Genomic DNA, 144,179 nt, shown 5'->3' with positions numbered 1-144,179 from the left:
AATCTAAATTATAAATTATATATCTGTGTATGTCTAGTTTGGTAATGAATATCTACTTTTAAAAAGTTGTCCAGTTACAAATTACCCTACAAATTAAATTTAATCATGGTGTCTTCATTTTAAAATTCATAACAGTCCTGGAGGAAGTGGGGATTTTTTTGATTTATTTTTTTTTCCATTGTCACATATTTTGAAAGGAATATTCTATATTCTATATTCTGAATATGTCCATTCACAAATAAGGCTGCAATAATGACTATATGGAGAATACTACCTGGTGTGCACTGTGCAGGGAGTGTTGGCATATGAAAGGAAGAGGAAGGTGATATATTTATCATTTTTCATACCCCAGGACAGCTCCAATTGACACCTGCTTGCATACTAGATAAAAGCACCAGTAGTGACATAATGTAAGCCTTACTGGACACTTTACAAATTTCTGGGTATGAGCCAGCTCTAATAGGATGATATTGGATAGAACATTATAGGATCTATTCATCCACAAATATTAGCAGGATATCCTGTAAAAACATATAATACTGGGGAGTGTCCATATGTAATAAGTATCCCCAGAATGTATCTACCGGGGACCGTCATTTTCATTTTTTATTGCAAAAGTAGCACCCATGGAAATCAAAGGTGGTGGCCAAATTGTCAAATTTACCACGCTGAAAAATGTAGATCCCTTTCTGGCACGCCCCATCTGCACATGCAAATCTACAGTTACACTCCCAGCTCCCATAGGAGAAAGGAAGGGATCTGATTTGTCATCACCTCACTTTAAAAGCGTTTTAGTGATGGGCTGCAGTGCTATTGCTGTAATAAAAAAATATATATTTATCAGTACTGTACTAGAACACGATGATAATAATAAAAAATATACCTTTAAATTATTATTATTATTAATAATATTGTTAAATTCTGTTCCTTGGCACTCTGGAATTCACACTCTCTATAAAGGGGTCATTTATCATGATTAAACAGGATAACTAAATTTTTCAGGTTAGCAATAGTTTGCAAGTGATTACATAGAAAAAGGTTCTGGAGTCCTGTAATGAGGTAACGCTGCCTTAAATCAAACCGTCTTGTCTAGTGACTAGTCTGATGCGACAGCCTGTTGTCTTCCTGAATAGGGAATACTTAATGAAGAAATGGGATTCTCGTATGATCAACCTGTTTTATTAAAGAGTTGGGAAATGTCCCAGTTTCTGATACAGGATTATTAATGTTTGTCGATAGTTTTGATAAGGTTATATTCTCTGTAATGTAAATTGTGTATATAGATAGCAATAAAAAGTATTTTTGTTTTATTTTGAAAAAAAAAAAAACTTGAATATGCTATTATCATCTGTCCTACAAATTGTGGTTTATAGTATGAAGCATTCATTGGAAATAAACTGTTTTATATTTTACTGTTTTGGATTTTGATTATTTCTTCAGACACCAGATATGGATTCGGATAATTACGTATGCAGAGATTACTATGGTGGTTATGCCAGCCTGGCTTGCTTCATATGCACAGTAATCCATCCTGCCACACCTGTAATTTGTCTGTTACAGCTGCTGCTTCCACCCACCTATTACAAAACAGGTCATTCCTGCTGAATAAGGAATGATCTTCAAGTTCCAACAATACAGTACAAAAAGGAAAAAAGTATCAATGCAAAATAAATGAAAAACATGTTTAGTCTATGGCATGAACCAGGGGTGGCCAACCCATCTGAGACAAAGAGCCGAAAAAAAAAATTCTGTTAAGACAAAGAGCCGCAACCATTCACAAATGGGTGTGGCCTAATTCCCAAAAGGTCACGTCCCATTTTTAAATGGGTTGTGGCTTAGAATGACATTTGTCATATATGCCAAGAGACCCCTGTGGTCGGCGTCATTTATTTCCTTAGACAAGGACCGGTGTGTGCAGTCCCCTTCGCAATATATATTAGTACTTCTGGACGGGCACCCCGGCAATTGAGCCTGATTGATGCGTGCGCTGTGAATCGGACACATATATATATTCAATATCGCCAAGGGCTGGCACTCCGCACATAAATAAAGATTGTCCCGGTACCTTCACAAATATTCATACACGTCTCCCAGAGGTGTGTCACTCAGTTAACAAAATAAAACACGCTACATCACAGTTGTCAGCAGTGACAACTGTGATGCAGTGTGTTTTATTTCGTTAATTCCCGCACCTCTGGGAGACGTGTATGAATATTTGTGAAGGTACCGGGACAATCTTTATTTATATGCGGAGTGCCAGCCCTTGGCGAGATATATATATATATACACAAGAATCCTGACCTAAAGCAAAAAAAAAACAGGTAAGCAATGAAGACACCCCCCCTGGATATCCCCCCCCCCCCATACACACACACACCCACACACCGCTTATATAATTATGTGCATTATATTAGTTACATACACTTTGCTCAGAAGGGCTCAGGGTGGCAGGAGGCTGGGCGTGGATCAATGCTTGCCAGAGCAGGAGCACGGCGGATCAAAGCGGCATAGATAAGCCGACTGTGCAGTGATAAAATGGCGCTGGGCACACTGCTCCTAGTGTGAGTGCACATGCGCTGGCTCACGGCGGCCACGGCTCATTGTCACACATGATAGGCCGGCGCCGCAGAGCTGCACATCAAAGGGAGGGAGCCGCTGACCATCATATGAAGGGATGATAGCTGCCGAGCCACACATGAGGCAGAGAAGAACTGCATGTGGGAGCCGCAGGTTGGCCACCGCTGGCATGAACTATATAAATAGAATGAACCTATCTCTAAATGCAGAGGTCAGAGAGAATGCAGCATCATTGGATACAGCAACTCCTATCATCCACAGGGATAATACATTATGTAATGTGCAGACCTATATAACAGTGTCCTATGTCGCTCAGTGGCTTTATTTGTGAATAGTGATGAGTGACATTTGTCATGTGTGTAATGTGGAACTGCTGCTTCCAACAGACACTAATGCTTTTGTCTCAATAAGCATTTGAAGGGGCCAGTGTGCAGTGTTGTGCCTGCTGCCGTGCAGGTGTATCCTGGCCACTTACCTGGTGCCACACCCTCTCACCTTCAGGCAGGGACGAACCACGGTCCTGGTAACTTTCCGGCACCCGCACCCGATAAAATAGGAGGAAGGAGAGGAGGTGAGAACTGTCCTTCCTAGACGCTGACCGATGCACCCTTCGTCCCATGACCTGACTTCAAAAGGGTATTTCTGGCTCTGGAGAACGTTATCCCCTGCACACGGCCTCAGAGCCTGGAGTTTTACCTATTGGCACTCATGCACCTTTGTGAAAACTTCCACCCAGAAGGAAGGCAGCAAAGGAGCTGTCCCAGCACCGGGGGGAAACATTCTTCCAAGCACAGCTTCACTAACTGCATTCCTAAGTTAATGTGGAATTACTGCTCTCAACAGACACTAATGCATCAGCCTCAATAAGCACAACTTTGAATAATATTACTTCTTTAGGTAATGTGCAATTATTTTTATAATCAGCTTTAAGCCTGATTTATATTTGCATGTTTTGTGAATCTGGGTTGGGTACAGTATCTTCCCCTACTACCATTTGTTTGGTTAAGTTTTTAATTTCTCACCTCCATAGTGGAGGTCTTCGGGGCTTCCTTCTCCTGTGAACCCCGGTGCAGTAAAGTGAGATGTGGCTTTGCAGCATCACTTAAACTGCACCAGGGTCACAGCGCAGCAGGAGGCTCTGGAGACTGGCAACCCTCACTGGACCACTGATCCCTGGACCCTGGGGAGGTAAGTTTGTTTTTTAGTTTATTTTTATTTATATATTTATTTTACACTGTGATAAGCCTGTGTGTCCATCGTACACACGGGTTGATGTCCCTGGCCCTGTCCCCACACAGCTTTGTCTGCCCAGGATCAGCGAAAGCTGTGCAGAAGCCCAGAATTCACATCTGAGCCCTGTGATTCTCTTGCTGAAGCTGACATTATTATCACAGATCCAAATGTGATTTTATTCAAAAAAAAATTTTTGTAAATTTGGCAAGATCACATTTCTCATTATAAGTATGGGAAATGTGATCTTCTGACTAAAAATAAATGTGAATTGAAGGGTTTGGAGCAATTTTTCACAAAAACTTCACCAAAAGCAAACTAAAATAATGTGAAAACACTACGGGGGAAATTAACTAAGAATACGAATACGATTGAGGTCTATTTTCCTGGCGTATTTGGCCGGCAATTATTGGCAGTTTGCTGATAATTAGCGGCCGTATTTTAATACGGCCGCTTAGTAAATTAGGAATCACCATTCTTTTGAATAGGATCATATATCCTATTCATATATCCCGATGGCGTAAACATTCGTATTTGTAAATACAAATAGGAATGTGCCATAAATACAAATACGAATATGCATATTTTTGGCATAGTAAATGCCAAAAATATGAATACGGCGTATTTGACTTAGTAAATTTCCCCCTACATGCGACTTATCTGACTGACTGCTATGTTATAGAATAAAAATCTATATAGCGATAAAACATATCCAAAGTTAAATGGTATTTTTCTGTGGTTGGTTCCACTTTAATCTTTATAGAGGCACAAAACAATTGTGCAAGTAAATATTAAGCTACTCATTTACATTACATTTACAATTTTAACAACTCATACCGAGCTGTGAATGGAAAACCTGCTATTGTTTGAAAAACTGGTATGCCTTAGGCGTGTCCCAACTCCTGGCATGTAGCTGGAAGCAAATCAGTCCAAAGTCCCTAATTCCTTAAGCAGAATAGAAAAAGAAGGAAATTAGAGTATCCTCTATAGCTAAAAATCAATATATTGTCAGAATATTCCCATCAGTTCCTCTCACATTGGATCTTACAATCTACTGTATATTCCCTACCACAGTGGTTCTCAAACTCTGTGCTCAGGACCCCACACAGGTCACATTTTCCAGGTCACCCGATAGATGCACAGGTGCACTCATTTATTACTGACACATTTTAAAAGAGCCACAGGTGGAGCTAATTACTTCACTTGCGATTCTGTGAGGAAACCTGCAAAACATGCACCGTGTGGGGTCCTGATGACCGAGTTTAAGAACCTGTGCCCTACAACATATACACATACTAGCATTCATTTTTGTTTGGAACCAAATTAACCTGCCAGGATTGTGGAAGGAAACCAGAGAAAATCCCCACAAGCACAAAGAGAATATATCAGATTTAGCATTTTACACTCAATCAATTGTAGCAGCAAGTTGCTCAATATGTTTTTGGACGCATATATATATATCCTCTTGACAATCACAGGTAGAAACTAAATATTCCAATAATGCTGTGTACACACGGGGGCGATAGGGGCTGAAATCGCTGGGAATATGGTCGCTGAGCGACCATATTGCCAGTGATTGGAGTGTGCACCAGCGATAAATCGCCGGGTGCGCGCTCCCGTTTTCAGCCCCTGAATGGTCGCTGGTCGGAGGAACATGCTCCTCCAACCAGCGACATCCCGTGCCTCTTCACCCAGCAGTGTTTAAATTTTCATCTGCGACCATCTCTGGTCGTAGATGAAAACGGGACACGGGGCAATATGATTGCTGAGCAATATATTGCCAGCGATCATATTGCCCCGTGTGTACGCACCTTTACACCACAATAATTGAACATAGAATACTGATATGGATGAAGAACCCAGACACAAATAATTTACATATTTAAATAATAAACCTATTTATTTTTTTATATAATTCTGTATGTATAGATATTTATTTATTATTTATTTACAGTTTCTTATATAGCGCAGCATATTCCGTTGCTCTTTACAATTGGAGACAACAGTGATTAAACAAGCTGGTTAGATACAAACCGACATGGAGGTAGGAGGGCCCTGCTCACAAGTTTACAATCTATAGGGATAATAGGAGGGATACATAAAGATAGAATTCCATGGCATGGCAGTCCCACCAGATAACAAGACAGTCCTGATGAGATGCAATTAGATATGAATGTTACTGGAGATTGTGTTGTCCTGAATATGATAAGCTTGCCTGAAGAGGTGAGTTATCAGGGAGATATTAATTTAAATAAACATTTCATCACAGCCAGTTGTGTATTCAAATATGAATAAAAATAACATGTAATATACATGACACCAGACACAGTGGGTGAGATTTAATAGGATGAGAGATTCAGAAAGTGAGAGATTTGCGAATAAATCTCCAGTTTTTTTCAAAGCGGCAATCATTTACACTTCTAAATCAAACTGGTTTTGCAGTGTGAATGATTGCCGCTTTAAAATAACTGGAGATTTCTTACCAAATCTCTCACTTTCTGAAGCTCTCATCCTATTAAATCTCACCCAGTGTCTGTATGGTTACAGTTAGGCTGAGGGGTGTGGGTGTATAGTTACGGCTAGGCTGTGCGTGTGTATAATTATGGTTAGGCTGCAGGAGTGTGTCTGTATGGTTACAGTTAGGTTGTGGGGGAAATGTATGGTTACAGTTAGGCTGGATGTGTGTGTGTGTATGGTTACAGTTAACCTAGATGTGTGTGTATATGGTTACGGTTAGGCTGGATGTGTGTGTATGGTAACAAATAGGCGGTTTGTGTATAGTTACGGTAGGCTGGGTGGGATGTGTGGTAACAAATAGGCTGAGGGGTTTGTATGGTTACAGTTAGGCTGTGGGGTTGTGTGTATGGTTATGGTTAGGCTGGGTGTACGGTCATGGTTACACAGCAGAAAGTGGCGTTACTATTTATTGGGCGTCCCCCCGCCAGCAATTTCGGGCACGCCCCTACCCCCTTAAATAAAGCCAGCCTCCCACCTCCAACCCCACACTTACCCCTCTGCGGTCCCGGCGTCGGCAGTAAACAGCAAGGTTGGTCGTGGGTCCCAGTGGCGACGGTGAAAAAAGGGGTAAGGTTGGTCCCGTGCTCCAGCAGCAGTGCAAAGGATGATAGCCCAACAGACCCCCGGTGCCCACACTTAATCAGCGCCTCCCCACGACCGCGGTGTCTGCGGGGCTATTGTTACGCCACTGGCAGCAGCAGGGGTTATGTATGGATATAATTATGTTGTAGGGGGTGTAATGTTAGACAAGCTGTCGTAGGATGCGTATGGTTATAGGTAAGCTGTGGGATGGCTGGAGTCTTCTTTTGGTGAGATCCACCGGACCCGATTTACCTCATCTCACTGAACTATGGATCTGGATACTCCAGTGGGGAAATCCTGGTTCACGCAGCCCTGAGCCTTTAAACCCTCCTGAAGAAGCTGGGATCCGCACCTACTGCCACCGGCACTGATAATGGTGTTTTGCAGCGCAAGAGCCTCACGCACACAGCTACCCAGTCTGGTAGTGGGGGTTAGGGTTGATGGGATTAGGGTTAGGCTGCAGGGGAGGATTAGGGTTAGACATTGGGGGATGGGTTAGGGTTAGGCCTTGTTTTAGCATGGGAAAAGGGGAAAGGGAAGATTTAACCTAGGCACTAATTAGTACCACCATTTGTAGGTAAAAAATAAATAAATATATATATTTATATATATATATATATATATATATATATATATATATATATATATATATATATATATATATATATATACCGTATTTGCCGGTGTATAAGACGACTAGGCGTATAAGACGACCCCCCAACATTTCCACTCAAAATGTAGAGTTTGTTATATACTCGCCATATAAGACTACCCCCTCTTCCGCACACCTCCCTGTCACTAGCAGCTGTCTGGTCCCTTGAGTGGTGGGTTTTGCTGGGGCAGGACAAACCTATCAGGGCAGGTTTGTCCTGCCCCAGCATAACCCACCACATAAAGTTTTAATACCCCCTCATCTGCAGCTTCCCTGCAGTGATGCCGCTGTCCTCATTAAAGGGTACCTCGGTATTCATTAAAGGGTACCTCTCCTCGGCCCCCCCCCCCCTTCTTATGCATAGGTACCGTACCTTAATAATAAAAGATAGAAGTACGGTATTTGTCTGCATCAATGTTTTCTTCAGCCTAACGGCCTGTCTGATTGCGCATTTGATGTCGGCGGCAGGCTCGGGTGTTTCCGGCGGGGCTCGGGGGTACTCGTGTGCCTGAGCGCTCCCGAGTCCCCCCGAGCCCCGCCGAAAACACCCGAGCCTGCCGCCGACATCAAATGTGCAATCTGACAGGCCGTTAGGCTGAAGAAAACACCGATGCAGACAAATACCGTACTTCTATCTTTTATTATTAAGGTACGGTACGTATGCATAAGAAGGGGGGGGGCCGAGGAGAGGTACCCTTTAGTGAATATATGCCGTACCCGGCGTATAAGACGACCCCCCACTAGAGGGAAAAATGTTATGGGCTAAAAAGTCGTCTTATACGCCGGAATATACGGTATATATATATATATATATATATATATATATATATATATATATATATATATAGAGGGGTCTGGGACGGATATTAGACAGACCTTACATCGACAGCCATTACATCGACACCATTAGTTCGACAGCTCAATAGGTCGACATGGTTTTAGGTCGACATGTCATTAGGTCGACAGCTCATTAGGTCGACAGCTCATTAGGTCGACATGTTTTTAGGTCGACACTACCATTAGGTCGACAGTGTCTATGTCGACAGTCAAAAGGTCGACATGGGTTATTTCACTGTTTTTTGGTCGAAATGTCGACACAGTCGACATGGACACAGTTTGAAGTGTACCGCAGCCCCTCGCTTCGCTCGCAATGCTTCGGGCACGGTGCCTCGCTACGCTCGGCACACTATTTTATTCTCCCACCACGCCCTAGTGGATAGTAGGGCATGAAATACTGCCTGTCGGCACATGTCGGCTCAAAAAACAGTGAAAAAACCCATGTCGACCTTTTGACTGTCGACATAGACACTGTCGACCTAATGGTAGTGTCGACCTAAAAACATGTCGACCTAATGAGCTGTCGACCTAATGAGCTGTCGACCTAAAACCATGTCGACCTATTATTGAGCTGTCGAAATAGAAAAAGAGGGATAATGCCGGGGTGCCTTCATCCAATTTGATATATACCCGATACCTCCTGGCCTTGATAGACCCAGTAAGGAAAAGCGGCACTCCACGGTCTTAAAAAAAAACAATGTTTTTAATCCATAATGTTAAGATTCTATACAGTACATCCCAGTCGACATTTCAAGACCGACAGGTCTTTTCTTCAAGACTCCTTCTATAAAGTGCAAATAGTGCTGAGCTGGTGACCATTGGTCTCGATTTGGACTCGGAAAGATGGAGGGAATCGGCGAACTCCTCAGATCCGGCCTCGGATCAGGTAAATTGGGGGGTGTCTCTAGGATCCGGACCCACTCATCTCTAATAATAATATTGTCTAATTGTCAAAATAGATACCACTGATATATACCATCTGTGGCTTCCAGTCTGAACAGAGGGCCTTATTTTGGTTCATTCTTTCTGACAAAATCCTTCTTAGATGGGCAAAACCATGTGCACTGCAGGTGGGGCAGGTGTTACTTGTGCAGAGAGAATTAGATTTGGGTGGGGTTTTACTTCAAAGTGATATCTATATTGCAGTGTAAAAATAAAGCAGTCAGTATTTTCCCTGCACAGAAACAAAATTACTCACCCAAATCTAATTCTCTCTGCACATGTTACATCTGCCCCCCCTGCAGTGCACATGGTTTTGTCCATCTAAGACGGATTTTGTCAGAAAGAATGAACCAAAATAAGGCCCAGAGAGACAATAATAAAAGGGTTTGTCTTCCTCTCCTGTACTTTTCTACTCTTTTTTCCTTTTTTTTTTTTTTGCACAATCCTACAGTATATTCCTTCTACCATTCTGGACATCCTGCAGGTGAACAATACTGCTCATCGCCCACCAATAGGCACATGGGAGAAAGCAGAGTATTCAGTGAACCATACAGCTTTGTCCATTCTTTTCTTTTCCTACCACATCCCTTTCTAGGCACACTAATCCTCGACTGTGATAGATCTACCCTGCAAGGGGACTTCACCTACACTGCAAGGGGACTTCACCTTCACCTCAAAGTTACCTCCTGCTTACATATCCATATCTGCACCCAGGGGCTGGCTGGCAACTTTCAGCCTGGGGGGCAACACAAGCAAGTGGCCCACCACCATCACCATCGTTTCACCACCTAACCTCTCCCTTCTCACCTCTAGTATGCAGCAAGGATTAAACAATCATTCCCCCACACCCCAGAAACGGGGACAGTGCGTGCCGAAGGCACGTTGCAAAAATTTACACTGTAATGCCCATTACACATAATACCACACACCGTAATGCCCATTACACATAAAGCCAACACCATAATACCCATTAAACATAATGCCACACACCATAATGCCCATGAAACATAATGTCACACACCGTAATGCCCATCAAACATAATGCCACACCGTAATGCCCATTACACATAATGCCAACACTGTAATGCCCATTACACTTAATGCCGCACACCGTAATGCCCATTATGCCACACAATTTAATTCCCATTACACATAAAGCCAACACCCATTAAACAAAATAATGCCTATTACATATTATACCACATAACTGCTGCTTACCTACATGTTCACTGTCAGAGGTATATTGCTCGTTGTCATGGGTTACATGCTTATTGCCAGGCAGTTTATGTACATATGACAGATGCAGTATATGTATATATGAGAAAGGTAGTGTATGAATGTATATATATGTATGGTGGTAGTGGATGAATGTATGAAGGTGTATATACTGTATGAGAGGCAGTGAATGGATGGGGGGACATACAGTAAAGGGGGGGTGTCAGACTAGGGGACATACAATGAAGTGGGTCGACTGGGGGACATACAAAGGGGGGCAGGCCTGTTGCATAGTATATTTCATCTTCCAACAGCGTAACAGACCCTCTCTGTATACATATTTTTTATTTATTAGCAGTTTCTTTACAGAAATTAATATGTGGGGTGTTGGGAAGAGGGTATTTGGGGGAGCAGGGGCGGTATTCTGCAGCTTTGACTAGGGTGTCTATAACCCTTGCACCGGCCCTGCCTCTGTCATCACTGAACCTCTCCATCCCACTGCACCTCTATGCCCATTACCCCTGCACTTCGCCCCATTTGTCACCGCTGCACAGCCCACATACACCCCTTAACAGCTATCACCATACTCCTATACCCTTACACTACTCCCCCTGTCCACCCACACACTACTACTGCCCATGTCTTCCAACATGCACACATACCCCTCCACCCCCAGCATACCCTACTCCCCCTATCTCCTACAAACACTCTATATACAGATGGGGCAGGTCCCATCCTGGCTGGCGGATCGCCAGAACGTCTGCGCTGGCGACCCGCCAGCAGCCGCGCCAGCGAATACACTGAGACGCCGCCAGCGAATACACTGAGACGCGCGTGCGTCTCATGCGCACGCGCGTCTCAGTCTCCGTCGCCAGCGCGACGGAAACCCTGTCCGTCTCCGCCTCAGGGAGACGGACAGGGTTAGGGGGGGTTAGGGGGGGATGCGGGTAGGCGGCGGGGACCCCGGGTTACCGCCGGCAAGCCGGCGGGGACCCGGGGGAACGGATGGAAGCGCCGTTGGAAGGGGACGCGCGCGCCTCTCGTGCGCGCGCGTCCCCTTCTCACCATTGCCATGGCGCTGGCGGGGGATGGCGGCTGGCGACGCCAGCGCCATCCCCTGCCAAGATGGGACCTACCCCATCTGTACCACTACCCCCAACACATCCTGCACTTCAGTTCCTGTCCCCCAATATACACCCCTTAACCCTCTATCCTGGCCACAGACACATTCCACTGACTGTCCCCAACATACACATGCCATAACTCCCCCCATCCCATATGACCATCTGCTAGGGATGGTCATCGACCATCGATGATTCTACATCATCGATGGTTCATGGCTGATGTTGAGAACTTTTATCATCGATGGGGAGAACCAGATGGTTTCCCTCCATCGATGGAACAGCAAAACAATGTTTTGCTTCCTTTTTTTTTCCAAAGTGCCGGGACACAGAACATAGCTCCGCCCCCGACACCTGTGAAGCCCCACCCCCTTGATTTGATTGGATCACAGGCCAATCAATCAAATACAATGGATGACCATCGATATGTAAAAATATCGATGGTCATCCATTGCATTGTGTATCACTATCGATGGCCAGTTGCAAAATTGCCTTCGATGGCAACCATCGATGGTAATGGCAACGATGGCCATCCCTACCATCTGATAGCCACTGACAGTCCCTAACATTCCTGTACACATCCCATAACACCCTCCTTGCCCCCTTTCTTACTCAGACTGCGACTGCGGTTGTGACCGCTGTAACTGGGCTGGGAGAGCGGCAGGCGGGCGGGTTTGGGGGGGGCAGCTGCTGGTTGTGGGGGGGGGGGGGGGCGCCGCTGAACTTTAGTAGTAAAAAAATAAAAACGGACAGAAACGTTGGCCGCCCCTGTTTCTAGGGGTTCCTTAAACAGCACGCCAGCGCTACCCCATACCTCCCAACTTCTGTCCGGAGGAAATAGGGAAAAAAGGGGGCGGGGCGTATGCAAATGAGGGCGCGGCTTATGCTAATTAGCCGCGACCTCATTTTCATACGAGAATAGACGCTGTGCGCATGCGCACAGCGTCTATTCTACTAGATTGGGGGGTCTCCCAACTGCCACCCCCCGCAGCGGGACAATGCCTGCCGCGGGTGGGACATCGGGACAGGACCCGAAAATCGGGACTGTCCCGACGGAATCGTGACAGTTGGGAGGTATGGCTACCCGAATCCACACTTTCGGTAGCGCTGGCTGCACTGACAGACACTAGAGGAATGGCAGTACCTCTAGTGTCTGTCTCCAAGTCGGCGGCCATTTTTGGAGGGGCCGTCGCCTTACAGGAGGCTGACTGCGGCTGGACCCGGAGGCGGAGACAAGATGCATTGCACACAGCTGGCCCAGTCCCAGCAAGTAGATACCGGCCCTGGGGCATTTGGCACCCTGCCCCCCGACCCAGCCCTCCCCTGTCTGCACCTGTTACACGGACCAACTTGCTCTATTACTAGGATTGGATTGGTCAATCTAGACACGGCAATAAGATATTTACACATACTTACTCCACTATTCTTTCTTTCTTTTTTCTCTTTAAAAACCCTGTTCTCAATATATATGGGCCTTATTCTGATTAACTCCTTCTGACAAATTCCTTCTTAGATGGACAAAACCATGTGCACTGCAGGGGGGCAGATGTAAAATGTGCAGAGAGAATTAGATTTGGGTAAGTTATTTTGTTTTTGTGCATGGAAAATACTGACTGCTTTATTTTTGCACTGCAATATAGATCTCACTTTGAAGTAAAACCCCACCCAAATCTAACTCTCTCTGCACAAGTAACATCTACCCCACCTGCAGTGCACATGGTTTTTTCCATTTAAGAAGAAATTTGCCAGATGGAGCAAACCAAAATAACCCCATATGGGCCAGATGCACTAAGCTTCAAAAGTGATAAAATGGAGAGTGATAAACAGCCAGCCAATCAGCTCCTGTCTGACATTTTCAAACACAGTCTGTTACATGGCAGGTAGGAGCTGATGGGCTGGCTGTTTATCATTCTCCATTTTATCACTTTTGAATCTTAGTGCATCTGACCCTATAGGGGAAATTTACCAATATGAAAAACCTAGTTTTTCGTATTGGTATTTTCCCTACGACTGCATACGACTGTTTAAGTCGTATGCAAAGTCGTGTTCCGGAGGATCAGTTACAAAGCAGTCATATACGACTGCTTTGTAACCCTCCGATGGTGTAATGATTCGTATTAGCGGCCGTATATACGGCCGCTAATACGAATTATTTCTAGCAGTCTGCACGGATCAGTCAGATCCGTGCAGGCTGCATGGTGTAAAAAAAAATAGAAAAAATAAATAAATAAAAAAAAAACCGGCGTGGGGTCCCCCCCACAGCCGAAACCAGCACCAGGCTAAAGGAGCCGGGGCCGGTAATTAAAAATCAGGGAACCCGACAAATAGGGGTTCCCCGATTTTTAACAACCAGCCCCAGGCTCCAGGTCCGGGGCTGGTTCCCAAAATACGGGGGACAAAATGAGTAGGGGTCCCCCGTATTTTAAGAACCAGCCCCAGGCACAACCAGCCGGCAGGGTAATGTCACAGCCGGGGGACACTTATAATATAAGGTCCCGCGGCCAAAACATTCTCCCTACCGACCAGTCAGCCTGGCCAGGGGCCCTGGGGGAGTGGGGACCCCCCCAATGAAGGGGTCCCCCCCCTCCAGGACTTACCTGACCAGGCTGAAGCCTGGTGCTGTCCTCGATGCCCCTGGGCGGTGGGCATCGAGCTGATAAATGGTGTAAAAAAAAGATGAACCTATTGTTTTTTACTGTGGCACTACAAGTGCCAGCAAGCCTCCCCAGCAAGCTGGGACTTGGAGAACCACAAGTCCCAGCCTGCTGGGCATTAAAGGGCCCGCTGGCACTTGTAGTTCTACAGTTAAAAAAATAGTGCACAAAACACACTGACACACTTTTAAAATAAAACTTTATTACACACAAAGCCCACACATACTAATACTTACCTATCTTCTTCCCATAGGTCGCCCTGGTCCTGTGTCGGCGTCTTCTGGTCCTGTGTCGTCTTCTTCCTCCATGTCGACCGTCGCTGTCGCCGTCCGGATCCGACGAAATCCATTTGGGAAGCTGTGGAAGGAAACCATACTCACCTGTCCCAGCGCGACGTAGTCCAGGTAAGGGTCTTTGCAAAAAAACAAAACGAACACCCCGAAACCAGACCGGACTGACGGAGACGCACGTGTGTTTGTTTACATTGTGCGGCTCCGCCTCCCGAATGCCGCTATTGGCAGCCTTGCGGCCTAGCGGCTCCTGATTGGCCGCTAGGCCGCAAGGCGGCCAATAGCGGCATTCGGGAGGCGGAGCCGCACGATGTAAACACCGTGCGTCTCCGTCAGTCCGGTCTGGTTTCGGGGTGTTCGTTTTGTTTTTTTGCAAAGACCCTTACCTGGACTACGTCGCGCTGGGACAGGTGAGTATGGTTTCCTTCCACAGCTTCCCAAATGGATTTCGTCGGATCCGGACGGCGACAGCGACGGTCGACATGGAGGAAGAAGACGACACAGGACCAGAAGACGCCGACACAGGACCAGGGCGACCTATGGGAAGAAGATAGGTAAGTATTAGTATGTGTGGGCTTTGTGTGTAATAAAGTTTTATTTTAAAAGTGTGTCAGTGTGTTTTGTGCACTATTTTTTTAACTGTAGAACTACAAGTGCCAGCGGGCCCTTTAATGCCCAGCAGGCTGGGACTTGTGGTTCTCCAAGTCCCAGCTTGCTGGGGAGGCTTGCTGGCACTTGTAGTGCCACAGTAAAAAACAATAGGTTCATCTTTTTTTTACACCATTTATCAGCTCGATGCCCACCGCCCAGGGGCATCGAGGACAGCACCAGGCTTCAGCCTGGTCAGGTAAGTCCTGGAGGGGGGGGACCCCTTCATTGGGGGGGTCCCCACTCCCCCAGGGCCCCTGGCCAGGCTGACTGGTCGGTAGGGAGAATGTTTTGGCCGCGGGACCTTATATTATAAGTGTCCCCCGGCTGTGACATTACCCTGCCGGCTGGTTGTGCCTGGGGCTGGTTCTTAAAATACGGGGGACCCCTACTCATTTTGTCCCCCGTATTTTGGGAACCAGCCCCGGACCTGGAGCCTGGGGCTGGTTGTTAAAAATCGGGGAACCCCTATTTGTCGGGTTCCCTGATTTTTAATTACCGGCCCCGGCTCCTTTAGCCTGGTGCTGGTTTCGGCTGTGGGGGGGACCCCACGCCGTTTTTTTTTTTATTTATTTATTTTTCTATTTTTTTACACTGTAGCCTGCACGGATCTGACTGATCCGTGCAGGCTAAAACGCAAATAGAACAGGAAAATGGTGTTCTATTTTCCTGTCGTATTTGCGTGGGTGTTTCACACCACTAAGCAGCCGTATTGTCAGTACGGCTGCTTAGTAAATCAGAAACCACCATTCTTTTGAATGGTGATTTCTGTCGTATCCTATCGATGGTGTAGGGCATTCGTATTTGTAACTACAAATACGAATGTTCCATCTTTAGGACTACGAATTGTTGTATTTTTGGGATTGTAAATCCCGAAAATACAAATTCGTAAAAAAAAGGTGTATTTCTCCCTACGAATACACCTTTTTTCTACGAATCCATTTTGGTAAATGTCCCCCTATATGAGAAATCTTACAATTGCACTGTATATTTTTGACAACTAGATGGCGATACAATAAAGCTGGTATGACATATACAAACCTCTTTTGAGCATCAATCCAGGATTTTAGCTTATTTTTTCAATATTTCGCGGTCCACCAGAATAAAAGGAGCGATTACTGATAAAAATCATTTCTATAGTTATATTAACACAGATAGATAATCTCCTGTAGCCTACAGTGTACCAATTGACAGTGAAATATTTTGGATTTACAGGAGGCACTATCTTGATATAGCACATCACATATAGGCAATCTCCTGCAGTACACAGTAAATTTATACTACAACAAAATGTTCTGATGCTTAATAGATAATAACGAATTGTTTCTGGTAAATATAAACCAATTATTTAATTATGATTTAATTAGTACAGTGTCTACAACTGACATTGTACCCATATATGGTATGTGTTGTGTGTGTGGATGTCTTATGATACATGAATTTTATAAATACTAATAAAAGTTAAGTTTTCTTCTAATCTTTAACTAAGCGTGCCCCCCAAAAAAGAGAGTGCTTTTTCTTCTTCTCTTCTAGGGTTAGGCATTGGCAGGGAGAGTTATGTTCAGCCTGCGGGTAGGGAGGATAAGGGGGTAGGGGGAGAGGGTAAGTATACTTACCAGCCCTTGTTGGGATTCTCTTCATGCTGCCGTTGGTCTGACACGAACTTCCCTTCTGCCAGTCAAGCATACTGAAACAACTAGAATTTAGGAGATGCGGTCACAAGGTATACAAACATTAGGTCGACAGTCACAAGGGTGACACATGAAACAGGTCAGCATGGTCATTATGTCGACATGGAAAAGGTTGATGTGAGTTTTTCATGTCATAATTTATTTGTATAAAAAAAGGTGGTTTTCCATACTTTACTATCCAAGTGGTCACAGAGTGAGAATATAATAGTGTAGCCGAAGCCTGGCGAGTTCAGCGAGCCAGGAGAGGGAACGTGGTACACTTATACGGTGTCCATGTCGACTTAAGTCGACATAGACACACAAAAAAACTAGTAGACCTAATGACTGTTGGCCTAAGTTCTGTTGACCCCAGGGCCGGTGCTAGGGTGTCCGGCGCCCTCCTGCAAACCATACATTTTACACCCTTTCACATTGCCATTGCAACAAGCTGCAGCCCGATTGTGGGAGTGTATGCAACATGCGATCCTATGGAGGATCTCGGGTGCATGTACAAGTATGCATAGACAATCTTAGTGCTGTGTCCGCAAAATGTTGCAGGCACTAAAGGTGCCCATACACACTGCGAGAATCGCATACATTATGGGCTAGATCGCATCACATGGCATGCGTGCAATGTGTGTGCGATGCGATCCGAAAGCAGTACAAAAAGTATGTGCAGCACTCATGACTGAGGGGGAAAGGAGGGGAGAGAAGGGGGAGATGAAGAAGAGGGGAGGAGATAGAGGGCAGAGCCGGATTAACAATGGGCCTGATGGAGCTATAGCTCCAGGCCCACTCTCCAAATAGGCCCATTTTGTAGCTGAGGGTCAGGGCTTTCCAACGAGACCAGCCCTGCGTCGCTAGCCCCCCGGGAACCGAAGATACCGCCAGGCAAACCTGGAACGTTTTCCCTATAGGATAACATGGGACCCGCTAATTCCGACCTCCACCCGGTTCCAACGGCTGCCAGTTCCCCCTACAGCATCACAGAAGCTCGAGGTTGATCTCAGTCAAACCCAAATCGCTGGGCCTTCAATCTGATACCTGGCCCATATGGGTTCATTGGTTCTAGAGATATTGCAGGTAAAACTTTTTTTTTTTTATTTCTGAAATGTAATTTCATGGCTGTTCATGTTGTTTGAGGACAGATTTCTCTAGAACCAAACGGCCCAGTTTCACGGGACAAAAATCATTTAAAGGCTACATGTAAATGGGTCAGTTGGTTCTGAAGATATAGCTGGTTGTTTAAAGGGGTACGGGGGTGGTTTTCTCTCCCCCTCACACCAGAAAATGCAAGGACTAGGCTGGTGTAAAAGGGGCCAGTCCAAAAATGTGCCAAACACCATAATGCATGATCCTGGGACCATATTCCCTGCCTTTTCTGGTATGAAAGGGGTATTATTTCAAATAGCCGGGACATGCAGTGCTCTGAATACAGCCGGGCAGCCCCCTGCTCTCTGCCCGACTGTTAATGGCTGTCATTTCTGCCCGGCGGCGACTGTCCCCCAGTTACCGTGAGCATGTATTCCCCCTTGGCAATGAGCATGTAATCCCACATGGCAACGAGCCAGGAAACCCTGCCAATGAGCATGGAACCCCTGGCAATGAACATGGAACCCCTGGCAATGAACATGTAGGTAAGCAACACTTATGTAGCATAATTTTTAATAGGCATTATGGTGTTTGCCATAATACGTAATGGAGATTATGGTGTGAGGCTTAACATGTAATGGGCATTATGGTGTAAATTTTTAATGTGCGCCATATTGTGCATTATTGCTCAATCTGTTTGGTATAGTGCAGGCATGTCCAAACTATGGCCCTCCAGCTGTGAAACTATAAGTCCCATCATGCATTGCCACAGTTTTGCAATTAGGGAATGCTAAAACTATGTCAAGGCTTGCTGGGACGTGTAGTTCCACAACAGCTGGAGGGCCACTGTTTGGACATGCCTGGTATAGTGTGTATTTTGGCTCAATCCATGTGGCAAAATGTGAATTTTGCCTTAATCTGTGTGGTATAATGTGAATTTTGACTCAATCTGTGTGCTATAGTGTAAATTTTTGCTCAATCGGTGTGAATTTTGTCTCATTCCATGTGGCAGAATATGTAAGAAGCAAGTACAGTATTAAAGGGGTTAATAATTGTGTTGCATGATTTGTATAAGGGGTATATGGTGTGGTAAACTTAGGTTACCACATAAAAGGTGCTGATATATTGTCTACCAAGTTTCGGTTTTCAGTATTTTTTAATGACTGGAGTGCCGCCTCACCCCGCAAGTATTTTAGGACATCGGCATCCTGCGGGTGCACCTTTAAATGGCACCAGCCAATATGTCTCCCTGCATTTTTCCTATGCCAGCCCCCTGCCTTTACCAGGCATATATAATTAGTTGAAAGTATTTACACAAATACAGACACACTCATGAGCAGACCACCCAACCAGAACACTGGTCACGCCACCCACATTTTTAGGTGCTGGCCACAACCCCTATTATTGCGCATAATAGGCCTTTGATCATTTTCAGCTCCAGGCCCATTTAGACCTTAATCTGGCTCTGATAGAGGGGGCGGAGTGTTGAGGACTGGCAATGGCACTGGCACAGCACACTGAGAAGAGGGAAGGAAGGGGAGGCGGCGCTGCTGCCTGTTCGTCATTTGACTGACAGCTGACAGGCGCAGGGAGCAATGGGTATGGGGTGGATCTGGACATAACATGTCATCCAGGCATTCACAGACAGCGCTATATCCCTCAGCGCAAGTGTCCGTGAGGAAGAGGGGGCAGGTCGCAGGAGGAGGACAGTGTGCGCGGTGCAGGGAGCTGCTCAGCCTCTCCATACCGCCGCCCGCTGTCAGACAGGCACTGCGGGAGGTGTGCAGGAGGCAGTGACAGTGAGGGCTGAGGCAGCTTTAGCAGAGCAGGGAGGGAGACAGCGCCTTTTCAGCATGGTGCCTCCCTGCATTGCAGGAGCTGCTGAGTGGGTAGCGCCGGCCCTGGTTGACCCTATGACCTATACCTGGAATATATAACATAGATTTAACTCCAGTCCAGCTCATTTCCTTGCTTACATGTCTGATTCAAGCTAATCAATAAGACTAAACTGAAGACGTCGAGAAATTGGGACTTGAACTTATAGGGCCAATACAGACCCATTTGGTATGGGCGGAATTTGTCCCTGTCCCCATTGTTGGGGGGTTTGTGCATGCGCAAACCCCAGGAGGGAAGTCGATAAGCCATTCACTCAGTAAGGGGAGGGAAAAGGGCAACAGCAGGGCAATGTCCCCATAAAAATGCGGGGTGTTCCCATACTAATTCAGGTGTGCTTGGGGCAGGCGGCTGACATCACATGACTTACTTCTCAGGCCAAAGGCTGGAAAAATTATTCAAATTCTCTCTGCACAAGTTACATCTGCCCCACCTGCAGTGCACATGGTTTTGTCCATTTAAGAAGGAATTTGACTTAGCGAGTGAACCAGAATAAGGGCCCTAGTGTAGATATTTTGTTTTTGTTTAGTTCATTGTGAGCTTTGAAACAGGTCAGGAACTTTTATTCAAACGGTGTAATTCCAGTGCTAATGCTTAACACCTCTTTTGCATGTGTGTTCTTCTCTGCAAAGCGATTTTACATGTTTTAATTACGTTTAGTCTAAAATTGGTTTTAATGAGATATGTCAAATATATCGTATTAAACCCTAATAACTTCTGGAGTTTGTATATTCTCCCTGTGCTTGTGTGAGGTTCCTCCTATAATCCAAATATATACCGGTAGGTTAATTGGCTTACCAATAAAATGAACCCTACTATGAATGTGTGTGTACATGTGGTAGGGAATATAGTATTTAAGCTCCATTGCTTGATGTAAATTGCCAAATGTTCTCTGTAATGTGCAGTGGAATATGTGTATGCTATATAACTAATAATAACACTATGCTCAATCCCCAACACAGATCATTACAGTATTTATGTTTAAACAATCTGGGCCTAATTACAAAAACTGTAAAATATACAGTTTGTGTATATATTGGTGGCATATACCAACAAAGATACAATTAAATCTGTGAAAAATATCAAATACAAAATGCATGTATCTACTAGAGGTAGGCACTCCAAAGGCTGTGAAACTAAACCTCATGGTGTGCCCTTCTTCAAGTTTTGCTGTTAGGGCATACTTAAACATGTAGTTCCACAGCAGCTGGAATGTCACAGCTTGCCTACTGCGGTTCTAAAGTAGTAAAGTGTCTTTTTTTTAAACACCACAAGGTGGCGCTAATACACCGTACTTGTCTAAAAACTGTCCATTAAGTAATTGAAGTTCTTGCTCCCACCCTAAATACTGAATCTATATTATCTGATACATTTAAGACAGTTTTACACAGGGAATTCACTTCCTAATGGTATACTAAGGCGCCTATTGAATTATCATGATTGACATTTACCTTAACTTAACTTCTAAATTACCCCTAGAAATGAATCATACGGACACCTTATTCTAAAATAATCACACGGACAATAACTGCATAAGTTAAAAGGTCGACATTATTTATTAAGTGGTATGACCCTATTGAAAGGGATGGCCAGGAAAGCGCTTGGAGGTCAAAAAATGTTAGTAATGGCGGCGACTACAACGCCCCAACTTATAACCAGGGCGATGAACCGCCCCCATTGAATTTAAGGCACAGCCCTGACGGTATGGCATGGCGAGGACACTTCAAGGAAGTGACCAACGTCCCCCCTCAGGGGCAGGATTCACCTGCCGTCCTGACAGAGGGGGGCCATACCGCACAGTGACCACCTGTACCTCAAAATTGACCGCTGGTAGAGAGCGCCTTCCCGCCAATTATTAATTAATTTTGTAAATCCAAATTGGGTGAAGGCTGAAAGGCCAGGTAGCAATTGAAAAAGCAAGGGAGGGAGGGTGGGAATCCAGACTCAAAGAGGAAGCAGAATCATCTGACTCCCCTTTATATACCCCTGCATAAGCTACCACTCCTTTTCTACCTAATTGGCTACTCTAACTATCAATCACGTGCACTTCTATGGGTAATGAACTATTCAACAACTTAATTAGGACAATCACAAAATTCACAGGCTCTTAAATGCCCTTGTGCCTACACAGCCCTCGCTTAATCATTTGGCACAGATTGAAATTAGCCTGTTTCTTACATTGGAAGCTCCTATTTATATTTTGTCCGAAGGAAGAAACTAATATCAAGTAAACCAGTGATGGGGAATCTTCGGCCCTCCAGCTGTTGTTGAACTACACATCCCAGCATGCCCTGCTACAGTTTTGCTATTTGGCCATGCAGGGCATGCTGGGATGTGCAGTTCTACAGCAGCTGCCGGCCGAAGGTTCCCCATACCTGAAGTAAACCATTAACACATCTGTGGTGTGTACTATGGCCCTTATTCAATGTTAAATGGACAAAACCATGTGCACTGCAGGGGGGGGGGGGGGGGCAGATGTAATTTTTGCAGACAGAGTTTGATTTGCGTGAGTTATTTTGTTTCTGTGAATGGCAAATACTGACTGCTTTAATTTTACACTGCAATATAGATCTCACTTTGAAGTAAAACCCCACCCAAATCTAATTCTCTCTGCACAAGTTACATCTGCCCCACCTGCAGTGCATCAAGAACTAAAGCAGAGCTACAATAAATAAATGAATAATGTGTGGGATTGTTTGTAATTAATAATAACATTTATTTAATACACAATTATAATAAAAATAAAGAATACAAATAAAATTAAAAATCACATAACATATTTGCTTTATAATCCATTTGGGAGAGTCATTTTATAAAGACAAACCTTTATTTAACTTTATAAATTAATCTATAAAACGAGGGTTGGAAAGATCATAAATTAGTAAAAATCCTATATAAAATCGGACGTTAGGACTTCTCATTTTATAGATTAATGGGTACTTATGTATTATCTGGGCTCCCATGTTAAATGCACCCCATTTTTTCATACCCCTACTATCCAACTACGCATGGAGTTGATTATATATAGTGTGGCGAGCGCAGCGAGCCACCGTGCCCGAAGCGTGGCGAGCGCAGCGAGCCCCGCGAGGGGACGCGGTCTCATAAGAAAAACGGGAGCCCAGATATTACATAAATACCGATTAATGTATAAAGTTAAATAAAGGTTTGTTTTCTAGTCACATAAATACAAGTACAAGTGAATTTTGTGTACATATAGGTTTTATTAGTGGGATTGTTTGCCGCATGTGTGTGTAGTTAACGATCATGCAAAGGGTATATAAACCCATACTTGGAGATCTATACCATCACCTTGAAAAAACTGAATTAATCAGCGAAACGCGTCGGCGGGCACAAGGAGAGAGCACCTATAGACCTCTTCTGGAACCCTCTAATAACTGCAGTTACCAACTGGCAATCTATTTCAACCCACAAGGACTGGACACCATAAGGCTTCCATTTATAAAACACCAAGGAGAATTTCCTCTAGCGGCAGCTCCAACAGCATTGGACACCGTATAACTGTGAGGACACTTGGACCTATTGCCTTGATTGGATTCTGTACACTCGAAGTGGTGAGATTCAGAATATAAAGTGCCAGATTTAAAGACCAGTAAATGAGGACTTTCCAAATATTGAGGAACAAAATATTCTAAAGGTGCATCACTCCCTTATTATAAAATGACTCTCCCAAATGTATTATAAAGCACATATGTTATGTGATTTTAAATTATCTTTTTATTCTTTATTTCTATTATAATTGTGTATTAATCACATTTTATTATTAATGACAAACAAACCCACACATTATTAATTTATTTATTGTATCGCTTCTTTGGGTGCCGGACGGCTCCCCGACAGTCGGGATTCCGACAGTCATTCCTCCGACGTCGAAATCCCGACTGCTCCCTCGTGGGGGTCCACGACCCCCATAGAGGGAGAATAAAATAGGTGGCAAGTGCAGCTTGCCACCGTGCCCGCAGCGTGGCGAGCGCAGCTAGCCCGCAAGGGGCTTCATTGCGCTCCCCACGCTGTGCAGTCAGGATTCCGACGTCGGAGTACTGACTGTCGGAATCCCGACTGTCGGGGTAATATACCACACCCGCTGCTTTAGTTCTTGTTGTATATATTGTTGATCAGTTTAGAGGGCCTGAATATACCCTCACCCCAAGCAGCAGCTTATTACTAGTTAGCAGAAGCACCTCAAAAATTTGGCAACCAATTTCCTTTCACCTTGGCAGAAAGTATCCCACCTGCAGTGCACATGGTTTTGTCCATTTGAGAAGGAATTTGCCTTTGCAAGTGAACCAGAATAAGGGACTATATTTCTGTTACTATATGTTATTATACTAGTTTCCAGGACAGGATTTGTGCAAAGGGCACTTATTCTAGGTCTAGTGTGGCCAGGGGCGGATCCAGGATAAAATGACAGGGGGGGCACCATGATAAAAAAGGGTTTGGGTGGGGGAGGGGCGGTGTTAGTGGTGCCAGTGTACATGCTAAGAGAGCGGCAGGAGAGGGTGGGAATGGAATTAAAAATAGGCCCTGGCATTTAAAGTACGCAGGCCCACCATGGCGACAAAAGTGAAGGATGTAGTTGTGCGCGCTCCGGAAAAGGGTGTGTGGCCACTCAACAGGGGGCGTGTCAACACCATATACAACTTCTACACATTATGCAACAAAATACTAGACCCCATTATACTTGCCCCTTACACATGATGCCAAATGGAATGAGCCAAAATTGACATAATGCCACATGGATTGAGCCAAAATTCAAATAATGCCACATGGATTGTGTCAAAATTCACATAATGCCACATGGATTGAGCTAAAATTGACATAATAACACACACGGATTGAGCCAAAATTCACATAATGCCAAATGGATTGTGTCAAAATTCACATATGCCACACGGATTGAGCCAAATGCATAAAATGCCATACGGATTGAGACAAATTTAAAATAATGCCACATGGATTGAGCCAAAATTCACATAATGCTACACAGATTGAGCCGAAATTCACATAATGCCACACGGATTGGGAAAAAAATTCACATAATGCCACACGGATTGAGCCAAAATTCCCATAATGCCACATGGATTGAGCCAAAATTAACATAATGCCACACGGATTGAGACAAAATTCACATAATGCCACATGGATTGAGCCAGAATTCACATAATGCCACACAGATTAAGCCAAAATTCACAATACACTTCATAAACAGGGACATTGTCCACATTTACACCATAATGTCCATTACACGTTGTTACACGCCAATGTGTCCATTATGTGTTATGCCAAACCCCATAATGCCTATTAAAAATTATGCTACATAAATGCTGCTTCTTTACATGCTCATTGCCAAGGGTTCCATGCTCATTGCCAGAGGTTCCATGCTCGTTGCCATGTGGGATTACATGCTCATTGCCAAGGGGGAATACATGCTCGTGGTAAATGGGGGACCGCCGCCGCCAGGCAGAAGTGATAGCCACTGACAGTGGCAGAGCCTGGCTGTATTCAGAGCACTGCAGGTCCCAGCTATTTGAAATAATACCCCTTTCACACCAGAAAATGCATTCCCAGGTTGGCCCCTTTTACACCAGCCTAGTCCCTGCATTTTCTGGTGTGAGGGGGAGAGAAAACCACCCCTCCCCCCTTTAACCAGTTATCTCATATTGGGGCAGATGTATTAAGCCTGGAGAAGAGATAAACTGGAGATAAAGTGGAGATAACTTGGAAGAGTTAATGCACCAGCCAATCAGCTGTGTTTGAAATATGACAGTTGGGATCTGATTGGCTGGTGCGTTATCTCCTTCAACTTTATCTCCAGTTTATCTCTTCACCAGGCTTAATACATCTGCCCCTTAACCGGCTATATCTTCGAAACCAACTGATCCATTTACATGAGACAAGTATTATATTGAAGAACTTTTGAGTGGGCTTTGAATGATTTTGGTCCAGTGAAACTGGAACGTTTGGTTCCAGAGTAATCTGCCCTCAAAGAACATGAACAGCCATGAAATTACATTTCAAAAATAATAAAATCGTTTTACACGCAATATCTCTGGAACCGATTGACCGATTTGGACCACCCCTCCCCCCTTTAACCAGTTATCTCATTTAACCGGCTATATCTTCGGAACCAACTGATCCATTTACATGAGACAAGTATTATATTGAAGAACTTTTGAGTGGGCTTTGAATGATTTTGGTCCAGTGAAACTGGAACGTTTGGTTCCAGAGTAATCTGCCCTCAAAGAACATGAACAGCCCTGAAATTACATTTAAAAAATAATAAAATCGTTTTACACGCAATATCTCTGGAACTGATTTACCGATTTGGACGAGCCTGGTATCATATTGAAGGCCCAGCGATTTGGAATTGAATGAAATCAACCACAAGTTTCTGTGATGCCAGGGCGGGAACTGGCAGCCGTCGGAACCGGGTGGGGGTCAGAATTGACGGGTCCCATATTATCCTATGGGGAAAAAACGTTACAGGTTTGCCAGGCGATATCTCCGGTTCCCGGGGGGCTAGAGACACGGGGCTGGGCTCGTTAGAAAGCCATGGTCCTCAGCTACAAAATAAATGACAGGGGGGGCACGTGCCCGGGTGCCCCCCCCCTAAATCCGCCACTGAGTGTGGCACAATCAGGGCCGCTGAGAGGGGGGTAGCGGGTACTAATTACCCAGGGCCGGGTTTGCTAGAGGGGCCCTGGTTCCCCCCCCCCCCCCCCTCTGCCCCCCTTCCCCCTCCGTCCCTCCTGGGCAGCAGCACACACCTACAGCATGTGCTGTGCTGACAGCAGACTCAGCATGAGTGTCTCACTGACAGCGTAAGAGCTCATGCTGAGCCTGCTGTCAGCACAGCACATGCTGTAGATGTGCTGCTGCTGCTGGGGGGGGGACACAATAACACCCCTCCCCCCCTCAACTTTAGAGTGTTTCTTCACTCCCCCTAAACAGTTTGGGGTGTGACCTAATTGTGGGGTGTGGCCATGCCTCCCACGATTAGGCCTGCCCCCAAAATTTTACCGGGGCCCGACATAGCTCTTGGCGCCCTAGGTGCAATATCAATCTGACACATTTTGGGAGCTATGGGGTGGCAAACCAACCAGAGGCAATGAGCCTAAAATTATGTAGAAATGGGCGTGGCCTAGCTCTCACAAGGGCATGAGCCCTTTTATAATGGGTTGTCACCTAGCTTGCACAAGGCCATGCCCCATTTGTAGGAGCACGACCTTGTGTCAAACCATTGTCAAACCATTGTATGCCAAGTCGTCAAGAACCGCAAAAAGCTTCTTCCCGACAGCTATTCAGCTATTGAACAATGTACTCTAAGATACTGCTAATCTAAACACCTGACTGCTCTGTCTAACCTTGCACATCATAACATGTGAATTGTCATTTGTATGCGCAACTGATGCAATGTATGTATGTCCTGTCATCCCTCTTGTACCATGCTTGAAGCTGCACTGTATCCACAAAAAATTCCTAGTACACGAGAGTATACATGGCCAATAAATTCTGATTCTATATTGGGTTATTTAACAAGAGGTTACCACAGTATATGTCCGAGATATAAATGGCAGTCTGTCTATATCTGATTGCAGTACCAGTAGGACTGTGTAAACGCCCAATTTATCAAGTTCAGGTGAGAGAGCTAACCCTGGGCTTAATACAGTATGGATGCAGTTTTACCAAATTTGCACCTAACCCAATGCGATGCATGAGGCCTCATATCCAATCCCAGAGTGATGCTACTGCAGTCTGAGTGATGGAGTGGGCAGCAATGTGGCATCGGGCGGCCCTGGCCAGACACTCCTCCTTGTCAAGGCATTTCCTGAATGTTTCCAGGGCAGTTTAAGGTAACTGCGTGACATCACACGGAGCCGCTATGATACAAAGCATGACAACCCAGCACATGGCTTCGTAGCTAGGCTGCGCAGGCAGGGGGCTACCCTAGTTATGCAAGCTTTGCGATTGCAAGTACAGGTACACCACCAATAATCAGGTTCCCTCTGGCGTAACTATAGCCCCGCAGCCCCCGCGGTGGCGTGGAGGCGCTGAGAAAGTGTTGGCGCCGGGGGGGGGGGGGTGTGTCTGCACGGCTATTGTTACCCGCTGCTGTCTCTGCCGGTACCTGGCCTGCCGCATATGTCTGCGGTCGCGGTCCCGTCTCTCTCCTGGCTCCTGCTGCTATAATGAAAAGTGACACTTAGAAAATGGCTGCCCCCATACGGCAGACGGCGGTTTCCTCTAGCATCCTTAGAAATGGTCTGCTATATGGCAGCAGCCATTTTCTAAGTGTTTCTTTTCATTATAGCATCAGGAGCCAGGAGAGACGGGACCGTGACCGCAAACAGATGCGGCATACCAGGTATTTATTTATTTATTTATGGTTTCTTATATACCGCAGCAGATTCCGTTGCGCTTTACAATAGTAAACAGTGATAAGACAAACTGGGTAACAACAGACAGACATGGAGGTAGGAGGGCCCTGCTGCAAGCTTACAATCTATAGTACTGGCATAATGCGGGGGGGGGCTGAAAAAATTGAGGTGGGGGGGCGAATTTTCAATAGTTACGCAACTGGGTATCTCACGTCAACCTTTTTCTTTGTGTTGAAAAACCTTTATAGAAAACAAATTTGGCAGGTTAGCTATTAGTGTCATATTGCAGAAGTCACAGTGAATCTTTTGGTTGCATTCCTGGAAATGTGTGTAGGGTAGATTTGTGATGCTCTAACCTCTCCCCCCAGGGTGAGAGAAGTGTGTGCAGTGCACGTAATTGCTGCCTAATCCCTGCCTCACCCTGACTGGCTGGGGAGGAGCAGGGTTTAAGGGGACCACCCATAGTGACAAATTCATTCAAGGCAATTTTCCTTCCCAACCTCCTTGCTTAATCTGTACAAATAAACTTCAGTTACACAAAACACAATTAGTTGGAAGGCAGGATCAGGTTTGCTGCTCCATTAGCGAGGCAGGCGGCCTATTCTGTCTTTCGCTCCAAATGTCTGTTTCTCTCTCTCTCTCTCTCTGTAGGGAATCCTCTTGAGAGAGCAATACACCAATACAAAATAGTCTAAAGAGCTTTTATATGGTTGCCACTTCCATACCAACATCCCACTCAAGGAAACACAGCAGTGGCTGGACATGTTATCATAATTGTATATATTACAACTATTTTGAACGGCAGGCCATACATATGAGTAACAAATGCTATAGAATGTGTACCAGGATCTAAAGGTGCAAACTGGGTTCCGGGGAGTTTAAGGGAAAAAGCATAGTCAAAACCAGGACCGGGTGACATCACTGAATGATGTTGTTAATGATATTGTTCAGTGGATATGCACTATATCGGTCACCTGTGGCCATCACTGATATAATTAACGATATCGGTGGAACCATGGGTCTAGTTTGTACAGGGTTCAAGAGTAAATTATTAAATATTAGCAACAAAACGTGTAATAAAAATAATGGAGACACAAAATGTTTTCAGTTTATCTAGTGGTACAATTTAGAAATTATTAGTAATGGTTTTCCTTTTGAAGTGAATTTTTATTTGCTACTAGCTGGAGTAACCAGCGTTGCCGGGATTTTAAGAATGTTTGAATATTTAAGAATGTTTGTTTGCAAAAATCGGTACTTGTTTCCTAGCACGGCGCCCATCGCATCGTATACCATAAGCCAGGCATGTCCAAACTATGGCCCTCCAGCTGTTGTGAAACTCCAAGTTCCATCATACCTTGCCAATGTTTTGCTATTAGGGAATGCTAAATCTATGGCAAGGCATGCTGGGATGTGTAGTTTCACAACAGCTGGAGGGCCACAGTTTGGACATGCCTGCCATAAGCCTTACAATGGTATGCGAAGCGATGTTACGCGATGTTACGCGATGGCATTGCATTGGTATACGATTTTAAATTGTATAAGCACCCTAATGGGTGTTTTCAATGTAAAATGGGCCCCCTATAAGATTATTAATTGTATAAGCACCGTAATGGGTGCTTACAATGTTAAAAGCACCCCCACGCCCCCCCCAAGTATCAACCCAAACCCGAAGCATGGTGAGCGCAGCGAGCCCGTGAGGGGCGGCGGTACGCGTCCTCTGACCTTTTCATACCCCCACTATCCACGTCGGCGTGGAGTTGATTTTAGATATTGTGGCGAGCGCAGCGAGCCCCGTGAGGGCTCGCGGGGCTCGCTGCGCTCGCCACGCTTCGGGCTCGGTGGCTCACTGCGTTCACAACACTATCTAAAATCAACTCCACGCCGACGTGGATAGTGGGGGTATGAAAAGGTCGGAGGACGCATCCCACCACCCCTCGCAGGCTTGCTGTGCTCGCCACGCTTCGTGTTGGCGTTCATAGTGGGGGTGGCGTGGGGGTGCATTTAACATTGTAAGCACCCATTAGGGTGCTTATACAATTAAAAATCGGATAGGGGGGCCAAAATCGCATCGCATCACATCACATGCGGCTATATGGCATGCGATGTGATACAATGCATAAGATGCCATACGATTGAAAATCATGGGCGCCGTGCTAGGAAACAAGTACCAAAAAAATCTATTTAAATATTAAACACACAGTATAAATTACATTGTGAAAATAATTTCTATAATAATATATGCAACACACAAAGGAATTTGCAACGGGGACTGATATTGATGGCCTGTGCATGCACATAATCGCTTAAGGTCTTCACTGCGGGCACCCTCGGAGACTTGCATAGTCTCTGAGGAGTTCACACTGGGGGAGGGGGGGGCATGCAGGAGGCACGCATGGAGAGTTCGCATGTGAACACCCTACGTTTCCTAGGCGTACCCCAGGAAAATGCTGACCATCCACTTCCGAACGAGGGGAGGCGGCGGCTGGCATCACTGTCAGCTGCCCACCCTGTTCTAGGAACGTAATCATTCGATGGAGTTCATTCGATGGGCGTCACTAGAATAGTGGCGCCCATCGAATGAATTCCATCGAATGATTTCGTGCCCGCAAGCAAGCCTGCAAATGGATGTTTATGCAAAACATCCATTCACATGCTGCGGGAAAATTTGGCGAGTAGTGGAGGGGCGGGCATTCATAAAGGCAATGTGTGGCGTTACATGGCAGTGAACTAACATTGCTTTGCGAGCCAACCAGAATCAGGGCCAAAGTTTGATTACATACAGCCTCCGATCTTGAAGTATAAATCGGTATTGTCAGAGCTGGGAATGCTGGAAAAGCCTGATAAAGCTATTTTGGACCTCCTGGACCTCTAGCGTCTGTCAGGGGAGCACAGCATGTACATCGCTACTTGGAAATGCGGATTTTGGGACCACTGGCATGCTGTGCATCTACAGTATATCCCCTGGCAATAAGCATATACATCATGGTAACATGCATGTAACCACAGCTGGCAAGTAGCAGGTAACTTCCTGGAAATGAGCATGTAACTGTCTGTGGCAACAAGTATTTAACCCCTGGAAAGAAGCAGGAAACCACTGCCAATGAGCAAGAAACCCCCAGCAATGAGCCTGTAAACCCTGGAAAGAAATATGAAACATCTGGCAATGAGCATGAAACCCCTGGCAAGAAGCTTGTAACATTAGTATGTAACCCCCCCTGGTAACGAGCATATAACCCCCTGTCAAGGAGCAGGTAACCCCCCCTGGCATGAGCATTTAACCTCCCTTTTAATGAGCATGTAACCCCCTGGCAAGGAGGATGTAAACCCCCTGGCAAGGAGCATGTAACCACTGGCAACTACTATGTAAACCCTTGCAAGAAAAATGAAACCCTAGGCAACAATCATTTAACTGCCTGGCCTGCCTGCGTGTCATTTTCTGCCCGCCCACCATTCACATATGGCGCCACCTCCCATTCTCAGGGCGAACTCCCCCCCCCCCCCCCCCCGCACGGCTGCAAATGGATATTTAGCATAAACATTTGCAGCCTATGGGGAAACACCCACATCATTTGATGGTCGCCAGACATCGAATCATGTGCAAGGCACATGCAAAACTAAGACACTCTGAGGTGTCTTAGTTTGGCGTGTGTACGCGAGGAGAACTTGTCGGACAGCTGACATCCGGTCATGTCAGTTGCCCACCCCCAGCATCCGCATCACTGGGTAATTTCCATGGGAACACCCAGCTTTTTCATGGGAACACCCATGAAACGCCGGGCATTTCCATGGCCGCATCCCCTGGCCCACCTCCTCACACCCTGCCCGCAGTCTTGTGTGGGAGCAATCTCCTCAAAATGGCAGCTTGTGCATGTGCAGTTCAAAAACATTGCGTGTCCGTGCAAATTCGAACGGGTGTGCATAAACCAGAATAAGGTCCATTATGTGTGTAAATGGCACTAGTGGGGGCATAATGTTTGTAAGCGGCACTATAGGGAAGGCATTATGGGCCTTATTCTAGTTCACTCTTTCTGACAAAATCATTCTTAGATGGACAAAACCATGTGCACTGCAGGGGAGAAGATGTAACTTGTGCAGAGAGAGTTAGATTTGGGCGGGGGTTTACTTCAAAGTGAGATCTATATTGCAGTGTAAAAATAAAGCAGTCAGTATTTACCCTGCACAGAAACAAAATAACTCACCCAAATCTAATTATCTCTGCACATTTTGCATCTGACCCCCCTGCAGTGCACATGGTTTGGTCCATCTAAGAAGGAATTTGTCAGAAGGAGTGAATCAGAATAAGGCCCATATTGAGAACAGGGTTTTTAAAGAGAAAAAAAGAAAGAAAGAATAGTGGAGTAAGTATGTGTAAATATCTTATTGCCGTGTCTAGATTGACCAATAAAGAGTCCATCTAAGAAGGATTTTGTCAGAAAGAGTGAACTAGAATAAGGCCCCATATGTGTAAACAGCACTGCAGGGGGCATTATGTGTGGGAGTGGCACTAGTGGGGGCATTATGTGTGTAAGTGGCTCTAATGGAGGCATTATGTGTGGAAGCACACTGCAGGGGGCATTATGAGTAATTCGCACTAAAATGCCATGGGAGGGTGCAAAATGTATAATTAGGTATAGCGTTGCCCTGAAGTACTAGGGAGGCAGGCGCCACCAGAAGATGCAGAAAGCTGTATCTTTTGCCATGAAACCCCTGGCAACTAGTAAATAGAAGCCTTACAGTGGGGCATAATTTGTAAGGGGCATTTTTGTGTGTGGTCATAAAATAGCGTCAGGGGCATAACTATGTGTTACATAATGTGTAATTGGCATTAGGATGTGTGGTATAATATGTAATAGGCATTACAGCTGTGGGGATGACCAGCAGTGAGGATTCCTACAGAATACTAACTCCAGCATCCTGATGGAGGAAATCCTGACAGGGGTGAGGTAAGTATACTTACCTCCCCCCTGCCCTCCTACTAACCCTCTCTACAGCCTAGCCCTAAATCTCCACACCCCCAGCTTAATACTAATCCTCTCCACTAGTGCCTAACCCTCGTACCCCACCCCCTAAACCTAACCTTCCCTTCTAAGTGACTAACCCTCCTTCCCCACAGCTTAACCCTAACCATTCTTCTGTTTGGGATGCCAGCAATCTGGTAATCCGGTGACGGCATCCTCATCGCTGTTGGCATTCCGTCACCGGGAGGCCAGCATCGATATTGTGACTGCTAGCCTCCCGTCCCTATGGTACCAATAAGAATAGCACCCCCTAATGCATTCCTATGGGTCTTTTAAAATATGGGTAATTATAATCAGACATTATATACTAATAAGATGATACATAAGCTGATACATTTCACCTGTCATTACCTTCAATTAGGTTTGCCAAGGTATACAAAATGAGTATAGATGAGAATAGGTGGTGAGCATCACTGACCCCACAGCATGGCGGGCGCAGTGAGCCCACATGTGGCATAAATGTGATCATGCCCCTGTCAGGCTCCTTACAGTCGGGATTCCAATGTCGGAGAAACGACCGTCGGAATACTGACTGTTGGGGGAGTTAAATCATACCCAGCTCTGAATAGAGCTGGGAAAGGGTGGCAGACCAGTGTGTCTGAATTGTTTAATTGCATGTATTACTGCATTGGTTCTCAAACTGTGGGTCCTGACCCCAAAGTGGGTCCCAACTCCTGACCTTCTCAGTATGGGGTTGCAACTCCATGTTGCTGACCATCGGGCTGATGACTTTTCTAAACTCAATCAGTAATTCAAGGAGTCTGTAAAGTCTGTTGAATTGTCTGTTATGTTAGACTCCTCCCATCATTTTGTGCCTCCACAATGCTGCCATGTATGTGCTGTCTGCTGACTACACATGTAATGTGATGACCTTCTGCAGCAGGCCCCCCCATCAGGAGGTTCTGTGGGGTCTGGAGTCCCGGGCCCTGACAGAGAAAGGGGCCCGGACCTGGTCCTACAACTATTAACATTAAATAGCTCCTTACCAGCTAACTATCTCTGCCTCTGCTATCGGTATTTTTTTAAGTGTCTGGCTGCAGACACTTAAAAAAAAACTACATGTCCAAGCAGCCCCTGCTGTCCAGGACCAGAGCAGACCAGACTAAAGGATACCTGAAGCAGTTCTCAGTGAGAGCTGCTGCTCAGTAAGCAGCACAAGATAACATCAGATTGCTGCTTGGAGATGGTGCACCGCCTGTGAGGACGAGGGGAGAAAGAGGACCCAGTAAGTTACGCGGATCCAAAGAAAACACTGCGGCAAGGACCTCCCTGTCAGCCCCCACCAAAGTGAGTACTTGTATTATGTGATCTTGTTCAGGCTGATCTCTCTGTTGCTCCCCTCTCTCTGGGCGGGATGTATTAAAATACATCGCCGCCCTTTGCGCCCCCCCCCCCCGCCGCGATGCCGCCGCATATGTACTAACATATGCGGCTGGCATCGCGATGCGGTGACGGAGGCCCCCCGCGATACCTGTACTGTGGTCTGCGGGGGGTCTCCGTCACCTCCCAGCCGGCTTCTGCTGCTTTCACGCCGGGGACAGCTAAGCAAGCTGTCCCCGGTGCTTCCTCCTCCCCCCTGCAGCCGAAAGGACGTCCGGCTGCGTTGCTAGGGGGAGGAAGGGCTTACCTTCCGGGGTCCAGGAGGACCTGCAAGAAGGTAAGCCCAAGGGAGGGGGGAAAGGGGGGGTCGGCGAGGCGGCGGGGTTGCGGCGACGCGGCGAAAAGAAGCCCATAGGCTTCTATAGGTTATCGCCACCCAAAAGTGGCGATACCCTGCCCTGCGATATCGCTGCGAACGGGTTTTAGTACATAGGAAAATGCTGTAAAACAGGGGTTTTACCGCATTTTCCCTTTAGTACATCTCGCCCTCTATCTCAATCTCTCCTTTCCCTCTCTCTCTTCTGTTCCTCACTCTTTGTTACACACTCTCCAATTTCCCCTATTCATTCTCTCTCACCCTCCCTCTTCCATTTCCACCTATTCCCTTCTCTATTTCTCTCTCTCTCTCTCTCTCTCTCTCTCTCTCTCTCTCTCTCTCTCTCTCTCTCTCTCTCACACATATCTCCCATCACTACCTATTCATTCTCTCTTTCCTGCCTATTCCTTCTGTTTCCCTATATTGCTATTACTTCCTCTCCATCATGGCAGTGGGGCCCAGCCTTTTTGCCAGTTCTGGGATCATTTCTGATGGCAGCCATGTTCTTCAGTAACTTGCTGAGGTTGTGTAATTATTTTTATTGTCCGATGGGGTCCCAGAGCAAAGTAGATTGAGGACCCCTGTACTACTGTATACAGCTCTCAAATCATACTTGCCTACCATTCTGGAATAACTGGGAGAATCATGAAAATCGAGTGGCCCTCCTGGCCCCCCAGAAAGGTGGTCAAGTCTCCCGCATCCCCAAGACCCCTTGGACCACCCCTGAGGCCTGGATCTGTAGATCTGTCCAGCCCCTTTGTTAATCTGGCCCCGGAGGAGAGTACTTTTGAACAACTTCAAGGCCCAAGCTCTTGAGTGTACCAGCGCTTGTGATATTTTATAACATATGAATGTCATTATAAATCTGTAATGGTATTTCCAGATCAATAGTTTACTTAGCAGAAGGAGTTTTATTACGCACATATGACAATGGAAAGTGTTCGTCATCATTAATCATATTGAAGGTAAATTACAGGGATTTCATCCCCTTCACTGAGAATATTATTTTACAACCTCAGCACGCACGGTGGGCGTTGAAAGAAGTAAATGACTCAAATTCCCCTTTGCCGACATCAGGTGGAAAAATCCCATGTTTCTGACCGTTGTTCTGACTGTCTAGCTCTAACCTGGAAGCTACTGCCAGAAGAGAAGCCTGATCAAGAGCCTTATTGTGTTTACTTTTGCAGGCGTTCACAGGGAAATATTTTGGTGGCAGCCCATCTGATTCAAATCACGGTGATCTGACTCCAAATCCTTTAATAAAAGTTAGACATCATAAGGTTCTGCTTTAGCCCCAAGCATCAGGAGAAAGGCGAGTGAGAGCAACTGCTAATATGGATAGCACGCATTGTCTGGATGGAGGACATCAGGCCAAGCAATGAGGAAAGTTTATCCCAAGGGTAAGTCCTAGATGCTGTTTCTAATTTAAGGCAAAAATACATGTTAAGGAAAAGCGAGAGAGACAAATGTGCAATATATTTCCATCACATATTCCATAAATCAGTTAGAAAAAGAAACAATCCCTTATTTCCCCGCACGTATTGTGTGAGCCTGTCTGAATTCAATTTTTAACATCCATGGCAGATGGGTCCTATTTTACTGGTGGCTTTCCATAGAAATGCAGATTATTGTTCACTTTTAGACAAGAACATCTTTCCCAAATGTCCCGCTGCTCTAATCTATTACTAATCACCCGAATGTCCTTGTCTGCAGTATAAATCCTTATACAATTCATTGGGCACTGAGAAATCCTGGGAGTCATTGTGATACTGTTTCTCTCTCCCATATACTTTAGTGAGAGGGATACTGTCTGTCTATTGCAACAGGACTTATCTGCATAGTTTATGTAAATGAGCAGTACGGATGGTGTAATGGTTAGCATTACTGCCTCACAGCACTAAGGTCATGGGTTAGATTCCCATCATGGCCCTAACTGTGCGGAGTCTGTATACTCTCGCTGTACTTGCGTTGGGTTTCCTCCGGGTACTCCTGTTTCCTCCCACAATCCAAAAATATACTGGTAGGTTATTTGGCTCCTAACAAAATTAACCCTAGAATGTCTGTGTGCGTGTACATGTGGTAGGGAATATAGACTGTAAGCTTCACTGGGGCAGGGACTGATGTGAATGTTTAAATATTCTCTGTAAAGAGCTGCGGAATATGTGTGCGCTATATAAGAATCTGTTAATAAACAAATAATTAAATAAATACACCTGTTGTATGATACAGTAGGGGAAATTTACACAGATGCGTATTCTACTTCACATGAGATGTTGCTATGGGCAACCAATCAGACTCTACTTCTAATTTATTTAGCACCCTCTAGAAGACAGTAGACAGGATCTGATTGGTTGCCCATAGCAATGTGACATGTGAAGTAGAATACACATCTTAGTAAATTTCCCCCTGTATGTCTTCTAATAGTGTAATTTTCAGTGGGTGCAACCTCAGACTAATGGCACACAACTATAGAGAACAAGAACAGTCTGAATCTGGTGAATTTACCAATTATTTAATCACATTAATAAAGTGTTTAAACCTAGCAGTAAAATATTGGTCACAAATATATTGGTGTATGTCTTTATTGTGTCTGTCTCGACTATGTGATATACCAAAAATCATTGCCTAACCTTGGGATTTTCCAAGATAAATTCTCAGAGGGTTAGTTTCATTAAGCTGACAACATATAGAATATGAATCTATATATACAGTTACCATCTCGACATCACTAGGAATATTAAAAGGGGTGTACACATGTTGTGATTGCCTTGAATCGTATGGCAAGGCAAACACAATTGATCTGTACTATATAGTCCTGCCTGCACAGTCTATTTTTCTATTTGATTTAGAATTGAAATCAAATGCGTTTGATTTCTATCCGATATCCATTCAATTTCCATTAAATTTTGCCTATAAAAGCAAAATTGAATAGAAAAATAGACCATAATGTATGGGGCATAAGAATGTCTGTTATTTTGTGTACTTAAAAATCAATGCATGTATGTCACTAATCCAACTGAGACGGCAGCATCTCAGTCGCAGCAGCGTCTGTGTCCCCTTGCGGGACTCGCTACGCTCGCCCACGCTACGGGCTCGGTGGCTCGCTATGCTCGCCGCACTATCTAAAATCAACTCCATGCCAACGTGGATAGTGGGGGTATGAACTATTCACGTTGGCATGGACTTTATTTTAGAAAGTTTGACAAGCGCCAAACCCGGAAGTAGTGGGCGGCCATGCTACCGCCGTGAAACTAAACAAGTACCATCCAATTATTTAATAAATATGATTATAGGGAACATGTACTATCATATGTCCACTAGGCCTATTTTTTAATAATAACATTTACGGAATATAGCATCATTAGCACTATTCTCATAACATAGATAAACATAGATAAATCTCATTATATGTCTGTTTTAATTAGTTTACTCAGATCCAATTTGATGTAATTGCAGCTATATTATGTATTTCTCCAATCTTCCCGGCACTCCTCTAGAGATCACCGCAATACTTGCCCGGTGCCTTCCTTACTGGACCCGCAGGTCCCTGTATGTAAGCAGGATTGATCAGGCGGCACTCTCGGATTAAAAGTGGTTTATTGCTCCTACATGTTTCGGGCTACTGCCCGTCCTCAGGGATCCCTGTGCCGCCTGATCAATCCTGCTTTTATATATATATATATATATATATATATATATATATATATCAATCATAATCTATCAGTTCACCAGATTCAGATTCTGTTCTTTTTACTTTATATCTTTCCCAGATACTCTGACGCTGCCTCTCTCCCTTTATCTCTCCCTCCCCTTCTCTCTCTCTCTCTCTCTCTCTCTCTCTCTGACACTCTCGCTTCCCTCATTTCTCCTTGTCTTTCTCTCCATTTCTCATTGACACTGTCTCTTTCCCTGACAGTTTCTCTCCTCTCTTTCTCCCTGACACTGTCCCTCTTCCACTCACTCTATCCTTGACACAGTTTCTCTCTCCCCCTGACACTCTCTCTCTCTCTCTAAACCTGTCTCTCTCTCTCTCCCAGACACTGTCTCTATTTCTTACACATTCTCTCCTTCTCCTGCTCACTCTCATCCTTCTCTCTTCTTCCTTCCCTCTCTCTTTTTCTGGCATACCCTCTCTCTCTGACACTATTTTTATTTCTCCATGATGCCCTTTATATCTCTCCATGATGCCCTTTATATCTCTCCCTTGTCATCCCTTTTCTCTTTCTCTGACACTCTCTTTCTCGCTCATCTCTCTTTATATTAAGGTGACATAGTTTAATGAAAACCAAAAAGTTGCTATAAGTTTATTGTATAAATGTTCCTTTCAAAAGGCCTGATTCTGAGGTGGGAGTAAAGCATAACAGGTAGTTATGTTCTGAGACAATCCATTTTGTAATATAAGAGGTGGAAATACATTTATTGTTTTGCATGCAGGGTAAATACTGGCAGTTTTTGCATGTAGCCTACAAGGGCTGGGTTGTTTCAGTTTGTTACTAACATATGCAAACATGAATTCCCATAGGCTTAATGGGCGGGATATATTAAAATACATCGCCGCCCTTCGCGCCCCCCCCGCCGCGATGCCGGCGCATATGTACTAACATATGCGGCTGGCATCGCGATGCGGTGACGGAGCCCCCCCGCGATACCTGTACTGTGGTCTGCGGGGGGGCTCCGTCACCTCCCAGCCGGCTTTTGCTGCTTTCACGCCGGGGACAGCTAAGCAAGCTGTCCCCGGCGCTTCCTCCTCCCCCTGCAGCCGGAAGGACGTCCGGCTGCGTTGCTAGGGGGAGGAAGGGCTTACCTTCCGGGGTCCAGGAGGACCTGCAAGAAGGTAAGCCCAAGGGAGGGGGGAGAGGGGGGGTCGGCGAGGCGGCGGGGTTGCGGCGACGCGGCGGGTGGCGAAAAGAAGCCCATAGGCTTCTATAGGGTATCGCCACCCAAAGGTGGCGATACCCTGCCCTGCGGTGACGTGGCGAACGGGTTTTAGTACATAGGAAAATGCGGTAAAACGGGGGTTTTACCGCATTTTCCCTTTAGTACATCTCGCCCAATGTGAGGAAGGGCACTATCAACATCCTGGCGCTGTCATCCTGACTGCTGCTGGAACTTCGAAAGAATCAGGATGCCAGTGCCAGAATAATGACAACCGGCATAGGTAAGTATACGGGGTGAGCAAGTGTGCGGCCGGGGAAGGGGGGGTAGGTTTAGGCACTAGTGGCAGGATTTAGGTTGTGGTGAGGGGTTCAGGAGGGTTAGCCACCCACAAGGGGGGGGGGGTTTAGAATGCAGGGGTTAGGTTTGGGGAGCAAGGTAAGGGGGTTAGCCACTAGTGGGGAGGGTTATGGATATATTGCTGCATGGAAGGGTTAGGGGGTAGAGTAAATGGGCTAGGTACCTTACAGAGCCCCTGTTGGGATTCTTTGTATCAGGATGCAGGAGTCAGTCTTTGACTGCCAGCTCTCTGACTGCCAGGATATCATATGTATCCCTGTTAGGAACCTTGATGCTTCAAGCACGATGCCACTCCGCCCATGTTTTTTTTCATACACATCCACATATATTTGCACATGCACTAGTCCCAGGCTAGGTACAAGATATCCGCCGAAAATAGTCTCTCTTCAGAGTCAGCTTTATTGGCCAGGAATACTTGCGTATACTAGGAATTTGTTTTTGGTTTGCTGTTCAGCAGCCAGGTGGGTAACAAGTAAACAGCATACAGTATAAACAATTTAAACAGGTGGGGGAACATGTACAGTCATATAGAAAGTTATTCCGAGGGGACACGTGTTACATTATGTGCAAAGGGTTATGGCGCGACTAGACAGTGATGTGTTCATGAGTTCACATGGCAACAGGTGTACTGCTTGAGGGAAGAAACTTTTTAGGCTTGTGGTGGACCTGGTGGGAATAGCCCTGTAGTGTCTGCCTGATGGCAGCAGGTTAACCCCTTCCCGACATTTGACGTACATTTACGTCATGGTCGGGAAGCACTTCCCGACACATGGCGTAAATGTACGTCATGGATTTAAACTGTCACCGCGTCTATAGACGCGGTGACAGTTTCAACATGTCTGCTGTCCCTGACAGCAGACATGTCCGTGCATGCCCCGGGGGGGCTGCGATGCCGCCCCCCCGTCGGCGATCGCTGTGATTGGCTGTTCAGTGTGAACAGCCATTCACAGCGTTTTCCTGTGTCACCGGCGAATAACGTTCGCCGGTGACACGGGATCAGAGGTGATTGGTGCTGTAAAGTACAGCACCAATCACCGCGGGGTGTAAGGGTGACACTGGTGTCACCCCACCTCACCCCGCCCGCCCCCAAAGGCCGTGATTGGTCCGTCGGACCGACGGACCAATCACAGCCAAGGAGGGAGATTTAAACTAACGGTGACTGCACTGCAGACGCCATTCCGGTCTGGAAAGCGTGCAGTGCGGTCACCGTACCCCCCTGCCGCCATACTGACCAGAAATACTTGCTGCAATACTTACCTGATCGCTGCTGATTGCTGATTGCTTCCTGGATCCTGGATCCTGTGCTTTAATTGTGCCATACTGTGATATTGTGCTGCTGCACTGTATTAGTATTAGCTAGATAGATAGAGAGATAGATAGAGATAGATAGAGAGAGAGAGATAGAGAGAGATAGAAAGAGAGAGATAGAGAGAGATAGAGAGAGATAGAGAGAGAGATAGTGTCAGAGAGTGCTATATTTTGTGCTGCTGCAGTGTGATATAGTTATAGATAGAGAGAGAGAGATAGAGAGAGAGAGATAGAGAGAGAGGCCTACTGACAGAGTGCTATATTTTGTGCTGCTGCAGTGTGATAGTTATAGAGAGATAGAGAGAGATAGAGAGAGAGAGATAGAGAGAGATAGTGACAGATTGTGCTATATATTTTTTATATAACTGACTGCTGCCCCCTCCTTTTGTGCTGATCAGTATAAATTAACTGATCAGTAACTTTTTGGGGGCGCAGGTTTTTTTTTATATATAGATATACCTGTGAGTGCTGCTGCTGCAGTGTCATAGAGTGTTAGATAGTGTTAGATAGTGAGAGATAGAGAGAGATAGTGATAGAGAGTGCTAAATTTTGTGTCTGCTGTCCCCGCCTTTTGTGCTGATCACTATATCTGAGGTGATCAGCAACTTTTTTGGGGGTACAGAGGTTTTTTTTTTTTTATATATACCTGTCAGTTGCACCAAAGGTTGTGCACCTGCTGCACCTCACTGGTAATCAGTGTCGCATCACTGATCACCTTTTTTTTTGTGTGTGTGCTGTGGGGTATTTTTTTAATTTTTTTTTTTACACACACTGTGATTTTGTGGGTGTCCTGTGGCCGCTGTGCGCTGATCAGTGACGTACATCACTGATCATCTTTTTCGGCACAGGGTTGATCTATTTTTATTTTTTTTTTGATCAAATTCCTGTTGCCTTTGAGCGCTGTTCAGTGACAGACGTTACTGACCAACATCTGTGCTCAATTTTTGGCGCAGGACCTTTTTTTTTTTTAACCCCTTCCTTTTTTTTTTTTTTAACCCCTTCAATTTTTTTTTTTTTTAACCCCTTCATTTTTTTTTTTTTTATTGGTATAAAGCATTTTTTTTTTTTTCTGCACCACATACACACTACACACTACATACCCCCCGGATTGAAATAAAGTTTGTGCCCCCCCCTACACTATACACGTGTTGAAACATTTCACTACCGGTAACACAAAAATAAAAATGGCATCCCAAATGTCCTCCCAAATGTCCTCCCAAATGTCCTCCCAATCATCCAGGAGAATGTATTCAGTGGAGGAGGCATATGCCATGCTTGCTTCTGACTCTGACACAGGCAGTGATGCAAGCGGGGAATTTGAAGGATTTGCCTTAAGCTCCTCTTCCTCCTCTGCTGATGAGGGACCCCCTCAAAGACGCCCCCGTAGATCAGCTGAGATTCCCCCCCCAATAATTGATCTAGTATGGACCCCACCACCAGACAATTTTGAGCCCCAGGTTCCTGAGTTTTTGGCCATGCCAGGAATCCAATTTGATTCCACAGGTCTCAGAGAAATTGACTTTTTCAAATTATTTTTCTCTGATGATTTTATAAATTTAATGGTGGACCAAACTAATTTATATGCCCAGCAGTTTATTGCTCAAAACCCCACGTCATCATTTGCTAGGTGGACCCCTGTAGATGCAGTAGAGATGATGACGTTTTGGGGTCTGGTGTTTCATATGGGCATAGTAAAAAAGCCAGAAATTAGGCAATATTGGAGTACAGATGTTCTGTACAGTACTCCATTTTACCGTATGGCCATGCCCCGGACTCGATTTGAGACAATTCTTAAATTTATACATTACACCGATAATGCACAGTGCCCACCCAGAGATGATCCCACCTTTGACCGGCTATTCAAAGTCAGGCCGGTCATTGATCATTTCAGTGCCAAATTTGAAGAGGTGTACATCCCTGAAAAATTTATTTGTATCGACGAGTCCCTTATACATTTTAAAGGAAGGGTTAAATTCCGCCAGTACCTTCCCAGTAAGAGGGCAAGGTATGGCATAAAAATGTATAAGCTGTGTGAAAGCACCTCAGGGTACACCCACAGGTTTAGGGTTTATGAAGGGAAGGATTCAAGAATTCTACCGCCAGAATGCCCCCCCTCCCTCGTAGGTGTTAGTGGGAAAATTGTCTGGGATTTAGTGCACCCCTTCCTGGATAAAGGTTATCACCTCTATGTGGATAACTTTTACACCAGCATCCCCCTGTTTAAGGCCCTTGGTTCAAGAGGTACAGCAGCTTGCGGTACTGTGCGCAAGAACCAAAGAGGCCTCCCAAAAACGCACATTGCCCAAGTAATGAGAAGGGGTGAAAGCAGGGGAATATGCACCGAAAATATGTTGTTGGTCAAATATAAGGACAAGAGGGATGTCCTTATACTGACAACAATTCACGGAGACAGTACCACCTCCGTCCCTGTACGAGGTACCAGTACCCACACCTCCAAACCTAATTGTATCCTGGATTACAATAGGTACATGGGCGGAGTGGATCTTTCAGATCAGGTACTGAAGCCGTACAGTGCCCTGCGGAAAACAAAAATCTGGTACAAGAAGGTGGCCGTGTATATCATCCAGATGGCACTGTATAACGCTTACGTGCTATTCCGTTCTACCGGCCAGAGGGGGACATTTATGCACTTTCAAGAGGAAGTCATAAAGGGCCTAATATTTGGGAACCAGCAGGCAGAGGGCCCCAGTACTTCTAGTACTGGCCCCCGTATTGTACCAGGGCAGCATTTTCCTGATGAAATCCCCTCCACTGGAAAAAAGGGCAGGACACAAAAAAGGTGCAAAGTTTGCTATAAAAAGGGAATAAGAAAGCAAACTATTTTCCAGTGTGACACTTGCCCCGACAAACCCGGCCTATGTATAAAGGAGTGTTTTAAAATATACCACACATCTATGGAATATTAGGTTCATCATTTCACCGTGCTTCGGGGGTCTTGCTAATGCCACATAGCACCCACCATTCATTCCACCAGAATCTGAGCCGCAAAATCCAAAAATCACTCCTTCCCTTCTGAGTCCTGCCATGCACCCAACTGGTATTTTTTGGTCACATGTGAGGCATTGCCGTACTCGGGAGATATTGGGGCACAGATTTTGGGGTGCTTTTTCTCCTTCATTCCTTGTGAAAATGAAAAATTTTGAGCCAGAACTGCATTTTTGTGTAAAAAAATGTAATTTTTCATGTTCACTGCCCAGTTTTATCAAAATTGGTGAAACCCCTGGGGGTTTGAAATGTACACTATACCCCTAGATGAATTCCCTGAGGGGTGTAGTTTGCAAAATGGGGTCACTTGTGGGGGGGGTCCACTGTATTGGTGCTTGGGGGGTCTTGCTAATGCGACATAGCACCCACCATCATTCCACCAGAATTTGTGCTGCAAACTCCAAATATCACTCCTTCCCTTCTGAGTCCTGCCACTTTTTGGTCACACATGAGGCATTGCCGTACTCGGGAGAAATTGGGGCACAGATTTTGGGGTGCTTTTTCTCCTTCATACCTTCTGAAAATGAAATATTTTGAGCCAGAACTGCATTTTTGTGTAAAAAAATGTAATTTTTCATTTTCACTGCCCACTTGTATCAAAATTGGTGAAACCCCTGGGGGTTTGAAATGTACACTATACCCCTAGATGAATTCCCTGAGGGGTGTAGTTTGCAAAATGGGGTGACTTGTGGGGGGGTTCCACTGTATTGGTGCAACATAGCACCCACCATTCATTCCACCAGAATCTGTGCTGCAAAATCCAAAAATCACTCCTTCCCTTCTGAGTCCTGCCATGCACCCAACTGGTATTTTTTGGTCACATGTGAGGCATTGCCGTACTCGGGAGAAATTGGGGCACAGATTTTGGGGTGCTTTTTCTCCTTCATACCTTCTGAAAATGAAAAATTTTGAGCCAGAACTGCATTTTTGTGTAAAAAATGTAATTTTTCTTTTTCACTGCCCACTTGTATCAAAATTGGTGAAACCCCTGGGGGTTTGAAATGTACACTATACCCCTAGATGAATTCCCTGAGGGGTGTAGTTTGCAAAATGGGGTGACTTGTGGGGGGGTTCCACTGTATTGGTGCTTGGGGGGTCTTGCTAATGCGACATAGCACCCACCAAAATTCCACCAGAATCTGAGCTGCAAAATCCAAAAATCACTCCTTCCCTTTTGAGTCCTGCCATGCACCCAACTGGTATTTTTTGGTCACATGTGAGGCATTGCCGTACTCGGGAGAAATTGGGGCACAGATTTTGGGGTGCTTTTTCTCCTTCATATCTTCTGAAAATGAAAAATTTTGAGCCAGAACTGCATTTTTGTGTAAAAAATGTAATTTTTCATGTTCACTGCCCACTTGTATCAAAATTGGTGAAACCCCTGGGGGTTTTAAATGTACACTATACCCCTAGATGAATTCCCTGAGGGGTGTAGTTTGCAAAATGGGGTGACTTGTGGGGGGGTTCCACTGTATTGGTGCTTGGGGGGTCTTGCTAATGCGACATAGCACCCACCAAAATTCCACCAGAATCTGAGCCGCAAAATCCAAAAATCACTCCTTCCGTTCTGAGTCCTGCCATGCACCCAACTGGTATTTTTTGGTCACATGTGAGGCATTGCCGTACTCGGGAGAAATTGGGGCACAGATTTTGGGGTGCTTTTTCTCCTTCATACCTTCTGAAAATGAAAAATTTTGAGCCAGAACTGCATTTTTGTGTAAAAAAATGTAATTTTTCATTTTCACTGCCCACTTGTATCAAAATTGGTGAAACCCCTGGGGGTTTGAAATGTACACTATACCCCTAGATGAATTCCCTGAGGGGTGTAGTTTGCAAAATGGGGTGACTTGTGGGGGGGTTCCACTGTATTGGTGCTTGGGGGGTCTTGCTAATGCGACATAGCACCCACCAAAATTCCACCAGAATCTGAGCTGCAAAATCCAAAAATCACTCCTTCCCTTTTGAGTCCTGCCATGCACCCAACTGGTATTTTTTGGTCACATGTGAGGCATTGCCGTACTCGGGAGAAATTGGGGCACAGATTTTGGGGTGCTTTTTCTCCTTCATATCTTCTGAAAATGAAAAATTTTGAGCCAGAACTGCATTTTTGTGTAAAAAATGTAATTTTTCATGTTCACTGCCCACTTGTATCAAAATTGGTGAAACCCCTGGGGGTTTTAAATGTACACTATACCCCTAGATGAATTCCCTGAGGGGTGTAGTTTGCAAAATGGGGTGACTTGTGGGGGGGTTCCACTGTATTGGTGCTTGGGGGGTCTTGCTAATGCGACATAGCACCCACCAAAATTCCACCAGAATCTGAGCCGCAAAATCCAAAAATCACTCCTTCCGTTCTGAGTCCTGCCATGCACCCAACTGGTATTTTTTGGTCACATGTGAGGCATTGCCGTACTCGGAAGAAATTGGGGCACATATTTTGGGGTGCTTTTTCTCCTTCATACCTTCTGAAAATGAAAAATTGTGAGCCAGAACTGCATTTTTGTGTAAAAAAATGTAATTTTTCATTTTCACTGCCCACTTGTATCAAAATTGGTGAAACCCCTGGGGGTTTGAAATGTACACTATACCCCTAGATGAATTCCCTGAGGGGTGTAGTTTGCAAAATGGGGTGACTTGTGGGGGGGTTCCACTGTATTGGTGCAACATAGCACCCACCATTCATTCCACCAGAATCTGTGCTGCAAAATCCAAAAATCACTCCTTCCCTTCTGAGTCCTGCCATGCACCCAACTGGTATTTTTTGGTCACATGTGAGGCATTGCCGTACTCGGGAGAAATTGGGGCACAGATTTTGGGGTGCTTTTTCTCCTTCATACCTTCTGAAAATGAAAAATTTTGAGCCAGAACTGCATTTTTGTGTAAAAAAATGTAATTTTTCATTTTCACTGCCCACTTGTATCAAAATTGGTGAAACCCCTGGGGGTTTGAAATGTACACTATACCCCTAGATGAATTCCCTGAGGGGTGTAGTTTTCAAAATGGGGTGACTTGTGGGGGGGTTCCACTGTATTGGTGCTTGGGGGGTCTTGCTAATGCGACATAGCACCCACCAAAATTCCACCAGAATCTGAGCTGCAAAATCCAAAAATCACTCCTTCCCTTTTGAGTCCTGCCATGCACCCAACTGGTATTTTTTGGTCACATGTGAGGCATTGCCGTACTCGGGAGAAATTGGGGCACAGATTTTGGGGTGCTTTGTCTCCTTCATACCTTCTGAAAATGACAAATTTGGAGCCAGAACTGCATTTTTGTGTAAAAAAAATAATTTTTCATTTTCACTGCCCAGTTGTACCACAATTGGTGAAACCCCTGCGGGTTTGAAATGTACACTATACCCCTAGATGAATTCCCTGAGGGGTGTAGTTTGCAAAATGGGGTCACTTGTGGGGGGGTTCCTAACTTTTAGCATGTTATGGTGCCTAGAAACCTACATGGTGCCTAAAAAATAATCTCATAAAAAGGAGGCTCCAAAATCAAGTAGGTGCTCCTTCTATTATGAAGCCTGTGGTTTGGTCACCGTGCACACTAGGGCCACATATAGGATATTTATGAAAACAAAAGAATTGGGGGAATCAATTTTTAGTCACATTTCTCTAGTAAAATGTACTGTGTTCCTTAGAAAAATGTATTAAAATTGCAAATCTGCAAAAAAAAAGAAATTTTGAAATTTCACCTACACTTTGTTTTAATTCCTGTGAAACACCTAAAGGGTTAACAAACTTCCAAAATGCTGTTTTGAATACTGTGAGGGGTGCAGTTTTTGAAATGGCATCATTTATGGGGGTGTCTCACATACAAGTCCCTCAAAGTCACATCAGAACTGAACTGGTCCCTAAAAAAATCAGTGTTTGAAATTTTCTTGAAAAATTGAGAATTTGCTATTCATATTGTAAGCCTCCTAGTGTCCAAAAAAATTAAAAGGAAGTTGAAATAATGATGTCAACATAAAGTAGACATATGGTCTATGTTAGTTATTCACTATTTTGAGTGGTAAGATTATTTGTCTCACAAGCAGAAAATTTAACATTTTGCAAATCGCTAAATTTTCCATTTTTTCACGATATTTTGGTATTTTTCACAAAAAAACACAGACCGTATCGACGAAAATTTACCACTAACTTGAAGTACAATGTGTCACGAAAAAACAATCTCAAAATCACTGGGATAAGTAAAAGCAAAAAAAAGTTATCCCCACTTAAGTGAGACATGTCAGATTTGAAAAAAATGGCTCTGTCAGGAACGCAAAAACTAGCTCTGTCAGGAAGGGGTTAAACAAGCCATGGCCAGGATGTAGTTGGTCCTTGACTATCTTCGTTGCCCGCTTTTTTGCTCTGGACAGGTACAGGTCCTGGACAGAGAGAAGGTCTGTCCCGATTATCTTCTCCACAGTTCTGAATACCTTTTGTCAGAACTCTTATATGCCCACAACACATCCATGACACTCCCCTGAAAGAAAAGTTTTCACCACAATATGTGCACAAAGCAAACTCCAGTGAAAATCCTTCCGATTGGAGATATGAATAAATGCAGAAATTCACTATATATTATAATAATATAATATATTATAATATGATAATATTAATTATAATTATATTATTATTATTATAATTATTATATAATTATATATATCCCTTGCACTATATGCTAGAACTCAGGGCCCATCCGACTCAGAAGCATCTTCCGTGTGTTTTGATTTTTGGAGATTCCACTTTAAACGTGTAAATACTAAACTACAAAAAAAATCAATTTTTTTTGCTGACTGTTGTCTTGTCATTGTGCATTACTAACTCACTCATCATACAGACACTGGTGTCAGCTGTCATAGTTTAAGCCCCAGCTCCTGCATAGTGGGATCAGCATTGTTACATCTGCAATAATTTATCAGTGTTTTCAAAGCTTTAGCAAGCTTACCAACAAACTCTTGCCGCAGCTTTGAAAACAGTTATAAATAAATTCTTGCTGCTGCGAGGTGCTTCAGAGGGGAAACAAGGAAGAAATGAGGGTAGACTGTAAATGAATAGTACCTCATTTCCTATTCATCCAACACTGCAAGTATTCTGTATACTGGTCTCATAGTCGCATGCAACAATATTTGCGTTACTCTCAGTACTACGTATTTTGCTGGCTAAAGCATACTTCCCAAAATTGGTGGCAGTGAAGGAGGGATGTGAACGCCCCCCCTAAATTAAGGGACATGGCCCCTGTTTTTTGCCACTATGGGGAGGATGGCCAGTGCTGTGGGAGCTGTATGCCCCCTGTCCCTCTCTTTATTGAATAGATGCTAAGCAGAGCAGGAGGAAATCTCTCAACTGCTTTCCCCCCACCACCACTGTCGGCCACAGGTTGGACGCACCACGGTCCCAAAACAACGGGATGGTCCTGCGAAAATCAGGACAGTTGGGAGGTATGCTAAAGTCCCATACCCCTTACTAGACACGATTTTAAAAGATATCACTCATAAGGGCCCTTCTGAGCAATATCTTTTTTTTTCTTTTTAAAGTTCAGGTATGTATGCTTAATGTTGTTAACGATGCACGCTCCCACGCATCATTAATGACCCCCCATCGCTGAACATGCAGGTCAGTTTTGGCTATGAAGCTGAGGACCTGCATGAGAAGTGGGGGGGGGGGGGGGTGACATCACTGAACAATATCGGTAACCAATATCCTTCAGTGCGTACGAACTATCTTGATTGACCAATGGCAACGCAATTTAATTTACCCTTTCAGTGCCAAGTGACTTTGTCACAATAGGTGTGAAAATTGGCAAGCAAAATGTTTTATTCGTAATAATGACCTGTAATGTTTAGCTTATATAGGAGATATAATCTTTTTTTTTTACACATTTTTTATTTGAATCTATATAACAAATGTGAGCGGCGCATGGCAGTGGATATTTTGTACATCTCTCACAGAGATGTTGGCACTCAAAGGGTTAACTATTTCGGTGGTGCTGCTGGTCAGCTGGTGTGTGCGGGATATTAGAGCAAGGCAGAGAGGACATTTCATTATGACTTGTAGTCGATTAGAATAAGAATTTTTGTTTAATGCTGGCTGCACACTGGGTGATATCAAACAGATATATATATAGTTATAGTGGTTCCATACTTACATATGATATGTCTTGTGAACAGAATACATACACAAAACTGGCAGTTGGGATTCCAATGATCACAATCCCAACAGTGCTGGGTAAGTATATTTACCCTCTCTGCTTGATGTCTAACCCTTAACCCCCACCCTGGCAACCTAAACCTAACCTTCCCCATTAGCACCTAACCATAACACCCCCCCCCCCCCCCTCCACTTAACCGTAACCATGCCCCCTCAGAAAATAACCCCCCTTTTATTGTGTGTAACAATAACTCTCCCTCCTTGCAGCTTTACCCTCCCCCTAACCTAACCAAGTGCCTAAACCTAACTTTCTCTCCCCTACCCACACTGCCCCTACACTTGCTGCAGGGACCACCAGGTGGTTGGCATCATAAAAAAGTTTTTCCATTCAATGATGGTTTTGCATAGTCACCAGACTAATATACTCTTTATACTTGTTGCCTTAGCAGCCTCCCTTCTCCATTTCCTCTTCTGCTAGATGTGCTCACCAATACTTGGTTGTTGGCAGGCTTTGTGCACAACATAGTAAGTTGTACTTATTATAATGTACACTTAGGAATTATACAGTTTAACTGCGGAGTTCTTTAGACTAGTAAGAACCACTGTTAAGTGAAGAGACCTGCTGGATTGCAATGGCTGTAACATATGAGGGGTAATACAATTATACACAATGGTCACAAATTGCTTAAACCATTTATGAAAACAAATTGTTGCCACACATATCACATATTTTCCTTTGCAGACATTATAAATGTGCAGGGAAATCTATGATGTTGCTGTGCCATAAACCTCAGTAATGTCCGCATTTGTGTATGTCACCTAGAGCATGATGGCTAGCATAAGGCTGACTCATAGAACTATATCTATGAAATGTCGCCTATTGTAAGCCCCTACTTCGGAGAAAGTTGGAGCTGAACATTTAAAGCGGCACTCACAGACAGTTCAAAGACCATCATACTTTACACTCAATGGGCCTGATTCAGACGTGGTTGGAATTGCTATCACTAGCGCTGTATGGTGATGCAGCACAAGGCGTCTATTACTGATGCAGTAGTGATCCGAGCTGTGTCCGAGCAACACTCAGTCACCAATGGGCGGTTTATGGCACACATACTTTGTATTGATAAAGCATTTGTCCTCGGAAGCAAAATCAGATATCTGGTTTTCTGTCCATTGGTTAAGCATAGTGTGATTTTCTGTAACAGATGTGGAAGCAAGTGAAGCTCCTACAGACTGATCTAGGCAGGATTGTCATGGTTACCACAGTTTAGCTATATTGCACAGGGTGCTAATGTATGTAGGATTAAACCTGACAATGATCTCTGAGCTCCAGGGCATGTCTCCCGACCGAATGACACCCGTCAGCATTGTAACTATGGCACTTTTTAACTTTCCTGAGACGAATGTTTTTGGTCTAGACAGCTTTCTACTAATATGTCAATCTTTGTGCAGTTTATAGAAAAGACTCACCAAATGCATCCCTCGTGGCTAGTTCAACTTGCAGAGATACATGTTCAGGCCACCCTTGAAGATTAAAACCCTGCACATGAATTGTCCATTCCCCCCTACTCTCTTCAGAACTCTCTAAACACAACAGGAACTTACTGAACCAGCTTCCATGACTAAGCTTCACTAATGACTTCTGACTTAACATCAGTACATCTGGTTTGTATATGCCACAAGGCAATGAGAAGTCAGCTTCTTCACCTGTTAGCAAATAATATGAAATAATTGAGTATTTCCATAAGAAATAGGGTAGAAGAGATGTGAACACTGAAATCTAATCGGGGTATAAGGAAAGCGAGAGCTCAGGCTAGAGTGGTAAATTGTGCACTATTGTCCCACAATGCTTTGTTCTGCCCCTGGCGCATACTTTCCATCTCTCCTGGAACTTCAGAGGGAGATCCTCCTCTGCTCCTGGGAAAGTAGGCAATCCTCTCATAGGACGACACTATTCTGAGATGTTTTATTCATTTTGTAATTGAACCGTTGCCCACTGTAGCATAAGCACACAAACGTATACTGTATGTTACCTAAAAGTTGCATGTTAGATACTTGCAACTCTAAATAGCATAGATAAGCTCAGTACTTAACTGACATGTTACAACACCCCCAATATGCCTATCCAGTTGCAAGAGACTGGATTACTGTAGTACAGATGCAGGTTATGCAATGCATTTATGTTACAAAACAGCCCCTTGCCATCAGTTTATAATGCAAGGCTTGATGTATCAAACAGAGAAATAGTAGAAAACTGGACCAACTGAGACATTTCCCATATTAACCAATAAGATTTGAGGCACCATTTATCAAGAACATTCTAAACAATATTAGGTACAGTAGAAGCTGATTGGTTGCTAGGAACAACTTCTCTACTGTTCCACATCTCCACTATTTTCACTGCTTGATACATCAAAATCTTAGGAGTATATTTACTCAAATATGAGTCTTTAGAGGTATTGCCCATAGGAATCAGATTCTGGAAGGTGCTAGATATATGATAAATGATTGGTTGCTATGGGCAACATCTCTCACTTCTAAAAACTCACACTTTAGTAAATTAACCACTTGGGGGGGGGTATTCAAACCCAAATCCAACTGTCGTGGCGATCCCGTCTGTAGGATTCACATCCATTTTTGATAGTCGGTATTCAATGCTCTGACTGTCGAGTGTCGGAATGGCCGCAATTTGCATTGTCTACTCTATAAGCTCCTATGATGGAAAAATAAATGTTTTTCATTATTACCATTTTGGAAATTAGGGTTCAGCTTAAAAAATTGTGAAGCTTTTTAATAAATGTTGGATCAGTATTCTTATTCCTCAGGCTATTTAGAGAAACATGTTACATTTTATTTAGTTTACTTGATAAAGAGACATTAAAGGCTAGACTTACTAGACCATAATGTCCCATTTATTCCCCTGAATATCTGTAACTCAGATGTTTTCCAATGTTCCTAGTGATTCCAAGTTGGAAGAGATTGACTGATTGATAAGCAGGATTTAGTCGATTTCGGACTATTTATTTTTATTTCTGAATTAGCATTCTTGCCATATTGACAATGTAGTATGAATTTAAATTTTATTATACCACATCCACTGATGCTATGATTGTTATTTACATTTTTGTTTTAAAGACTCAAGAAAAATACAAAATGCAGGTTCGGAGATCAGCTGTCCTGAATCCTGCACCGCCCTCTTTAGCCATGAGTAATGCTTTTGTGTGTCCTTTTTTCCCATGGCAGTCCATTATTTCCACCATATATATCTGTGATGCCCCATAATATGAACATTACTATGTACGTTATGGAAGGATGCTAAATGTTACAGCAAAGGACATCGGTCTGGACTGTTCAGATTGGAGCGTGGACTTGCACCAGGTCTCTGGTGGTTAATCTGTCAGGTGCCTGAGTGCAAAAAGCAGGTTCTCAGAAGCCATTGCAGCGATTGGTGACCAGTGATCTCTGCTGGAGTGAAAGGGACTGCCCAGGGCCAATTACAGGTTTTGTGGAAAACTGTTAGGATATTGCAGTGGACCCACTGTGACTGTCCCAGTATCCTATCATCGAGTTCTTACACCCACGCACACAAACTAAAAATGACCTACCTGATCAAGAAAATCAAGGCAGTCAGCAGTAAGAACACATCTGAAAGCCAGGCAGCAGTAGAAGGGTATAGCAGCAGATGCTATATCGGGAGGGTTGCACCAAAGAAAGCTGACAGTGAGAGGGTTCTTTTTACTAAGCCTTGGAAAAAGATAGACTGGTACTTTTCGCTCCACTTTATCCCGCTCCAAGGCTTAATATATAGACAATAAAGTCCACCTCAATTCCAGCATCAGTTACAATCCCAGAGAAGTCTCCTCCTACGGCACCAGGTGAAAGCCTGGAGCTGCTTGCTGTCCAGGAGCTGTGGTGCTGGACTGCAATGTTGTATGGACAGCTGTCAATTTAAGGCTTTCTCTTCTCCCTCCTACTCTTCATTTCTTAAAAACACATTTGGAAGCCTAATCGGTTTAACTAAATCAATTTACCCAGAACAGGCTTTCAATTGAGACACTTTAAAGCTGGGCTGATTGTAAAGTTTGAGTCCTCTTCACGATTTCTCCATAATTAATTCTGTTTCTAAAGTTACCTGCACACAAGGGGAACTGCTTACTTTATATAAACTATATCCAAGCCCAGGGTCATCTTAAATTCATAGCAATGCAGAACTTCCGCTTCCAGCTTCAATGGAGACAGAACTCTGCATGCACCGCTGCTGTTACATGGCTCCTGGAGACTCCACGGTCCACTGGTCCCCCGGCATGAACCCCCCGACGACTGTTGGAACCTCCTAATGGAGTGAAACCTCGCTCGACAGCCTCCCCAGATGCCACAGCAACCTCGCCAGGAGAGAAGATGGGCAGCAGGCAATATGGCACCTGATGAGGCGGGAGAATCCACGCTCCCAGCTCACAAAACAGTCGCTGCTGAAGGTACCTCTCCAGGGGGGCATGCCAGACAGGGGCTGGACACCCCTGTTACATACAGGGAGGTTGTGAAATCTATCACTGCCACCATGACTCCCCTTATTAACAGGGCAATGGATGATATCACTTCACAATTAAAACAGCTATCCCAGAGAGTCACTGTATGGTAAAATGTGACCAGACCAAAATGCTGTAAGTTATACAGTACACGCATTATTTTCAGAAGTTTGGATCTGACGTGCAGGAGATGTAGTTGGTTTCCCGATGCGTAGAATGCCAGCAATTGGAAAATGGTTCCAGAATCCAGACACCCGTCGGAATCCCAAGTATGAGCTGACGCACAGCAAATTAAAGTAGACAAAACGTATCAACATATGGGCAGACTAGATGGGCCAAGTGGTTCTTATCTGCCATCAAATTCTATGTTTCGATGTAACATTTGTGCCGTGAGATACTCATCATAGTCATCATAATGAATCTGTTTGCAGGTTATTTTAGACTTCTCTAATAGTGTTAGGACATTCAGCTGTCTTTTTATGCTAAGATCGTAAATCAACTGATTTCTAAAACATCCTGCCAAGAACTTGTATGTATAGAAGCCTTGGCATAATATTATTAGATAATTTGTATATTACCAGCTCCATGAGGAATTACCAGAAGAAAAATATAATAATTATTTGAGTCACGTACAACTATCTCTCTAAAACCTTACCGAATGTTCAAGGAATGTAAAGAGTTTATAGGAAAACATGCTATAGACATCCTGATGCCAGAGGTATTCACGAACAACACAGTTGTGGATTACTTAAAATAGGCTGTATTAGTCTATGCCTGTTAAGGCATGTGCCATTTAGTTCTTCCCAAATCCCTGGAAAGTTTTACTGCATGCAGGATTAAGAGGCAGACATCCATCTAGCGAATGTCTTATGCTGGCAACCATAGGGAATATTTTGACTAGTGTAGCAGAGCAATTTACTATAAATGGATTATATAGGAAGTCAAATAACAAGCAAAGTGTATTTGTATTATCAGAAGGTTGATCACTTATATTGCAGTGTCTAATGCCATTAGGGTCCGAATATATTTTAACATTTTATTTTGCAGATTTTTTGTTTTCAATTTATCCATAGTATGACCCCGAATTACAATAACAATAAAATGATTGAATTGTTTGGCTATTTTATCTTTATCATGGTGGTTAATGATAATGAGTACTTGTAATGGGGAATGAACAATGCTCTTAAATTGGGCAAGGTTCTAAGGGCCAATCACAAACACAAGCTCTCCTAACCACAGCTGCAAATACTGGTGGGAAGGGCTTTATTTGAACCAATGGAATTGACTGTTATATCTATATACATGCATGTTACGAATGGTTAATAAAGCCAGTAATTCCATGACAGTGGTAAAAGGCCCTAAGAAGATGGCATAGCAATTCAATTCTGCAAATAATATCAATGGGACAAACAAACAATGTGTGAATATATATTATAGGCATTTATAATATTTGTATTTATTACTAATAAAATGAGGTAAATGTAAAAGATGCGTCACAAAAGGTTATACGTTCTACGATGAGTTTGCAGAGTTTGCATGAGTTTGTAGACAACTTCATCACGCATTTGAAGGGAAAAATAAAAAGTTAGACAACAAGTAAAAAAGTATTCTGCCTGGAAACGTAGTAAGTGACTTGGAAGAAACAATCACATACAGTATAACGTTAGTTTCACAGTTACGATGCTGCTACATGTTTGCGGGACACTTGGACAGACCTAGATGCCCAGGCTGAGTGATAGATTGGCTTCTCATCTGTGTGGCCAGGTCAACCTTGGGTAAATCAAGGGATCACTGGGAGTCTATTACACAACTACTGGACACTTTTAACATTGTCTGACTGATTTTGCTCTCATTTTTATTTTCAGAACTGGGGGCCCATTTATTAACTAATTATAAAACTTTTTGTGAATGATAAAACACATTGCCTATGATAAAAGGTTCTCCAGCCAATCAACTCCCAACTGTAATTGTTCAAACATGTGCCAGTTGGGAGCTGATTGGTTGGAGCACCATTTATCAAACGCAATGAGTGTTATCATTCACAAAGAGTTTTATCACTCATTGATAAATAGTCACATATTTACAGTACTGTATATCATCAGGTGGAGTTTTTAGTTGGTGTATACATATAAATAAAAGCTGCTATGAATCAGAAAGCACAGATCCAACATAGGAGAACTGTCAATGGTGAGGAAAATGAACAGCTAAAAGGCACAGAGAGAAGGAGAACCGAACCCTACATTCAGGAGTCTGTTTATTGAGCAATGCCCCTTGTCAGTGCCAACATAGCAACCAACTAGCTGAGAGTAGCAGCAGTGGATACTAAGGGGGATATTTAATAAGATGGAAGTTCTATTTCACATGGGATGTTGCTGTGGGCGACCAATCAGAATCTGCTTCTTATTTCTGTAGCCCCTTCTACAAGATAATATATATTGTTTCTGATTAGTTGCCAATAGCAACATCCCATCTGAAATAAAACTCATATCTTAAGAAAAACTAAAACAATGGAGCAATTCAACATTGCTTCAGCATGGTGACAGCTGATCTGAAAACCACTTGTCATCTGACACTATCGTTAGTCGAGTCTGACTCCGCAGTGGTTTGTACGCATGTGTGAACTGGGTTCTCCTGCTTTTTGCTACCTGGATCCCTTTGGATAGAAATGAGCAGAGGTCTGGCAATCAATACCATCTTCATAGCTTCTCACTATCAAGTTTAAAATTTTTTGTATGTTCAGATATTGATAAATTTAGGTACCATAATATATGGGAATGTCAGGTGGGGACTGAAAGATAAGCAGGTGATATTCACAATAACTACTGTATTACCTTTGTAATGAATGGCACTGATACATTGTGGGTCTACAGTATATACTAAACTAGGGATGGCCATACACTACCAACAGTTAGTTGGTTAGGCAACCTGTGTATCTATAAAATGTGTCAGTTCGGAATGAATGCAGCATGCTTGAAAATGTGACAGTTAGTAATGACTACAGTTGTGCACCAGTTAGGTGATTTGGAAAATGTGACAGTTAGTAGTGAATACAGCTGTGCACCAGCTAGGTGATTTGGAAAATGTGGACCATTGGTAGATTCTTGAGGACTGTCTTTGCCAGCCCTGTACTAATGGTGCCCACACACGGTGAGATGTGTACTAGGTACGATTTGAGCCATACAATTTGTGCTGTGCACTGTGTGAGAACGACACCAGATTTTTGACTGTTGTACTATAGTCAATTACAGGGTACATGCTATCTAGTTAAAAAAATACTATGATAAAATTATCAGGCGCAGTAATATTGTTGTATAAATATGTAGATAACCACAGCTGTAGTTAAATGTGGCTGCTCCCAGAAAGAATACCTAGATTCTTAGTAGAAAAACAATATATCAATCAATCCGAGTATTTGAGAGAGCGCACTGTATTGTTCTCAGAATAGATTTTTAATAAATTAATATTTCATATTTAATTACACAATAATTAACATAAAACTGTAAATTAAAACCAATTAGGCAATATTGCACAATGTTCCATTCAATTGATCTAGCTCCATGAGGGGTAGATGTATGAAGCAGTGATAAGGGAGGAGAAGTGATATAGTGCCTGGTACTCTATCACCGGCCATTCAGCTCCTGACTGTTAAGTTACAGGCTGGGTTGAAAAAGGAACAGCCAGGAGCTGATTGGCCAGTGATAGAGTACCAGGGACTTTATCACTTCTCCTCCCTTATCACTGCTTCATACATCTACCCCTGAGTATCTAATAACATGGCCCATGGTTGAACTACAAAGTCAGAGGGGAAATGATCCTTTGTGCTCTTACCCTCTCAGCTGGTAGATGGTCGGTCCAATGAACCTGCGGGGAGCCACTAATTAAGCAGAGGTGGGTATGATGAATTGATGAAAAAGCAGTATTGATGACTTAAGGGTATGTCCATATGGGTATAACCAGGGCTATTTTTGTGCAGGCTCCAGCAGGAACTGTGGCCCTTATTCTAGCTCACTCTTTCTGACAAAATATTTCTTAGATGGACAAAACCATGTGCACTGCAGGTGAGGCAGGTGTTACTTGTGCAGAGATAATTAGATTTGGGTGGGGTTTTACATCTGCCTCACCTGCAGTGCACATGGTTTTGTCCATCTAAGAAATATTTTGTCAGAAAGAGTGAGCTAGAATAAGGGCCACAGTTCCTGCTAGAGCCTGCACAAAAATAGCCCTGGGTATAACTGTATGAAATATATCCGTGCCAAAGAGGTCTGATATTGAGATCACTCACTCGGCTCCATGTATGGAATTCTGAATAAGCAGCTTAGACAAGATATCATGTAGAGCAAGTGCGGTCAGATGATTCCTTCTTCAATGTTAGCTAACATCACAGCTTTACGACGATGGAAGAGACCGGCGCCATAATATTACAGCCCCACCGCTTCCTCTCCTTGTGGCCAATCAAGCACACTCCCGGTGCTGATGTTAATTCCAGCTGCACCGGAGTAATTGACGGAGGAATCATCTGACCGCCCTTGCTCTACATGATATCTTGTCTAAGCTGCTTATTCAGAATTCATTACATGGAACCGAGTGAGTGATCTCAATATCAGGCCTCTTTGGCACGGATATATTTCATACAGTTATACCCATATGGACATACCCTTTATTCATCAATACTGTTTTTTCAGCAATTCATCATACCCACCTCTGCTTAATTAGTGGCTCCCCGCAGGTTAATTGGACTGACCATCTACCAGCCGAGTGGGTAAGAGCACAAAGGATCATTACTCTATTTCCCCTATGACTCTGTGGTTCAACCATGGGCCATGTTATTAGATACTCAGGTAGCTATATCAATTGAATGGTAAATTGTGCTATAGTGCCTAATTGGTTTTAATTTACAATTGTATGTTATTTATTGTGTCATTAAATATAATTTTTCATTTCTGAGAACAATACAGTGTGCTCTCTCAATTACTCTGATTGATATATTGTAGTTCAAAAATACCTGCCTGCACATCCTTTTTGCTTTCAATATGGAGCATGATTTGGACTAAAAACTGTGAGATAACTAAGGCCCTTATTCTGATTGGTGCGGCCGGATCCGAATATGCGGCCAGGACCGTGTGTGCAAAACCCCGCCTTCCATACGGATCGCCAACTCCGTCCGTACGCGTTAAGGAGCTGGCCGAACGGACCGCACGTGTATTTTTCATGGAATACGCCTCCTCCATCTCAGGGAACCTCCCCCATCATTCAATGGTCGCAGACCATCGAATGCAGGACCGAGTGCTCCACCAGCTCCCGCAACTTCAGACCACACGGACATTTTTCCGTGCAAAAGCAGGGATCTGGGCGGGCAGCTGACATCCGGCGATGTCATATGTCCGCCCCCTACACGTGCGTCACGGCCGCATTACCATACGTACGCCCAGCGTTTGCATGGGAACGCCCATGAAACGCGGGGCGTATGCATATGGTAATGAGCCCAAATAACCCTTCACGCCCCTCTCCACCCCCTGTTCGGAGTGTTCACATTTCATGCGGGATTTGGCCGTACGCCCCGCTCGCACATGCGCAGAGACGCCTCTACACATGCGCAGACACAAAACATTGGCGGCACGAACGCACGCGGATATTACCGCACCAACCAGAATAAGGGCCTAAGTGATTTTGCCTAAGCAATTTTGACTAGATGATCAGTCAAAATTGCCTTGCCTGCACAGTCTCCATATGCTAGGAGATACTGATTTAGCATCGGTATCTAAGCAGGAGAAAAACTAGGATATTTTATCTAATCTTCTAGGACAGGTATGAACAAACTCTGGCCCTTCAGCTATTGTAAAACTACACATCCCAGCATGCCTTGCCATAGTTTTAGCATTCCCTAATAGCAAAACTGGGACAAGGCATGTTGGGACTTGTAGTTTCACAACAGCTGGAGGGCCATAGTACATTTCTGTTCAAGGAGATTTTGACTATTTAAAATCTCATGCCAAAATCTCACTGTGTTTACACCCCTTTAGGGCATAGACCCCTACAATATATGTGAAAGATTTACTTTTCTTCAATTTTTTTTTAGATATGAAGGGATACTAAATTAGACACCTTACTAAAAGGTTGTTGAAGGGCATGCACAGGTATAAATTTACTCTACCAAACGTAAAACAAAACAACTACAATAAAAGGACAAGTACATACAGAAATCCATTGTTCCAACGTTTATTTTATTTTTTTGTCTTTCAAATGGAATTGGGAGAGAAAAAAGGGGAGAGGAGCACTTAAACTTCTTGAAAAATAAATGACCATTGTTAAAGTTACAATTCCAAAGTAATCCCAAGCAGGCTTTAAGCAACAAGTAGGGTCTGCGGCATTGCAGGTTGCCCCACTTGGGACATGCGCTGTCTTATGTTTAAATTCTATTTTATAGATTATTCCACATACAAAACAAGAAAAAAAAAAGGTTAATTTTATACTTTATATAATATATATACATCCTAACTCCTTAGATTACACCGGGTACTCCCTGTTGGACAATTGTAATGGTTATGCAAATATTTTCAGCATAAGTCACTGTAATATTGTTTTGTTATTGTATATTGGGATCGTCCTTCTGATAAATAAGTAGACTTGTTGATAGTTATTTTTTTTGCATTGAATTATTCTATACATAGTTTATGTCTCTAGTTTTAGTCAACTGTACAAAGAACGGGAGTGTGACAACTTCCTGTTCAATAAAAACTGCACAACAATACAACAGCTTGCCTTATGAAAGCAAGAGTATTTGCGACCATGGAATTCAGTTTTTCTTTGGATTGGAAACACTGCCTTCCCGCTGAGCTATTCATATAGAATGTCCTCTTGAACCCAAAACAAAATAATGTCTGCAGTTTCGTTTGTCAGTTTAAAAATGGAAATGATTTCTCAGAGAAAATTTCATGCCCATTTTTTTTCTTTTTAGAAAGGCATCCGCAGCAGGGCAATTAGGTCTTCTGTGTTATGGCTACCATGAAGTCTTTGGCATGTGGTCCTTCATACTGGCCGGTCCACAGCATACTGACATGGGCTTAGGTTGGAAGCCGGAGTCTGTACTGCTGGGTACGTGAAGTTGGCATGTTGCTTAGCTTTAAGCCTCAAACTTGCCAGGCTTGAGTTGCAAGTGTCCCTGTACATGTAGGGACTGGCAGTTGTTGCATAGGGGCAGGCACTGGCTGAAACAGCAGAATTGAGGCTGGGACTATTAAGGTTGTTGATGTTTCCCAAATTATTAAGGCTGGAGCCTGGAACTCCAGTCACTGCTGAAGGAACCATAGATGAAGGCATAGTCATGGAGGCAATGGAGTTGGGTGGTGAGAACATTGGCTGGGATGACAAGGGACTTACATTCATGGAGTTAAAAAATGGAAAGCTCTTGGCTGAGAGGGGACTAGTGGCAAGGCCTTTGGTGGCCCAGTTGTTATAGGAGTATCCAGAATACATATCATCGTAGGGTTGCATGAGTCCATTAAACTGGGCTCCAAAGCTATTTTTGCACAGTTCAGCCTGCTGATTTCGTTCTCGTTTCCTCCACTTGGCTCTCCGGTTCTTAAACCAGACCTGAGAAGATGAAAAATAAATGTTTTTAGCACCTTAATCAGATATTGTTTGCTACAATATTAAAAAGATACATACATCAATTTCACTACACTATTTATCTTTTTGTTTTTATAAATTAAGAGAAACAGGGTCATTGTCTACTTACTTAGACTTTATTAGTTGTTGTTTCAAAGATTTGCTTTTACGTGTACAGTATAGTGCACTTTATCTCTCATCATTTTTATTATTAATTTATATATTGTAGCACCAGCATATTCCATTGTGATTTACAGTTGGCAACAAAACAGTAATAACACAATTTTTTTGTGGGAGGTGTGGGGGGGGGGGGGGGTAAGATGTATAAAGTCTTGGAGACAGAGATAAGATGGAGTAGTTGCTCACAGCAACCTATCCACTTTCTATTGATTTGAAAGATTGAGTTAGATAAATTACAGAAGTTGAGAGTGCAATTTATCCACTCTATATCTCTTCGAGGACTGGACTATCTATAGGGACATTGGAATCTGATACTTGAAAATGAATGCTTACAATTACAAATGTGTCATGCAAATGTTCTTGGTAGCAGCAATGTTGGCCTAGGGTTTGAGGGTTTAGTTTATAAAGAACGTATGTACATTTTGCGCGAACAGTGATAATTGGGTAGCAATAGCTAATAGGCTTATGGGTATTGTACTGGAATTTGATAAGCTTGTCTAAAGAGATGCATTTACATTGAATGCCTTAAGGTTTGCAGTACAGAAGGAAGTCTTGCATGGCTTGTGTAAGGGCATTCCACAAATGGCAACCTGAGAAAAATAAATTGCAGGCCCAGCTAAACATGAGCTCACTGGGCTGCTGTCCTAGGCCCAATGATTCTAGGGGCCTTCAAGCAGGGGCTTCTTGGAGGGCCTTTCAGTAATTTCTACAATGACAAGCTGTCAGTCTAGTACTTATCTATATAAAGTAACCTGCCCCTTAAGAAATTTTTGTTTGAGTGCATCATCCCCATGTTTGTAAAGCCTTTATAAAAAAATACATAAAACACTGACATTATCATTATCAAATACATGATCAGTCACAGTTCTCCCTAAGCTGATTGACACTCTGTGGCCGCTTTAGGGCAGGGGGTAGCAGTGACGGGGACCATTTCCCAAACTGGAGGCATGCTGCATCTGTTGTGGGAGTGCCAAGGCCAGTGTCTGTGTCTTCTGACGTAGATTTACTGGCCATGGAAGCAGACATTTCAGCTGGAAGATGAGCAGTGCTGGTGGGTCAGGAAAGTGGGAATTTGCGGCTGCTGATGTATGTGTGCCATAACTTCAGATGACTTTCGTCTACTCAGGCCAGATGTTAACCATTTATCCCTTTGGGGCTTTAAACAATTGTGAAAATTTGTTTATTTGGTACTTATGTATTATCTGGGCTCCCATGTTAAATGCACCCCATTTTTTCATACCCTTACTATCCAACTACGCATGGAGTTGATTTTATATAGTGTGGCGAGCGTAGCGAGCCACCGTGCCCGAAGCGAGGCGAGCGCAGCGAGCCCCGCGAGGGGACGCGGTCTCATAAGAAAAACGTGAGCCCAGATATTACATAAGTACCGTTTATTTATTGTCATAAAGACTTTTTTCATAGAAGAACTGAAAAAAATTGGATTTTTTTTTTCTTTTTAATGTCAATGTAAAAAATAAGATTTATTTTAGTATTGGCTCATTTTATTTAATTTATTTATTTTTGTTTAAACATACATTGATCCCTATTTATGTGTTATACTACCTTTTGGTATTAACCAGCAGTAACTGACTAACTGAGAATGTTACAATCAGAATGTTACAAGAAGAGCATACCCTGACTCTGGCCTCTGTAAGGTTGGTCCACACTGCAATCTCCTCCCTGGTGCTCATGTCTGGGTAGCGGTTCCTCTGGAAGGTGGCCTCCAATTCCTGGAGCTGCTGGCTTGTAAAATGTGTCCTCTGCCTTCTTTGCTTCTTCTTTAGTGACCCATCTTCTGGGTTTGAGTCATCTGTTTGGTTCTGCTGCGACTTTTCTGTGTCTGCAAAAGGAAAGTTTTATTAGAAATGTTGTCTTTTTAAACTTAAACTTAAAGTCTATAAACTTTCCATAAACTCACATGAAATAATCCTCATCTTGCAATATTTAGTAAATACATTTCTAAGACAAACTCTCTTTTGGGTTATTTACAGATACAGGTGTATAAGCTGTGCCTTATATTGTACTGGTTACCAGCCCATCAAACTGATGGAACAACATAACAGGAATGTTGTGCATAGCCGAATGGAGCAACAATGGGAGCCATCAAGTGGTCGCTGGCACACAAAACACTTGAATTCCTCACATAGAGGGGAGGAGCAGCATTAGCCTTTTATTATATAGGATGTGCACATGTAACATCCACCCAGGCATTAGACTTGTGCAGGAAGATTTTCTAGAATATGACTTCTACAACAGTAGAAATGTACAGGGTTCTTTGAGCTCCTGATACCTAATGAGAAGGAAGAAGGATTATCACAGAGATCATTGATCATTATTGAGAGCTACAGGTGAAGTGCCCATAACCAATATACCAAAGCAATTGACTATTCTTACCACCTTGTTGGTCTGTTAGAAGGAACTACTGAACATTCCTTTTGAGAAATGGATGAGACGACAATATACAACTAGGACTAGACCTCATTTCCTCAGGGCTGGCAATAATTATTGAGGAGTCCTAGATGGCATCTCTTGTTGACATTGTGGCCATTGTGACCGTGGAACTGGGCTGTGACATCATAGCCAAGCACCACTGTCCCAGTCTAGCCATTTTGCATAGATAATCCTGGTCTATTTGGCTCAATCAGGGCAAATAGCATTGGAATGCCCAGCACTGGAGATGGCAATTGCATATCTCCACGTCTATAGTGATGGGGAATATGCAATTGTGAGTGGCTGAAAAATATTTGAATTCCCCCCATGTCATTCATTCAGTGTTTAAGGCACCCCCGACTACTTAACCATGGGTGGGCCAGTGGGACAGTCTTAAAAACAGGACTGTCCTACGTAAATCGGGACAGTTGGGAGGTGTGCTTTATTAAATATATCCTTTAGATCGGATAACCACCCATTACTACTTCTCTCGCAGGACTTACTAATAAAATTCCCTAACATGCATATTATATTTATTTTTTAAAATATTTGCCGTTATGGGTGTAGGTTCTTCAGATTCGTAAATCAGTAATGATTTTTTAACCTACTGTATGCATCTTATACAATGTTTAAAATGAATTATTTTAATGTGTAGTGCTATAGTAATACAGGTTGAGTATCCCTTATCTGAAATACTCGGGACCACAAGCATTTTGGATAAGGGATGTTTGTGGATTTTGGAATATTTTTTTTCATACTTACGTGGTCCCCTGGTGGTGCTCCGACGGTCTCCCGACGTCCACGGTGTCCCCTGGCGTTCACAACGGCCTTCTGAATCCTGTTCGTCAGCATCTCCGGTCCCAGGGGTGCATTGCACGAGTGCACGGGTGCGCCCGTACAATGCATTCTTGGGACTGGGAATGATACTGAAGAGGATTCTGAAGGCCGCCATGGACCCTGGGAGACGAGGTAAGTATGAATAAAGAGGTGGGGGGGATATAGGAGTATTCCGGCTTTTGGAATATAAAGATAAGGAACATTCGACCGGTACTGACAAGGCATGAGATTGTTACTTGCTGTACTCCTTTTTGTCAGCAATATGATTCAGAATAAAGAACATATGCGTACACCCTTAAATGTCTGCCAGCAATGATCACAGTCAGTGTGACACGTTGTTAGTGTGTTCAAAGAAAACAGAATGATCCTTACGTGTCTGTGCCACCAAATGCTGCTGCCTGGCATTAGACTGTGCATGCGCAATCTAATCCCGAAATTCCAGCTATTTTGGGGTCAAATCCCAGGATCCCGCCGATCTCGGGATTGGCCATCCTAACTGCACCACACCCTATTTTACGACAATTAACAGACAGCAGCCTAGTTCTCATATTATATTTTGTAGGTACAGGGACAAATTAAGGAGTTCTGAAGGGGGGTTTCCAAATGTTTGATTTTACAGCCCATGAAGTATGTATAAATAGCATGTAACAAGCTATAGTCTGCCCCAAGCAAAGTATTTCAGACATATGCAGGCCAAATTAACAGGTTAAGTCACCCACCAGATGCTTTCTTTGGTGCAATGATTGAGCACTCAGATCCACAGACACAGCAGACGTGTTCGGAAAACATGCCACTGGTAATGTGCAGCAGCTCCATACCCATACCTCCAAACTGTCCCGATTTTTGGGGGTATTATTGTCCCGTGTCCCACCCAGTGATCCACAGCAGGGGGGGCAGTTGGGATTCCCCCCTGCCACTTGCTACTCTGCCTACCAGAGCAGCAACATAGCCTCTATTACCGGGAGTAGCATGGGGCGTGGGGGAGGGCCAGGGGGCATGTGAAATCGGTGGTGGTGGGGGGGGTAGTGCAGAGAAGCCCCTTGCAAGCTCAATTCGCTTGTTGTCTGCCTGTTCACAGTAAGATTAACATGAAATGATTTGAATTTTAATGGCTTCATGTGAGCTTTGCTACAGATTTATGTCACAGTTGTTTCTATGATACCTTTTGACAGATTATCCCAGGAAAAGGCTGTGTGTGTCCTCATGAGTAGTTCTCATGAGTAGATGGCATGGGGTCACAACTTAGACCCCTGTTTTCATCAATTTGGGAGTCAATGTATGCCTTTCTAGTAGTATATTCAGCCCAAGTATGGTTCTTGTAGTTAAAACATTGACAATGCTTCTTCAGTTATGTTGACATTACTAAGATGTCCACAGAATGCTGATATTGTCAGTATGTCCACATTATAAACATCTATCTCTAGGTCGGGTACACAAACATATTTATTTTCTTATTAGAAATAGTAGATACAAATGTGATTTTTTTTTTCAATTCCTCCAAAATATTGCAAATAGAACCATAATAGATTGGCTTACAGTATGTCAATAGTAAAGATGTGCGGGTTGGGTATTACTTGGTATTAGTCGGTTCTCAAATCCGGATCGTTTTCGCTATCCAAAATATGTGACAGCAGATAGCCAATACAATTCCGAAGTGAGAACCAAGTAAAATCGAACCCGCACATCTCTAGTCAATAAATAATACATATCTTTATTTAAATTCTAGTTCTATAACCATAAATTGCATACCGTGGTAATCTAAGATGAGAAATACAGTAATATCCCTTTAAAATCACCCCTAACAGGCATCCCATGGGAACCCAGTGTTTTCATGGGGAGGCCCATAAACGCTGGGCGTTCCCATGGCCCAGCACCGCCACCACCCCCGTCCCTCTCTTCTGCGAACTCCCCAGCGAGTGAGAAATTAGCCGCGGCCGTTTGCAGTCTGCGTATGCGCAAACCCGACCACCGGGCCAGGGGCCAAAGTTGGATCATTACGGGTGTATTATACTTCACAATAACAAAAGCAAATAGCGGTAAAATATTTCTAGACTGTATTGCCCGCCTTTCTTAAAACAAATCTACCTAGAATTTCTAAGTAGGTTTCTAGGCTAGGAACCATCCTAAATCACCTAATACTAAAGCTGGGCATACACTATACAATTATCTGGCAGATCATCATTATATTTATATATTGGGCACAAGCGGTTTATATGGTAGAGCGCTAAAAAATTGGATCAATTGGTTAAATTTTTTAAAACGCAATATGCAATATTTATTAGTTAATTGATAATATGCAATAGAATTAATAAACACTTAGTATGGTATAAAAAAACATATATATGACAATTAATTACGGTTTTGCATAATAAGAAAAAATAAATAAAAATAAAAGAATATGGGTTTAATACTTATTGGTGTGGAGTCCCGTTTGTGGTTCTTATTGGAAACACTTGCAGGTATTTAGTTTCCCTTGGGTGAGTCCATCCTAAAGCTGGATAAATTGGGGGTCCATAAACCTTGCCGGATTGTAATAACGCTGGAGGATAGATGTAAACCCCAGTTAGATTAGGGAGTCCTCAACGATAGTGCGAAATTCTCATCCTCACTATGCAGGTGGTGGTATCCCGAAGTTTGTTGTATAAAGATGGTACTTATTTCAGCTGTTGTAAGGTCAGTCTCCAAAACGGGGATGTTTCCCCTGTCCAACTGATAGCGTTCTCAAAGAAAGCTTTAAGAAAGCTGTCAGTCGGACTGCGAAACATGTCAGGGAGCCCCTGCTGATTTCACTCTATTGCAGGGGTTCTCAAACTATTTTGCTCGGGGACCCGGTCAGACAATAAAAATTATTACAGGACCCCAGCAAGTTACCACAAAATGGCCGCCACATGTGTGGTCAGTGAAGTGAAGTGGCCGCTATTGTAATAGGGAGGCAGTGGGTAATGAGGGGGTGTAAAAGGGGGAAATGGGGATCGAAGAGGGAAGCACAGAGTGTTTACTTAATGAGTTATCCCCTGACCCCCCTCCACAGAAACATTAATCTGATGGTCATCAACATGGAGTCGTGACCCCATGCTGAGGGGTTTGGGACCCACTTTGGGGTCAGGACCCACAGTTTGAGAACCACTGCTCTATTGGGTTACTTTGGTTCGAATTGGATTTATTCTATTGCATATCATTAACTAATAAATATTGCATATTGCTTTTTAAAAAATGTAACCAATTGATCCAATTTTTTAGCGCTCCACCTTGTTTTTTGTTATCTGTATTCTCTTTAGGGGTTTGATGCCCCCTAGTAGGAGCAGCTTCACAAACCACCCTATTAGGCGCCCGTTTACTCTTAGCCGTGAGTCTATTAGTTAACCTTTTGCACAGGCAGTTTATATGTTTTCGCCACCCTCGCCTATGGCAGTTTGTGAGGAGTCTGTCCTTATTTAAGACTAGTAAGCCCGCCCAAAGCAAAAGCTTTGAAAGCTAGTCTGCTACTTTATGTGTTTGTGCATGTGTGAGAAAGAGATGTAGTTTCACTCTCTGCCAGCAGATACCGGCACTGTGAGGGCAGAGGTAGCTTCTTGGGCTGAGCAGTGCCTTCTACCAGGGGCGGATTGGCCATTAAAGTGACCGGGAAGATTCCCGGGAGGCCGGCCGAACGTGAGGCCGAAAGTTGAACATGGCTATACCCAATTGCGGGTGTAGCGCAGCCCACTCAGTTCAGCCGAGGACATCACAGGGTTGATTATTATAGATATATAGCCGGGTATGTTCAGGAGGACCCATGTCCCTGTGTGGCCCCGCCCACAGCTGCGCCGCAGGCCACTCACAATTTTGCTGGCCGGGCATGATCAGGAGGACCCATGTCGCTGTGTGGCCCCGCCCACAGCTGTGCCGCAGGCCACTCACGATTTGGCTGACCGGGTATGTACAGGACTCATGTCGCTGCGTGGCCCCGCCCACAGCTGCGCCGCAGGCCACTCAGGATTTGACTGGCTGGGTATGTTCTGCAAGCGGGGATGAATTTGAACACTCTGCTCAGAGGTGTTTAACTCCTCAGTGCCTCGTGTGGTCATGTCCAACACTACTGCTGTCAGCACATGCTTCCTTCAAGCTTTAGTGAGATCGAGCAGATTCATAAAGCTGGATGGAGGCAGTATTGGAAAGTTTGAAGAGATTTCTTCCTGTTTGCATCTCCTCTTAGACTGGTTCTGGCTTTTAAGAAAAATCTTGATTCCTGCACCTACACTCAGTAAGTTTAAGAACTGCAGAATGATGTCTTACATGTCTGTTACATTGAAACTGATACATTCCTACATGGTAGTACCTACAGTAGTGTAATGTTTATACTTACTATAGGTTTTATATTGAATTATACCACTATGATGCTGGGAAGGGCAGGGCGCAAGACTGCACATGCTCAAAAAGGGGGAGAGATGTCACTATTGAGGGCATTCCTGTCAGCATCCCAATGGGGGAGTGCACAGCCATCGGCATTACTAATGGGGAGGGTTGGTCCTTTCAGCGATACCAATGTAGGCATGAAAATCACACCCCTTACATTGTAAATAATCCACACCGGCAGTGGCGTATTCAGAGGGGGGTAACCCAGACACATGCCCCCAATGTCGTTTAGAATTTTATTGCTGTATTTTACATGCAACTACACAGCCGCCGCGGCTGCTGCTATCAGCTCTCCCTGTGCAGCTGCTCATTCAGGGCCAATGAGAAGGGGAAGTGATGTAAGATGCATTTGACCATTCTCTGGGCTAAATAGTGCCCTACCACAGCAGCGCGCACTACACAGATGCCACAGAGCCTGTTCAGGTCTGTCTGGTAGCCATAGGTGCTATGTGGGCACGGGTCACATGCTGACATGCATTAGGTCGACACCACTAGGTCAACATGACTGAAGGTTGACAGGGTCATTTGGTCGACTGGGTCATTAGGTTGACATGGTTTCTCACTTGGTCCCCTACCATCCACTAGAGCCAGAAGCATGGCAAGCGCAGCGAGCCATGCGAGGGAACGCGGTGCTACATTTCAATGTCCATGTCAACTGTGACTAATGACCCTGTCAGCCTTCAGTCATGTCGACCTAGTGGTGAAGCCCTAATGCTTGTAGACCTAGTTGCTGTGTAACCTAGTTATCTACAAAGGAGGCAGCAGCCAGTGGCAGCCGGAGGCAACTTTGATGAAGGTTTCCACCTCACCCTAGTGGGGTAGAAGCTTACCTGTCTGGACAATTGGATGGGTCCGCCGTTAAGTCCGGCAGGTTCAGCCTGTCTATTGTCCGGCGCCAGGTCTCCCCGCCAGCATTGGCCTCCTGTGACCACAGTGCAGGCAGGTCCGGTATCTACCCACTGTGTTCAGAGACGGGGAACACAAAGGGCCTGATTCAGGACCAATCGGTTCCCCGCGTATTCACTCTGGGGACCGATTGTGTGTACCTAAGCGACTATCACAGTTGCTGACGTATTCACACAGAGGGGAAGCATTTCCTGTTCATGCCAACCAAACAGACTTGTTTGTCATCGATGTCTCTATATATAGTATAGTGATGTAGTAATCTTATAGTTATGCTGCCTCTGCCCATTATTGATTTGTGGCCGCCCACATGAGGCCACTACCAGAAATTTTCCAGGGCCACTTTCAGTCCCCAATCCGCCCCTGCCTTCTACTACGCTATGTTGCCATTCATCACATTGCAGTGTGTGAGGGGAGGGGGAGGGGGGGGGGGCTTGTATGCTAAGGCTAATTTAATTTTTCATCATGCCAGTTACATTAACCCTATGAGTGCCAACATCTCTGTGAGATGTGCAAAATAGCTGATAAAAATGGCAGTGTCACTCACATTTGTTATTCAGATTCAGGTAAATGATGTGTAAAAAAAGATTATATTTCCTGTATAAGGTAAACATTACAGGTCATTATGATGAATAAAAATGTTTGCGTGGCAATTTTTACAACAATTTTTACAAATTCACTTGGCACTCAAAGAGTTAAGGAGGGTCCCCTGCTCTTTGGGGAGTCTGTGATGCCCTCCTGATATTCGATAAATTACCCATATGTTCCAGATACGTGTATTGCAGTATATGTTGATTAAATCGCCCTGAGATCTTTCTTGTCGTCCATGAATGGGGCCCTTTGTGCTGATGATCTCCCTCATGTGCAAGCCAAGGCCCAAAAGTACATTCAGTCATTTTGGGGTAAAGCAAATAGAAACCTTGTTACTTTTCTCTGTTGTCCAATCTGTTTAGTACATTCTGATTGCATTTGTCGCACTTAATTCATATAACGTATTGGGTGAAGTTACATTATATTAACTCCTACAGCATGTGCTTATGTCTGAAATGAGAACTATCTTCCAGCCTAAAGGCGTCTGTCTAAAACACACAACCATTAGCCATGATGCCAATAAAAAGGCAGACATTTTATGTGCGTTTGCAGATTTATAAGCTTCAGTAGCAATTATTGCATCTTTAAAGGAGTATTCAGTCTTACACAGCAGTCTTTTGGTTCCCTTTACTGGCTTGTGGAAGTGAAATCTTTCATCAACCATCCAGATTAAGTTAAATTGGACTTGCTGCCTAGAAACTGTTGATGCAATCATTTGGTGAACCGAAATACAGTTATATATGTTTGAATGCGACCTATCAATTGACTAGGAGTTATGAGTTAGTGACCAGCACTGGGCTAGCAAAGGGGACACGCTATAGAAAAACTCCATAACACTTCACATGACTAAAATGTCATGGTATTTGCAATACTGTCAATGTACGTAATTAAGCTCTAGGGCAGAGGTTGTATAAGAGAGAAGGCGGTCGGTGTGCAGGATCCGAACAGGCCCCCTCCTCTCCAGCATTGCACCGGACTCTGGCATTGTGCTGTGCCAAAGTCTAATGTGCATAAACTGGTCTCTGGGAACATGGCACATGGGGACATCTCTACTGCACATGTGTGAATCACTGGGAAAATGGCGGTGGCGGCCATTTACCCAGCAGTTTCTGCAGCCAGCACCAGACAGATCAGTAAGTATAATAATAAGGGCATGGGGGAGGGTCTGGGGTGTGTGCCCCCCCAGGACCCAGGGGCCCATGAGAACAGCACACATTGCACCCATCATAGATAAGCCAGTGTTAAAAGGTGAATTTAATTTAATGGTTTACAGTTGTGCTACCTGAGTTTTTACATTGAATATGTACACCAGATGTACACCTGTGTGCTAAAGAACTGTAACCTATGGACCTACAGATAGAGCCATCCTCATCTAGCCCTTTAATAGGATTAACTGAGCCAGAGCTGTCGGACTTAATGCCCCCTACTGCATTGTTCTATGAATTGTACTTCAGCTGAGAACAATAGGCCTTGGCTCACTAGGCTCACATGTCTATCCAGAGACGGCTAGTTGAAGAAGGCTGTAATTCAGACGTGGTTGGAGGTGTGGCACATGCCACAAAGTACCAGATATCAGATGCAGATCGACAGAGGATTATGCCCCTTTCAGACCGCACTTAAAAACCGGTATTTTGCCGATTTTTAACCGGTTTAAAACGGTAATCTGTGCGGTCTGAAAGGTGCAGGACCACTTTACCGTTTTACAAAAGCCAATTTTGTAAAACGGTAAAAATGGAGGGTCCTACCCGTTTCAGACCCGGTATTTTGGCATCAAAATCGGGTCTGAAACGGTATTTAGGACCCAGCCAATGAGCTGGGTCCTAAATTCAGCGCTGTGAATATTTAATGAGCGCTCATTAAATATTCACAGCACTGGAGCCGCTCCCCGCCGCCCCCCCTGCGCGTGGGTCGACTCCCCCTACCCACCCCCGCAATGTGTTAAACCCCCCCCCCCCCCGTGCAGCCGGTACCTCCGTAATTTGCGGATCCCGGCAGTGCAGTATGGTCGGAAGCACTCATGAAAAAAGTGTCTTTCAGAAAATGGCTGCCCCATAGGAAAACCTGTTTTAAAAAACTGTCTTTCGTATGGGGGCAGCCATTTTCCGAAAGTCACTTTTCTTATAAGAAAAGTGACTTTCGGAAAATGGCTGCCCCCATACGAAAGACAGTTTTTTAAAACAGGTTTTCCTATGGGGCAGCCATTTTCTGAAAGACACTTTTTTTCATACGTGCAACCGTCCATACTGCAGTGCCGGGATCCGCAATAACTGAGGTACCGGCTGCACACGGGGGGCAGGGGGGCACTGCAGTTAGTTGGGACAGTACATTGCAGAGCTGGCTGGCTTTGACCCTGTTTTTGGAAAGTTTCCAAAAACGGGTCTGCCAGTGTCTAAAAACCGCACTTAAACGGTAATATACCGTTTAAGAGATGCGGTGTGAAAGGGGTTTTACCTGGCAGACCCGTTTTTGGAAACATTTTCAAATACAGGGTCAAAGCCAGTTTTGCGGTCTGAAAGCAGCATAAGTGATGCCAGTTGGGAATGGGTAGGGAACATCCATTTTCCAAAACTGAGGTGTGTCGCCACCATGGTGGAATAGTGACAAGATCAGGATCAGAAGACTGAGATTTCCTGGCCTCTTTGTTGGATCTGCAGCAGCTGGCTTGCAGCCTGCTGCTGGGTCATGCCAGGGATGTGCGGTGAGGTAAATGGCTGAAGAGTCCCTGACATGTACCAGAGTCAGATTTGCACACAATATATGAGCCATGGGGTACATGCCAGCATTATACACATGTGCAGCAGTATACACTGCTGGATGTTTGCTGAGTTTGATAAGAGAGGTGCAGAAAAGGTAGCCAGGGGAGGCACTGTCTCACCTGCCATTGCCTTTTTACTCCAGAGTTTTGACTATAAAAATGATTAGAATAATAAAAATAAGAATTTTTTTATCAATTATTTTATTTTTGACATAATTTATCAATTTAAAACTCCAGCATATATGCTAGTATGACAGGAAAGGCTGTGCCTCACCTGCCTCACCCCAACGCACGCCACTGGGTCATGCAGTCTGCTGATGGTGTCACACATAATCCCAGGGCCGGCGCTACCCACTAAGCAGCTCCTGCAAAGCAGGGAGGCGCCATACTGAAAAGGCGCTGTCTCCCTCCCTGCTCTGCTAAAGCTGCCTCAGACCTCATTGTCACTGCCTCCTGCACGCCGCCCGCAGTGCCTGTCTGACATCGGGCGGCAGTATGGAGAGGCTGAGCAGCTCCCTGCACCGCGCACACACTGTCCTCCTCCTGCGACCTGCCCCCTCTTCCTCACGGACACTTGCGCTGAGGCATGTAGCACTGTCTGTGAATGCCTGGATGACATGTCATGTCCGGATCCGCCCCCTGCCCATTGCCCCCTGCGCCTGTCAGCTGTCTACCAAATGACGAACAGGCAGCAGCGCCGCCTCCCCTTCCTTCACTCTTCTCAGTGTGCTGTGCCAGTGATGCTGCCAGTCCTCAACACTCCGCCCCTCTATCTCCTCCCCTCCTCTTCCATCTCCTCCTTCTCTCCCCTCCTTTCCCCCTCAGTCACAAGTGCTGCACATACTTTTTGTACTGCTTTCGGATTGCATCACACACACATTGCATGCATGCCGTGCGATGCAATCTAGCCCATAACTTATGCGATTCTCGCAGTGTGTATGGGCACCTTTAGTGCCTGCAACATTTTGCGGACACAGCACTGAGATGGTGTATGCATACATGTACATGCACCCGAGATCCTCCATAGGATCGCATGTTGCATACACTCCCACAATCGGGCTGCAGCTTGTTGCAATGGCAATGTGAAAGGGCGCAAAATGTATGGTTTGCAGGAGGGCGCCGGACACCCTTGCACCGGCCCTGCATAATCCGATGCTGCTTCCTAGGATACAGTACAGATCAGTAACACAGGCAAGAGGTATAATGCCTCCTGTTGCATTGCCATATTAATGCTGTCGCTGCCGACATGTAAGCAGCAGCAATAGCAACTTCAACTACATCTGAATTAGGCACAATAATACATCATACAATACCATTTATGGGGCTGTCAGAAAAGGTGGGACAATGAGAAAGCTGTGAAGGGATGTGCGTCACATAGCCCTTATTTATAGTGTTAAGCATCTAAAGTTGCCCTTACACTATGCTTTTTTTGCCAAAGTACAAAAGGATGAGCAGCCTGAACTTTTTGTACTATATCGCATTGCATCTAGTTCAAAACACGCAGTGTTTTAGCATATTGAATTCGTTGGGAACTAGATGTGATGCGATCTAGTACAAGACGTACAGAGCACATTGCACCATGTGTGGGCACCTGAATAAAGATTATTTCTGGACATACTTTGAAATTAGAGTGAGGAAGACTAAAAGAGAAAGAATTTGTTACCAAAAGGGTGATAGAAACATGAAATAATGGCCAAGCTATTCCAGTGAGGAAACAATGATACAATTCTGCGCTAATAAGTACGTATGTTTAATTCGCCTGCTTCAATAAACCAAAATTATACACATAATAGAATATAATGTAAATAATTTATTAAAATAACATACACATGAGATATCTATCTATCTATCTCTCTATCTATCATAAAGGTGGACACCTTTAAAGGATTATCATGCATATATATCTCACACATGAACATCAAACACAAAAAAAATATATATATATATATATGTATATATTATATATATATATATATATATATATATATATAAAAATGGGGACAGAGCGCAACAATGAGCGACAAATTTCATAGGCTTTACTTGAAATAATAAAAGCTCACGTTCATAAAAGTAAGAGATTAACAGCTTGCCAGCAAAAGAGCATCAGCGTCAGATCGGCGAGGGGACCAGGACCAGTCCTGCAATATCGCTGCAGCCTCTGTGGACCAGGACGTGCACACTTGCGTTGCTGTTCAATAGGCCACAAACTTACATGCTTATTGCCAGGTGGGAAACATGCTCATTACCAGGTGGGTTACATGCTTGTTCTCAGGTAGATTACTGATCAGAGCACACCAGCGCTCCTGGAATCTGCATTTACAGGTAGCACTGGGAGCGCTGCCTTCCCCTGACTAGTAAGACCTCTAGCGTCTGTCTCCAAAAAGGCAGCAGATATTTTTGGGAGGCTGTTTTTACAGATCCTATGCTGTTCACATGGAATCTGCAGAGACCTGTTTATGGGGCAATGCTGCAACCTTTACCATCAGGGCCGCCACTAGGAATCGTGGGGCCCGGGACTGACATTAAGTCCACCCCCCAGCGACAACCCCCCCCTTTCCTGGGTCGCCTGTCATACATTGGGTGCCTTACCTGTCTCCTGGCCTGAGTCAGCCCCTGCAATAACTGTTGCAACTCTCTCTTGTAGTTCTTTGCTGCCTCCATGCTCTCCCTGGCTCCAGGAGGAGGTTATCTAGCTCTGCCTCCTCCATCGCTCCCTCCGAACTCTGTGCACAAACTGCTGCCACCAGCTCTAAGTCGTGTGTCTGTCCCGCTCTGCCCCAAGCTGGTAGCAGTAGCAGCTGTCAGTGAGGAGTCCGGTTCGTGCCAGCAACAACAGCAGCAGCAGGTGAGTCAGGTGCTTGTACAGCTGCACACAACCATTGCTATCCCGACACCCGGACCTGTTACACTCAGCACACATCGCAACTACTGCACGCCGTCATGCCCCACGGTATACTCAGCATTATCACTGAGCTGGGGGACCACCGGGTGGAGGAGGTGTGCGGCCTCGAGGAAAGGGGGTGGCACAGTGCCGCTGTCGCTGTGGGCAGCTGTACCCACAGTAGCCCCCTGTCGGCGGCCCTGTTTACCATAGGAATTACTGTAGTTTATGTAGTTAAAATCCATTGCTATTACATTGCTGTCATCATTCATCTTTACCTACACAATCCACAAGGTGGCACTGTGGTAATATCACTCTGTCTATCACATTCCGCACTCAGACAGCACAATATAAATAGTTGACTGTTGAACATATTATCAAAAAGTACTGTAAAAGAAGATCTACTGGAACTTTCCCATTATATCAGATTTAACTATTTAGAAAAGGCAACCACAGCCGTATCCTGCATTTATTATAGGCATGAATGTTAATAATACAGGTTGAGTATCCCTTATCCAAATATCCGTTATCCAAATTATTCTGAAAACCATACAGTAGTTTCCCGAATGTACTTTTTATTTAATTTTTTTGCTAAAAACCTACTGGGTACATCTGTAACTGGTGCTACTGGGGACATAATATGTAACTGGCACTACATATTTACAAGAAAATGATTGCTTGGCATTCACATTCAGTGTCTGAGATAGGACACAAACTTCGTTTTATGTTTTAAAACCTTGGTTTATGCAGAAATAAAATATATTTGTGTGTATTTTGTGTGTTTGATGTGTTTATACAAAATAAATGCAAGATACCATCAAGATACATCATTGAAAGGGATACTCAACCTGTAATATTCAATTTGCTTTATCAATTGTTTGAGATTTTAACATCCAGCTAAGGAATATGAAGGTTACTGACTTATCTGTGGATCATATTAGTAGAGTAGTGATGTTATATAAAATCCAAATGATCTTTGTAGAGTAATGCAGCGAAATGTAATAGGGACAAAGTTTGCAGGAGGTAAGGGATGCCGGCCAAATTCAGATGTTGTTTTTAAAGGGACAATCTTTACAAGGCAAAAACATGCCTTGTAAAGGATTGGTGCCTTGGAAAAAAAAAAAAAGTTTGGCCAGCATCTTTCCCTCGCAACCATGCAAGGTGATGTGTCGCGACCATCATGTGATTTCTTCTGGGCTCACAAATAACCGCCCACCCCCGGCACACATCGGCATGCCCGCATTTTCATGGGAATGCCCAGCTCTTTCATGGGGGTGCTCATTAAACGCTGGTTGTTCCCTTTGGCGACACCCGACTCCACCACCACACACCCCCGGCCCGCACCACTATGTGGGAAAGACACAGTGACTATGCAAACTATTGTGCACATGCACACGACAACCATTAGTTGGGACCGAACTAATCAGTATGAGGGCCCATATCCACTACAAAGTCCAGCGTCGCTCACATTTGTTATATACATTCAAATAAAAAATGTTGTGTAAAAAAATGATTATATTTTCTATACGAGGTAAACATTACAGGTCATTATAGAGAATAAAGGTTTTTGCAGGCCAATTGCAAGCTTGCCAATTTTCACACCTATTTTGACAAATTCACTCAAAGGGTTAAGCAGAGGAAGAAAGCAAACACCACCAAATTTAAAAGTTGCAAAGGTAGTTGTATCCTCAGACAGCCATAGTAACATATTACAAGTCCCGGGATACACACCACCAGACAGTATATCAAAGCATATATTTTATACTATGTATCTATATATCTATATATAATAGCCCATCTTTTTGTCTTTCATTTTGAAAAAATATCCCCATGGATGCCCCCATTCAGCCTCCAAATGGTTGCCACATTATGCTGCTGCTTTCTGGCAGACCGAGATTGAGCCATGCGCAGTACAGACCCTGTGTATGCACCAATCCGTAAACATGATCTGTGCTTAAGACACAACTCTCATGTTTATGTACAGCTCTGATTAGGACATTGTTAAGCTGTCAGTGATCAAACGCCAAGCTGGAGGGTTTTGCAGACTAAATTGAAGCAGAAGCGCCTTGAGTCCTGTTGGAGAAAGTGCGCTATATAAATTAAACTTACTAACTTACTAGAACTCCATTATGCATCACTTTGATAGGCATAAATATACAAAATGATAGTTGCCAGTGCCACCTGCCCATCAATAGACCACTACCTCTCTCCCACCTTAACTAAGCATCTGAGCCTCATGCTGGATATACCGTATAGCTCCAAATGACATACTGCAGGTCATAATGTATTGTGGAAACTGTTAGAAAATGTAACGTACTTTACAGTCACGCTCTGTCCCATTTTCTGAAACTCTGGATTCTGGACACATGTTATAACTTTTATGTGCATGAATCCGGGATAGTAATGCGTTGCTGATGGAAAATACACTCATGAAAGCTGATAGCTCATCCTCAGATATCCAGTCCAGAGCGCTGAAGACCAACATCTTAAAGTTACACTATGCTACAAACTGTGTATCCTCTGTGTTCAAGTTCACATGTATTTGGCTTTGCGCACCACATGCAGGGATGGCAGATGGCAAAGGCGGGGGTCAAAGAGGACACCCGTACCGGGCGCCGACCAGAAATACCAGTGTACATGGCCCTGATATTTCTGTTGCTAGTCCTGAGATATAGTAAAGTTGTCTATAGCAACCAGTAAGCTTCTAGCGATCCTTTACCTAGCAGTCTATAAAGTGATTGGTTGCTATGGCTACTGCACTAATATATCTCTTTAGAAGTTGTGATGCATCTCCCATGAGTTTGGGTTCAGATATTGTTGGCTTGGCCTTGTTTTACAAACTTTAACCCTGCATGTCGATGTAATTCCCTTGTACAGTATGTCTACATTACCCAGTTATAGCTCAGTTCCCCTTACTGTGTAATTTGAATGTGATTCTCATTATTCTTGATCAGAGCTTCTGAACTGATCTTCTGATTTTAAAGCTGAGGACTTTAAATGTTTTGCTGGAGAGGTGAAAATGCAGCTTTATCGCATTGCAAGGGGGAAAGATAACTATTATAGAAACTGAGCTCTCAAGAAAGTAGAATCAAAGACTTTCTCAAACCAAGAATCATCACAGAACCAGATTTATTTGATACATCTTTGTTCCTGCAAGTAATTTCTTGCAATAGCTACATCATCACCCTTTGCTCTCACTTGTACCTCTGCCATTGTTTCCCAGGCTGACTTACCACTGTGCTCCTGCCCCTTGCCGCTATGATCATGCTGAGGCGTTCCAGCGTCGGAGAGAGAGAGGGCAGGACTGCGGGCCTCTGAGTCTGTCAGAAGGTTGAAATCCATGAGGCAGCACAAAGTGACAACTGAAAGGAAACAGAACAATATTGTAATAAGTGGATAATACATTATACACTACTGTAGTATTAGTGACTCAAAGCCAAGTGCAGTGCGGGCATGTCTGGTAAACCACACACCAACCTCATACTGTGAAATTATGAAGAAGACATGGCTCAAATAGAAGAAAGAGACGATGATAATTAAAAAGCTAATTCACTTATTGTTACCACCTATTTTCATCTGATTTAATAAAACAAAAGTACAATTAAAATAGCTGTGAAAGTTTAAATGAGTTAAAACACCTTTGTTTTTTTAAATCATCTTTTTGCTAAATATTGCAAATGACAGTAGTGATTAAACCAGGTATTCCCAAACTTTTGAAAATCACGGCGTCCTACAGTTTTACAATTTTATCCACAGTACCCTTAGGCCAAAAGTTTGTAAATTAAAAATTAAATAAATTGTGTGTTAAATACATTTTGTGATTGGCACTGCAGCCACAAGCACTGGTTTTGCCTATTACGTTGATCGTAATTAATTTGAATTGGTCCTGGACCACCAACCGGAGGCACTCTTGCAAGGGTCTCAATGCACTCCAAGGTGCCATGGCACACAGTTTTGGGAACCACTGGGTTAAACCCATTTAAAATGTTTAGTATATTTTTGAAAGTTTTTATGCACCCAAAAATCCATAAATATCATCTAAACCTATTATTCAACATATATATACAGAACTAAGCTAAATAATATACTTGAAATATCTAAAAGATTTTTTCAGAACTAAAAATACATCCATACAGCATCAATTTTGACCCATTTCCTTTCTGATGCCTGACTTTATAAAGCTGAAAGAGGAAGAAAGAGAAATCTCTATTCCCAACGTTATCATAGACTTGTTAAGACCTACAGTACATAAACAACAGCGAAATCTTTTCAGAATGGTAATACATTGCAATCAATTTTCATAATTTCAGTCTATTATCCCACTGTGGTTCCGGATTTATTTTTCACTATTGATCAAGCTTATATAATGTGTTAGACACTACAATAGCTGTACTGAAGATTACTTTACCATGCTGGGCAGGTATGATACACCTTTCCTGCTGCATTATGTAAAGGGAGATGGTAGACAGATGATGGCCAGTGCCTAATTAACCAATAGGCTGATTAGGTGGCAGCCCAGGGTGCCATCACTGGGGGGGGGGGGGTGTCTTGAGGAGTTTAAAGTTCAATTTAACTTACTGATGAAACTATTACTTTATGTACATCTGGGTAGCCTAAAGCCAAAGTCTCCTTCCCAAGCCACAGGCATTAAATCATAAATGCGAGTTGTATACCATTTGTTACATGCACATGGGCTGTATATATATATATATATATATATATATATATATATATGTCATACATGTGTGTTCACAGCATTGCAAGTGGAGCTACATGTGTAGTAGCCTAGGGCACCTGGAACCTTCAATCAGGCCCTGCAGATGGGCACCATATCAAACCTTTGAACATTATTACGTAAGTCCATCCTAAAAGACATCAAGTTAGTCACGGGGCAAGGGACCACAGTCATGGGTTCAGGGGCGGGTTGAGAACTAAAAGTGGCCCTGGAAAAATTCTTGAAGTAGCCTCCCATGGGCGACAGCAAACCAAATGTAGGCTGAACCAACACCAACATAGGCAGGATTATTGCATCACTACACCTGTATGGAAGGCATTGGTTTCAATATACTTGCCAGTCTATTAGCTGCAGATATTTAAGCTGCTGTGACAACCCACAAACCTCCACATTTCAAATAATCCCCACCTCCCCCCACAGAGACTGACCAAAGACCCCAAAACCACAATCAATCAGAAAAAAAAATGTATTACCATAAGCCCCTGAATATCGCAAATATCCCTGCCCCTGGAGCAGTGGAGCCCAGAAACACCACAGAAATTGTTACACCCCCAGATGGCACCCACCCCTGTCCCCTTAACAGATGTCACAATGGATATAGATGGGCGCGATGTGTACTCTGTGGTTATTTGTGTGGGAGATAGGAGGGGGACAGAGCCACGATTTTGGATAGGGCAAGATCTAAAAAAAAAAAATTAATTAGCTGATTCGCTGATGCGTCGGCCTACCAGGAATCTTCCCTGTATGACCTATGGCAAATCTGCACCTGCATGGGTTCAATTCCAACCAGGGCCTTCTCTATTATCCCTTTCACATAACAAACCCATGCCGGACCCGCAAATGTGAACACAGGTCCGACCCGTGTCCGGTGCATTCAGATTAAAACAGCATTGCACATTATACAGACAGTGACCCGGGTTAAACCCTTCTTATAACCCTGCACACTGAACGCAAATAGATCAACGAAGTTTCATTAACGTCAGTATTCTGCAGGTCCACCACATGCTGTGATTACTGCAGGCACCTCTTTGGCAAACAAACCCTTTTTGTCCAGAAGTTCCTAGACAACAGCAGGCAGCATGTTTTACCATTCCGCACTATGTACAGTGATCAATTGTGACACTGGAGAAGGACAAGAATGCACCCTTCACTCCAATTCGTCCCAGAGGTTCTTAATGGCATTAAGATGTGGACTTACATCCAGGTTACGGAAGATCCTTTTATAACCAGCTGAAACGGCTCCACAGCATAATGCCACCATCTCCATGCTTTACTGTATCTACTGTACTCTCTGGCATCAGGCATGCTCTTGGTTATCTACAAACCCAATCTCCGCTGAAAAGCTTTATTCCCAGTGCTCAGGAGATCACCATTCCGCTTGCACTTGGGGGACTGATCACTTTTGTTTACATGATGTAGTTTATCTCTCTCCACTTTATCACTCTCTAGGCTTAGTATATCTTATAACTTATGTACTTATGTGATGCCAACATTATTTAATTACAGGTCTTTTCAGAATGTGTTTGCTTATGAAGCAGAGTAACTATGCACACCTCTCATACTTCACGAGTGGCATTTACCCTGATTGTGTTTATTGTTTTATATCTTTTGCATACTTTTTAAAAACATTTCATAAAATGTGACTTACAAAATGTATGTGTCATGAATTGCTGAGTGCTGTGGTATAGCACTATTTTTGCTGTTGATTGCTCCATTTTTCAATTTTAACATTGCGGGACTTAAAGATGTGTCAAAAGCTTTGCATGTCATTAAGGAGTTAAAGTATTCTCTCCACCCGGTTACTGGACACACATTCCCCAATGTACTGCCAAAGCAGTGCGTGGTGTCTTGGCTTGGAAACCCCCCTGGCAGATTGCAGACTCACTCTAAACCCTGGGTCTCGCTTGCCTATAAATCAAAGATTATCTAGCAAGGCTTCTATTTAGAGCTCCCCGGGAGAGCAAGACCTCTTCTTTTATAGGTGACATTCAGACTGAAATAGCAACATTATGAGCAAAATACGTAATGGAGATCTGAAGATGCGGTTATGTCTTTATCCAAGGGCAGTTAACACCTCTCACAAGCACCAGTATCTCATTTCTCATCCATCCTTCTTGTCAAGATCTAAGTTTTCCACCTCCATCACAACAAAGCTACTAAATGGAGCAGCCAGGCCCAGACCAAGCGCTCATACCTGACATGGGACATGTCATCTCTACAGACAGAAGTGAGGCCTGGGATACAAGGCCTCAAGGTTCACATACTCTGCTGATGCAGAACCACATATTTTACTATAAAATAGTAGAACTATCTTACTATGATAAGCTGTTACTAGTAAAGTCTATGTGGCATTGTATCATAGAGTAAGACAATTAATATGGTTTATATATATACACACACACTATACTGTATATAAAGGTGAAAAAGGAGGGAACTCACCAAAACATCCACGGATAAAACTTTTAAAAAACTTTTTAATCCATATAATCCTTATGACTAACCAATCATACTGAACAGGTGATAATGATCATCATTTTCATATGGAGGTTGAAACACAGTTAATAACTGCAGACAGTTTCTTGTCACAGGTCTCACATTATAGCAAGACTGAGCACAGCAACAAGACACAAAGTAGTTATACTGCATCAGAGGTCTCTCCTAGGCAAAGATTACATGCAGCCTAGCGACAGGTCTGAATCAGGCTCTAAGTTTCTTTGGCCGACTTTTGCACCTACAGTCCTTAATTTTGCCCATTATTTTGTGCTTATTCAAAAGAGTTTAAAAAAACCAGTCTGTTTTGAAATATTTGCCTGGGAGAGACCTTGCTGATGCAGTATAACTACTTTGTGTCTTGGTGCTGTGCTCAGTCTTGCTATGGTGTATGGGGGGGGATCTTAGAATGCACACCCGATTTACATGAGGTGCTATCATGCTGGGACTTGTAGTTCTGCAAAGAAAGACATGTGGTGCAGATGCACACTCCATATTATAAATCAAAATCAATCAATAATAGAGGTTCTTGGTATATTCATTGGCCAAGAAATATTTGCCCACCAACCAGCTTCATGGTAACCTCATTTCTGGTGGGTCCCTAATACTAAGAATCTGGGGCGAGGAACCATAAAAAGGCCAGCATAAGCCAGTCACCCCAGGGCAGCACACAAGTGAAAAACTAAGCTATAAATGTGTGTTAATAAGAAAGGAGCAGGAGCTAGAGGTTAAAAAGTATAGTGCTAGGAAGTATAATATTAGTGAAAATAAATAGTGCTAAATAAATGTTAGGGTGTGCCACCCTGAAAGCAACTCGGTTACACCAACCCAAGGGGAGCCGCGCCCCAAATCCATCTCCAAGACTAGCAATTAGTGTAAATTTTTAGGTCTTACCTTCATTGTGCCCTCAGTTTGCAGTCTGTGGCTACCAGGGACCAAACTGGTGAACTAATGATCAGATCAGGTGGGCGGGGTGCTACTCTAAGTTAAAGGAGTCCCAACCTTCAGGTGTACAGGTGTACACATTGTTAGCTTATGGGGGGGGGGATCTTAGAATGCACACCCGCTGGTTGGTGGGCAAATATTTCTCGGCCAATGAATATACCAAGAACCTCTATTATTGATTGATTTTGATTAATAATATGGAGTGTGCATCTGCACCACATGTCTTTCTTTGCTATGGTGTATGACCTGTGACATAAAACAATACCACAAAAGAACCTTGGTATATTTTATGTGGTATTGTATGTAAGAATGTGAGGTGTCGCATAATATACTTGGGGATATTTTAGAGCTGCTCAGCGCACTATTCATTTATTGTCTTCGTTTCTGCAATACTCTGTGACATGGAACAGTCTGCAGTTAACAACTGTGTTTCAACCTCCATACGAAAATGATGATCATTAACACCTGTTTGGTATAATTAGTTAGTCATACACCTGACTAAAATTCTAAAAACTCTCTGATTCTGTGTATCTACAAAAATGTATACTGTTTTGAAGGCAAAATGTGGTCACAACAAATTTGATTTGACTAAGATTTCTCTTCTTCATTCACTTTGCATTTTAATAATTAATAAAAAATAAACTATTAATATTTCTATTTTTTTTTACAGCATTCTTACTTTGCAGGATTTTTCCACACCTACCTAAACACTGAGCACAGTACTGTGTGTGTTACTACATTTGAACTCTACAGCACTTGATGCCCTATAAAAAAAAACAGTATCAAAACACCAGGTCCAACTTTGTGGATTTTGGAGGGGGTGCAAAATAGTCTATATTGAACAAACAGCCCCTCTTTTATATAAATATGTTGTTTACATGTTCTAGTGCATAGGTGTCAAACTCAAGGCCCGCGGGCCGAATCCGGCCCGCCAGACCAACTCTACTGGCCCGCGCCGCCAGACCAAGTCTATTGGCCTGCGCTGCGCTGCCAGTCTATAAAGACGGCTGCCTCCTGAGAACGCTGTGGTGCTGAGCGTTCCCAGGAGTCCATTGCGCTGCCCGGCGACGTGCGCGTCATGCCGTCATGCCGTCATGCCCGCGCAGTATGCTTTGCCTCTGGCAAAGGAGCGTGGGGTGCGGCTGCGGTGACGGCTGTCCTGTCCTGCCCTGCCCTGGCGCGCGACGGAGGGGGGATCTTTTTGCCTGCTGCCACATCATTGCAGTAAGTGGCTCTCCCTCAAAAAAAAAAAAAATATTATAAAAATGCACGAATGCTGGCTATGGTGTGACTCACCTGCTGCACGCTGCAGCACAGAGTCTTGTCACATGGTGGCTTGGTGGGCTGCTGGTGGCATATTGAAATAAGTATATTTAATGTACTTATTTAATAAATAAGTATTTGAAATATGCTTATTTCAATATGCCACCAGCAATACAGCCCACCAAGCCACCATATGACAAGACTCTGTGCTGCAGCTTGCAGTAGGTGTGTTATATATTAATAAATATATGAATGATGCTGGCTATGCAGTGACACACCTGCTGTAAGCTGCAGCACAGAGTCTTGTCACATGGTGGCTTGGTGGGCTGCTGGTGGCATATTGAAATAAGTATATTTAATGTACTTATTTAATAAATAAGTATTTGAAATATGCTTATTTCAATATGCCACCAGCAATACAGCACACCAAGCCACCATGTGACAAGACTCTGTGCTGCAGCTTGCAGTAGGTGTGTTATATATTAATAAATATATGAATGATGCTGGCTATGCAGTGACACACCTGCTGTAAGCTGCAGCACAGAGTCTTGTCACATGGTGGCTTGGTGGGCTGCTGGTGGCATATTGAAATAAGTATATTTCATATACTTATTTATTAAATAAGTACATTAAATATACTTATTTCATATACCAGCAATACAGCCCAGCCCAGAGTCTTGTCACATGGTGACATGGTGGGCTGTATTGCTGGTGTATGAAATAAGTATATTATTTATATAATACGATAATAAAGAGTGGACGCATAGTCCTATACAACCGGCCCTTTGAGGGTGACCAAACTGCTGATGCGGCCCCCGATGAATTTGAGTTTGACACCCCTGTTCTAGTGTATCAAGCAAGTACCCTAAAGAGGCCTGTGATGATGAATTCCTCTGCTTATGCCCAGACCTCCGCACCATGGCCCTTATTCTGGTTGGTGCGGTCAGAGCCGCACACGGGGCTCCGACCGCACAAACCAAGGGCCGCCCACCAGACGGATCGCCACGGCCGTCCTTACACGGACGGCTGGCGATCCGCACAAAAATGGTGGAGGCGTACGCCTCCACCATGGTGGGAGCTGCCCCCTGCATTCGATGGTCGTCGACCATCGAAGGCAGGGCCGCACGCCGCGGCAGCTCCCGCAAGCTGAGACCACACGGACAATCGTCCGTGTGGTAGCTTGTATGGGGGCTGAAAGCTGACATCCGGCGACGTCAGCTTTCCGCCCCCATGTCATGGTAATGAGGGCGTCATGCCCTCATTACCATGCATACGCCCCGCGTTTGCATGGGAACGCCCATGAAACGCGGGGCGTACACATAGGGAAATGAGGGCATGATGCCTCTCACGCCCCTATACGCCCCCTTTGCGGCGGACGAAAGACGTCTGCGGCGAAGGGGGCTGCACATGCGCAGAATGACCTCTGCGCATGTGCAGACCAAAAACATCGGCGGTACGGCCGCACGCGGGCCGTACCGTGCCGATTAGAATAAGGGCCCATATCACATACCCAATGTCAGCACCTATGTCAAAGAGTTGGATTGAATTGCACAAAATGCTATTTGTGTTACTTAGTTCTAACCCAAATACATAGGGTTCCTTAGAAACTAGCAGTGTGCAGCCATAGACAGGAGACTGCATAAACGGCGAGCCTTACATTTTTAAAACTGCTCAATAAGATATTAGTTAAATACACGTGCCTAAATATTGTCTTTCACAGCCAGATAAAGGATAGTGCTTAGAATTATTTTTTTCCTTTAATGACCAACACCAAGTCCATAAGAAAGTCATATCCTATAAATTTATATGGGTCTAGGCTAGTGGTTCCCAAAATGTGTGCCTAGGCACCCTGGGGCAGTGCCATAACTAGACATTTTGGTTACACTAGGTAGAGCCCTTTGGGCAATATGTGCCAGGTGGAGCCCCTTACACACTATGCCAAGTAGAGCCCCTTACAAACACTGCACCAGGTAGAGCTGCTTAGATTTACTTCATTTAATATTTTTTTCAAAATGTATCAGTAAAAAACTTCTTAGTCTGAGGGTGCTTGGGAACAAACTGCTGATACACTAGGGCACCTCCATTCAAAAATGTCTCAAACAACCTCCCCCCCCCCACACACACACACACACACCATCATCATTATCGGAGCATGCAGGTCAATTGTGGCTATGTAGTGAATGACTTGTATGTTTAGTGGCCACCGGTGATGTCACTGAATGATATCGGTAACCTTTAGTGTGTATGTGCACTAGTTTGATCAGCGGCACTGTCAATATAGTTATATAGGTGCCCCTAGTCGTCCAGTGTGTATGGGGCTTTGGGGGGGTATGCAATGTGCCGCCGCTATTTCCAAAGTGGGAAATGGCGGTGGCTCCCTAATCAATGCTGTCATTAACAACAGCATTGATGCTGGATCACGGCAGAACGGGCCCAACTTCAGAAGCTGTTTGGCCTGTTCTGCCGTGGATTGTCGTGATCCAGGGTGCAGATCGACAATCCACTTCCGTTTTCACGGCCATGCCCCCTTTGAACCCATCGGTAGGCGGGACATTGAATCCCGTCTGTCGTTATGCGGTTGATCTGACCGCAAACGGCCAGGATCAGGGCTGTCGGTGGGGATCGACAGCCGTGATCCCAGATTGCATACCCCCCAAAAGTGTTAATCAGAGCTATAAAACAACTTTAAAAAACTATGTTAAATAAAAATATATACAATATACTAGCTATCAGATGCACGTTACATATACGGAATATGGATTGAGAGGTATGTCAATTTACAGAGGTTAATGCAAATTATTGATACATGTTTCTTATCTCTGAAATTACCATTAGATGGCCTAGAAACATTTAATACACTAATATACAAGGCTGGATTGAAAAGTAATGCCTCCATGGCTATACTTTTTTATTTGTGAATACATTTTAAGGCTTTGTTTTGTACATGATAACTTAGTTTATCCTTTATGTAATGCACAATTCACTTTTCAAAGTAGTCCCCATATCCCTTTCCATGCATGAGAAGAATGCTGGTGGTTGTTGTCGACACCATGACCAAACAGCAGCTTTCACCTTGTAGTCATAGTTGAAGTGTTGACCCTTAAGGTGATCGTTCATCTTTGGGAAGAGGGTTGCAGCGCCTGCAGTTCAAGGAGGTTCTGCCACACCCGTCATACAGCCGTGACCATGCGCCCTGCGACTTTCACCTCTTCCCAAAAATAAAAGAGCACCTTAAGAGTCAACGCTTCAACTCTGACAATGAGGTGAAAGCTGCCATTCAGTCCTGTGTCGACAGCAACCACCAGCTTTCTTTTCCAACGGGTTTGCACGACTCGTCAAGCGTTGGTGCACATGTGTAGAAAGGGATATGGGGACTACATTGAAAAGTAAATAGTGCATTACATGGAGGATAAACTGAGTTATTATGTACAAAAAAAGTGTTCAAATGTGTTCACAAATAAAAAACTTACAGCCATGGAGGCATTACTTTTCAATTCAGCATTGTATTTTAAATAAAACAATAGCACTTTGGAAAGCATTTTATCACCAATCGAGTGAATGTCAATATCAATTATTTTTCTGTCAAGAAATTTTAATAAGAAAAACCCTGTCCCCTGGAGGTTCAAGTAAAAACCAAAACGGTGTCACTTATCATAATCACACACAATGCAAACTCACAGCTAATGGAATCTGCCCTTATACTGACATACTTGGAAATGAGAGCCGATGTATCCTTTACTGCTAAAATATTATTAAAATAATGATAATGTAATGCATCCTTAATTTATTAATTTGTATACCGCTGTCAAAATGCAAACTACCACAGATTATAAGTAGAAAGACATTGATTTATATTATATATTTGCAGATGCTCAAAATGAAAATGTAACAGCTACAATTACAGTTTTCTGATGCAGATATTATTAACCGATATTATTCCTGCCCCATAGTGCTGAGCTCCTGGATAGATCAATAGAGACTTGATTCAGACCTGATCACTGGGATGCGAATGCTGCAAACCCAGCGATCAGGCAAACGCCGCCTTGCCAAGGTCTCACCTCACCCATGTGCCTAGCTGCAAATGCATTCTCAGACGTGCACACAAGGAGAATCACTCACCAACTAATAGTTTTCCCCATGTTCGCAGCACTGAGTAAGTCTAGACTTACTCGATGCTGCAATGACCGTGGGGAGATGGAGGCCACTGCTGAAGTCAACGGCCTCCCTTCTGAATGGCTGGGCAGAGCCTGCATTTTCCAGGGCACTCCCAGGAAATTTCAGTGTGCAGTCCGCAAATGGCCACTGGCTGTCAATCACCTTGTGAATAGAGCAATGGCAATCCATCGGCGGCTTCATTCGCAAAGGGACCCTGAGCATGCTCACTGCAATCGGGTCTGAATCAGCCTCTTGGGTATATTATTTACGATGTGCCTATGGGCAAACTGTGCTCACCGGTGTGATGGTTAACACAGGCAAGCGCTTTGACTAGATCTTGACTACATGACGGCATCATCATCGCTCGGGGGCTTACACACGGATCGATCTCTGCTTAATTTCTAAGCAATCTACTGTAGCTAAAATCGTCTTGTTTATATGCCCCTATAGGGCTAAAGCATTGTCTTTGGTCATTAATCATCAGTCATGATAAATTTGCCACTACCTGATGTAGAAATAATTCTTATTATATAATTCTGACTCATCACAGGCCAACCACTCGGGAAAATAGAGAACCAAAATGGGTTTCAGTGTTTTCGCTATAAAGACAGGAGACCTTGTGATTCAAAGGTGGGAGTTTGTTACTTTTAGTGGCTTGACCAAGGTAAATCATATCCACTGGGTCAAATATAACAATATGTTATATAAAATACTAGTCTTAACTATTAGGGCCACATGCTGTAAGCTTGTAAAAGTGATAAAATGTAGAGTGATAAACAAGCAACCAATCAGCTCCTGCCTGACGTATTTCAAACACAGCCTTTGATATGGCAGGTAGGAGCTGATTGGCTGGCTGTTTATAACTCTACATTTTATCACTTTTGAAGCTTAGCGCATCTGGCCCTTAGTCTTAATTCAAACCACAGTAAATACCTTTAGTTCAGAGCTAAATATGAGCTTTACGGAAGTTTTAACCCCAACCTTGTCAGCAGCTTCTAATCCAAACCTCTATCGATGTAATCCGAAAAATGACAAATATCATGAACAGAACTTTGATTTCTTAACATTCTATAGCAATCATCATACATTACTATTGTAAATAAAAAAATGTATACTGGGTAACAGGCACAAGTTATTTCGCGTTATTGTCATTCTGTATTCCGCTCTTTTTATCTCTTATAACAACACATACAGGTATTAATGTATACCCTACCCTCCCGGAATGGCCTACCCTCCTGGCCCCATGGGAAGGGGGGCAGGCCTCCCGGAATCCTGCCCATTTTCCACGACTCTCCACTCTGCGGGGGGGTTGGTGGGACTAAATGATACGAATCGCGTCATTTTAGCCCCGCCCACCGCTGTGCAATGACTGACACACCGGCATTGCACAGGGGAGAATGTGGTGACAAGGACACAAACTGGATGGCTATGCCCCCAAGATGTAATGTCCCGTCATAGCTCTGCCCCTTTCCCATCCCTTCAACGGCCCTGCCCCCCTGCCTCAAGGAACTCACTGACCTCTCCTGGAGAGGGCAACCAGAACGTAGGCAACCCTGCATTACATAAGGTGTCTATGCCGACATAGATCGACATGGACACCTTATTAGGTGCTTTGGGTGATTATATTCTCCCTCTATGCCCACTGGGATGGTAAAGTATGAACAAGCCAATTTATGGGGGTGGGGGGTCCATTTTCCATGTCATCCTTTTGACCATGTCGACCTAATGCATGTTGACCTTTTTCATGCATCAACCTTCTGCCTGTCAACCAATAGTGGTCTACATTTTGATTGTCGACCTACAGCAGACACTGTCGACTTAATGGCCGCACACCATAACCTAGCATGTTAGCTCTCAGGTGCATGGCCCTCCCTGCCTCATATTCATGGCCAGCACTATTCTTCCTTTCATTCCTCCTGGTCTTGTCTCCTATTTTCTATTGATTCTGACTGCGTGTTCAGCCTTCGTTAGGTCCAGCTTCAATTGTGTGCTGAACTGATTTCCACTTCCTGTGACTCACATCCACTTGCCAGGGATAATATAGTCACTGGGCAGATGTACTAAGCCTTGGATAGTGATACAATGGAGAGAGATAAACTACCAACCAATCAGCTTCTATCTGTCAATTTTTTTTCAAACACTGCCTGTAACAAGACAGTTAAGAGCTGATTGGCTGGCAGTTTATCTCTCTCCACTGTATACCTCTCCAAGGCTTAGTACATCTCCCAACCTTGACTATGGGCGGGAATCCCGCCCAACACCTGACTATGGGCGGGATTCTCTAACATTCGCGCCTGCACTTTGCCGCACATCAACCAGCTGCCGCAGACATAATTATTGCATATGTACTAACATATGCAATAATTATGGCAAAGGACAGCTCTTGTGTTAAGAGCGGTCCTTTGCGTTGTGGCCGGCGATATGCAGGGGGTCACAGCGGTTCCCCCTCCCTCCCTTACTCGGCCGGGTGCTGCTGCTGCGGCGGGCTCTCTTCCTCCTCCCTGTACCCGGAAGAGGATTTACAGTGCAGGGAGGAGGAGGTCACTAGTCCAGGCAGCACAGCGCTGTGCTGTCCGGACACAAGTGAGGGGAGGTCGGTGCGAGGTGGCGGGGGTCTGTGTGGGGTGGCGTGGGTGGAGTTAAGAAGCCCATAGGCTTCTATGGGGTATCGCCAGCTTTTACTGGCGATACCCCCCCGCCGTAAAAACCCACCGAGTGGGTTTTCCTGCATATCATCAAAATGCTGTAAAAACCCAGATAACGGTAATTGTGTTTGATATTTAATAGGTAAAGCAACTTAAAAACCACACACAAATTCCACAACCTGGTAATAATACCCCACAGGTAGTCTGCTAGTGGAAGGAATCCAGGATCTGTATCCCAATCTGTCCAAGATGGTAAGTCTTCAATATGTATATGGTATCTGTATTCAAGAGATTGAGACTCACGTTCCAATGTTGAAGTAAAGGTTCCAGTTGTTGAAAATGATGTTGATAAAAGTAAGTCCAGTGAAAAGGCAGGTACACGGGTCCAGGTAACAGGTATTGAAGGCACAACAAACATGTTTCGCTGCAAGGCTCTGGCAGCTTTGTCAAAGGATGTTTCCTATCTATCCTGACTTAAGTCGCACCCCTGAACTTTAGCCCCATTCCCATTGCACGGACTTAAGTTCTACCTTGTTAGCCATCGAACACTGGGAGGGCAAGAAGTCAGGATGGAGATTGAAGGCAGAAAGACCCCTCGGCCAGACAGGTAAGGATCTGCAGCTGATCCTAACTACAGTTTGTAGATTACTTGCTTTGTGTTGTTCCAAAGATATGTCAAATGCCATTTACAGTATCCTTAATATTTCAAGTTTCACTGTTATCGGTACATTGCCTGAAAATTGCTGACTTAATATTGTGGCATCTTAAAAATGAATGAAAAGAATAATTACAACAACAAGTGATATTCCTTTTCCTTGTACATTTTCTTCACTGGGTGCAGATCCAATACAACAAAACATGTCAGTGAACATGTGTGCCTGACATTTAAATAAACTGAATATATTAAGGAAGATTAAACAAGCACTAAATCTACTAATACTGTATAAGCCAGGGTGATATAATGACTGGGTGGGCACAGGTATGCAGTACATGACTAGCAGATGGGGCGCACACATTGAACTAAAGTAATGTGGCAATACCCTTACAAACATGTACTATATAAAGTTATTGCAAATGTAAGAAGCTACATTTGGCAAAGTTCTCCCACACCATTCACAACACTAGACAGTGGTGTAACAGTAGCTCTGCAGACCCCGCGGTGGCTTGGAGGCACTAGGTAAGTTTGGGCGCCGTGTGGTCTGCGGAAGCTATTACTGCTAATGGGGCCGCCGTAACCAAGTCTGTTGCTGCCGGCCCGCCGGGACCAGCAGAGCTTCCTGTCTGCCATCCCTCACAAAATGGCCACCCCCTCACAGGAGATGATTATTAAGGATGCTAGAGGAGGTGGCGGTGGCCTCCTCTTGCATCCTAAATAACTGTCTGCTGTAAGGCTGCAGACATTTTGCAAGTGATATTTTAAAAGTAACAGGAGAAGCGCTGGGGACCGCAGACAGGGGGATCTGCTGGTCTCAGCATGCCGGCAGGGGCAGATGCAGTGGTGAGGGGGGGCACAAGTTTTAGTGGTGGGGGCGCACAAATTGTAGTTACGCCACTGATACGAGATGCAGGTTTTTGCAAGTCACCTACCTATCAGCTCATATCAAACTCTCTACCCCTATGCCCCATAGCAGCCTTCTCCTAACCTCCCCACCCACTGTCCATGCCTGGTATGTATATCAGGGCTTTTTAATTCTTTCCACAGATCTCACTTTTCAAGCCTGACAGAAGATGTATTTACATTCATTTATATGCTGTTCCCATGTCGGCATAATTGGAAGTCCAACCTTTGAAGTCAGCAGTAGAAGCAGTGGGTTGTACAGTGCCCAGCATTTGTATACAAGGACTGACATTTCAGGGGTCTCCCACTCTCTGTCTCCTCTTAATGCCTTTGCATGAAGTCCAGAGAGTCCATCTGCCACTGAAACTGCCATGGTTTTTTTTTTGCATTGCCTCTGGAATTATGCATAAACTCACATAGAATTAATTCCTGGGATTAAGTCTTGATTAAGATGTGTGTCACTTTGCTGTCTTAGAATTTATTAAGAGCCCTTCTTCAGGAATTGGCAGATGGAATTTCGGCTCAATGTTTGCAGATGATAATTTCACCTCTTCTACAGCCATTTGCATATGATTGCATCTGTCAAGCACAATTTCCTCTCCTTCAAGACTGAGCTGTGGACCAGATTTAAGGAGGAATAAAGATTGATTCCCTTCAGCGGCTTCAGGAGATGTTCAAACAATATTAAGTGTTTCTGAGATAAAACATCCCTTTAGGATCATTATATAGCATAATTTACTCGTCAAGTTAAAAATGATGCCTAAACAATTTCAGGAATTAAAAAATAATAATGCCTTATCCCCTGAGCATCATATAAACACATCTGATTTTGTGTTACCTCAAAAACGTATTAGTACCATGTGCACTTTAGGTGGGGCAGATGTAACATGTGCAGAGGGAGTTACATTTGGGTGGGGTATGTTGAAACTGAAATCTAAATTGCAATGTAAAAATAATGCAGCCAGTATTTACCCTGCACAGAAACAAAATAACTCACACAAATCTAACTCTCTCTATACATGTTACATGTTACATCTGCCCTACCTGCAATACACATGGTTTTGCCCATTTTCAGAACAAATTTGTACTGCGATCAGATCTGAATAAGGGCCATTATGTTACAGAAAGCTCTCAGTGTCGTTGCACAAATTAAAGTGAACGATTCACTTCACAGAATTATAGGCAGTCATTTTGTTGAACAAACCAATATTTTTGAGACGGCGGCCTATCAATTGACATCACTGAAGCATAAGGCAGTACATTGTGTACAGCCCGCAAACTGTCTACCATAATGGCTATGCAGTGTGTGTGTAGGTGGCTCACACAATGATGTCACACAATTTGCTTAAGAATCCTAATCCGAACAATTTTGCTTTATATCCTATGACATAAATGGGAATTACAAATAATATTGGAAGGCTGTCTTCATTTTATGTTCTGTAAAGAAATGAATGCTTTATAATAACAGAAATTGTATATTTTCAATACATACATGTCCTTTATCTACCTAATTGCCTCACCCAATATGCAGATCAGTGTACCTGTGATAGATTGGGAACTAAAAGTGGCCCTGGAAATGTTGTAGAAATGGTTAATCGGCAGCCCCAGAGGTGCCTTGTCTCACCGTGGCAGCATCACTGGATAGCAGAGTTTCTGTACTGCAGAGATGGAATGACAGAATGAATGAGGACAGTGCAGTGGAATAAGTGTGGGGCACAGGCTGTCATGCAGGGCCACATGTCAACAAACAAAACAGGAGTCCGGGTAATTCAGCCCACCAGGGATCTTCTCCTATTTAAAACCCCCCTGTCAGCCCTTTGACAGCCTGTCCCCGTTGTGAACTGTACCATTCTTATTCAGATGTCACTACACTCAATTTATATTTGTATGAGTTTTTAAGTGTGGCTACAATCATTTTGATTTAAACCATGTGAAAATACATTACTTAAATATCCACATAATTCAATTACCTTCAATGCAAATGCCCAAATCCTGCAAGATTACATTAGGGGGCATGGCCTAGAGGCCGGGGGGCATTGCCTATGCTCATGTTGCTCACATGGGGCCACGCCCCCATTTTTGCAAATGTGTCTCAGGGAATAGGCGCTGTGCATCGCCGGGCGGGGGGACTCTCGACTGCCCCCCTCCCTAACCAGCCCCGGATAGGACTGTCCCAAAAATCAGGAAAGTTGGGAGGTGTAAGCTAACTAATAATAATGCGCACAGCAGTAATAATGGAAGTCAAAGGGATAGATGGACAGCACAGATGCTGGACATTCCTCCATAGGTATGCTTGCGAGTGCTGCATTCCACAAGACCATGCCCCCTTTTGCCAAGACCACACCCCTTTTATTGACCACCTGTCCCCCTTGGAGAGAATGTTTGGAGGGATGCTTTGCTTCTCATTTGGGGCCCTGCCGTGCTACTGTGTCTGCTGACCATGCACGTGTAAGTGCAAATTGCTAGGATAAGATGGCTAAAGCCATCCGAACATGGGCCCTTATTCTGGTTGGTGCGGCCAGAGCCGCACACGGGGCTCCGGCCGCACAAACCAATCCCCGCCCACCCTACGGATCGCCACGGCCGTCCGTACACGGACGGCTGGCGATCCGCATAAAAATGGTGGAGGCTACGCCTCCACCATGGTGGGAGCTGCCCCCTGCATTCGATGGTCGTCGACCATCGAAGGCAGGTCCGCACGCCGCGGCAGCTCCCGCAAGCTGAGACCACACGGACAATCGTCCGTGTGGTAGCTTGTATGGGGGCTGAAAGCTGACATCCGGCGACGTCAGCTTTCCGCCCCCATGAGTTGCGTCATGGCCTCATTACCATGCATACGCCCCGCGTTTGCATGGGAACGCCCATGAAACCCGGGGCGTACACATAGGGAAATGAGGGCATGATGCCTCTCACGCCCCTATACGCCCCCTTTGCGGCGGACGAAATACGTCTGCGGCGAAGGGGGCTGCACATGCGCAGATTCACCTCTGCGCATGTGCAGAGTAAAAACATCGGCGGTACGGCCGCACGCGGGCCGTACCGATCCGATTAGAATAAGGGCCATGGTATTAGTTATTCAGGATAAGCTTGATTCATTTGCCTATTAGGCAGAGAAACTTATGTTTGCTGCTTTTGCAGTCAGAAATGAGGGACAGCAGTCAATACCGCACCTCCAAAATCTACTGTGGATGCATCCTGGAGATATTAGCTATTTACTGGTAAATATTTGTTGTTAAATATGACCTTATACCATTAAAAAAAGAGGACAGAGAAGCATATTTATTCAATTTTGTATTAAACCCCCAAAATTTAGAATTTCTTATCGCTTATTGCAGATCATGTGAAATGCATCTTCAAGGCTACTTTTTTATTCCTAAAATTATTTTATCCTAAGAAAAAGTAAAGCGCATTTGTTAGTGGATTGAGAAAAATAAGGTGTTGTCACTTATAGGCCACAGTGGCTTAGCCATTGGAAGATATGATGACATTAGTAATGGGGTCAAGCTGTGACAGGCTAACCTTTTTAGAGTTTGGTAAAAGGGACATTTGTGCAGTTACCATATTGACAGCTGTCCTTTGTGAAAAAGGAACTGCATCTGAACCTCACTGAAAATATCCCCAATGCATGGGCATATCTAGAATGGATGAGTGCGCATGCATGGGCGTATCTATAATGGTCTAGCCCAGTGCATGGATGTATCTAGAATGGATAAGTGTTAATGTATGGGCATGTATACAATGGATGAGCCCCAATGCATGGATGTATCTAAAATGGATGAGCCCAAATGTAAATGCATTTCTAGAATGGATGAGTCCCAATGGATGGCTTTATTTAGAATGGATTAAACCTGATGCATTGGCATATCCAGAATGAAAGATCCCTAATGCATAAGCATATATAGAATGGCTGAGCCCTAATACATGGGTGTATCTAGAGTGGATAAGCCCCAATGCATGGGCGTATCTAGAGTGGATGAGACCAAAATGCATGAGCATATCTAGGATGGCTGAAGTCCATGTGACGAAACACATTGGGGCGTGGCCTGGCGTTGGTCACTTCTGGAAAAGTGTAACTGCTCTGACTGTGCTGCCCGTGGCAGATCTATGCTTGTAACATCTGCGGTTGTGTGAAACCGCCACCTGTGGTACGTGATCCATCTGTATCTAACATTGGATTTTAAACCATTTCATTGTATATTAAACAATACTTGCACTATGGAGCGCTCCATTTTTTGTATTAGAGATGCCATAGGCTCGAAACGCCGTTGGCAGACACAGTAAAAGTTACTGTTTTCACCAAGTGCCGGGAGTGACGTTCTTCTTTCTTATTGATACGTATGTACCAGAGAGTCTCTCTGGTTCAACGGGCACCCGGGCCAAGTTGCAGCAGTTAGCCAGAGGTGGCAGGCAGTGCCGGAACCCCACACAGATTATATATATATATATATATATATATATAAAGACCAAAAAGACTCACTCTCCATACTGTTTCAGTCCTTATAGGACCTTCCTCAGGAGTTAGAGTTACAGCTACTGGCTGTAGGAACCTGCTGTGTGGTCCACGCTGTGCTTCACCCCAAATGGATGCCCTTGTTGTCTAACTCCTGAGGAAGGTCCTATAAGGACTGAAACGCTAACGTTGAGTACCCTTCTTTTTTACATTGATGTCTATGTGAATACAAATACACCGCTTTTTATTTTGCATCAAACAGTCTGGAGAGTTAGTCTTTTTGGTCTTTATATACATGGACTTTTTTCTTGTGAGGAAAGTTCTGGACGTTACCCCAGCGGTTGTACATTTGTTGTATGGAGTGCGATCCTATATCATATATATATATATATATATATATATATATATATATATATATATTAGGTGTGAGATACCGCACTCAATATACTCTTTGTTCAACTCGGCGGTGCTCCACTTTTAGAGGCAACTGAGTCCCATATATATCAATACTTTGAAGAAGCAGGCACTCACCATAGGCAACTTTCAAGGGTTGAAGCAAAATTTATTCAGTCATAGCTATGTATATATATATATATTATTTAAAAATTGTAATTAAATAATTTTTATTTTTTGTGCTGCATTATGTTTACAGGGTTTAGCAACATTATTTGACAAAGTTACACTAGTTATCCTGGCTGCATGCCAAGTTCTAGTGTGGCAATTTAGAATAAAGAGTGGTGTGAAAGCTCTGATTAGTAGATATGTCACTTTGCTGCTGACACAGGTCACCCTAGTGCTCCACTGCACAAGTACTGTACGTACGTTAGAAGGAATTTAAATTCATGCATTATTTCCACCACTAGTCAGCTAAAAGAAAAATGATTACATCAATTAGCAAATCATCTTATGACATGGGGGAAATTCATTTACAGGAGTACAGTTTCTGCTTAAGCTTTACTGTTTCTATATTTATACACCATTAAGCTCATCTATAAAGAAATGTCTATCTGAATCCAATATGTATCTATGTCTACACTACTGTCCATGGTTACTTCTGATACAAATCGCTCAACCCATTAATTTGAACATCTATTGTACATGCTCTAAAGAGGAACAGTTCCTACAACAGAAGAATGAAACTCATGCTGGGTATACACTGTCAGATAAAATATCAGGGGTCATTATATGGAACTGTCAAGAACCCTTTTTACTACAAGGAAGGGCTCTAGGATTCGTTGGCACTAGTTTAGATAAAAAGAAAAAATATTTTGTTCCCTTAGAAGGAAATTTTTTTTCATGGTTAGGGCAACCAAACTATGGAACTCTCTTTCTGGTGAGATGGTGTTGGCTGACACAATAAATACGTTTAAAATAAATTTGGACAAACATTTATTGGTTAAAAACATCCAGGGGTACAAATAAGAATAACAATCTGTCTTTAAAATATCAGTATTCACTACATAGAACATGGGTTAAGCTAATAAACCAAGGTTAAACTAGATGGATGCATCTTTTTTCAGCCTTAACTACTATGAAACTATGTAGATCTATTGACAAGTTAAAACCATCAGATATCGTTACCACACACTGAAATACCTCACAGTATGGCCACAATATCTGCGTTCCTCACAGGAGCATATAGAGAGAGAAGGGGGACCTGTGTGCAGTCTTTGGGCCAGATTCTCTAAGCTTCAAAAGGGATAAAATGGAGAGTGATAAACAGCCAGCCAATCAGCTCCTACCTGCCATGTCACAGACTGTGTTTGAAAAATGTCAGGCAGGAGCTGATTGGCTGGCTGTTTATTACTCTCCATTTTATCACTTTTGAAGCTTAGAGAATCTGGCCCTCTGTCTGGGCCACCTCCACTCTAGCATGCAGTGACACTGACTGTGAGCATTAGGTGGAGTGCATGTCTCTGGGAAAATGTCTTGGTGGCCATTTTCCTGGCCTTTTTGCAAGCACAAAAAAAATCATCAGCAAAATATCTGTCTTCCTGATGATTTTCCATATTGTGCATGTGCAAAAGGCCAGGAAAATGCCCTGTCACTGCCTCTGAACTATGGAGAGGTAAGTATTGAAAAAACGAGTGTAGGGTGTGCTCTGCAGGCCCTTCTGCACCCTACTTGTGTACCCTCCTGGAATGACTGGGAGGCTCACGAAAATCGGATCCACCTCCCAGCCCCCCGGGAAGGTGGGCAAGTCTCCCACATGCCCCCCAAAGCCCGGCTCACACCCCCACCCCATCAGCCTCTGAAAAAAATGCCCAATGCTGATAGGTGTTGGTGGCTGGCAGTGGACAGGCAGATGGGTGGGCAGGCAGGTGTAATCAACCATTACAACCCCTTATGCACCTACCCCTCTCCCAGCACAGCAAACACTCCTCTCTCTTTCTCTCCCCGCCCCCCAGAAAAGGGGAGGGGAGCACCAGTACCCACTCCCCTCCCCTCTCTGCGCCACTGGACACGCCCCTCTCAAACCTAATATCTCTGCACATGTGAAATCTGCCTTATCTGCAGTGCAACATGGTTTTGCGAAAGTTCAAAATGTCATGTTCTTTTTAGCTTTGCTCCTAAATCAGCATCAGCCCTTCTCACATCATTGGACTGAGCAATTAGACTTGTGATTCCTGTAGCCATTTCACACTACGTAAAAAACGGACCTGAACAAGCCCCGGAACGCCGGACCGGACATCAAACTCTGCATTCCGGAGCTTGTAGTGTCCGGTCCAGTGTTCCAGGGTCTTCTCCAGGTCCGGTTTTTACTTAGGTTTATTGGGGGGTGTCCGGTCCGGTGGGTGTCTTGTCTGGGTGGATGCCTATGATAGCTTTCATCGCGGCCTTCCTGTGTGGTCTGGACCGTTCCGTTTTTTGCTACATGCCCGGACCATACAGGGAGGCTTTATTCGCTCCCTCCTCCTCTCCCCAGTGAGAGCTGTCACAAGCAGCCCCGCCCAGACAAGATACCACGGGTTAGGACACTAAAATCTCTGGAATGCAATGTTTGATGTCTGGTACGGCATTCCGAGGTCTTGTCCGGGTCCTTAACCTTACCCCTGAAATCCCAGGTCTGATATCCACAGTGCTTGATATCCACAACATCAAGCAGTGTTACACCTCTTTCATGCCGCAGCATGGAGAAGTGCTGTAACCAGACATTTTGATGCCCTGTGCCAGAAAGGCAATCCCCCCAGTGTCCCCTTTCCCTCCAGTGTCAACCCTGTCCCCCTTCCTTCAGTGTCAGCCATGACCCCTTCCCCTGTGTTATCATATCTCCTCTCCTCCCAGAGGCAGAACTCTGGGAGGCAATGGAGTCATCTGCCGCCGGGCTCCTGCTCCCAAGGGGGCACCTCTCCTTCCCTATGCGTTTGAATCAGTTCATTGTGTCTTACTCCCCCTTCTAACATCATTTTTGCAAGTGTCACACCCTGTATTAGACCCATGACCTTACTGGAGACAGACACCTTACTGAATGAGCTATTTGGGGGGGGGGGGCACCAGTACTTACCTTGCCTCCGGGCAACTGGGATGAACTTATGCCACTGTCTCCTCCTCTTCTATTAGCTTAAATACCAGTGCCCACTTGTTGCTGCTGCTCTCCATAGACAGTGATGTCCTCTGTTTCCCAAACTCTGGTGGTCTCAAATCCTTAGTCAATCACAGCGCCGCCTGCTGAGCACCTAGACTAGGACACAGGATCAGCATCAGCTCGACGCTCCCCCTATGTGTCTTAGACATCAGGTTCTGCTCCGCAGATGGCTGGGAAACAAAGTGCAGTACGGAGGGGATGTGCTGTCACTAGTTCTAGCGCTGACAGGGCTGGAGGGTGTGTGCCAGCGGATATGCCCACAGTGCAGATGCACTCATGGCACACACCTAGTTACAACTCTGTAACCCAGGTTATTCTTGGGTCTATCCCTTTCCCATTAAACCATACCTGACAGCATCCAGGACTGGTAAATTGGGATCCCTGCCACAATCACGAGCAACACCTCCCATTTTTCATCACTGAGCAAACCTGGCCAGCACTCTGTGAGCTTCTGCCATGCCCCCAGTCTCTTTTTCTACCATGAATAGATGCTGTGCACATCATAATGAAACAGTGGGTACACACTAGATCAGGGGTCCTCAAACTATTTTGCTGTGGGACCCCATCAGACAATAAAAATAATGACAGGACCCCAGCAAGTGACTGCAGAAGGTCATCACATCACATGTGTAGTCAGCAGACAGCACTTACATGGCAGCATTGTGGAGGCACAGAGTGATGGGAGGAGTCTGAAGTAACAGACAATTCAACAGATTTATCAGACTCCTTCAATCAGTGACTGAGATTACAAAAGTCATCAGCCTGATGGTCAGCAACATGGAGTCACAACCCCATGCTGAGAAGGTCGGGACCCACTTTGTGGTCAGGACCCACAGTTTGAGAACGTTGCACTAGACCATTTGCATGATTTATCATTAATGATATTGTTATCATGCATATTGTTAACCATATATTGTGTAGGGTGCAGGATAAGTTAGACAGAACAACAGAATTGGCATTTTCATTGAATTAAACTTTTAGATGAGAAATTCTATGTATAACAGCAAACAGCACACTTACTTTATTTTTAGTTATTAAACAGCTTAGGAAGGATGAAGCAGAATTACTAAGCAAAACAGCAAATACTGCAGGTGAAGTATATCTAACAAATCCAATGTAAAGTTGTAGGATTAGGGAAGCCAACGTCTGCATTGTGCAATCGAAAACTATTCAAATGTAGGATTCTGTAGCTACTACTACACACGCAGTGTACTATGGCCCTTATTCTGGTTCACTCGCAAAAGGCAAATTTCTTCTCAAATGGATAAAAGCAAGAGAGTTATTCTGGTTGATTCGCAAGGCTGCGAATTCGTAGCCTTGCAAATCCACCAAACCCCACCCTGCAAATGTCCATCCAAACACACACACACACCCGCCCTCGCAGCACGGGTTCGTCTGCACAGGCTGCGAATGGATGTTTAGCATAAACATGCAGGTAACCTCCCACATTTTTCAATGTGGCGAGTGCAACAAAGCCCCTTGCGGGCTCCCTGCGCTCGCCACGCTGCGAGCACGGGGGTCGTCCGGACCCCAAGTGTCGGGGTTTTGACTGTCGGGATCTGTCAGGAAACTGTCCGGCACCTGTCGGATCACATCAGGTAACTGGGCATGCTGCCGTCATAATGCGTGTGTGCTGATGTCACACGTTTAGGCCACGCCCATGATATTTATGAATAGCACTATAGCCATATAATTTACAAACCCCTCTGATTGGTACCAGTTGCCCATTCCCAATCACCCTATTTGTTGTCATTATGGGACAATGAAGAAGTGAGGCTGCTGTGCCTCTGGACTCCTTCAGCCTTGTCTACATAAATCTTACTCATACAAATCTACTAGAATTCCTTATTTTCTAAAAGGATTATGTTCCATTCCAATATCACTAATGTACAACGATTGGTGACAATTTGCTCAATTACAGCTATTGCTGTGTCTCTGCAACCACTTTATAGAATGCAAGCTCAGTGACCTCACACCGGTGTTTTTCATTTTAAACAGTTACCAGGGATGTACTGTATAGTTAAGCATGCAAAATAAGTTGTCTGCCTGTGGTCATTACATTTGCATGTGGCAGGCTATTGTGTTACTGCACATTGTCATTAGCAGAAAATGGGGATAAATTGGCAGAGAACCAAAGATCACAGTAGCCCATATTCTCTACAAATGTCCATGTTTTTACCACCAAAAACACTGACAATGCGCTAGAATGCAAATGTGTTCTAGATTCTTTATTATTTTTATGTCAAGAAAAAAATGCATCCCTTTACTCCCTTATGTCTCAATCAATGTCTATATCACTGCATTTGTCCACTTTTACACTGACTCTCCACCCGGCATAATGCAGCGGAGGCGGGTCCTTATCTCCAAGGGCTGGAAAATACACCAGCATGGACCCCTGCGTTGGGGGCAAGCCCAGCATCCGGGAAAGCTGCTGGGCTACCCCCAGCCTCCATCTGTGAGGTGAATGGATGCCACACACAGGCATCCATTTACCTACTCCCCGGCTCTGCTGCTGTCTGCATAGTACAGCAGACAGCAGCGGAGGCTATATGTGCCCCTGCCCAATCTCCGGACTGACCGCAGGACACTGAGGTTGGGAGATATGGGAGATATCCCCCATTGGATGACCCGTGTTACAGGTTTACACTGCCCCTTGAACACGGGTCTCAACTGTGTTCATCCCAAAACATTTCCCAAGTTGAATTGCCAGGTCTTTGGACCCGGGTTATTTTTAAATGGCCTTTTTACACCAAGCCCTGACCCGGGTCGACCCGGCAATAACGCAGGAAATGTGTTTAGTGTAAAAAGAGTATTTGTGATATAAATACAGTGTTAATACATCTACAGCATTAATGCAAAGGGCAGTGCAAAATGAATATAAGTATGCAGTGCCTACAGATAAGTTTCTTTTAGGGCCAGATGCATCAAGCTTCAAAAAGTGATAAAATGCCCTCTGCGGCTACACGGCATTTTGCCCTCCATCTCCAAATTGGAGGAATTGTGAAGGTATCGGCACCATTTACAATATCTTTTGGGAGTGCCTGATATTACGCCCGCTCTGGTCTGAAGTATTCTCCTTCATAGGTGACGTTTTGAGAACACATTTTGCCCAACCCTGTAGTGGCATTGTTACATCATACTACACAGCTCTCTGTGGGAGATCTATATGTACTTGGACATATACTGATTTCAACCAAAGCAGCCATAGGTCAGCACTGGAAATCACCTGTAATTCCGTCAATCCGACACATAGCAAACAAGAATAATATTATTATTTATTTATTAACACAGTGGTTCCCAAACTGTGTGCCGTGGCACCCTGGGGTGCCTTGGGGGACTTGCAGGGGTGCCCTGGGTTGATGGTCCAGGACTAATTCAAGTTATTTATATCCAATATAATAGTCAAATTATGGACAAACAGAAGTACATTTTGTCCATTACAACATACCTGATCCTAAGGATGAGATACAAACACAATTTATTCAATTTAATATTTGTTTCTGACTTTCTCAATGAGAAACCTTTAGCCTAGGGGTGCCGCGAAAAAAATTCTGATGCTTCAGGGTGCCGTGAGTCAAAAAAGTTTGGGAACCCCTGTATTAACAGTTTCTTATATAGCGCATACAAATTCCGCAGCGCTTTACAGAGAATATTTTGAACATTCACATCAGTCCCTGCCCCCAGTGGAGCTTGCAATCTATATTCCCTACCACATGTACACGCACACACAGACATTCTAACGCACAGTTAGAGCCATGGTGGGGATCGAACCCATGACCTCAGTGCTGTGAGGCAGTAATGCTAACCATTACACCATCCGTGCTGGACACCCACAGAGGGACAAAGCGCCGGGATTTAGGCGTTTGGATTTTGACCGCCGGGATTCCGATCGTCGGGATTGTTACTGCATCCCGATTTAGGAGTATATTTACACACATGGGGCCTTATTCTAGTTCACTCTTTCTGACAAAATCCTTCTTAGATGGACAAAACCATGTGCACTGCAGGTGGGGCAGATGTTACTTGTGCAGAGAAAATTAAATTTGGGAGGGGTTTTACTTCAAAGTGAGATCTATATTGCAGTGTAAAAATAAAGAAGCCAGTATTGACCCTGCACAGAAACAAAATAACTCCCCCAAATCTAATTATCTCTGCACATTTTACATCTGCCCCCCTGCAGTGCACATGGTTTTGTCCATCTAAGAAGGATTTTGTCAGAAAGAGTGAACTAGAATAAGGCCCATAGTCACAGACAGATGTAACAGTTGATAAATGCACCGCTTATTGCAGCTACAGTAAACAGTTTACTTCTGCAATTCACTAGACTAATAACCCCCTGCAATGCAGAGTCCAAAACAGGTCCAAATAAAAAATGCTCAAGCATAAGGCCAGCCAACAAGGCCATGCATATATATATATATATATACACGCACAGTACTTCACAAGCATACATCACATAACATTGCAAAGTAAGGATAACTACGGTATTCCTAAAGAGTTCTTAAAAAAGCTCGGAAAATTTACACACGGGGCAGTGGGTGCAGGGAGCTGAGTGAGGTGCTTAATCACAGGTCGCACAGCACATGTCGCTGCACACCCGCAGTACACCCGCAGTGAGTGCTAAGTATTTTGTTCTAAGCATTATGGGCGAGATGTATCAAATGGAAAATGCGGTAAAACCCTGGTTTTACCGCATTTTCCTATGTATCAAAAATTATACCCTATAGAAGCCTATGGGCTTCTTTTCGTCGCCCGCCGACGCAAACCCGCCGCTACGCCGACCCCCCCCTCTGACTTACCTTCCTGAAGGGTCCTCCTGGACCCCGGAAGGTAAGCCCTGCCTCCCCCTAGTGAAGCAGTCGGATGTCCTTCCGGCTGCAGGGGGGAGGAGGAAGCGCCGGGGACAGCATGCTTAGCTGTCCCCGGCGTGAGGGGAGAGCATGGCGGCAGGGAGTTGACGGAGACCCCCGCACACCAGAGTACAGGTATCGCGGGGGGCCTCCATCACCGCACCGCGATGCCAGCCACATATGTTAGTACATATGCGGCGGCATCGCGGCTTGGGGGCCGCGAAGGGCGGCAATGTATTTTAATACATCCCGCCCTTTGTGCTGCCCAGTGTTCTCTGGTGAGAGAACACTGTCAATGACTAGATTTTGACTGCATGCAGTCAAGATCTAGTCAAGCGATAGAGAAACGTGGGACTGTGCATCGCCATTGCTGTGGGGGTATACACAGGGGGCGATGTGTGCTTAATTTCTAAGAAATTTAGTCAGATCATTTAGAAATAGCTCTAAAATCGGCCCATGTGTATGGGCCTTAAGGGTTAAATTTACTAAACCTTCTAAAAATGTAAAGAGGTGGTGTTGCCCCTAGCAAACAAACTAATTTTATAATTTATCTATTGCATTCTAGGAAATTTCAGACAGAATCTTATTGGTTGTCTTTTCATTTTTAGAAGCTTTAGTAAATTTACCCTAAAAGAGACATAGGGCCAGATGCACTAAGCTTCAAACGTGATAACATGGAGAGTGATAAACAGCCAGCCAATCAGCTCCTGCCTGACATTTTGCAAACACAGTCTGTGACATGGCAGGTAGGAGCTGAGTGTTTATCACTATCCATTTTATCACATTTGAAGCTTAGTGCATCTGGCCTATTGGGAGATATTCAATCCCCGCTGCTACTTCCGACGGCGGAAATAGCGGTGGGCGCCTGTTCAATGCTGTCTTTCCTGACAACAATGAAGAGGCATTTCATCAGAACTGGCCCGACATTAAAACCTGCCGGGCCCGATTTGCTGAGAACGGCCATGGATTGTTGAGATCACGGCCGTATCTCAACAATATCCCCCTCTTTGCAGATCGGCAGGCAGGACATTGACTCCTGCCTGCCATTAACAGGCGAGCAAAACGCAAAGGAACCAGGGTCACGACTGTCCCAACAGTCTCGGGGCCAGATTCTCTAAGCTTCAAAAGTGATAAAATGGAGAGTGATAAACAGCCAGCCAATCAGCTCCTACCTGCCATGTCACAGACTGTGTTTGAAAAATGTCAGACAGGAGCTGATTGGCTGGATGTTTATCACTGTCCATTTTATCACTTTTGAAGAATAGAGAATCTGGCCCTTTACCCGGGATTGAATATCCCCCATAATATTATGTAGCCATTAGATTATAAATATATAGGGAAAATCCAAGATTAATAAATGAAAAGATGAAAAGAATGTTGGCATTGCCCCCCTCAGTATTTTATATACATTGAATTCAAACAGGTAGATTTTTGTACATTCTTTTTGTTTGCAAGCTGTAAAAATCTCTCTGTTTTGTATGGATAATTCCACAAACACTGAAAAAGGGGTTATCACTGCTTTTAAATATACTCCTGAGACCAGAGCTATTCAACTGGTTGTCTGTGCAAAGCATTGCAATCTGCTCCACAGGTAGTATCAGCAGCTGAAGATGACTACAACAAGAGGCGGAACTGGGTATTGACTTATGTCAGTCACTGATGGATGCAATGGAATTGTGCACAGACAAAACAAAGCTCAGCATCGCCAATACAAAGCGTAAAGAAGAGGCAGCCTACTTCTCGCCTAGGCTTCAATAGTAGGTCCTGAGGAGAATTAATGTAAACCAGGCACTGATTATTAAACTGTGCTGCAAAATCTGGAAAGCACTGCAGAGTGTGTATGTGGACTATGTATACAAATAAATGGAAATAAAGAAATAAAAAATATAGTGTGGTATAATGTGAATAGTGATGTATTGTGGCATAATGTCTAAGAGGTACTACTGTGTGGCAGGTACTTGTGTATTATCACGGCGCCCATCGCATACCACAAATTAAGGTATGCGATGGCATGCGATGGGACCCGATTTGAGCCTTTCCCCGGGCTGAGTGTACAATATTAATATCGCGTCGCATCGCATGCTATTATAATGGCATGTGATGCGACGCGATTTTGGATACTTCCCATGTTAAATGCCCACCCAGACCCGATTTTTTATTGTATCCCCACCCTGATGGGTAATGACTATGTTAAATGCCCCCCCATTGTTAACGCGACTCCACTATAAATGCCAACCTGAAGCGTGGCGAGCGCAGCGAGGCCGCGAGGGGCGGCGGTACGCGTCCTCCGACCTTTTCATACCCCCACTATCCACGTCGGCGTGTAGTTGATTTTATATAGTGTGGTGAGCCACCGAGCCCGAAGCATGGCGAGCACAGCGAGCCACGCGAGGGTACGCGCATTACTTCATAAGTATTGCGCGTCCCCTCGCGGGGCTCGCTTCGCTCACCACGCTTCCGGCTCGGTGGCTCGCTGCGCTCACCACACTATTTAACATAGTCATTACCCATCAGAGTGGGTGTACAATCTAAAATCGGGTCGGGGGGGGGGGGGCATTTAACATAGGAATCATATCGCATGCGATGCAACGCGATTTTGTGGTTGTACAATGCCCTGCGATGGAAATCGGGGGCGCCGTGATAAAACACAAGTACCGTGTGGCATACTGTGAATATGGAGCTCTACTGTGGCATAATGTAAATAAGAGGATAAATAGCAGAATAAGGGGAAGTATTGTGTGGCATAATGAATTCTACTGTGTGGCAGTAACCCTAATCCCCCTGCCCCCCTCCCAGTGCCTAAACTTTACCCACCCAATTTCCCTCACACAGCCTACTACTTACCTATCCTATCAGCCTAACCCAAACCCTCCCAGCGGTACCTAACCATCAGCATTTTCAGAATGGCAATATTTCACATGGTAACATTTCAGATGTTAATACTATGGGGCTAATATTCTATGGGCCTAACTATGGGCTGTAAATCTTTGGAGCCTAGTGATTATGTAGCCGCCTCCCCACCCGAGTGAAATCCCACCCCTGTGCATGGCTGCGAATGTGATCGCAGCCATGCGAAGATAGGGAAATGCATTCAGAATCACTGACCTTCTAATTAATTTCCCCCCACCTATGTGTGCAGCGACTTACTTGCACTGAGATTGTTGTAGGGAGATCGCACATCTGATGACACCAGCATCCCATCCTCCCAATGGCCGGGAGCCGTCTGCGTCTTCTGGGACAATCAGCCATGGTAAAGGCTGTCCTCCGATAATCGCCTAGGCTACATTTTTGCAGCCCTGTGATTTAGTCAGAATCGGACCCTATGAATCTGTTAACAGTTTTCGTATGTCTATCTGGTGCCTGCTGACAGTTTGAACCATGTCGACATTCTGATGCTGGTAGACAGTATAATGTGTCAACATGGTTACTGTTGAACATTTGACCAGATACCAGTTTGGAACTGATTGGCTGGTATTTTATTTTCTCTCTGCTTTACTTCTCTCCAAAGTTTGAAACATCTCACTTTTAAGTCCAAACATAGGGCCTGATGTATCAAGCTTCAAAAAGTGATAAAATTGAGAGTAATAAACAACCAGCCAAACAGTTACTATTGATAGAGTGGTCCAATGACAAAATCCCATTATCAGTAAGTACGACTCATGTACAGCTGCTGTCCCATAGGCAGACCCAAGCAATCGATGGTTTACACATGATGGTAAAAATAAACCAGGCTCAGCTGTGGATGGCCATGCCTAGTTTCAAGTAAGATAGTCACATGCAGAACAAATCCAATTCTAATTACAGTAATGCCAATCCCATACTTCCCAACTTCTGAGCGTCCAAAAGGCGGGGTGACGCATGCTAACGAGGGTGTGGTATATGCAAATGAGCAGTGATTATGCCACACCCCTGTTTTCCCCATCTGCGCCACTGAATAGACGCTGTGCGCAGGTGAACAGCATCTATTCACTTCATGCTGGGGATACCCCGTACTTGTGCCCCCTCCCCCCCGCCGTGGGACACTGCCAGCCCCGGGAGGGACGCGGGATCGTCCCAAAAAAACGGGACGGTCACACGAAAAACGGGACAGTTGGGAGGTATGCAATCCACCTTATACATTTACCTGAATAATAGTTCTTCTGCAACCATCACAACAGTTATTGATAAGAACGTTTTTCTTTTTTATATAATTTTCTGCATGGGCCCTGTAGATTAGTGAAAATCAGCCACTGCTGGAATACTGATCCTATTCTACTTTACCATCTCAGACAGACTAGAGGTGCAGCAGCTCATAACCAGCTTCATTCAATTCCCAGTCACATAATTATCCAATCTGCCAGGAGACATTAATATTCAGACAGACAAGGGTAGGGGGATGAAGGGACATTTGCTGCTGGTGGCATCTTCCATCTACTCTGGTGTCACTGCAAATCCTTTAGCAGTAACCCAGCATCATGAAGGACAAAGCAGCGTATTTATAATGCATGCTGCTTAATGTAGGAACCACAGTTCAAGCAGAAGGTCATTTATTAGTGAAAGGAAATACATGAAATCATGTATTACACCGGGAATAATAACCTACAACTAAAGGTGCCATATGGAATATAACTGAACAGACGTTAAATCTATAGCTAGCTTAGATAAAAAATACTTACTGAACAAAGCACAAGATATTCTAATTAACATTTATTTATATAGCACCAATGCTTTACAATTAAGACCAAACACCTTAATAAGCCACACCTAGGCAGCCATTTGTGCCACTGCATTTTCCATATTCTTCTATCCAAGACTGCGGACTGACAGGCAAAGAGATAACATCACTCAAATTTGGGAATATTATCAGTCTAATAATAAATTAACTTATTTATTCTAGATACACAATTATAAAGCAGTTATGCAATCAATTGCCAATGAGTTAAAGCTTGTAATCACAAGGTTACCTAATAGCATATAACAATCGCTATAGAGGTAGAACAGTCTTTAAAAACTGTATCAATGTCATCCAGTAAAATTAATAATAAATTGCTGGCTCAATATCCGAAAAACTGATCAAGGTTACAAATGCACCATGTTTGTCACCTGGTTAGGAGTTCCATAACCAGACTGTGTCAGTGTAGTATCAGCTGCAACCTATAATTTTATAGAATGGATTTGACAATTATTACCTCAAACGTGATTGGCTGCTTTGGCAAATTGTCCACTGCTTCACTTTTCCACTGTTCTCTCTGCTTCATACATCTCCCCCTTATTCCACTTTACTTTTGCCATCTTCATAGGTAAGTAATTAAGGTTAATATTATTGGTGCAGTCCTCAAGGTGCCCATACACTGTACAGTGGTGCTGTGCGATGTGCGTTGCTCCCGCGGGCATCCTATCGCACAACACATAAAGTCTCTGCAGCCCATACTTTTTGAACTCGACCGCATCACATCGCACGCAAATCACATGCAAATCGTATGCGATGCGATCTAGTTCAAAGCACACTGGAATTATTGTACAGTGTATGGACAATAGATTTAACAGAAATTATTTTCAGTAAATTTCTGATTAGCCCATAGGCACATGCTGGAAATACACTGAAGATACAACTACAATGATATTGTAAAGCAGGGATTGGTATCTATCTATCTGTCTATCTACCTATCCATCTATCTATCTATCTATCTGTGACTTAGCTATAATGGGTGCAGGCAGGGCTGCCATGAAAAATTGTGGGGCCTGGGACTGACAAAATAGGCAGCTGTGGATGCTGGCTGAATGTCTAAAGCAGAGGCGGATGTATACCTCATGAGGCCATATGCAAGATATCAGTCCAGTTGAAGTCCTCTTCCCTTCAACAATCCATAGCACAATATATAAAATTGTTGATTTCAGAGCAGACACCTTTTTATGGCGCTCAACAAGAAACTACACATCCCAGCATGAACTATCCATTCCCTAATAGCAAAACTGAGGCAGGGCAAGCTGGGATGTGTATTCCCGCAACAGCTGGAGGCCTGCCTGTTAAGAAACCCTGCCGTATTATATATGCCATTATAATGCTATCAATGCCTAACACGTGTCAGCGATGTGTGTGTGAGTGATCTGTCAGAGCCAGTGTTCTACGGTGAGAACACTGGCCCTGATTGGTGCTCTGACTAGATTTATCCTGCATGCAGGATGTAAATCACTCAGCGATAGCGGCGCATGGGCCCGTGCATCATTATCGCTATGGCCACTACACACAGATCTATGTAGGGGCATTTTTTAAGCGATCTAGTTAGAATGCTTAGAAAATGGGCGGAAATCGCACTGTGTGTAGGTCCCCTTAGTGTTCCTTGAGGACCATGTTTGGGAATCTCTGCATTACACTAATTTTAGTAATACAAAATGAGACTGGATTGGAAAGGCCAGCCTAGATCATTATCTAGCTGATGACCTGGGGTTACTGGCTGGCTCTGTACTAGCTCAGTGATTTAGACATTTTTTTTTTTTAAGTTGTCCTTTAAGCCCCAAGAACAGGCCACATTTTAAAGATAGCACTGACTGATTACCTGATAAGATAGTTCAACCACTGACAGTACTTGACCTACCTGTTCTGGAAAGCAGATGCTAAAGGTATTTTATGAGTACCCTTATTTCTATTCGCCTTAATATGTTTTGTTTCTTAATATGTGTTGTTTCTGCTGAGATAGAATAGTACATGATAGTAGACTGCGGTACATCAGTGAAACCTGGTAGCCAAACCCTCAAGGTGGTAGGACATTTTCATAGTGCTACCTCCCCATTTGGATTTCAGTTTTTCAGACATCCCATACACAACAAAATGGTAGGCATGTCTTACATAGGGTTTTAGAATAAGTGTTCCTACAAAATAGACAGTGAAATTATTAGCATTACTGCCTCACAGCACTGTGGTCATGGGTTTGATTCTTACCATGGCAAAGTTTGTATATTCTCCTGGTGCTTGCGTGGGTTTCCCCCGGGTAATGGCAGGCTGGGCTGGGGGGGCGGGGGGGGGGGGGGGGGGGCAGGGTGCCATGTGTCCCCCAGGCCACTCTGTTACCTAGTGTCTCGGGCCACATCAAGTCACAGTCACCCCTCCCCCTGTGCTCACAACTATACAGAGCGCACTGCGCAGCACATGCTTCCCCCACCCCAGTCAGTTAGCGGCTATTTGAAATGCAACACTGGCCACCAGCCAATCACAACTTGTGTTCCGGCAGCAGCCGTGATTGGCTGCCGGGTCATGAGCTCCAATTGGCTCACGAACTGGAGCCCTATTTGAAATGGCTCCCGGAGGGGCTAGCAGCGGCAGCGTGAGTTGGGTTGGGCTGGACGAGAGTGTACTGAGCGGTGGCCGCCTCTATGACAGCCACCCCAGCCCCTGCAAGAACAGGGTACACACATGGCTCGACCCCCTATCTATTGATCTTTCCTCCCCTCCTAACTTCCCTGCTGCTAGTAAGGATGTGTCAGCATGGCAGCATGCCTGCCCTGGCCCCAGCAGTCCCCTCACTCTCTTTAATGAGTAGTACCCAGCTTCCTTATGTCCTGTGCTAGCCTACTCATGCTGTCCCCAGTGCCCACCTATTCTGTCCTGACTCTCCTCTAATCCACAGCACTCCTACTACCTGCCAATTCCTCCTTTCCCCGGCTTCCACCGCAACCTGCATATCTCTACTCTCCCTAGCGCCCTATGTCTCTCTAGTGCCCTGTGTCTCTCTGCCCTCCCTAGCACCCTGTGTCTCTAATCCCTCCCTAGCTCTCTGCATCTCTCTCTGCCCTCCCTAGTGCCCTACATCTCTCTAGCGCACTGTGTCTCTCTGCCCTCCCTAGTGCTCTGTGTCTCTCATCTCTCCATAGCGCTCTGCATCTCTCTCTGCCCTCCCTAGCACCCTGCGTCTCTCTGCCCTTTCTAGCGCCCTGTGTATCTCTGCCCTCCCTAGCGCCCTGTGTATCGCATCCCTCCCTACACTCTGCATCTCTCTATCTGCCCTCCCTAGTGCCCTATAACACTCTATCCCTCCCTAGTGCCCTGCTTCTCTCTATCCCTCCCTAGTGCCCTGTGTCTCTCTCTGCCTTCCCTAGCACCCAGTCTCTCTCTATCCCTCCCTAGCATCATGTGTCACCCCACCATCACTGACCCTACGTCTCTCCCCACCATCACTGTCCCTGCGTCTCTCCCCATCATCACTGTTCCTGCGTCTCTCCCTGTCGTCACTGTTGCTGAATCCGCTCCATCACTGTCCCTGCGTCTCTCCCCACCATCACTGTCCCTGAATCTCTCCCCGTCGTCACTGTTGCTGAATCAGCTCCGTCACTGTCCCTGCATCGTGGCCCACTCCATGTGGCATAATGTGAATTGTATATCCTACTGCACAGCAAAATGTGAATTTTGGCTCCTACTGTGCGGCATCATGTGAATTTTGTCTCGTACTGTGTGGCATAATTTGAATTTTGGCTCCTATTGCGTGGCATAATGTGAATTTTGGACCTTTCTGTATGACATAACGTGAATTTTGGCTCATTCTGTGTGAATTAATGCTTATTCTGTGTAGCATAATGTCAATATTGGCTCAGTCCATGTGAATTTGGCTTATTCCGTGTGGAATAATGTGCATTTTTAATCATTGCATGCGAATTTTGGCTTATTCCTTGTGGCATAATGTGACTTTTGGCTCAATCCATGTGGCATAACGTAAGTTTTGACTCCTTCTGTGTGAATTATGACTTATTATATGTGGTATAATGTGAATTTTGGCTCTTTCCGTGTGAATGATGGCTTATTCTGTGTAATATAATGTAAATTTTGACTCAATCCCTGTGAATTTTGGCTTATTCCATATGGCATAATGTATAAGGGGCAAATAAAGTATAAGGAAGTCTACTATTGTGTTGCATAATTTGTATAAGAGTGGCCACACACCCTTTCCCTGGAGCGCGCACACTCAACTTTCACTTTGCCACTTCAAAATATCCACTTCAATCATACCTCCCAACATTGAGCCTTTGGGAGGAGGGATGCTTCACGTGCCGGAGGCGCGTAACCAAATTTTTGGGGGTGTGACCTATTGCCGCAAGGTCACACCCCCATTTCCGCCACTGTGGGGGCATGGCTAGCGGTTCTGGGAGCTGCTGGCTATGTCCTCAGCCCGTCAGGCTGCAGGAATAGATGCTGTGCTCATGCGCTGTGACAGCCACCGCTTACGCATTCCGACATCACGCTGCCGTGACGTGTAGCTGCAGCACGGGCTGGGGCAGGGAGTGTTGCCACTGTAACCCGACGCCAGGTGGGTTTTTACTGAGGGGTCGGTGCTCTTTACTTGCCCCCCAGGCTAAAAGGTGCCAGACAGCCCCTGCCCCCGGGTACTCCAGTTTCCTTCCACAATCCAAAAATATACTGGTAAATTATTTTAAATTAGCCCTAGAATGTCTATGTGCATGTACATGAGCTGGGGGAATATAGATTGTAAGCTCCATTGTTGCAGGGACTGATGTGAATGTTTATTTACAGTTTATTTTATAGGGCAGCATATTCTGTTGCGCTTTACAATGTTTCAAATATTCTATGTAAAGCACTGTTGAATATGTGTGCACTATATTCAAGTAACTGGTAATTAATAAAAAAAACAGCCAACATATATGGATCTACAGCTGTTGTTGAACTAAAACTCCCAGCATGCCCTGCCTTGAATTCCACAAACATTTGGAGTTACACAAATTATCCATCGCTACTTTAATAAGAAATTATGCTACATGCCCTGTTTCAACTCAATTCTGTTAAAAACATAAATATTTATTAATTTATTCATTATTCATTAGAGGTGCCATACTCTTACAGATCAGAATATTTATTCTTCACTATGAAAGATTTTAGTTTCTATTTGACTGTGCTGACTATTATGTTTTTATCTGTGGAGATGTTTTAGTAAGCTAGATGCGTTTCAAAAATAGGACTGTCCATTCAAAAGTTGTTATAACAATAATAATAATAATAATAATAATAATAATAAAAACAATGATGTTAAGGTGCGTACACACGGGGGGAGATATATTGCTAGCAATATATTGCTTGCAATATATTGCTGAGCAATATATTGCTCAGTGTCTCCTTTTCAACAAGCGACCAGAGATGGTCACTGTTGAAAACGAACCTCTGCTGGGGGTGCCGCAGAGGTAATTAGCTGGTCGCAGGAGCAAGCTCCTGCGACCAGCGATTACAATGGGGCAGAAAACGGGAGCGCGCACCCGGCGATTTATCGCCGGGGCACACTCCCAATCACTGGCAATATGGTCGCCTGCGACCATATTCCCAGCGATTATAGCCCCTATCGCCCCCGTGTGTACACAGCATTAGTTATTAGGACTTTTCTTCCAGTAGAGCTCAAAGTGCTTTGCATTTGCATTTAAGAACACAAGATACAATATAAGCTTACCAAACAAGAGAACAAAGCATTTGGGATGTGGGGGTTAGGTTTTGAAACGAAAGGGAAAATTAGTGAAATTAGGGGCCTGATTCAGATCTGTTCACTAGGCAGCATGTAATCGCAAACTAGCGAGCAGGTAAACGCACCCACCCGAACATCCACCGCCGGTACGGTAGCACATCCCCTCGCATGCTGCCGCACAGCCGAAGAAACATTTGATAATGAAATTATATTTCTGCCATTCATAATGAAAAGTCAGCGTAATGAAAAGTCATTTACACGCTGCCCTCCATATTCGGGGCAGAGGACCACCCAGCATTTTTATGGGGACACCCATAAAATGCTGGGTGTTCCCCTGCTTCTGCCCCTGCCTGCCGCCTTGCCTCCCCTACTCAAGCAAACGGCTTGGCGACTGAATATCGCCGAAGCCGTTCACTCCTGGGGTTTGCTCATATGTATATTTGCACATGTGCAAACCCCGAATATCGGGGATGGGGACAAATTTGGCCCATAACATACAGGCACTGGCGTAACTAAGCCACCGCAGCCCCCGCCATGGCGGGGAGGCGCAGAGTAACTATGGGCGCCTGGGGGGCTGCGGGGCTATAGTTACCCGCTGCGCTGCTGCCCGGCCGCATCTGCGGTCACTGCCCGTCACTCGCTCCCGGCGCCGGCTCCTGCTGATAATGAAAAGTGACACTTAGAAAATGGCTGCCCCCGTATTGCAGACAGTTTTGGCAGCCATTTTCTAAGAGTCACTTTTCATTATCAGCAGGAGCCGGCGCCGGGAGCGAGTGACGGGACAGTGACGCAGATGCGGCCGGGCAGCAGCGCAGCGGAGTCAGCGCAGACAGGTATGGGTATGGGTAGGGGTAGGGGTAGGGGTGGGGGCGCGCCGGAAAAAATTGGGGGGGGGGGGGGCGCGCCGAAAAAAATTGGCGGGGGGGCGCAAAATATATAGTTACGCCACTGCATACAGGTCTGAATTGGCTCCTTAGTGTAATGTGCGAGTAACAGATGAGTCTTGAGTCTGCCTTTGAAGTATTCTGAGTGGAGACCAATGACGAGCTAATACGTAGCTTTAACATGGCATAGGTAGGAGTGACTGTACTAAACATTAGGAATAAGATCTTTTCACTGTCAAATACCATAATGTCCAACATCAGCGCGGACTGTGACATTAGGGGTTATGCCTGATTGGCCATTAAAACTACTGACCTGAGTTCTTAAATAGCAACTTCTCATACAATAGCTTTGCCATGTACTGACCATAAAATACATTGCAAAATCCGGCTGTAATTCTTTCCTGTTAGATAACTTGTCCAAGAGGTTTTTGTCTATTCACCATGAACATTTTCACTTATTCTGGTACCATAGTCTACCTTAGTGACTGTCATGTAATGTGTCATCTATAAGTAGGCTTCCTACACATCTTTTCACACAACAGCCCTGTTCTTTCCAGTATAAAGTCTTCATGGATGACATAACCTGAAATACCAGTTGATTCCAAAATGAAAAAGGTGTTTTGTAAGACATACAGTTTCCATGATATGGCAGAATATTAAGGTGTCTGACAGCATAGGTGCCGATTCAGTGGGTGCTCAAGGGCCCGAGCACCCACAGAAATTGATGAGCACCCACGGGCCCGAGTCTCGCTGCTGGGCCACCATATTAACTTTCTAATTTGCAGCTGCAGCACCCGCATCGCCAGCCCTGCCGCCTGGCAAACGGTATGCCGGGAAGAGTGTATTCTGTCCGCTCTTTAGTGACCCGGAGGCTGCCGCATAAAAGCTGCAGCCCAGCGCCATTAACAGAGCTGACAGAAGCATCTTTCCAGCATTCCTGTGCATGGGGGTACGTACGGTTATCATAGAGAAACAGCTGCAGGTCCACAAGTTATGTGTAAAAAGGGGAACACTGTTGCGGTAATTTGAATATTGGAGACAACTGTGCTGCATATTGGTATTATTTTGTGGCCACGCCCCTTCCCCTTTAAGTCACTCCCCTATATTTTTGGCTTGAGCACCCACCAGCAAAAACATAAATTGGCATCTATGACTGGCAGGATTTCTTGGCTGCATAATAAAAAACTGTCATAATGTTTTCTTGTCTCTAAGAAGTCCTTAAAGATTTCCATTCATTTCAGATTTACGAACTGATTGCTAGCTGCTTTCTTTTAAAAGGGAGCTCAATTCTTCAGATCAGTAATCATTTACTAATGACCTGGAACCTGGAGCTGAAAATGGGCCTATTATGAGAAGTGAGGTCAAAGCCATGAAGGCATATAGAACCCATACACTCTAAGCATAACTGTGTAAAATAGGAATGCAATTTTAATATTCATAAATTATGGCCAACCATGAGGCCAGCTGGTGTCTGTCTGGTGAACATCATGCTGTCACGATGACGGGACTATTTTTTTGTGGTAGCCTGGGGCTGCAGCTCCATCCGCCCCATTGTAAATCTGGATCTGGTACTATCAACTAGTAAAATATTATATTGGTGTACCCCTCACATTCATGAGGCACTGCATTCTAGTGAGGTCTGACAGACATTCATGAGGCACTGGATGCTAGCGAGGCCTGGCATACATTTATGAGGCATTTCATACAAGTGAGGCCTGTTATACCTACATGAGGCACTGGATACTAGCGAGGCCTAGCATACCTTGATGAAGCACTGAATAATATTGAGGCCTGGCATACATTCATTAAACACGTACTTGCCGACTTCTTGGCTGCTCTCATCGGCAGCAAGAACTTCCAGGGTGGGGGGAGCAGTGACGTGCTACAGGGGGCAGGTTGGAGATGAGTGGACAGTATGGAGGCATGGTGGCCAAGAAGACACATCATCATAGCTATGCCCCACTATATAATACAGAAATGACAAGCATTATACATATGGGGCCTGGTTAGGATGATTCAGCAAAAAATCGCATCATTGGCTGCCCGAACCGCTCACTTTACAAAGTGGGTTGCCGCGTTGGGTTGCGCAGAGATGTTGAGAGACATGCCTACCTTTCCAGGGGGCCGATCCGTGTCATGAGACAGTGGATACTAGTGAATTTATATTTTTTGTTAATATTACTTTAGCCATAAAATGGATGTCTCCACTGTGTGTAGTGGCAGGGTCACATTAGCATAACCTACTAAATTGTCATTAAATACACGTTAATAGATTACTTCTATCAACAGATCAATCCAGTGTTGAATGAGTTAATCCTTTCAGGTCCAACTAGTCAGGCTCAACAGCCCTAGCACTAGTAGCAGATCCAATGGTGAACTACTTTAAAATAAGATGTAGACCAATTTTTAATCAAAAAAGTAATACAAATTACCATTAATTTAAACATTTAAACCAGACTGTTTGAATTGCAAATTTTAAAAAAAAATATTTTGACTGCAAAAGGTTAATGAAGACTAGTTACTGGTATACAGAGCATAAAGTGGGAAGAAATTATCCCCAACTTGTTTGCTTGAACTGAGTTTTCATCACATAACACGCCCATAAATGTCAAATAAACAATTCACTTCATTTTGTGTAGTGACAGGCATGCTATTTTACTGAACAGAAAATGCTGAGTGTAGCAGCCTCTCCCCTCAGTCCGGACAAGGATAATCCCTCTGTCATAAAATACCAGTCTCTCTTGTTGTAGTAATGTACACTGAGAGCAGCGAGAGAGCATATGTCATACATTACCAACCCCTTCAGCAAACGCTGCCAAGGAGACTGAAGGAAAAGATTTAAGGCAAATATATTTTTATATAGCAGAAAATTATCATAAAGCAAACTCCAATTTAATGCATTGTACAATTAAAGTGGTTTTAGAATGTTAAATTGATTATTAGTAATAATAATAATAATAATAATTTTGTGCTTTTCTCATAGCACTTTACATTTGCAGTTCAGTCACCTTATTACAAAAGAGGCAGCCATCTTGGATGCACTACAATAGTTAGAGTGGATGAATACAAAAATGAAATTCAAATATAAGAAGCCCACAGCCATCAGTTCCATGTATTATTCATCCAACACCGAAAAGTAGCATTTTGGTTGCTACTGTCGGTTACATTCGTTTGGGACAGCAATATTATTACACATGGTGAGATACACCAAGTGCACGTATACAATTTACAAACAACAAGATATCCACAGTATAATCAGTTCCACAAATTGTGTATTCCATGCACAAAAGTAACTGTAGGTTCTTTGGTGGGACAAGCAGTGGCGGTTTCGGGGGGGGGGGGGGGCAGTTGACACCAAGACACGTGTCCCCGCCCCACCATTTATATGATTTTATTTAAATAATAATTATTATTTATAGTGCACTGTCAGTGTCTGCATTACATTAAATTAAACAGCAACATGCCAGTCATGTTGGCCACAAGGCTGCAGACTGTCAGTCTGTCAGAAATGCTCCGGGCTCCCTTGGTAGTGGCTACAGCCTGTATATGACTGACAGAGGATAGAGAGGGGTCTGGAGCTGCCACTGCCCAGTGCCAAGTCCTGGCACATTCAGAATATTATGTGTGTGACTGTCGACCATCATGCTGCAGACCAAATGATCCAAACCCACCAAAAGAGATGGTTTGGTGAAATTAAGATCTCCAACCAAAGTAGAGACTTAGGCTTCCATTAAAGATTTAAAAGTTAACAATGAGGATGAAGCACTTGAGCATTCACCATTGGCAAAACATTAAAGGAAAAATGAACAAGGACATGTATATGCAGCATGGAATGAGCAACCGCTGTAAATAGAGGTATCTTCTAGAAACATGTAGCTTTGGGACCCACATCTGGATGAATGCAGAAGGGCTACAGCTATTTAATGCCAACTTGTGTTACTGCCTTACCTTCTGAATAAGCTCTTAAACAGTGCATAAGACAAAATAAGGGTTCAACCCACAAAATGGCTGCTTCCTGGCACTTCTGAATGATATTGGCCAAAATATCGTTCAGTCTGTATGCTACGAACGACGAACGTCAAACCATGATACGCGTACAGCAGGCATATCCAAACTGTGGCCCTCCAGTTGTTGTGAAACTACACATCCCAGCATGCCTTGCCACAGTTTTGCTATTAGGGAATGCTAAAACTTTGGCAAGGCATGCTGGGATATGTAGTTTCACAACAGCTGGAGGGCCACAGTTTAGTCATGCCTGGCGTATAGACTGTAGCTAAATTCTTCGTCGTTCATCTTGTTCAAATCGTTCAGTGTGTACAGTAAGTTCAAGGGGGATTGGTCACCAATGTCTTTCAGTGCATACATCATCCAGAGTGTATGCACCATTACTATTACATTATAACATATATATATAATCTGATTGGTTGTCCATAGCATCATCCCATCTTCAATATATCTCCAATCTTAGTAAATAAACCCCCTTGTGCTTAAATTAATCATTTCTTCTGACAGCAGAGCGAGTCTATGCTGTGTTATAATGCAGGACAGGCAGTAAATTAGAGAAGGAATGGTCATTTTTATTTTTTGATGAACAGGAAAAAAAGTTGCCTTGCTCTCTTGATACTTTAATAACTAGGGCAGCAACAGCGCTGCATAATAACTAGGATGGCGACAGAATTGCAATTCAGGAATTGCTGTCATTGTGACAAAATAGCCAGGCACACTGTCAATTGTATTCAAATGACCATTAAAATGAAGTGTCTGCTGTGCATGCAGATGACAGTAGGTGACGTCCTCACCCCAGCCTCATTTGCACACTTTAAAGATGACTTTTTGACCTTTACAATTGCAGCATCTTGTTCACTGGTAGACCATAGTTGCTATAGAAGGCTTTGTCTGGGTTGTGGTCCAATCCCAAAAGCCAGAATACCAACAGCAGAATCCCATAGTCAATGCAATCTGGGTGGAATCTTACCACCCATGATCACATTGCAATATGTGATCCTAACGGCAGGATGCATCTCCATCCAGTTGCAGGGACCAGAGCTCCGATGCTTAACATTCCTTGGATTAGTAAATTTGGCAGCATCGCATCATCCATAGAAACCTATACCTGCTGCGGTCCCTTCTGCTTCTATTCTAGAGATAATTAATATTCGCATCTAACCACCGAAAACAGGTGTTTTGTGGAAATTAGCCACATATATTGAATGATAAATGGGCCCCTTTCCGTCTGGATGCTCAAGTTGGGATTCAGGTGTTGGTCTTCTGACTGCCGGGATTTAATTCCCTGCATGACTTTTTACAACTTGCATTTTTTGTTAGCTTTAATTAAGCAAAACAAAAACAACTAAACCTTAAAATACACATAGAAAATAAATCTACTGTATCATCTATCTTGTCACATGCATGAATAGCAGCAGCCTCTGCACTACTTATACACTGCGACAGGAGGGCTAGTTATGTCACTGTGATCAAGCCGGGGGGCCTCCTGACGGAGGGGGGCATGGGGTACAGTATCCCCTGCATCACCCCCTTAATCTAGCTATGGGCAGTGGGCAGAGGCGGTCACCTCCCCACTGCACATATGAGAGAGGCTGCACACAGAATCCTTACACGTTGTACCATATTATGCTGCACAGTTATGCCTCTTTCACCATATTATGCCCTACTGTAATGCTGCTGTCACCATATTATGCCCTACAGTAATGCTGCTATCACAATATTATGCCCCACATAGTAATGCCCTTTACAAATTATACCACACAACTTGCTCAGTCTCAGGGGTGTCAACGAGTGTGATTCATGGCGCCTCTAGCAGAAAATATAAATAGTGATAAGGAAACGTTCAAAATAACCTAAAACTTTTTCATATAATGCACCAATAAGCCATCCACAGCAATATGTAGGGGTGTGGTATAGGGTTCCGACAGTCTGGATCCTGACAGTCATTATCACAACATCGGGATCCCGACTGGTCGGACCCAGACAGCATGGCGAGCACAACAAAGCCCCTCGCCACCTATTCTATTCTCCCTCTATGTGGGTCGCGAACCCCCCCCCCCCCCCCCAGGGAGAATAACCATTGCCCGTCGGGCCCCCATGTGTCGGGGTTTTGACTGTCGGAATCCCGACGTCGGGTAAATGACTGTCGGGATCCCAACTGTCGGGACCCCGTCCGGCACCCCTGTGTAGCATGTGAACATTCTGTGCAGTAAAACAGCACAAATTATCAGCAACATATTAAAGGACCTCATTAAAGCACTGTCTATTGTAACAGCATTATAGTAATTTGTGCAGTACATAAGTCAATTAGAAAGTTTTTCACTTGCTCAATCTCTGATCCTGATCAGTGGAACATTCTGCAGCAGATATTAACATTTGTCATGTATAACATTACTCTTTGGTTCTGAGATATCTATATCTCAGAACTGTATCTCTCTGTATCTCTCTGTATTTAAATTAAATTGATATAAACCACTTCCTGTGCTATTTATGAGGGATAAATGTTATAAACTAGCAAAAATTAAGAAAGGGGGGAAGCAATGACTAAAGCCCTGTACACACGGTGAGATATTGGCTAATGGACAATTTTGACAAAGCAATTTTGACTAAGCAATTTTGAGAGAGATTTTGGCTAGATGCACTGGCTTGACTAAGCGATTTTGTCTAAGTAATGATAGTCTATAGATGCCCATACACGGTACAATTATTGTATGCAATTTGGACTAGATTGCATCTCATTGCATATGTTTTGCAAGGAGATGTGATGCAATCTAGTCCAAATTGCATACAATAATTGTACCGTGTATGGGCACCTTAAGATCTAGTATCACAGTCTAGCTATGCTAAGCAGTCTATGCTAGACAATTTTGACTAAGTAGTAGAAAAATAGGGAGATTTTGGCTAAACTTCTAGGAGATTCTCAAAATCTCCTGCCAAAATCTCACCATGTATACACTCCTAAGTCACAGATGGGCTACTTCTCAAATGGTCGTACATAACATAGAATATTTTAATGCAGAGAAGAAGTTGGACTAAATAAAAGACAAACTGATTTGCTTTGTGTTTTAACTGGAAAATCAATTCACTACTGCCTGAAATGCCATGCAATTTTTAGTGAGAATTTAATTTTAACTTTTGAGATTTATTTTTAAAGTGTATGTTTGATATTAACTTATAATACTGTGTTGTTTTTTTTTAAACATTAGTTTTTATTATTTTTTTACGTTACGTTACAGGATAAATAATAGGGTACATAAAGAAAAAAGAAAATTAAAATAGGTACACATTGATACATTCACGTACATGTATATATATTTGCATGGGATGCGGTCATCTATTAGAATGAACTTAGGTCTACAGTCATTAGGTCGACCCCACTAGGTCGACTGGCAGGAAGGTCGACCTGACTTAAGGTCGACATGGGCCAAGGTCGACATGACTTAAGGTCGAATTTGCATAAAGGTCGACATGAGGAAGGTCGACTGGTCATAAGGTCGACATGGGTTTTTCACTGTTTTTTGAGCCGTCATGTGCCGACAGGCGGTATTTCATGCCCTACCATCCACTAGGGCGTAGTGGGAGAATAAAATAGTGTGCCGAGCGCAGCGAGGCACCGTGCCCGAAGCATTGCGAGCGAAGCGAGCGATGCGAGGGTCCAATTCTCATTGCCAACTGTGTCCATGTCGACTGTGTCAACATTTGGATAAAAAAACTGTGAAAAACCCATGTCGACCTTATGACCAGTCGACCTTCCTCATGTCGACCTTTATGCAAATTCGACCTTAAGTCATGTCGACCTTGGCCCATGTCGACCTTAAGTCAGGTCGACCTTCCTGCCAGTCGACCTAGTGGGGTCGACCTAATGACTGTAGACCTAAGTTCATTCTGACAGATGTCCCGATTCCTGTTGCATTTATAGTTCAACATTACTAAAGAGGCCAATCAGGAGGCCCTCAGAGAGCTCTCAGTAGCAAAGGGAGACTAGGCTATGGTCTAGTGGTCCAGTACTCAGACCAGCCAAGCCACTTGATTAGTGGATTGGAGGTCGAGGAAGAGTATAATACTGTGTTTTTTAATTATTTTAAAATTATTTGGGTTTTTTATAATTTTTTTAACCATTGTTGTCGATTGTTGTTATTCTTAAATTTAGTTGATCCATGACAGTAGAGAGTTGTATAAAGATTCCAAGTAATCTAGTGAATAAAATAAATTTTTGTTCTGTCATCACTTGCCAATTGCAGCCCCAGATGTTATGTTTTGGTAAAGCCCCATACCCTCTAGAAGATCGGGGACCCGGTGAGGTGACGGCTTGGAAGGGCCCTTTTGGGGGATATATTTTAGTAGTATTCATTTAGCACTTTCTAGAAGATAATAGATAGTTTCTGATTGGTTGCCCATAGCAACAACCCAATAGAAATAGAACAAATTCCCCCCTACCTTTAACAGTTCTATTTTTTTTTAGCTCCCATATAGGGAGAGTACATAGTTTAAGATGAGCGGAAGTGTCACAAATTTTGATCTCTAAAGTATCCTCATTGCCTGATACACTTTCCTATTTAATATCAATCAGTTACACTACAAACAGAATGTAAATCAAATAGAGTCAGCGTTACTTCCATTGAATAAAAACTATAAAAGTATCACAAGAAAATGACCAAACAAAATAATAAATAAATAATGAGATTGTTTTAAGCAGTGATGCACTAATAATACTGTATATCAAGTATAATTTGTGAATTATTTAAATCATTTTTTTGTACTAGAAGGAACTTTAGGAAATATGAATCCTCTCTGGCTCTGTGGTAGGTTCCATTATGTTTTACACAGCTGGAGAGCCTGAAGGTTACTAACATTAAGGGTCTTGAAGCAAATTAATGGTAGTGGAGAATGGCAAATAACGGACTTCTGTATGTACAAGGTTAATATGATGTGTGGGCTGTCCTACAAGCATACTGTAGTAATCCTGGGAAACTGCAAGATTTATGGCATGATGGGACGTTTACATGAGGCTGAGTTTGCTGCTCTGTCTGTATCATAATGCAACGCTCAATCCTGCTTTTTTGTCTTGTTTTACATTCCATGGTGCTTACACATCTCTCCATTGAATCATGCTTTGCAGAATTATTTAGATAAATACAATATTGAAAAACGGCGAACATGTATTTTCACTACCCGAGATTAAAATAAAAGCAATTGTAACTTTATAATGGCAATTTTTTTATATTACACACTTCGTATATATATATTTGAATTTTACATTTTTGCCATTGATATGTCGATTATTTGCTACCAGTGCAAATCACAGAATTATGCAAAAATACAATTAGACATAGCTAATAAAGAAAGTGATCTACTTTGTGGGCACTCTTTTGTAAGCGAGATCACTTTCGTTATTTGCTACGGTTAATTGTGTTCTTTTCGAGTATCAAGTATTCAATTACTGGGACCACCTCCAACTAATACTCCATTCAGGCAAAGCAAGTACCCTAGGCTTTTGACTGACTTGTGTATCATAACCCAGTTTAAGTGTGAATGGTGCTACCCAGGATTTTAATCCTACTGTATGTTGCACTTAAGCCCCTTTCACATTGCAGTTTTAACACAGCATATTTTTAACTGCTTTAAAACATTACCAGCTGCAATATGAAAGCTCCACAATCAATTTACCGGTTACAAAATACCGGTATTTTGAAACGTGTTAAAAACAGGATCCTACACGTTTCTGAGCCGTTTTTCCTGCAGTCTGAACAGCTCCGAAACGGTATTTGCTACAAATCATAACCACACATGGTCTCCGCCCACAAGCAGGATAAAAACATTTAAAATGACATTGTATGGCTTTCTATGGGTGAAATGGGTTGAATCTGAAGGTACAAAAACGGTATTCAAACTGCAATATACCTGGGTTTAACTGGCTTTTGACCCGTTTTAAGACACGTTTACAAAAACGAGTTGAAAGCAGGTTTTTGCAATGTGAAACCAGCTTAATAGGCTGTTCGGTGCTGCCTGGGGGGAGGGGGGGGCTGCCTAGAGGGAGCAAGATCTATGATATAGGGAGAGGGCAATTTGCAGAATTATCTGTGGAAGCAAATCACCCAGTGTGGGTAGGTTGCAGGATTATCTGTGGAAGCAGATAGCCCAGTGTGGGTAGGTTGGGGAGTTACTACATATGTGGAAGCAGATCACATAGGCCCTTATTCAGATCTGATCGCAGTACAAATTCGTTCTCAAAATGGGTAAAACCAGGTGCACTGCAGGTGGGGCAGATGTAACATGTATAGAGAGATTTAGATTTGTGTGAGTTATTTTGTTTCTGTGCAGGGTAAATACCAGCTGCATTATTTTTACACTGCAATTTAGATTTCAGTTTCAACACATCCCACCCATTAACTCTCTCTCTCTGCACATGTTACATCTGCCCCACCTGCAGCACACATGGTTTTGCCCAGTTTGAGAACAAATTTGTACTGCAATCAGATCTGAATAAGGGCCATAGTGTGGGCAATTTGCAGAATTACCTGTGGAAGAACATCACCCACTGAGGGCAGGTTGCAAATTTGTCTATGGAAGCAAATCTCCCGGAGAGGACAGGTTGCAGAATTATCAGTAGAAGCAGATCACCCAGTGTGGGCAGGTTGCAGAATTCATAATGGAAATACAGAAGACCTTCCTGTGCAAATAACAGAAGACAGTGGCAAGAACAGAAATACCTGCCAAATAAGTAGATTCCCTCAAATAAAGTTGTCAGTAAACCAGGGCCGGCGCTACCCACTCAGCAGCTCCTGCAAAGCAGGCAGGCGCCATGCTGAAAAGGCGCTGTCTCCCTCCCTGCTCTGCTAAAGCTGCCTCAGCCCTCACTGTCACTGCCTCCTGCACGCCGCCCGCAGCGCCTGTCTGATAGCGGGCGGGCGGCAGTATAAAGAGCTGCTCCCTGCACCGCGCACACACTGTCCTCCTCCTGCGACCTGCCCCCTCTTCCTCACGGACACTTGCACTGAGGCATGTAGCGCTGTCTGTGAATGCCTGGATGACATATCATGTCCGGATTCACCCCCTACCTATTGCTCCCTGCGCCTGTCAGCTGTCAATCAAATGATGAACAGGCAGCAGCGCCACCTCCCCTTCCTTCCCTCTTCTCAGTGTGCTGTGCCAGTGCCGCTGCCAGTCCTCAACACTCCGCCCCCTCTATCTCCTCCCCTCTTCCTCCATCTCCTCCTTCTCTCCCCTCCTTTCCCCCTCAGTCCCTAGTGCTGCACATACTTTTTGTACTGCTTTTGGATCGCATCGCACACACATTGCATGCATGCTGTGCAATGCGATCTAGCCCATAACTTATGCGATTCTCGCAGCGTGTATGGCACCTTTAGTGCCTGCAACATTTTGCGGACACAGCACTGAGATGGTGTATGCATACATGTACATGCACCCAAGATTCTCCATAGGATCGCATGTTGCATACACTCCCACAATCGGGCGGCAGCTTGTTGCAATGGCAATGTGAAAGGGCGCAAAATGTATGGTTTGCAGGAGGGCGCCGGACACCCTAGCACCGGCCCTGCAGTAAACTGTAAAATAAATTTTTTAAATGTCATATATATTATAGATCTATCTCTCTATCTATCTATCTATCTATCTATCTATCAGTATAGCAGTTTTAAATGTTGATCAGTACAGTACTATGAGTTGACTCATCTCAAGTGCATTTGCCCAATATTTGAGTACCATACTATAGTATACAGTGGCTGGTATAAACTAGTCAACAATGAATACAGTTTGTGGAAGAATAATGACATTCCTAAGACACATTTCTGTGCTGCCCATGTCATTTGTCTGGTTATCCTATTTGGCATATATAGTCCTGCCAGTGGCCATATGATATAACAGTAATGAATGGTATAGAACAACACACACATATCTATGTGAAGCATAGCAGTCTAAAATGACAGACGCTATAAAGGTGCAATGTACCTATTAAGTACTGCTGACTGCTGCTCCTATAAGCAGAAACAAACAGCAAGTTGTTTACTGGTAGATACTATGATCAGCCATATTTCAACCCCATGATTTAACATCAGTGGTATGTTTAAGCCAACATGTGTGTTTGGGGTAATATTGCCCTTTTACCTTGCCATGCACAGACCATGGTAAACAATGAGTTTATTAGAGTGGACACAGTATGTGTTGGACATGCACATCTCATATCTGTAGTTTAGGCTACAGAATACTTGCCTACTTTTTAAAACTTCAGGGAGATTATAGTTGGTAATAGAATTTTGCAAGTGCCCCATTGAGGGGGTGTGTACCGGTATATGATTGCTAAAGTCCATTAAATATCTCCATTCTCCCCTCACATTTTGTTGAGGCATGGGCAAATAGGATCTGAGAAACTGGTATGGGGCAGGACTGGATAAAAGGTGGCAATATACCAGTGTCTGAACTTTTAGGTTGTGGGCCCAGGTGCAAACAGGGAGAGGCAGAAGGAGGGAGGGGGAGGCAGAGTGTGACATGGAAAAACAGTAGGTGACAGGAAGGGGGGACAGGGGTAGCAGTGGGCCCCTTAGTCCTCAGGGGCCCCGGTGCACTTCACCTGCTGCACCAATGGTAGTTCCGCCTCTGTACTATACCTAATACACTGACAGCATTCAACTATTATATTTGTACAAGTATACACACTCTCATCATTACGATGGAGAAATCAGAAAACACCACAGGGTTTAGAGCTTGTTTAGGTTCCAGAATACACCTTATACTTGTTTCTTAGAACCAAATAATTGAAAAATTTTGTAGTAATTTGTCCCAGCTTATCCTGCTGCAGTATGTGTGTGATTTATGGGACACTTGTTACATTGCAATGCAATACAGATTTGATCATTTCTGTTGCATTGATCGGATCCATGTATTTGGGGAAAATATATATATTTTCTACATATACTGTATGCATTGATCATTTAGTATTTACAGACAAGCACATGGATATTAATGAAGGCCTTAAATACTTACTCATATGTATAGATATTAAATCAAACTTATCAGATAAAGTTTATATATTGACATATATTCATGTTGTAGATTAGAAACACCATGTGTAGCTAAGCTGAGTTACAGAACACTAGTGTTTAGTAATGTGCATTACTGTGCTACATATATCTGAACACGTCACAGTCACTACACCTAGGTTGTATGTTATACAGATGTAATAGTATAGATAGCAGCATATTTTTATAACAAAATGATCATCAGAAAATAAATCCTTGGTTTTAGTTATTTCAGAAAACGTCATCAGATCAAGTTTCCATCTCTAAACAGGCACGTACACACTAGACCCCTGGACACAGCCTTAAACTGACAAGGCACGCTGGAACTTGTAGTTCCACAAGTGCATGAATCCGATGTAATCACATCTTCAGGTATGTAATGTCTTTCACATATGATGTACATATTTTGCTTATCCTGATAACTTAATGCAGTAATCTATACTGTAGGGATCATCTTTGCCAGGATCCATCATTGCGCTTGTTTGTGCGCAGACAGGACGCCTAAGCTGGTATCTGTACAGACAGACGTATGGTTTTATGCTGCAGATCTCCACTTTCATGCGTGACAGCGACTTCCATCAGCTGGGGCAGCCTTGTGCTGACAACTTACTTACATGTTACACTATATTATTTACTAATACAGCTCTCCATTTACAGATAATAGCGCCCGGTAACACTAGATGCCACTAATATAGTATAATTACATATTTAAATAAACATTATGCATTTCAGATATACGACTGTCGGCTGCAGCAGATAATTCGTAGCGCTGTCATTCATATATACATTGGTGTATGTGTATATATATATATATATATACAGTATATATATATATGTATATATATATATATATATATATAGATATATATCTATATATAGATATATAGATATAGATATAGATATATAGATATATCTATATATAGATCTATATATCTATAGAGATATATAGATTTATATCTATCTAACTATATATATTGGATTCATAGCAACCACGCACTTGACTGGTCTTCCTGAATATAGATGCGATGACAACATTGATATAAATACAGTGAATTAACGGAGCGATTACAGAATAACAGGCGATTATACGACAGTAACACAAATCATTAAGATCTGCTTCTTGTTTGTTCTAAAGTACGTGGCTGTATCTATTTCTACATACATAACCTTAGTGCCACTTTCTGTAACAAGAGCCTATTAATATCTTCTGGGATCATCTATCAAATCCTCTCTCCTTTCACACCCCTGATCAGCCCTGTGTCGTTAAAGTGTTTCCTACATTGCGTGTGTTCTTCATATCTTCATGTATTCCATATTGTTTCCCTTTACCACTTACTGCTATGTATCATTCGTCTCATCGATCTGTACATGCCCTTTAGTTATTATTACTGTTATTCTGTTATAGTAGTTTCCCAATATTTGTATGCATGCAACTACTGTAGTCACTGCTTTTATTGTGTGTGTATATATGTGTATATGTGTATATGTGTGTATATGTGTGTGTGTGTGTGTGTATATGTGTGTGTGTATATATGTGTGTGTATATATATATATATATATATATATATTATACACAAACTCCTACAAATACACATCTAATGCGCTTTTTTACATTTGCCTCTTGCTGATTTATACACATTTGAGTCACTATTTTGCACAACACAAATGAGTCATCTGGAGTTAACTCCTGTGTTGCCGAGAGCTTGCAATCAGAAATCTCTGCAGATGGGATAGAGGACCTGAGCAGTTGTGGCTGTGTGTGAATATCTCAGCGTTTCCATCAGCCCATGGGGCCCCCAGTTCCTGTGTGAGAGTGCCCAGCACCTGCAGCTGTCAGTTCTCTTGATGACCAGAGCTGAACCCAGATCAAATCGCAGCCTTTGTTCCCAACAGAAAACTTTGTATTGTGCCTGGTGAGATCGGCTCTCAGATAAAGGGCCAGGGTATGCAGCACCAGGCCAGCAATTTACAGAGAACCAGTCTGGAGTGTCAGTTATTCGAAGTAATAAATTGTATTTTAACAACTGCCCTCTGATGACTATTCCCAATATGTGACCTAATGGTGTCCATCGCCAGAGGTCTGCCTCTGTTGGGTTCCCGAAGTGCCCTGTACCAATAGATATGACTCACCACTGAACCATGCACACAAGACCTATCTATCTATCTATCTATCTATCTATCTGTCTGTCTGTCTAAAGATATATAGATACATATTATATATCTAATATATAAATATACACACAAATACACACATATAGGAACATATTAATAGTGTTAATTATTTGAGATTTTCCCCAGCAATATAATGTGTGCAATTCTGTGACACAAACACACAAATACAAATACGACAGGAGATTTGGTATGTCTCAAGATCAAATCCTCATTACCTCCCTGGATCAGATTATAAATTGGGATCTACACCATTCATCCTTCATCTACAAACTGCAGAGGGGGATATACACCAGCCATCTATCACATCTTAAGTAGATCAGGGATTAAACTGAGATCTGCAACACTTATCGTTCTGATCTACTGTAATAAGTTTTCTATGGCCGGTTTAGAGACGCTTTAGATCAGGGTTTTATCTATCAATATAATTTCAGAATCAAATTGGTGATTGGGAGAGGGTCCAAACGTCTCATATTATAAAGCGTATATACATCAAGCTTTCAGGTTAGTATACAACGTATGTTGTATGTGTCATATCTCCAATAGAAACAGACAACATTCGATTTTCAAATATCATCAAAGACAAGAGGTTTAAATTGGTATTTAAAACATCTGCTACATATAGAACATAAGTATTCTTATTTTATATAACAAACTAACATTAAATGGCTTTTATATTACATAGTTTAAATGACTCAGTTTACTAAAGAGCTCCAAGTTTGCAGTGATCGGTAATCAATAGTACATCGCGTTTATTTCTTGTGATCATCCGTTAACATAAATTCAGTAAATCCACAAATGTACAAAAATGAGCATACACTTTTAATTGTGGGATTGTTCGAAAATTTCATTTTCACAGATAACCAACAAAATAGTGAAAACGATCCACTCACAAAACAATTTGAAATTAAAATCATTTATATATTTGGAACTAATAACTATCATATTATAATTGTATATTATATTCTACACAATTGTAATTTCACAGTAACAAAAAAAAATGATCAACCAAAAGCAGTTCTTGTTCAATTATAAAATGATGGAACACTGGTAAAGATCAAATACTGTACTTTGTTGCAAATTAGATTATCCAATTGTCTACATTGTACACAAACTGTTGGGAAACTACATTCTGAAGAACTTTAATGTTTATGTTTAAGGATTAATTATATTGAATAGTAAGTCAGTATGTAACTCAAGATAGATAGATAGATAGATAGATAGATAGATAGATAGATAGATAGATAGATAGATAGATAGATAGAATTAAATCTATAACAACTCACAGGCGTAATAACAGGGAAGATTTATAGCCGTTGTAGCTGACCCCCCTAATACTAATTGTACACCTATAAGGCGGCAGAGGAGTTAACACCTTCTCTTCCAGGCTTGCTGAGAATAAGCCCTCCTGGCCCAGCCAGCACTCAATGGCAGGGTTGCTACATAGTTAATGCATGCTGACACTGCTAGTATACGAGTCTGTGTAAAACTACTTACTGATGTGACAGCTCAGCTGTATTATGGATAGCTATAATGACTGATGGTGAGAGGTACAGTATATGGTGATGGTGATACAGGCAGAGTGTAGCCTGGGTACAAGGGGGACTGTAAACTTTGGGAGGTAATCTCACCCCGTGCAGACCAAGATCTGGTTCCTGTTAAATCATGAAAAATCGTAGAACAGATTCTAGCCATCATTTCCTTCCTGTTACATTCATAAATTTACTGGGGGAACTGGTGGGGTGACAGGTGTGCCCAATTGGACAGGCATTTACTAACCCCTAAAAAATAGACTTAACAAACCAACACTTCTCTCAGTCCAATCCCACGGGATCCCACTCACACAGCTGCAACTGAGGGGATAGTGAGCGTTGGTTTGGTGATGACTGATCATGAGTACATACACACATATATATATATATATATATATATATATAAACACATATATACATATGTATAGATTTGTGTATATTTATATATAGATATATAGATATATATATAACTACACATACACACAAACACCAACATATATGAGCACATTTATGTTTTGTAGGTCATATCTTACAATTTGTATATTATTTTTACTTATTCGATCTACCGTATTACTATATAAAACATATATATATATATATATATATATATATATATATATATATATATATATATATAGTAAACCTTATAACTTGCTATGTATAAATACTTAATGCACGGATCATTTAGCAGTGATGTATGTTTCCAGTGCTGACATCACATGGTTTTACACCCTGTATACTATGGAGCAAGTTCCATACTTGGGTGTCTCTGTACTTATTTCACCCCCAATGATGAATGTGTATGTATATGTAAATGTATATATATATGCGCACATATATCTCTCTACACATACACACATGTATAGGAAGTTTATGGAGCCGTGCTCCTTGCTGGATTCCCAGCTCTCCTGGCATGTCAGCCTACAGCAGCTGCTCCGCTGGGAGATCTCTCATACTGCAGCTGTTATATACTATAGTAAACAAATCTCTATTTCCTATCGCTATATAATGTAGTGCAAGTGTTATACACAATTACAGGAGGCCAAACCTCATACGATCACTACAAATGCTTTATTAGAAATATTACAAATATCACTTTTATTCTGCATATGAATATTAGAATCACGACATGTCACAGAGTACGTGCAGCATTATTTTTTATTTGAAAGGTTTTGTAAAAGTTATATTTGATCACAACACTTATTTGTTATGTTATCGCCAAGAACTAAAACTACAGAAGATAAACTGTGCTTATTAATGGCATTCACCGCTTCTGAGTTTTTGCTTTTTTTGTCTCCCTGCCTAATAACTTGCATGGGAAGATCCCAAAATGTGTTCTGTGCCGTCCGAGAATTGCTCACTTACACTGTATACAGGAGTCAGTTCTTTGTATAAATATCATTTCTCCAGCAGCTGCCTGCAGCAGCATAAGGCACTACTTCTCTGGTTCAGACTGGGGCTCCCAGTTATTATTTTATAGATAGATAGATAGATAGATAGATAGATAGATAGATAAGATAGATAGATAGATAGATAGATAGATAGATAGATAAGATAGATAGATAGATAGATAGATAGATAGATAGATAGATAGATAGATAGATAGATAGATAGATAGATAGATAGATAGATGACTCAATGTCAGCAGTCAGAGTAGTTATTGTCGAGTGTCCTTCTGTACTGGACTGAACAATAAAAGTTTAATGGGATTTTGTTTCGGGGATGTGACCAACTTTTGCCCATCTAAAAGGACCTGTGAGATTATCGGTTGGGTACCTGTAAATACTATGACCTTATAGAAAGTAGGGGATGTGTCTCTGTGTGTGTGTGTGTGTATATATATATATATATATATATATATATATATATATATATATATATATATATATATATATATATATATATCTCACACACAGTCACACATATATATGTATCTATGTGTGTGTATATGTATGTATGTGTATATATATATATATATATATATATATATATACACACCCACAAATAAATAAATACATACATACATACGTACTCTTAAAAGTGTCTGTGTGTGTGTTTAGGTTAATCTTTGTCTAAAATGCATATGATGCCCACCACTACTATGCCCTGCAGGAACACGTGGGTATTATTTAGGGGAATGTACTGCCGGTGTAATAAGGAATAATTGTACTTACAGTGATGCTGACAGGCTTCCTGGGCTAATCCTTGCTGTCCTGACAATGTGTCCTGTGCTGGATATAGACTTGCTAGCTGCTGCAATAGTTAAGTCCTCCCTAGGTTTCCCGGGTGCCCTGGTACTTGCTAAACTGCTCACATGCAAAGAGAGTAGAAGAGATTCCAGGCGACTGGCTCCCATTCACTTCAGCCATTCACTTTATTGTAGGCAGCGGGCGCCCCTAGCCTCAGCCAATGAGTCCTGCAACCTGAGCCGGCCCCTTTCCAGATGCTCAGCCCAGAGACATGTCCATCATTCCAGCTGTGCTCTGCCAGGCTACACCCACCAGCCTAAACGAAGTCAGTCTCAGTGACAAGGTAACCCCCCTGTGCCCCCCTAATATACAATCAACTGCACAGACACGTGGCTTCAAAAGAGGAGTGTAAGATCACCACTCTGTCTAATGAGACACACAATCTACATATTCTAGTTTTCTAAGCTTTAATAAAGCTGTCTGGAACTTGGTTATGTGGTATCTTCTGTCTATGAGCTAGAGATGGGCTCAATAACATGTTGTAGGATAACATATTTAGAGATCTCTGCACCTGGCTATATAGCCATAGAGAAAAAAGATGTAACATTAATATTCACGTATAATAGTATGCCTTAAAGAAATGAAAGCCCATTTATCAATGATCACATATTTAATATGATCTGAGCATGATATTAGCACCAGGATTGCATTGCAATATGCACTCACTGCTCCTGGATGTATTAATACCACAGGCAGGAACAAAGGGGGTTATTTTGGTTCACTCTTTCTGACAAATTCCTTCTTAGATGGACAAAACCATGTGCACTGCAGGGGGGGGGGGGGGGGGGGGCAGATGTAACTTGTGCAGAGAGCATTCGATTTGGGTGGGGTTTTACTTCAAAGTGAGATCTATATCGCAGTGTAAAGTAATGCAGCCAGTATTTACCCTGCACAGAAACAAAATAACTCACCCAAATCTAATTCTCTCTGCACATGTTATATCTGCCCCACCCGCAGTGCACTTGGTTTTGTCCATCGAAGAAGGATTTTGTCAGAAAGGGTGAACCAAAATAACCCCCAAAGGCTCAAACACTGGCCATCCTTGCAATGTGCTCAGTGAGCTGACCTGTGAGCTTGCACAGTGGCCACTTCCAAGGAGGACATGTGGGGATCCCTCTGACAACTGAGATTGCAGTTAGAAGCCTAAAGGCTACAATGGGCTACTGCTATTTTTAGATAATGACCGCCATGTGGGCCAATATCAGTAATACATTGCTTCTGGATATGGCAGCGTCCCTTCCCCATAGGGGCATGGAGGATAAGGCTGCCAGCCAGAACAGATCCACTGTGCATGTGGAGGGAGCTGTATGCAGCAGATCCTCAGGTTCACATGCCTGGAGACTCTGATTGTTGACACCTTCTTGATAAAACGCATTGAATTGAGTGTCTAAATTTTATACATTAGCAGTGTGTGGAACATTTTTTTCAACACCACTATACCATACCAAATACCCAGGTCACATCTAGTTTGGTTACAGGTGTTGTCTTTTTTTAAAAATAAAAGCTTTTTTATCTGGTCTCCGTGATAATCCATCCAAAGAAACCTTTATAGGAGTTCACACAGCCTGTGAAATGTAAGCATACATGTGAGCAATATTATAAGATTGCACGAGTGAGGTGATCCCGTAATTTCCCCAGAACTTTGGAATCTCTGGGAACACTCTATAGATTGTAAGCTTGCGAGCAGGGCCCTCCTACATTTTGACTGTCTGTAAATACCCTGTTTGTTGTATCACTGTCTCCTTTGTAAAGCGCAACGGTATTTGCTGCGCTATATAAGAAACTTAATAAATAAATAAATAAAAAAAACACTCTTTCCATAGTCTCCGTTTGCACCAAAGGAGAACATTGTATATATACAGTATTACACTATTGTATATTCTCTCCCCTCTTTTTTCCATATACAGATGGAGCCGCTCTTGGCATGTCCAGGGACGCGCAAGTGTCTCTCATACTTGCGTGTCCATTGGCGAGAATGGGGCTTGCGAGTGTCTCAGACATGCTCCAGAGAATGCAGACACACTGCCATGGTAACCTTAAAATGGGTACACGCTTATAGATATAGATCTACAGACATATCGGGCGGCATGTTCTCCATACATGCTGCCCAATTTGTCAGGACTGACATCACAAATGGGCGGGCCCATTTGCAAGCACCCAGTCATTGAGCTGTCAATCCCCTGCAGCTCCCAGCTTGGCTGTACGGATGGTCACACAGCACAATGCGGCGATATATCGGGGAGAGAATTCGAACCACAGTGTACAGACCTGAATCGCCCCCAAAGTCCAAACCTTATGATAATGGAGGATGGAGGGTGTAGCCTTCACTTTAGTAGCCACATAGTAATCCTTTTCCAGTAATTGCAGCTTGTTTTGCCAGGGTACAATGAAAACTTTGAGGAACCTTGACGCGTGTCTTTGCTGTCTACGTATAGCAGTTTAATCAGAAGGTTTGACAGTGGCAGCCATTTTCCCAGTGATTTTTATTGCTGTGCAGCCAGTGCTGGCCCGACAGATAGGTGAGAGCTTTTTCATGGGTACAGGGTGTGTGGGCCCCCTGGATCCATGGCCCCTGTGTACTGCCCACCTTGCACCGATTATAGATCTGCCCGTGGTGCATATGAGTAGAGATATTCTATACCATATCAGCTCTTTCTATTGAAGTTGGTTATTTGTTATTTTATTTGTTCTTAAAAGAGATATACAAAATTTCTACTACCTTAAATCATTCCACAGAAATACATCTATAAAGAAAATTCTGAAACTGGTTAAGAGCTATCAATCTACTATAGCCAATGGGGTTACTAGTATATTTCTAAAAATAAAGGAATAATAAACTGGAAACTAAGGGGGATATTCTAGTTCACTCTTTCTGACAAAATCCTTTTTAGATGGACAAAACCATGTGCACTGCAGGTGGGGAGATGTAACTTGTGCAGAGAGAATTAGATTTGGGTTTGGCTTTACTTCAAAATGATTTTCTATATTGCAGTGTAAAAATAAAGCAGCCAGTATTTACCCTGCACAGAAACAAAATAAATCACACAAATCTAATTATTTTTGCACATGTTACATCTGCGCCCCCCCCCCCCCACCTGCAGTGCACGTGGTTTTGTCCATTTGAGCAGGAAGTTGCCTTCGCGAGTGAACCAGAATAAGGGCCGAAGGGGGTGATTCTGATTGACCCGCAAAGCTGCAAAATTCACAGCTTTGTGGGTCAATTAAACACTGCCCATACACATGCCCACCTCCACTCGCACACCAAATATCCCCACACGCATGTGAATGGATGGTTACCATAAACATCCATTCACAGCGTTGCATCATGCGGGGTCAAAATCATTCGATGATCGCAAACATCTAATGATTTTGCAAATGCTCACCGATCTTCATCTATCTGCTGTCTTAGATCTGCGGGCTCACTGTATGGGAAGAGGGCTGGCAGCTGACTTCCACTGACATCAGCTGACCACCCCTCCACCCGTGTCACTGGTGCATTTACATTGGAATGCCCATAAAACACTGTGTGTTCCCTTGGACGCAGCCCCTCGCCACCACCCCATGCCCACACTGCTAAGTGCAAACAGGCCAGAAAATAGCCAATTCGCCGCACCCACTCGCACCAAGTGGATGCACATGAGCATTTATGCACATACGCAGTCTTGAAACATTGCTCCCATGTGCAAACGTGCAGTGGAGCGATGCAATCAGAATAACCCCCTAAGGGCCTGATTCTGGTTCACTTGCAAAAGCAAATTCACTCTCTCATGGAGAAAACCTCGTGCAATGCAGGTGGGGCAGATGAAACATGTGCAGAGAGAGTTACATTTGAGTGTTATTTTGTTTCTGTGCAGAGTAAATACTGAATGCTTTTTTACACTGCAATATACAAATCAGTTTAAAGTACAAACCCCACCCAAATCTTAAGGGCGCCATACATCAGCAATTAATTGTGACAATTTTCAGATATGGAGATGATTGCCACAATTAATTTTAGATGTGTGGGCTCCCCCTTTTGGCAATCCCAATCAAAATCGCCAATCGATTGCTTAATCAGGTTTTTAAACATGTTTAATAATCTGGTATTATCTGCGGATCGTTTTTATATGTGTGGGCATTCCCAATTCGTCTTCTTCATCTATTTACATTATGAACAGCAATCGATTGGGCAATTTCCAGATATGAAGATGCAATCTTTAGATGGAAAAATCTGCCGATCACTGAAATAAATCTGTAATGTGTGGAGTCAGATAGATTGTAAAATCCATTTATCTGGCCAAAAAATCCCTGGATCTGGAAATCCATAAATTGTGATTGCTGATGTATGGGGCCCATAACTCTCTCTGCACTTGTTACATCTGCCCCACCAGGCAGAGGCGTAACTAGCACTCTGTGGGCCCCATAGCAAAATGTTGAACTACTATAAATGAAATTAAAGTGCCATGAGCACACAGGTCTCCGTTTCGGCGTGAGAGAAGGGGAGACGGAAAGAGAGAGAGAGAGAGAAGTGGAGACGGAGAACGAGGGAGACTGAGAGAGGGAAAGAGAAAGGGAGAATGAGAGAGGGAAAGAGAGAGAAAGGGAGACTGAGAGAGGGAAAGAGAGAGAAAGGGAGACTGAGAGAGGGAAAGAGAGAGAAAGGGAGAATGAGAGAGAGAAAGGGAGACTGAGAGAGGGAAAGAGAGAGAAAGGGAGACAGAGAGGGAAAGAGAGAGAAAGGGAGACTGAGAGAGGGAAAGAGAGAGAAAGGGAGACTGAGAGAGGGAAAGAGAGAGAAAGGGAGAATGAGAGAGAGAAAGGGAGACTGAGAGAGGGAAAGAGAGAGAAAGGGAGACAGAGAGGGAAAGAGAGAGAAAGGGAGACTGAGAGAGGGAAAGAGAGAGAAAGGGAGACTGAGAGAGGGAAAGAGAGAGAAAGGGAGAATGAGAGAGAGAAAGGGAGACTGAGAGAGGGAAAGAGAGAGAAAGGGAGAATGAGAGAGAGAAAGGGAGACTGAGAGAGGGAAAGAGAGAGAAAGGGATACTGAGAGAGGGAAAGAGAGAGAAAGGGAGACAGAGAGGGAAAGAGAGAGAGGGAGATGGAGAGAGGGAAAAAGAGATAGGGAGACGGAGAGAGGGAAAAAGAGAGGGAGACGGAGAGAGGAAAAGAGAGAGAGGGAGACGGAGAGAGGGAAAGAGAGAGGGAGATGGAGAGAGGGAAAGAGAGAGAGAGGGAGACGGAGAGAGGGAAATTGAGAGAGAGAGGGAGATGGAGAGAGGGAAAGAGAGAGAGAGGAAGACTGAGAGGGAAAGAGAGAGAGAGAGGGAGACGGAGAGAGGGAAAGAGAGAGAGAGGGAGACGGAGAGAGGGAAAGAGAGAGAGGGAGACGGAGAGAGGGAA

General features: G+C 43.7%; 1 protein-coding gene across 1 annotated transcript; it reads right to left on the bottom strand.

The window, feature by feature from the left end:
* Positions 1-61,480: 61,480 nt before the first annotated feature.
* On the bottom strand, positions 61,481-138,885 carry PITX3 (paired like homeodomain 3). The gene is made up of 4 exons (XM_083145547.1): positions 138,726-138,885; positions 81,050-81,178; positions 64,659-64,864; positions 61,481-62,829 (listed from the first exon to the last, which is right to left on the bottom strand). Exons 2-4 carry the CDS (start codon positions 81,156-81,158, stop codon positions 62,266-62,268), a joined length of 879 nt encoding a protein of 292 aa, XP_083001673.1. The 5' UTR covers positions 81,159-81,178; positions 138,726-138,885; the 3' UTR covers positions 61,481-62,265.
* Between the last annotated feature and the right edge of the window lie 5,294 nt (positions 138,886-144,179).

Source organism: Crinia signifera, chromosome 6 (assembly GCF_055691185.1).
Source record: "Crinia signifera chromosome 6, ASM5569118v1, whole genome shotgun sequence".
Classification (NCBI taxonomy): domain Eukaryota; kingdom Metazoa; phylum Chordata; class Amphibia; order Anura; family Myobatrachidae; genus Crinia; species Crinia signifera.
This window is presented reverse-complemented; position numbering and strand designations above follow the sequence as displayed.

Bases quoted from the DNA above. Each gene is read 5' to 3' on its own strand.
- PITX3 (XM_083145547.1), bottom strand. From the start codon at position 81,158: ATGGATTTCAACCTTCTGACAGACTCAGAGGCCCGCAGTCCTGCCCTC. The intron at 64,865-81,049 runs GTAAGTCAGCCT...TTCCTTTTGCAG, and splicing joins CAAGGGGCAGGAGCACAGTG to ACACAGAAAAGTCGCAGCAG. The intron at 62,830-64,658 runs GTATGCTCTTCT...TCATCTTCTCAG, and splicing joins TTACAGAGGCCAGAGTCAGG to GTCTGGTTTAAGAACCGGAG.